The sequence below is a fragment of the Apus apus genome, chromosome 6, assembly GCF_020740795.1.
Source record: "Apus apus isolate bApuApu2 chromosome 6, bApuApu2.pri.cur, whole genome shotgun sequence".
Taxonomy (NCBI): domain Eukaryota; kingdom Metazoa; phylum Chordata; class Aves; order Apodiformes; family Apodidae; genus Apus; species Apus apus.
In genome coordinates this window covers 37,248,853-37,385,176 of record NC_067287.1, presented here as the reverse complement: position 1 = coordinate 37,385,176, position 136,324 = coordinate 37,248,853, and the positions used below count along the sequence as shown (strand labels likewise).

Below are 136,324 nucleotides of genomic sequence, written 5' to 3'. Positions count from 1 at the left end.
TTTGAAGCTGAAATTAGAAATCTGACCTGTTTTTCTGGAAAATGTGGGCCTGGTAGAGCTCCCAGTCAGAGAGGTGAGGCCTGGAGATGCTTGAGAAAAGGAAATAAATAGCATCCTTCTGCAGAATCAGGCTGAGGAGGAGGGGCAGCCTGCCAGACCTTGCAGTACCCACGGGCCTCAGAGGTGCTCAGCCATGTGCAAGTGAGTCTGGCTGCTGCAGCAGCAGCACCCAGGGGTGGTGGGGCTCAGAAGCCAAGGATCCCAAGTCATCAGTGGCCTTTGTGCTTCCTGAATCACTTAGGTTCAGAACAGCCAGGCTGATGTTTCAGCTTTGCAATGACCTGTAACTCCCAGGGCTCCCTGTCCTGCCCCCAGGGTAGGATCTCCACCTGGGGTTGTGTCCCATGGGGGAAGGGCTGGAGGCTGCTACAGCATGAAGCATCACTACCAGTGGCCCCAGAAGCCTCTGCAAAGAGGACTAACTCTGCACAAAATGGAATAGTTTTTACATCAGCATGTAAGAGCCCCCAAATCCTCACAGGAATTTCAGGCACTTACCAGGACTTGTCCTTCCTGAGCCTGCAGGTTTCTGCTCTCTCCCTTTGTGGGGATGGCAAGTGAAATACCAAAGCAGACCTACCTTTTTCACAGAGTGGCTGGGACAGGCACCAGCAGCTGCCTACCTGGGCCTCATCCAGCATCTCTGGTGAGAGGGGCAAAGCCCCCATCTTACCAAACCTTGTCCTTCAAGCTCTCTCCCTGGATGGGCCTGTCCTTTCTCAGGGTGATCTTTGCACCATCCCTGCTACCCCTTACATTTTTTCCTTGTTGGCTGCTGGGCTGAAGACCACTGGAAGTGGGTCATTTTGTTGTTAATCACTCCTTGCCCTTTGCATGGGAGATGATGGCTCTTTGCTGTTCTTCCAGCTTCCCAGGAACAAGCTTTCCGTGTGTCAGGGCTGGGGAATTAATCCTTGGATGCTGCCATAAGCCAGAGAGGGATTTCTGCAATGTCACAGAAGCATCTCTTGCAGTCACACCTACCAAATCAGATGCCTAACCCTGCACTGGGTCACCTCTTGCTACATTCAAGGCATATCCAGCACAGACACTGGCTAGTCCTTGGCAGCAGGAGGTCCTGGCCCATGGAGGTCAGCCAGCAGTTTCACAGATGTCTTACAACAGCAACTGGAGGCAAAAGGGGAGCCTACAGCCCCCTTTGCTTGTGCTGCTACTGCCCCAGTCATGGCCTGTGACAGCTGACAGGGAGAGGCAGTGGAAAGAGTGCTGACACTGTGGGTCTGGAGCACCCCATTTGGAAAGCTGGTGTCTCTACATGGCACAAACCTGGAGTAATGTGATCCTAAAGGTCCTAAACATTATCGTAAGGTTGCCCCTCAAGTTTGTCTCTCTTTTCTGCTGCCCCAGTCTTTAAATCTTGTACTCCTCAACTAGCAGTTTTCATGGCTTAAGGAAAAGCAAACAGGGCAGGAATGGGTGTGCAGGGTTGGCACCTAGGTGCTAGTTTTTCACTGCTCCAAAAGTGTGGAGAAAAGGCTTATCTGTCAGACCCTGGCTGCTGTTTCTTTCCTGGCTTAGTTCTAGCAAGCAGTTCAAACCTTCATAAACATGGATATTTGCTCAAAGTGTTTTTCTATAGCTTCTGAGATCCCTGAAAATCCCTCTCTTGCCCTAAAAGAATCCAAAACTTCAGGAGCCACAAAGCATCTGCTCTTTTGTTTGAGTTGTGCTTATTTCTACATAAATGGGAAATTCAGCCCGGAGTGTTTCAGGGGCCTCTGGATTTCTGATAGTACTGCTGATGATAAAATGATCCTTGCATATAAAATTGTCTTGTTACATGCAGTGTTTTCCCTGGGACATGAAGTGCTTGAGATTTTTCAAATGGAGCTTGTAAAACCAACATGTTGCTTTTCTAGGACGAGCCTGACCTGGCTCAGGCCATGAGCAGCAGACTGCAATTTTTTTTCTGGCTCCAGGGGCCTAGCGTGGAAGTGCTGGGCATGTATTTAACAAGATGCAGCCAAGGGTGGCTGGATGAGTCCCATCTGGAGCTCCTTAGCTCCTTTGAAAAGTGTGTCAAAAGGGGTCTGGCGTGCAGGGGAAATGAGAGCATGTGGCATATTGGTGCCTTCCAAACCAGCCATCCCAACAGCAGCTCAGGGTGTGACTCTAGTGCTGTCCCTGTGGCACAGTGAGGTCCTGCTGAAGTGTCCTTTGCTGCCTTGCAAAGCATGGTAGGAACAGACCAGCCTGGCATCAGTTCTCTGCACCATCCCTGGGTCTCATAGGTCCCATCCCATGGGAAGATCCATGCTGGGTGTTGGAAGACCACATTGTCCCTGTGGTGCAAGAGGAGAGCTGCGTGCAAAAATGGCAACACTGCTCTGAAACAGCATGTGCTTCCAGCTTGTGTCATCTGGCCAAGGGTCTCAGGGTCCCCACGGTTCCCAGTTTTTGGTTGTCTCATCATCTAGCCCACGCTGTCCCCTTTGTTCTGGCCAGCTCATTTTCAAGGGGATGGGTGCTGGGAATTCAGTGCTATCTAACCCAAGTTGAGTGGCTCCACTCTTTACAGCCACAAGGGGATTTGGGATTTCCTGCGATTTCAGAGTCCCATCAGCTCACACATGTTTGTTTTCTGCAGGGCCTGGGAAGCCCCTCATGCATATGGCAAGACGTGGCCAAGAAGGACTCTGCTGGTAGGTGCTGCAGGGCTGAATGGTGAGTCAACCATGACATTCCTCATGCAGAACACAGGCATTGCCACATTCCAGGAGCTGTCTCATCCAGCTGACTACAGGCTGCTGTGTGGGGGTTCTGGCTCAGTCTGGCTGCTAGATGGGTACCACTCAAGATGGGAAGGCAGAAAACATGCTGTCTGGGGAGCTTTTCTGTATTCTCTTTGGCAAAGGGAAGGGGATCACAGAATCCCAGACTGGTTTAGGTTGGAAGGGACCTTAAAGATCATTTGGTTTCAGCCCTGCTGCCATGGGCAGGGGCACCTTCCTGGGATAGCTGGTCCAGTGTCTCACCACCCACAGAGCAAATAATTTCTTCCTAATATTTAAACTAAATCTCTCCTCTTTCTACTTAAAGCCATTCCCCCTCATCCCATCACTCCCTGCCCTTGTCCCAAGTCCCTCCCCAGCTTTCCTGTGGCCCCTTCAAGTACTGGAAGGTGCTTTAAGGTCTACCCAGAACCTTTTCCAGGCTAAAATACCCCAACTCTCCCAGCCTGTTTCCAGAGCAGAGCTGCTCCAGCCCTTGTGTTCCACCTGAAAGTGAGGAAACACTTTTTTTTTTTTACTGTGAGGGTGGTCAGATATGGCAACTGATTGCCTAGAGATGTTGTGTGATCCCTATCTGTGGAGAAACTCAAAACCCACTTGGTCACTGTCCTGGGCAACCTGCTCTGGATGACCCTGCTCGAGCCAGGGAGTTGGGCTGGATGCTCAGCAGAGATCCCTGCCAACCTCAGCCATTGGACTGTGATTCTGCTGGTCCCCAGTTCACCAGAGGTATCTGATCTGCCTTCCTGCAGTCCTGGACTAATGAGGGTTGCAGAGGAAAGCACTCTGCAATGCCAAGGCATTATATGAGGCAGAGGAAAATTAAAGAGGGATCTTTTCCCATCTTCAGTGCATCACCTTGGCTCAGAAGGGACTCAGTGTTTATAAAGGCTTATAAACTCTGAAATGGTTCCTGACTTAATTCAAGGCAATAGTGCTGGATTTGGGACTAACCCTGCTCCAGAGCACCCAGAGCCAAGTTGCAGGAGCTGGGCACCCGGTTGCTCACTAGCTCCTAGGCCTGGTCACCAGGCTTTAGCTGGGGGCAGTGGAAGAGTAGAGCGGGGAGCTGCACAGTTCTTGTCTGTGTGAAAGAGCAGCAGCTTGGAGAAAGTTTGGGATCTTCTGCTGATTTTGCTGCTTAGTCACACAGCAGTAACTGTAACTTGGCAGCTGCTCCTACCCTGTTCCTTTGCAAATGTTTCCATTTATGGCCGGGATTTTTATTTCCTTTTGCCTCCAATCACTACACAGATGGAAAGTCTCCAAAAGAGGAGGCCATAGGTTGACATCAGGAGAAACCAGCTGTGTGTATTCATACCTTGCATTTCAAGCATCTCTTACAGGAGCTCACCAACTGGAATGCCTAAGGGGATTCATTTAGGGATCATTTTGGCCAGAAGTGGGTGCTGGGCCTGCCTGGTGGCAGGAGCACAGATGTCATCATGGTTGTCAATATTTTCCTTGCCCAGGGCTCAGTGTCAATATTTCATATTGACAGAGCAGCTGTGCCCCAGGCTGGACCTGGGTGAGGGTTTTAAGTGCCCTGAGACCCAAGGTTCAAGATAAATGTCCTTTGCTGACACAAGGCTGTGCTCGGGTAGGTCACCAAGATTCCTGCTGCCCCAGGGACACGTGCATTAGGCAGCTCAGGCTGCTCAGCTGGTGCTGCTGCTTTACTCTGAGATCAGTGAGGGTGGGGAAACACTGGAATAAGTTGCCAAGAGAGGTGGTGGGTGCCCTATCCCTGTAAAAATTCCAGGTCAGGTTGGACGGGGGCTCTAAGCAACCTGATCTAGTTGAAAATGTCCCTGCTGACTGCAGGGGGGTTGGACTACATGACCTGTAAAGGTCTCTTCCAACCCAAACTGTTCTATAATTCCATGCTGTGAAGGAGAAAGCTGCAGTCATTTGGCCTGGTTGTCCCTGTCAGTAGTTGAATGCTATGCCTGTTCCTGCCAAGGACAGCAGAGAAGGGGCAGCCACTGTGAGAAGGTGGTGCTGGAAACCCTTGGGACTGTGCTCATCCTCTTCCCAGATGTGTAGCTCCTGAATGTTCCTGCTGGCCTTCAGGAAGAGGAGATCCCATGACAGAGAGAAAACAGCATGTGGCACCCAGGTTCCCTCCATGTGTTACAGATGTACTGTGCTCCAGCAAGCCTATGGAAAACAGCATTCCCAATTAATTAAGAGCTTTAGGGCAGATGAAGCAGTTATGACCTGAGCTGGAAAAGGGATGTGTCTGCTGTGAGCTTATTGCCATGGCCAGAGCTGGAGCCTCCAGGAGAACAGCACTAGGGTGCTGCACTCCCATCTTGCTCTCTCACCTTTCCTCTCTTGCCAGGTCTTGTCTCCTGCCCACACAGGTAACATGGAGCAGCAGGCTGAGAACAATTCAGAAAAAAAAACAAAAAGAATCATCCTCACCCAGGGCACCAAATTGTAAAAATAACTGATCTTCTGTTTAAGGCCAAATTTCAACAGGGCACTGAAAACTCCTGTTCCATATATTTTTGTGGGAATTAAGTGATAGCTCAGTGAAACCTGGACTGACCAGCTGGAGGTGGGTGGAGTGGGGTCCCCTCTCAGTCCCCAGCAAGGCAGAAAGGATGGATGCAAAGACTGGAGCACTGACCTGGCAGCTGCCTCTTCACCAGGTTATGGATAATCTCTCCATGTCTGCATTGTTTCCTTGCAAACCTTTGGCTGCATTCTGGGTATTCTGGAGAAACATGTGCTTTCTGGAGAAGCTTTTTGAAACAGAGCATTGATTTTTATTTTTTTTTTTTATTATTATTCCTATTTTTTTTTCCAGCCAAGAAAGGCTGATCTTTGCCAGAGCTGATTCCTCTACAGTCAAAGCATTCAGCTCCTCTGAACAGGGAGCCACCGTGGGAAGAACAAATGTGTTGTTGGTGCCAGGCCCTGCACATGAAGTCCTGTCTACAGCTTTTGGCTTTCTGGCCTATTATGACAAGGATTAAAGAAGAAGGGAGCCATTTCAAACTGGCTTAGCATCCCTCACCCCATGTCTTGGGATGCAGAGAGTAAGTGTGGTAGCCTTTTTTAAAACCTTGAGTCCTACCCATTTCTTTCTTTGCCCAGGCAGGGAGGAGAATAGGAGAGAAGCTGAGAAATGTGTGGGACCCCATAGTGTTTCCCCCAAATAGAAACCCAGACCTAGGATAGGCCCTGCTCCAAACCCCTGCCCTGGTGGCCTGGATCTGGGAACTTCATCATGTGCAGGATCCAGACACACCAGCCCAGGAGCTGCAGCAGGGCTGTGCTGAGTGCCAGACCCTGGGAAATGTGTGCTGCTCCCCTGTGAGGGTGCCTGGGGATCACCCCACCTGGCCAGCACTGCTGGCAGGGCCAGAGTCCAACTGGTGGCCTCAGAGGAACAATGAGCTGCTAACTGGGGTACTGGTGGGAGGCTCCTGGTTGGGGGATGCTCTGCACCTGCTGCTGCAGTGCTGGGACACCAGAGCTGGTGGGATGTGGCTGGTGAGAGCAGAGTGCTGGGTCCTGTGCTGCCCTTCTGTAGGGGAGACTGTCTTTGGGCAGGGCTAGTGGAGGGATGTGTGGAGCAGTGGATCCATCCTGGCTGTCCCATGGAGGGACACAATGTGAAGTCTGCCACAGGTGAATATTCAAGTGGTTGGCATCTTCTGAGATGTCCCTTCTGCACAGGCAAGGGATGGAGTTTATTACAGTGTAAACTCTGTATCCTGCCCCATAGGGCCAAAGGGGTGGAGATTCTCATGTCTGTGTGTTTGAACTTGTAACACTTTTAGTTTTGGTGTTTTGTAGAGTGTGGGGGGTTGTTTTACTGAGCACACAGACATGGTGGTGTTAGGTCCATCCACAGTGTTGGAGTGGAAAGGTGGAGTTTTTGTAGCATGTCTGTTACGGTTGTGATGATGGAAAATGACTTTGTAATGATTGTGTATTCAAATGACACCTCTTAAATATGTGTTCCCCTGAAATGTGGACTTTGGGCTGCATGAATGCAGCTCCTGGTTCTGGAAACATGTTTCTCCTGAAAGCAGGACTCCTAGGTCAGCATGATGCTATTGAAACTGAGGTGGGTGCTGCTCCTGGATCTCAGAGGTAGCAAACCTCGTCTGTAATCTCTGCTGGCGTTTCTGGTTCAGGTCCTCTCTGGTGTGCTCCCTGCTGGCCAGTGCCAGCCCCTGCTCTCACTCCTGGTGGCCAGGAAGTCCACAGGGGTTTTCTCTGGTGGCTGCAGCATCTTCAACCAAGGCAGCAGAGGGACCAAGGGAGAGCTGGTGCCTCCCATGCTCCCACACCTCTTCCCAAAGGGTTCAAGAGCAAAAGCCCAGAGTGGAGGCAAGCTTGCTGGTTGCCTGCAGAGATGAAACACAGCAGAGGCTTTGCCAAACCCCAGTGCTGCCTGCTGTCTCCTGTTGGCAGGCACTGCCAGCCCCTGCCCTGCCCCAAGGAGATGTCTGTTCACTGCTGGCCGAGCCGCGGTCTCTTGATGGGATCCATGTGTCCCTGATGAGAGGCCTGGAGAACTTAATCATCCCTGGTCTGGGGTTTTCTTCAAGCACTCCTACAGCCTTCAATTATCTGGATTCCCCAGAAAGGATGTGGGAGGCTGATTTCCCCTCAGGGTTTCCAGCAGCTCCTGCAAGTTTGTCCTTCCCCGTTTCCCTTTTCCAGCACCCTTCACGCTTTCTCACCAAGCTTGTCCTTGTGCCTCCCTGAGCAGGGGCTGTGCTAGATCTTATCTTAATCACAGGTGAACCTTTTATTTGTTCATGTCTGACAGATGCACCAAGCAGGCAGGATGCCAGTCCTGACTGGTGAGGCAGTGAGGTGTGCAGAGGTGAGAGGGCCACTTCGAAGGATGCTCACGTTTGCCTGGGCTCGTGCACAGTTCAGCTCTTCAGCCTTGAAGTTGCTCCTGTGAACAGACTGGTGAGCCTGCCATGATCACCACCACCATTTTAGGGTAGGCACAAACAATTCACTTTGTGACTTCAGGGTGAAGAGACACTGGGGCAGGTAACAGCAACTCTTTCTGGACCCTTTAGACTGCCAGAGTGATGTGGGGAAATGTCAACGTATAATGGGAGTCTGGTTTCTGTGCTTATAAAAGAAACAAATGATGCATGATTTCTTGTTCCTTTCTGCTTCTGTCTTTATATGGAGGGTGTCAGAGTCTGGGTGGATGAAGGACAGAAGGGAGGGCAAAGAACTGTATGTGAAAGACAGTGCATGCCTGCACTTTCACCCCTCCACTGTTAATTTTATTTGTCACACGCTGAAACTGGAAAATCTCAAGCCTCTTTGGGCTGGAGATAAGCATTGGAGTTTAACTGGCAGTCTGAAGGGGAAGCAATATAAACAGAAGATGTTATTTATTGTGTGCACGGGATCCAAATTCCTTCAGTTGATGTTAGAGGTTGAGTTCACATTTATGCTCAGCTCTTGGGCTGATTTAAGGTACCATCAAAAGAGTATCCAAGGAAGGATGGGAATACTTCTCACCTTCAGTACCTCTGTATTGCTCAATTGCTCTGCAGAGAGTTTTGTCTCAGAGGAATACCAAGTTCATAATGCAGCAGATCTTTTATGTTGTTGTTTTTTTTTTCTTTTACTGTGTAGGGAGCAGCTTTGAAGCCAATTCAGATAAGGATCTTTTTGTTAACACTGATTCTGCACCTAATTATCTTGCATGTCTTGCATGCATGAAACTGCTGCTCAGACTTTTATTACAGTGGGTGCAAACACCATTTTCCTTGTCAGCAGTAGCAAGTTCTCCTGACAGTGGAGAGGAGCTTTATAGCAATGTTGTATTTGGCCAGGAGGACACTTCATTACAGAATTATAAATGTCTTGAGTGTCAGTCTGAAGCTACAAATGAAACAAGGGCCTCTAACGTTTTGTGTTCAGAGCAAAAATGTGAGCGTGTGCGTAAGGGAAGGGGAGGTGTTGAGCATTGTGCCAAGAGCAGGCAGGCAATGCTCTGCTGTACGTGACCTGGGGAGCTGGGCTGAAGTGCTGCACAGGGTTCCCTGGATTCACATCAAATATGTGAAAAGCAGCAGCCATGGAGCAGTGGAAAAGCTCTGCAGCCTGAAGAACAGCTGCTGGGTGGCTGCCCACCACGCTCCCTGGGACAGGGACATCGGCAGAGCAGGGCAGCTCCCTGCAGCCTCTACCCCAGCAGAGGAAAGCAAGTCCCTGGAGGGCTCAGCACATCAACTCAGTCCAAGTTGGACTGGAGATATGCTGGACTTCTGCTTCGTGACTTGGTATCCAAGGTGGGCTCAGATTTCAGAGGTCTCCATCAAGCCAGTTGAGAGGCACACCCATGTGCCTGTGGCATTCACTGTTAGCAAGACTTGAATTAGCTGCAATATTTTGTTTTGCAAATTATTACAATTGCAAATTTTGGCATATTATTGCTAGTTTAGCTTGTGACAAATTTGGCCTGGTGTTCATGTCATGAAAGGGGTCATGAGGGGAACCCTTGCTCCAGGACTCCACTTGTCTTGCAGGAAGTTTGGTGGCAGTGCTGTCTCTTCTAGACCCTCCTTGGCCTCCTTGCTGCCTGCATCCAAAAGGTCCTGTGGTTTGGGAAGGGAGGGTTTATATTTCCTTTAACCTCTGTAAGATAAAAATGACAAGCTTGCTGTGTAGTTAAAGGGAGACTTAAGGGAAGGCTCTTCCATGGCACTGTGCTCCTGGAAGGCAAGAAGAGCCTCTTTCAGGTGGTGGAAGAGGTACTGCTGCCAGCACACCAGACCTTATCTGCTGTCTTCATTATTGACCTGGGCTCATATTTGACTGCTGCATTATAGCACCCATGTGCTAAAGCATCCCAAGAGTGGACAGCTAAGCTCATTTTTCAGACCCAGCCACCTTCTGGGGGTTTGTTGGGATTAGAGCTTTTCAAGAAGCTAAACTGAATGCTTCCTCTTGGTGATCATCTTTAATTACAAGTTGCAACCTTGAAGTCATAGATTTTAATTCAGGAACTTCTTCCAGCTCCCTAAAGCTCATTGGCTTCAAGGTTCTTTTTCATATTTCCTTGCTAATTCCTTTTTCCTGGTCCTTTAGAAACGGGAATGTCACATAATCTGTCCCAAGGATGCAGCTCCTTACAAGGGTTGAAGTTGGAAACGTTTGTTTAAGACCTGAGGGCAGGAGAACAATGTGGTTACAGAGAGTCAAAGCTGGGATTAAAGGCAAGATTAGCATTTCAAATCAATCAGCTCAATTGCTGAGCCTTAATTTGTCCTTGCCAGGCCACCAGACCCTTGAGGGAAGTCACTGGAACCAGGGCCAGTCCCCTTCCAGCCCACTGGCCCACACTGCTGTACCCCCACTTTAAGAAGAAAGGCTTTTTCCCCTGTCTGATCCCTCTCAGCCCCCTCTTTTCCCAGGATGAGGCACTAATTAATTCCTTTCCTTTCTATTTATACTCATTAGTCATTGCAAAAGTGTCCCTCGGTAGATTTATGGTTCAATATAATGACTACCTCTTGAGGGAATATTATTCATACAGTTAGCTGAAATCTAACAGTGAAAGTCTATATTTGATTTGTAACCTTAGCCCAGGGTAGTCATTTCATGGGGAGGTGGTAACTCCAGGCTCCAGCAGAGAAAAAAGCAAATGTTTAGATAGAAGTTGGTCAGCAGATGAAGGAAACTGAAATCTCTCTTAGGTCTGTACATGGCGTTAAGGACCGTGGGTGGGGCGGGATGTGACTAAGTTAAAAAATGTACATTTTTTTGAACCATCACTGCTAAGAGGCTGGGGAGGGGAATGAGGTTTCCTCTATAAACTATGTGGGCTTTTTTTTCTCTTAATTTCATGGAAACACCAGTGCAAGTTTTTCCTTCTCGTTTCTCTGGTGACAAGAAAATAAAACAAATGCAGCTGGGTCATTCTGCTCTTGCTGCATTTCACCACGAAGCCCCAAAGACACAAACTGTGAGGTTTAACTCTCTCCCTACCCTGGGCTTTGAAACTACAGATCATCTGGCATCTCTGCAAAGATAACTCACCATTATCCAGCATGTAGAGCAGACCTCAGAGGCACCAGCCGCCTCTCCGAGCTCCTGCCTTGCCAGGGAGCTGGAATGCAATTGCTTCACTCTGCAAAGGCTCTTCCCCATGAGTCACTGAGGTTTGGGACTCGATTGTCTTGACTGGCTGCTTGGAAGAAAAATGTGCTGTGAGAGATAAAGCTGCATCAAAAAGCAAGGATTGTGAAACTTAAAAGGGGAAGTATTCTGGGAGAAAGGGTTTCAGTCTGTCCTTTCCCTGCTTTCTCTGCCCTCTGTCCCTCCATTTTTTTACTTGCTGGGTTCATGTGTGACCTTGTGGTGCTGCTACCTGGCACCTCTGGGAGCACCCCAGGTACCCTCTGGCATCGAAATGCTTGAGCTGTTCTTCCCCACTCTGCCTGGTGGCAAGGAGGTCCAGGAATGGTCAGCTGGAAGCCTTGGGCTTTCTCCTTGTTGGGAGGGAGCAGCTCCAGAAGTAGTGAGACAGGGCACTGTAGAAAAGTTGGCTCTAGACAAGGAGCCTGGACTGAGCAGCTGAAGGTAAAATATTAAGTCCCCTTAACTCAGCACTAGGGAGGCTGAACCTCAAATCCTGGGGTCAGTTCTGGGCCCCTCATGACAAGAAGGACATGGAGGGGCTGGATAGTGTCCAGAGAAGGGCAAGGGGCTGGAGTACAAATCTGATGAGGAGCAGGTGAGGGAGCTGGGGGTGTCCAGCCTGGAGACAAGGAGGCTGAGGGCAGACCTCCTGGCTCTGCAATTGCCTGAGAGGAGGTTGGAGCCAGGGGGGTTGGTCTCCCAAGGAACAAGCAGTAGGACAAGAGGAAACAGCTTCAGGTTGTGCCAGGGGAGGTTTAGATTGGGTATTAGAAGAAACTTCTTCACAGAAAGGGTTGTCAGGCCCTGGAGCAGGCTGCCCAGGGCAGTGGTGGAGTCACCATCCCTGGAGATGTCTAAAAGATGTGTAGATGTGGTGCTTGGGAATATGATTTAGCACTGGACTTGGTAGAGTTAGGTTAATGGTTGCACTCAATGATCTTAAAGGTCTTTTCTAACCAAAAGGATTCTATAATTTGTAAGTATGGCCTCCATTTGAAAAGGGCAAACTTAAAAATCCCCAAGGAATTGTGCAGCAAGAGTGGCTTGGCACTGGAGCCCCAGAGCTGTTTCTTCAAGCCAGCAGGCTCACACTGATCTTGGGAAGGGAGATCTGGAGCAGAGGGGAATAAAACTTTCAGCAGGGGTCTCTGCACTAGTGAAGTCTAAAGGAACCCTTCTGGAGGATTATTAGCCATGAAGCAGACTCACGGCTGGCTGTGGGAGCCAAGTCTTGGGGAGCAGTAACCTGCAGCTGGGACAGAGGGCCAGGAGCAGGTCATTCATGGTCTCACAGGATGAAGCCTCTGCTGTGCAGAACAGAACCAAAATGGGCCATCAGCCCACCAAAAAAGGTGAGCTGTGTCACACCAGTGCCCCTCTGGTGGGGTGAGGGGTGGTTCCTGTAAGCTTCTCATGAGCCTGAGCAGTGTGGGACCAGCTGGAAGATGAGGAGCTGCCACCTCCATTTCTGGCCACTCGTTTTCCCACCTCTGTGGCAAAACAGCATAGAGCCTCTGGGATGTCATCTTCCAAGGATCATGAGCTCCACTGGAAAAACACCAGGTCATGGATGTGGGCCTGTGTCTGGCAAGGCTTTGGTAGTGCTGTAGGTTTGGAAATCCTTGGGAGTGTTTAAAGTTCTAGAAACTCCAAACAGTCCTTCCTTACATGTTAGCAAGCAACAACTTCTGAGCACGCAAATTCTGTGTATAAAGAAGGAGTGCTAAGTAAATAAGAGCTGCAGTAGCAGAAGGGGACTTTAAAGGTAACACCAGAGTATGAAAATAGCAAAAAATATGCACAGCCTCAAATTGCACTTGTATGTTCCTGATGACTCTCTAAACATCCTGGAGCAGTTGGCTTTAATAGCCTAAATCCCAGGAAATGCTGTTAAAAGATGGTATCAAATGAACATTTGCTCTTTTCCTCAGAAAGATTTCCCCTTTGTGTCTCATTTTACCACAGTTCAGGAATGTCAAACACAGTGGGGGCTGTTGCCCATGTACATGACCTGGGTTAATCTAGAAAAATAAATGTGTTTTGTTTTTTTCTTTTTGAATATTTAGTAGATGTCATCTGGGAACCCGTGAGGATGAGCAAGACCTGCCAGGGACACCAGAACCAGCTGAGCCTGCACCCAGTGTGCACACAAAAGGTGGTGAGGATCAGAGGGTGGACCAGCTCAGGTGATGGTGTAGTGGGGGTCTGGTGCAAACCACCTGAAGAAGAAAAGGAGGTGGATGAAGTTTTCTTGTGACACTTGTAGGAATCCTTACAGGCCTGGGTACTCATGAGTGGGATATCCTAGCTGTGGGATCTGCTAGGAGAGCAGGGTGGCTGGGCATGACCACCACAAGAGGTTTCTGGAATGGATTGAAGGCAGTTTCCTGATGCATGAACTGACTGTAGGAGATGCTCTTTTCTACTCACTATGCAAGCAAAGGGAAAAACTGTCTGAAAATGAGAAGGCTGGAGGCAGCCTTGTCTGTGGGGACTACAAAACCGTGGCACTTAAGGTGCTGAGATGAGTCAGGAGGGAAGAAAGACAATTGCAACCCTGAGCCTCAGAGGAGCAGGGCTTTGTCTGTTGAGGGGGGAACACAAATGCACTGTATTAATTGAGTTAAGAGGCAAGGATTTCAGAAAACAGCAGCTACATAAAGAGCATAAAATCCATCCTTCCATTTTTCCATCAGTGAAATGCTGAGATTATCAAACACATACTTAAAAATATATGAAAATTAGCATTCATTGTTTTTGCTGAGCACAATCTTGGCCTTGCTGTTTTTTGTTCTCTTCACATATTTAGAGAACAAGACCCTTGGAGACCACTTTATAGTCTCAGAATCACTTGAAGGGTGGATGCAATTGCAGGCAGACCCAAAGAAACAGCAGTAGCTGTTTTCTGGAGAACCACAGCAGTCCCATAAAGCTGTTTCAGATGTATGTATGTGATTTAAAACTAGGAGATTGCATTTTATTGGGGGCTGCAAGTCAAATGTCAAAAAAAAAAAAAAAAAAAAAGAGCAGCTACACAGTTTACAAAGTAACAACTAAACATACACTTAAATGTGATTTATGGTACAAGGGAATGTAAATGACTCCTCTGTGCCTGACTCCCTTAATTTGAGCTCTAGAGAGTCATAGAGGAGAACAGAAAATCAAGTTTTTTTCCTTCTTTCTTTCTAGTCTTCAACTTCCTCCATTTCCTCCCTCTCCATTGTAAATGGAATTGAATGCTAAACATCTGTGCAGTACATAGTGTGTTCTGCAAGCAGGGCTGACAGCATGCTGGTCACATACAGAGGGTTCAGCAACTCATCCATGGCCATGCACATTCCCTGCAAAAATCTTCCCAGGAGATTTGCAGTTCCAGTGAAAGGAGAAAAGGAAGGCAGTGGATTTGAGGATTAGGAGAGGAGCCAAAGAGAGGTCAGAGATAGTGGATGAGGCTCCCATGAGTGAAGGGGAGTGATTACTCACCTGGACAAACCTCTGGGTATATACATAGCAAGCACTGTGTATAAAAGAGGATCACTGCACACAGAAGTAAATATCTTTGCCCATCTAGATTCCCCTTACAAAGCAGAAAGAAGATGCTGGATAAAATCTTGGTGCTGTCTCAAAAAGTTCCTGCCTCACATTCATTTTCCTCTAGAGCTTCCTGCATTCTCACCCCATTCACAAGAGCAAACTCCATTCCAGAGAACTAGCTCAGGCCTTTAATGCTGCCAGTTATAATAGATTCTTCTAAAAAAAGCCTAAAAAAACCCTAGAAAAGCAGCATCTTGTTTTGAGGTTTTGTCCAAATTTTTAGGTAAACAAGACATACTGCCACTTGAGTGTGCCTGTACCTCAGACCACCCTAACATAAGAGATGAGCTTGACAGATGTGGCTGTCTGTGAAGATCATATTCCTCCAAATGTCATGAAAATGGAGGCCTATGTAGGTGAGAGAGACCAAATTAGCCTTTTTTATTGAGAATCCTCGTGGGGACAAGGCATTCTGTCATGTCAAGCTGCAGGAGCAGGTTTTGATTTGACATGAGAAAGTTCAGGTGGCACACAAAGAGAGTTAAAACTCTCTAGGTCCTTTGGTCACAAAAACTGCAGAAAAAAGGACAATGTTCTCAAGTCTGAGAGGAGGAAGAGGGAGATAAGGAGGTATGGGCTTTTCTGGTGGCATTCACCAGCAGTGTAGGAGACAGTTGTGCTGTCCAGTTGTTTGTGATAAGGCATCTTGTTGGAGAAACAGGTTCTGCAGGGGCAGGTTCACCTAGAAATAGACATTCTGAGCATGGATTAGAAGCAGTGTTGGTGGGTACTTGTGGGCACAACAGCTTGAACACAGCAGAAATACAGGCAAAAAGAAAGGGCCTGGTGTGTGGTGTGTCTGCTGGGTTATTGGAAGGTGAATACCTTGCTGAGACATCTCATGTACTGTCCAGTAAATCCCTGCCATCAGAAGCTGGGCCTCTCCTCTTTTCCAGAAATGCTCCAGCAGAAAATCAACCATCCCATTTAGAGCTGCAGGAGTGCTCCTGGAAAGGGATGGCCCCACAAAACCTTTCTTTGCTCTCCCAAGGAGTTGTTGAGAGGTTTCTTGTTTCTCAGGCATATTCTTCAGTGTCCCCTTGCTCCAGAGTGGGTCCTGCAAACATTGTGGGGCTTTGAGATGAATGAGGAAATGGGCATGGAACATGCTGGCTGTTCCTGCAGGTGCTGCTTGAGTGTCACAGGATCGTTTAGGTTGGCAAAGACCTTTAAGATCATGGAGTCCAACCATAAACTTAACACTGCCAAGTCCAACCATAAACTTAACACTGCCAGGTTCACCAGAGTAGTCCTGGTGAAGATGTTGAGACAGAAGATATTCCAGAAATGTACCTTTTTTAAGCACTAGTGGCTACATAAAATTTGGTTTATTTTTTTCACCTGTTTCACCTTATTTTTTTCAGATGTTTTTCATAAACAGCCTGAACAAACACATCCCTGTAGATCAGGGCTGGTGGGTTAGCAGCTTATTCTGAGAGCTCTTGAAACAAATCCTTTGCTTTTGTCACTACTTGGGAGTCAATTGGGTGAAATGAGAGTCATGGGTTTCCCCCTCAATGATCACCTTGCCTGGCAGCTGTGACCAGATTCTGGTCCCTTCACACTGTCCATTTACACCCAAGTTTGGAGACAGAAATTCATGGGTCAAGGGATAGCAGGTTCTGAAAGCCACTGCTGTTCTCCATATTTTGTTGGGACGTTCCTCCCTGTTTTGTATTTAGCAGAGCTAAAAATTCCCTATGAAATTAAAAATAAATTAAAAAAAAACACCAAAAACCTCCAACTCAATAACACCAAAAAGCAAAACTCAGAGATGAATCAATAGAAAGAGGTAATACTCAGGCTTGGATGACTCTGAGGAAGACTTGGATGTTTGCAAAGGCTAAGATGCAAGTTGCTCTTTTTTTTTTGAAATGTTCTTGTTTTATTTGTTCCACTCAGGACACGTTACCAGGATGGGAAGAGGAGGAGGACAGCGGGGGAAAGAAAGAGGAACACTATTTGATGGTATAAATATGTGGGGCAGCAATGCCAACCACGAAAAGGGGCCTCTCATCATGGAAAAATGAGACTTCTTCCAGCTTGTTTGAAACAAAACTGCCTTCAGCTCCAAAGCTGACAAACCTCGCCCCAGCCCAGCATCTGCCCTGGGAGGGGAGCGGTGGGAGGAGACGGTCCCGAGGTGTCTGTAGACCCACAGTGACTCTCCGTGGATGTCTGAAGCTACTACAGAGGAGGTTCTGCCTGGGTTGGAAGGAGGAGGAAGGCAGAGAGCAGATCCACCCTGCCGGGGACCAGAGGGGCAGGACTGGGGACGTCTCTGTTGCTCCCGGCTGCTCCTCCGCATCCCCCAGCACCCAGCCCTTCCAGCGGGGATGCCGGAGCCTTCCTGATACCAGCGACTCCACGAAGGCTTTTTCCTGTCATTTCTGAGGCTTTGAGGTGGAAAACTTGGATGATCTCGTTTTCCAGGTAGGCAGAGTTTTTCCTCTCCTCCGCCCAGCGTTCGTGTGGCTTTTTCCTCAGGGTTCCCCAGGTGGCGGTTCAGGAGCCAGGGTCGGTGCTCCCAGGCTGTGCCCCCCTCCTGCTGCTGCTCCCGGGCTCTCTAGCAAGCAGCTCATTTCAGGCACGGTGTGTTTAGACAGTTCTTGCTGTAAGAGAATGTGTATTTTTCAGCTTTTGGCTAGTTCAGGTGTTTTCCAAAGAGTTTTTCCCAGGTGCAGGTGGTGTGAGCCGTGGACTCATCTGCCAGGGCCAGAGGTCTAGAAAATCCCTTGGGTAGGGGGGGGCCTGTTGAACCAAATTCTTCCCTGAGGCAACTACTTTGAATTCACCAGCTCCACTGGAGTGCTGGCCACAGTAGTAGAAAGCCTGGTCTGCTGCATGAGTCCTCATAGGCTTTTGGGATTTCAGCAGATAAGGATTAGAAGAACCTGTGATTTGTGTCTCCTGGTTATACTGAGTTTCATCAGCATCAGCTCCTCTATTTTGGGGGGTAACAGCATGTTTGGAAATGCTTGCAAGCTCGTTGCACTTGCCTCCTGGGGTCAGCTCTGGATTTGGGGGGTAGGGGTCTGCATGGGTGCTGGACCTGGAGGTTTCTGGCTTCCAGAGCCAAAGCTCCAGGGGCTGCAGCATCCCCTGGGAACAGGCGAGGTCTGGAGGGGGCTGCTCTCAATCCCAGCCTTCCTGTGGCCTGGGTTTCCCCTGGCTGAGGTCCTGGAATAGCTGGATGAGGAAAGCTGGAGAAGAGCTGGGATCTGGGCAGCTGTGAGGAAACCTTCCCCTTGGGTGGTGTCCCCAGGGATTCGGGCTACGTTTGGGTAGTGACTGTGACCAATGCTGAAATTCCCTCCATGTGCAATAACACAAGGGAGGAAGAGGAGGTACATTTATAAGGGCTTTTTTTCCTCAAATGGGACTTTTCCTTTTGTTCTGGTTATTATTTATTTAGCAAGCATTTGAGTGGAACAAAATGCTGTGTGCACAAGTGGATGGCACCACAGGCACTGGCTTGGCCATGAGACAGTTGGGGCTGGGTCCATGTCAGAGCAGCTGTGCAGTCTCAGACTTTTTTCAGCATGTGAGATCCTTCTCCTTTCCTGAGAGTAATGCATTTGTTGTGGCCTTAAATGAGCTCCTTGAACGCACAGTGAGCTTAGAGAGCAGAGTACCTGAATTTTTGTAAGTTTGGGAACAATTTGCTCAGCTCTCAGAGGTGCTGTGGTACTGAAGGAGAAATATACAGTGCAGCAGGAGGAACTTCAGAAATACCACTGTGTGAGATAAGACAGGTGACCCTTCTAATGTGCTCAAATCTGATCTATCTCATCATCAGCTGTGAGAGCATAAAGTCACTGCAAGTCATTTGTTTGCCATGATATTGGTTCCACTTGGTTCCACAACTCAGGGTGAGGAGAGGCTCCCAAAAGTAGAGAATGCAGGTCCCCCTGCAAGGCCACCATTCTTGCAGGGCCCTGTGTAGATAACTCTATGTACTTCTGCACTTATGTGGGTAACAGCCAAGTCACCTGGGATATGAGTGTGGGACAGGACCATACATTTTTCTGCTGAGCACCTGAAGCATCAGGTAGGAGCACAGACCATAATGAAGGGAGGATGGTGCAAAACAGTGCCCTCAAAATCTGTTCAGAGGAACCCAAACCCCTGCTTGAGATTCCCTGTCATGTTTTGCTTTGTGTGCATGTCATGGGGAAGGAGATGATGCATCACTCACCAATACAAATGCTGAGAGAAGGAAATTTCAAGAGAAAACCTTGTAGGCCTTCTAAGCCCTACAATATCCTGGTCCTGCTCTTGCAGAGGGAGAGAAAGGTCAAAGAAGAACAGGATGGGCAGACCCAAGTATCTCAATGTAATGAGTCAGCTCCCAGTTTGTTCTTTCCATTAGTTTTCTGGGCTGTCAGTGTTCAAAAATTGTCTTCAACACCCAGAAAATGTGTTAGTCTGAAGTACAACCTTTTGCTGGTGAGATCTGAAATTTCCATGTGAGTCTTTCCCAACAGGGGATGAGGCTTTAAGGAAAATACCCAACATGATGAGATTTGCCATAGCACCACAACAGCAGATAGCACCGTCAAAATAGGCACCTTCACCCACCCCAGCCTCGAGAGACCCCTTAGGTGGGAAGAGGGGTCTCCAGTAGCTTCCCCACCATGTGTCCACGCTCACTGTTAACACCAGGTGGGATGGTGGAATGGGAGATTAACGTGGCTTGGGGCACAGAGATGCCCCTGAGGGGCACAGAGATGCCCCTGAGGGACACAGAGTGCCTGTAGCAGTGGAGTAGAGGAGTCTGTGCACAACAGGACCACAGAGAAGTGAGGTGTGGCTACTGTTTTCAGCTGTCACTTTCCTGCCTCACCTTTCTGCCCGTGTAGAGGCAAAGGCCTTGGGGTCTTGTTGCTCCACTCCAGAGCCCTGAGGGCAGCAGGCACTGGCAGCCCCTGCTGGAGCTGGTCCTGGCAGCTTCCTGGTTTTCAGGAGCTGCAGCTCTGCCTGGAGAGCAGCTCTTCAGCACAGCCCTAGGGAGGGAGGTGGTTAAACTTAGACCGAAGCAATCAGTGAGTCAGACACTTGGCCAGAGCCTGCAGTGCTCCCAGCCTCTCCAAAAGCTGATGTCTCCAGCTTCCTCAGCTAGGACTGGCTCTAAAATGGTGCTGTCGGAAGGCACAAAGCTGTTGTGTCCTACCAGAGATCAGGATCTCCTGCAGCTTTGTGGAGGGCAAACAAGATGAGGGAAGCTTGTAATAAGGCTAGAAGGAAAAAGTCTTAGTTTTAAATAAAATACTCCCCTAGCATTAAAGGTAGGTGTTTTTATCCTTACAATACCTCTTCTGTTCTCTGCAATGGAAACTAAGCCACTCTACCCCACACAGGGATTTCACGAAGCCACAGCCTCTCTTTGCAAAACACTCCTTGCAAAGCCACACTCTGTGTAAACAGATGTGCAGCCTCCCTGAGTTGGAGAGGGGGGAAAAGGACCCATGAGCTACTTAGGCAGGGACACTTGGTTGCTGAGCTGGAGGCACATGAGAGGCCCTTGATGTCAGAGGGCTTTGCTGAGCTGCATCTGTGAAGCAACTCAAGCTGATGTTCCTAAAGCTTTCAGATCTTGTCCTCTTCCCCCAGCAGATCTCCAGAGAACATGAGGGCTTCTCCTTCCCTTAGCTAAAATCCAGCCTGGATTCAGGGAAGGAGCTCTCTTTCTGGACTGGACTCAGGCCTTCTTTTCATGACAGACACCACACATGCCCCTTTCTGGTTTGTGTTGCATTGACCACCAAGCAGAAAAGCATCTTTGCTCCTATTTGGTCCGTGTGCCATCAAGGAACCATGCTGGCTAGTGCTGTTGACCTGTAGGCAGGAAGGTATCACCTCTTCCACATTCTTTGCTGTTGATGAGGGTCACCAAAGTTTTGTCTGTGAATATCTTTTCAAAGCCTGGGTTTCTATGAACACATTCTCAAGGACTTTCAGACTAGATCTCTAACTCTTCTCCTGCTTAAGTTGTCATAACCCTACACAAAATATATCCCCATGTGGGGACCTCAGAGGCCCAGTTATGGGTTGAATGCTAAAGATGTGCATTTCTTCAAGTGCTTGTTAGTTCATCCCTTCCTTCCATGGGAGGGGAAGTGTATGCAGGTGTCACCACACCCACATGGTGAGCTGGAGGTGTGGAAAGGACCTGCTCCATGCCTTCCCTGGTGGCCTGGCCAAGCAAGTGAAGAGAGGAGCATGGATGCTAACATCTGTGTGGACTAGGGGAGAGGGGGTCTATATGGGCACGGAGCAGCCAGACACACACCTGGACAGTAACCATGAAATCAGACCATCCTGATGCACTGTCCATAGCTCCACCACTTGATCCCTCCCTTCAGGCTGACAGAGAAGCTTTTAATCACTTTCCAACACTCCAGCAAAGGAAATCTTTCAATTGCTTAGCTTTCAAGACAGCATAAAAATCTACATTAGTGGTCCAGTGATGTGGCACGAAGATGGAGAGGTCTTGTTTTTCATTGGCTGGCTTTGTGTCTTCCCAGCAGAGCTGGGAGGTTGTGTATCCTGCTTCACATGTCATTTGTGTTTTCCCACAGGCATCTAAATATCCAGAGAAACTCCCGAGATGTTCCGAGGAGCCTTTTTTTCCACACTTCTTTGTGTGGCTCTAGTTCCTCTCCGTGCTCAGATTGATGGGGATTCTGGAGAAGTCACTTCTACCTCCTGTACAGGTATTAACCAGATCATTTGGGTGTCTCTCTCCTTTGCAGGCAGCAGTTTTACTGAGAGCAATGGCCATGCTCATGCTCAGTTGACTGCAAGGAATTGAGAGTGTTGTACCTCTCCAGTCCCATTGGCAGTGCCCTGGGATAGCCATCCATCTGGAGGGAACACCATTCTCCACCAAAGCCCCCATTTCTGGGTTTGCACAGGAGACCAGAGATGTATTGATTGGAGAGGCAGGGCCTGCCAGATGTTGGACAATAGTCAGTCCACTTGAAGGATTTCAGTCCTCTCCAGTTGCAATGCAGAGGAGGTGATTTATGTGTCCAGCATGACTTTTTACCAAAATATGGCAAGATTTTTGAGATTGATTCACTACTGAGCAGATCCTAGGATTCTGAAGTCCTGGGCACTGGAGAGTCATCTGGCTTGTGACACAGACGTTACTGCTGCAGCGTGGTGGGACTGGTGGTTTTCTCAGCATTGCACTTGGGTCTGATCTTCTTGAAAATGTTTCTGAAGCAGAGAGCAACCAGCAGCCTGGCAGGCAGGGCATTCACTCAGTGCAGGAGAGTAAAAGTTGTTCCCTTGCTCTTTGTTTGCAAACCTGGCACTTACTCCTCAGTGTCCTCCTTTCCTCCAGACCAGGTGGAAATAAATCCTGATGGCCAAGAGCTGCTGTTTGCTCTCTTCTCAACTCTGTGTCCTGTTCTGTATGTGCTGCCTGTAGATGCTTCTGGGGGACAGTGAGGGGGGGGGGGGCGTGCAGCAGTGCATGATGTGCTCTGACCTGTTCTGAATGGTTGTCTCCCTGCAGAAAAGAGGAACTGCCCCATCAACGTGTACTTCATCATCGACACCTCGGAGAGCGTTGCTCTGCAGACTGTGCCCATCCAGAGCCTCGTGGATCAAATAAAGAGGTTCATCCCTGTGTTCATTGATAAGCTGGAGGCTGAGCTCTACCAGAACCAAGTCTACATCACCTGGCAGTTTGGTGGACTTCATTACTCAGATGTGGTGGAAATTTACAGCCCTTTAACCAGCAGCAAAGACATCTACCTCCCCAGACTGTCTGCGATTAACTACCTTGGCCGGGGCACCTTCACGGATTGCGCCATCTCCAACATGACGGAGCAGATCCAGACCCAGATGGCCTCGGGGGTGAACTTTGCAGTAGTCATCACTGATGGCCACGTCACTGGCAGCCCCTGCGGGGGGATGAAGGTGCAGGCTGAGAGGGCACGAGACATGGGGATCAAGCTCTTCGCCGTGGCCCCCAGCGAGAACGTCTACGAGCAGGGCCTGCGGGAGATCGCCAACCTGCCCCACGAGCTGTACCGCAACAACTACGCCATCACCCAGAGGGACACCTTGGACATCGACGTGAGCACCATCGACAGGATCATCCAAGCCATGGTATGGAGTGCCACCCGAGGACAGGGGGGGACAGGGGAAACGGCGTGGAGTGGGGAGGGTGCTTTCTGAGCGGCCCCGCGGCGGGTTTTGGTAGGACTCTAGAGGGCGCCTCTAGCTGGGGAAAGCCTCCTTCTTGGTTCTTTCTCATGTCCTTTCAGCACTTAAGGGCCAAATGGAGTCTTGAGCATCTCTGATTTCTCTGGTTAGGTGCTTGAACCAGGACTCCTTGGTTTGTGCCTCTGCTCCCAGCATGTCTGGGCAGGCTGCTACCCTAGTCCTGGCTCTTGCTGAAGGCCAGACCCCTACCCCATCCTGCTCCCCATCCAGGGGAGCATGGAAGAGTGTGCAGCTCTGAGACATGAGCTTACTATCAGGATGGTCTCTGAGGCCCCACCTCTGAGGCACCATTCATTGAGGACTCTGCTGGGAAAGTCTTTAAAAGTGTGGGACCATTGCTATCTCCTCTCCCTTTATGGTCATACACACCTCTAATGGTGTGGTGCTGTTTTTCTCTTGGGACTGGCCACCTTGACTGATTCTGTTCATCCTGTTTTCTCCTTTGCAGAAACATGAAGCCTACGGAGAGGTGAGTGAGGAGCATCTTTATGCCATTGCCACATGACCCAGGTTTAAGTTGCCTCACTTAGAGAAGACCAGCTCTTACCTTGAAGTAGTGGGGAGCTGGTGGGATGGGTCTCTGCCCACCTGTGGATCAATGGAGAGCCTGAGGACCTGTCCCCTTACCCAGTGGTTAAGCTGGCATCCTGGATTCTGCACTCCCTGCCTCCCCCTCACCTGCTGTCAATTCTGGTCTATTGAATAGACTCATTTCATCACTTTAGAAGAAGTAGGTGCTGCACAAGCTAAAGCTTCTGCCCTGCAGAGTGATGCTCTGAAGGGCACACACATCCCTGCTAGTCCCAGAAGAACAAGCCCACCCCACCTCATCTGAGGCTTAGCAGTCTTGTTCTTCCAGTTTGGGCCCAGAGCCAAGCCATAATCCAAGTGCTTGCTGCAACTTTCTGCTTTTCATTTGCAGGTAGTGTTCTTCTGCATCCTCAGCTGGAGCCCTAGTAGCTTCTAGCTCTGTGCTGGCAGGGAGAGGTGCATGGAGAGCTTTGGGTGCCCACCCACCAAGCACCCTGCTTACACCTCCTGTTTCATTTGCTGTATTTCAGTGCTACAAGATGAGCTGCCTGGAGATTGCAGGGCCACCTGGCCCCAAAGGATACCGGGGGCAAAAGGTAAATTATCCTAATCTGGGGGATGAAGAGAAGAATGCCTGTGGCTGCCACAGGCACTGCAGGACACTTCCTCACACTCAGCACCGAGCCCTGACTTACGTTGTGTTGTGTTTTTTTTTTTCTTCTTAGGGTGCAAAGGGGAACATGGGTGAGCCAGGGTCCCCTGGGCTGAAGGGACGACAGGTGAGCTGTGGGCAGTCCCACTCCCCCTCAGCACTGCCAGCAGTGCTGCCCCTGCCCTGGCTGGGGCCACATGTCTGCAGCACTGCAGCTAACTCGAGCTAACTCCTTCTCTCCTTCCCTTAAGGGTGACCCAGGGATTGAAGGTCCAATCGGATACCCGGGTCCTAAGGTAAGAATCCTGTGGCAGGAGACTGAGCTCTTGGCATTTGTTGACTTTTGGTAAAGCAGGGGGAGAGCTGCTTCTCCCTCTAGCCTGCCTGTTTCCCACCCAAGCCCCCCATGCAGTTGCCTCTGCTCCTGATAATCCCCAGGCACTAACAGCATTTTTCTTCTTTTCTTTTTGTCTAGGGTGTCCCAGGGCTGAAAGGAGAGAAGGTGAGAAGGAAGAGACCAAATGGCAGGTCTGGGCACTTGGGGTGGGAGAGGAGTTGCAAAGAGGGAGAGTTTAGCTATTATGGGGAGAATAACAACCCTATTAATATGTACATTTAATACGTACATTCAATATGTAATGTAATATGTAAGTATGGACATGGGGAGGGGTTTCCAGGGGCATCCCAAAGCCTGTCTCCTCCAGGCATTGCTCAGGTCATGTGAAGTGGTGATGTTTTTACAGTGTAGATGGGGGGGAGGGATGTAGGCAGACCAGCTGACTGCTGTCCTCTTCTTCCCCCAGGGTGAGATTGGATCCGATGGACGGAGGGTAAGAAAGGACCTTTTCTAACTTCCTTGTTGTTCCAACTACCAACCCTTGAGAGTGTGTTAACAGATCACTGATCCCTCTTTTTTCCCCCCTTGATCCCAGGGTGCTGCTGGTTTGGCAGGCCGGAATGGCACTGATGGACAGAAGGTAACACCAGTTTGGAACACCCTGTAGTGTCACTGCTGCTGGTTTGTGACTTTAACTCCCCTTGTCTCCACAGCCTGTTTTGTTTCTCCCATCCCACGCACTAGGTTTTTTTTTTTTTTCTGACTGAGGTTTCTGTGAACTTATTTTGCACATTATTCTTCATGTCCTGTAGAAATGTGTGAGCTGGACATGAATTAATCTAGGTCACAGAAGTGCTACCCCTTTGTCAGCAAACTCCTGCAGGAGCTAGATCTGTAACCTGTGCTGTGTTCCTGCTCCAGGAGTGTTGTCCCCACAGCAGGATCTGTTCCCCGGTGTGCAACACAGATCCACACACAGAGATGAGGTATTTGCTTTAATGTCCAGTTCTGCACAGAAAAGGGAGCAGGGTGACATTCCACAAAGCCAGCTCAGCTTCCTGAAACCCAAGTGCTACTTTTATCCCCAAAAACAGGAGAAAGAACTTTATCTCTCACATTGTTCTGTCATGTGCACACACAATTGGTCACTAATTCCTGGCTTGCATTTCAAGTGGCAATGCTCAGGAATTTCACTGCACCTGCTCAGAGAGTGAGGGGCTTATTGTTAGCAAGGGTCCCTCTAGCCTGTGGGGTGGGTATTTTAGTATGCTAATGGCTCATTAATGGTGTGTTAATGCTGTGAATCCAATTACTTGATGTTTTCCCCCCCGTTTCTCAAGGCTGTAACCAAGATCAGCTCTGGATAGTGCTTGTTCTATCCCTTCCATCTGTCCTGCAGGTGTCTCCAGGCCTGTCTCAGGGCCAGGCTGTTGACTACCTGGGGAGTGTTTTTCCCTAATTGGAATCTAGCTTTTTTCTAATTCTTACAATTTCACTGTTATCTAGTCCCTATTGTTATTCTTTGTGTCTCTTTTGTTCTCTTTTATGTGTTTTTTTTCCCCAAATGTGATTTTTTTTTTTTTCCCCCCCAAAAAAAGTTTTACCTGTTTCTTAGTAACTGACATCAGCAGGGCTGGATCTCCTTTATGTAGATGCCTGATCGTGAGAATTACTGACCCCTGCAGGACATGGACACTGAAAGTTTGGCAGAAATTCAGCACAGAGTCTGAAATTCCATCTCTAAGCTACTGTCCTTTAACATGAAGCCCCAAAGCCAGCTTCAAGTGCCTTGTAACCCTGAAATGTCTTGTCCCCTCTGTGGTGGGTGCAGGGGGGCCATGACCCCCACAGATCCACATGCCATGCAGATGTGCTGCAGTGGGACTGCCTGATTGGGGTTATTTCAGCTGGCTCTGTCCACTGGCCAGCACAGCTTGGGTTGCACTTTTGCTGTCCCAAAACAGGTTTTACCTGGTGTGCAAACCAACACAGCGTGGAGGCATTAGCAGTGGGTTAGCAGTTTTCTGCAGGAAGGGCTGTGAGGGGGTGTCCCTGGAAAGCCAGCACCCACAGCACTGGAACAGCCATGCATTTATGCACCTGGAAATCAACACATGCAGGACTTGACTGGGAAATCACTACCCAAGTGCATTGGTTAAGATTTTCTCTGTCTCGATTGAGAGATACAGCACATTTTAATTCTGCTGTGCAAACTCAGTGGGTAGGGGTCTTCAAGGAGAGCTGGGTATCTTGACTTCCAGGTGTGGTTTTAATATTAAAATTAGCAAAATTAACTCCAGAGACACTATTTTGGCTGACCTAAACAGTTCTACTTGGTTCCTCGGGCTGATTGCCCAACTTTATTCAAGTGTTTCTAATGTCTAGTTGTTCCCTTATCATTTAACCTTCAAGTGATTACTCTTGAGCAGCCAAGCAATAAACTATCAATTACTTATTTAAACATACATCATTTCAACTAAATCCTTTCAAGATTTTTTGTATAACCAGCCCAAGTACATCTGTTCCAGAAACTATTTATCCTCTAACTGATGACAGGTATGGCCAGCAGGTGATGTTAACAATTAGTAACTGTAAACAGGAAAAGCTGTATTTTCCCTTCAGACACCTACAGCTTCTCTGTCTTCTTTTGATTGTTGTCTCTCTAGGGCAAGCTGGGGAGAATTGGGCCACCAGGCTGCAAGGGAGACCCCGGTGACAAGGTAGGAACTCTTAACTCTCTCATTGGGCACATCAGATGTATCTCCCTGACTTTAGCTGCTGGATGAGTTGCACATGCAGAGGGATATGGCCAACAAGAGGTCACTGGCCCGTTTTCCAACCAGTTGCATGATTGGATCCTTGGAATGGGGAGCACAGCTTGAATTTTTTGTGCCCCCTTTACGTGGGCACGTAACTGGGATTTCCCAGTGTCCCTCCCCTCCACATAGAATAATTTTGGTTGGAAAAGGCCTTTAAGATCACCAAGTCCAACCATTAAAGGGAGGAGGATCTGCTCCTTTGATCAACACATGCAACAAGCAAAAACTATTTTAGTTTCTAGAGCAACTTTCTAAGCCCGTTGATTTATTCTACAGGGAAGGTGCAAATTGTTGCCACAGCCAAACGTGGTTCTTTGTCCTTTCCCTCTGTAGGGCCCTGATGGCTACCCAGGAGATGCAGGAGACCAAGGTGAAAGAGGAGATGAAGGCATAAAGGTACAAGTGCCCTGAACAGTGAGCAGAGTGTTGGCAGAGGCCACCGGTGGGGACAGCTAAACACCATTGCCTGTATTTCCTCTTAAATCCTTCACTATTCATGAAGCCCACAGGCTCTGGCCTTTGGATCCCAGCACTAGACACAGGAGCTGAGGGAAGAGCCTGGCTGGCCCTTCTCCTTGGGCTTCTCATGGTGCAGGCAATGACCATTGCTCTCTGGCTGTTTCAGGGAGATCCTGGCCGGCCTGGTCGCAGTGGACCTCCAGGACCTCCAGGAGAAAAAGGAGCCCCGGTAGGTTCATGCAGCTTTCAGATGTTTCCAGGGTCTTACTGGGGTCTGCTGCACGTGGCATGGAGCTGGTGTGGCACCAACTGCTGGCCATGGGCTGGTGGCAGCACAAAGATGCTTGCTTGCCAAGGCATTCTGGTGATTCTGCAAATTAGCCCACCAGCAGGGAGAAAGCATAAACCCCTGGGTGGTGGAGTGAGCTCTCCTGCTCTGTGTGTCCCCACCAGTACAGTCAGAAATGTCACGTGGGCAACAGGAGGGGGACTGTGCAACACCCCTGCAGCTGCCTGGAGCAAAATGAGAATGGGCCTGGAGTGTTTGTCCAGAGCAGAGCAAAACAGGCAAAGTAGATTCAGGAGAACTTCCCTTTCTAGCCAATCCATTGCACTGCATGGTTCCTTCTCATCCCATCTTCTCCTGAGTAGAAAGGTCCTGTTTGGCTGTGATTTCCTTTGCCACAATCTCTTGACTTCCTCAGCTGTTGTGGCAGTGCCAGTGTTTGCAGGCTGTTGTTATTCAGTGGGTAAACTTGAACAACTCATGGCCAAAGGGGTTGCTGTGCTGGTGGCCAGTTCCTGCAGACACAGTGGAGGAGGCTGGAATAACCCTCCAGGTTTGGGCAGGGCTGGACAGATGCTGTAAGGAAGAGTTAACAAGTCTTTGCTGATGGAGGAAAGGTGGCACAGCATCACCCTGCTCCAAGGCTGAAGCCTGTGCATGCAGCTGGGTGTGTGGAAGCAACAGCTGTGTGCTTGTACACACATATACTCAAGGGTGGACTGCTTGACACAGAACAAGAGGGGAGTGTGTGTGCACTTTGACCTCTCTTCCAACAACTGTATTTCTTTTCCTTCTCCAAGGGAGTTCCAGGCAACACTGGAGCCCAAGGACCTGCTGGAATTAAGGGAGGAAGAGGTGAAGCAGGACCTCCTGGACCCAAAGGAGAGCCTGTAAGTGTCTGAAGAGCTCTCTGGACAGCGGGCACACCACGGGAGCCTGATGCACTGTCATGGATAAGCTCTGAGAAAATGCCCCATTTATCCTGCCTGCCCTGCCTTCTGCATCCCAAAAGATGTGCAGATGCTGATCTCCTTGTCTCCCCCATCTTCATAGAGCAGTGCTTCCATAATCCTAAGCCTGATGTTAACCATTTCTACTTAGAGAAGCATCCTGTGTTCCCCCATAACCACAAATGCCCCTGTAGATGCCCAGGGACCTTTTGCAAGTTCCTCCAGCCTCTGTCTTCTCGCAGGAGCTCACAGAGCTGAGATCTGGTAGCTGTTATGGTAGAGCTGTCTGAAAGGGGCAGCATCAAATCTCAGCTATGTCATGCCATCAGTGGTGCCACACAGACCCAAGCCAATGGGATGAGGCACTGGAAAATTTGGGGAATGGGTTAGAGATGATGTTCCCTGGCAGAATACAGCAGCGTGGCTCCACCAGCGCTAAGGGCCCAGAGCCCAGCTGGCTTGTGTCCTTGTATGAGATCTGGTGGGGGAAGCAAGGCCAGATGAGCTGGAAGTAAAGCAGAGTCTTGAACCCTGAGGGAAGAAACCACAAGTGTTTGTGGTCACTGCAATGACCACTCTCCTGAAATAAGAATCTGGCTGTGGCTTCCCAAAAGCCAAAGGCAAGATCCCCCAAGCAGTGCAAGCATGAGGATCCCTGCTCCAGGCCATGTACTCACTAAGGCAAGGAGGCATCTCTTGGGCCAGGAGGGAGAAGGCAGGACAACCAGGCATCACTGCCCAGTTAGCATTTGTCTTTGCATCCCCTTTATGTGACTTTCTGTGTCTGCCAAGGGTCGGCGTGGAGATCCAGGGACAAAAGGCAGCAAAGGCACTCCTGGGACCAAAGGAGAAAGGGTGAGTAAAGCAACTGCCCAGACCATTGCAGATGAGCCCAAGATGCACAGGACTGGTGTGTGTGTGATGTGCCACTGCCCAGTCGTGAAGTGTCCATCCCAGTGGGCTTTGTATGTTTGCTGTGCTCCAGCTGTGCCTGCTGCCTCCCCTGGGAGCAGCAGGTACAGCCTCCTTTTCCAGGGCTTGATCCAGAGAAAGAATGAAGGGCAGGAAAGCTTGAGGCTAAGAGGGGGCACGCTGTCCTGAGACTACGTTCCAAACACATTTGAGAACAGCATCATGGCTCCAAGGAGCCCTGCCATGCACATAGACAGTACTGGAGGCACCCCTGACCAGGAATATCTTTACCATTCTCACAGGGAGATCCTGGTCCAGAGGGTCCTCGTGGCCTGCCCGGTGAGGTTGGAAGCAAAGGAGCAAGGGTAAGCACAAAGCAGGGGTTGGTGACAGCCAGGAGGGAAGAAGAGCACTGCTGCCATCTGGGGCAGCTCTCACCTCCTTTCCTTTTCGTGCACATCTGTCCCTGCCACTGTTCACTCTTGTCTTGCTTTGCTTTGCAGGGAGACCAAGGACTGCCAGGAGCCCGGGGTCCTCCAGGTGCTGTGGGAGGGCCAGGCAACACAGTAAGTCATCCTGGGGCACCTATGTGACCATGACCTCCCTCTGCAGTGAGAGCTTGCCCTTGCTGATGTAAGCTGGCTGCACTGTCGCTCCCAAGGGCCAGCTGCCTGACCTTTTCTCAAAAATAAGCCCAGTGGCCCCTGGCTAGCCCTTCCCAGATCAAGGAGAAGTTGTAGGACCCAGGAGTCCCTGCAACTCCATCATTCTGAGTCCCAGGTGTTCCCATGACAATGTGGAAGGGACCACCAGCCAGTGGGTCACAGGGCAAGGGAAGATGGAGTGCCCCAGGCACCCATTTCTCCTGCCTCTGTGGTTAGAGGCACCAGCACCCCACTGTGGCAGCAGTGCCACGATATCTGTGTGGCTTCATGGGATGTGGGAACACGAGTGCTGAATCAGTCACTGTCACAATAACCCCTTTGGGAGGGGAGATGGTCTCACAGCATCATCTCCAGAGCTGGTTTCTCCAGCATGGTCCCCCTGCATGGCCAGGAAACATCCTCACCTGTCTTCTCTCCTCTCCCCAACACTTTCCTGCAGGGATCACGTGGGGACCCTGGTGACTTGGGCCCAAGAGGTGATGCTGGACCACCAGGACCAAAGGTAAAGTACCTGAATGCAACTCTGCATTTGAAAGGGTGTTTTGCTGTGCTGCTTTAGAAGTATTTAAAAAGAGGCAATTTACACTGCAGAAACTTGTGTCCCTCAGGAACAGACTGGCTCCAACCTCAGCCTCTCTGGGTCTTGGTCTGGCCACCCCTCACCCTGGACAGATTATGGGGTGTCCCTGGCATGCAGTGTCCCCAAGAACCTATGAAGCCTTGCCCTACACAGCCATTCCCTATGTTTCAAAGCCAGCTGCAGAAGTCACAGCTCCTGGTGGTGTCTCAGCCCTGAGAGGGGATGAAAACAGCTCTGACTGTCACTGGCATCGCTGGTCAGAAGGGCCAGGTTTGCTTTCTGACTGTTTGTTTTTTTTCTACCCAAGGGTGACAGAGGCAGACCTGGCTTTAGCTACCCTGGACCCAGAGGACCACAGGTAAGTATCCCTAGTCCAGCACAGACAGAGAAGCACCATGATTTGGTGGAGGTTTCTGTTGAAACTGAGCAGCCTGGGGGAAGAGGGAAGGAAGAAGAAAAATTATCAGGGTGACAAAAATTGAAGCCCTCCAAGAGGGTGAGGGGGTTGAACACTGGGACTGAACCTGGCTGTGGCTTCATCAGCCTCATGGCAGAGGTGCTGGGGACCCCAGCCTCCACAGTGGTGATGGGAAGCTGGCTGCAACCCACTGCCCCAACCATCAGCCTGAAGCTGCTGTGCTGCTCAGCTTCCTGCCCCTCCCTGCAGATCTGGGATGTAGGTCTGCACGGCGTGGGGCTGGCACTGCCTGCGTGCTGAGCTCTCCCTCCTCTCTTTTCACAGGGTGACAAGGGTGAGAAGGGGCTGCCAGGGCCCAAGGTGAGTGTGTTTGTCTCTGTCACCTGTTTCTGGACTGACTGAAATGTTGAGTAGTTGTTTCCTGACCCTCCAGCTGCATGGCCAAGGAGCCTGTCCTGCCGACAGCTGTCCTGGCTGTCCCCTGCAGCTGCCTAGCCTGGGTGTATCTCCCAAGCCCATCTCCTGTTGAAACCATATGTTTTTCAACACTTCTTTATTCTTACTTAATGCCTGTGTAAACACTGTTTATTTGCTCTGGGCTGAACTGCTGGTGTGGAGGGTGCCCTCCCAGGCCAGGCCAGACATGTGCTTTTGACAGGCTTGTAGCAGTAGTTCCTGAGCACATCCAGATGTGCTCCATGCTGCATCTGTTTCTCCTTCCTTCGAGCAGGGACAAAGAGGTGAGCTTGGACCAAAAGGACTGCAGGGGACCAAAGGAGAGAAGGGGGAACCGGTAAGAAGACACCCCAGGGGGTCAGTGTCTCTCTCCCACGGCTCTGCCAGACGTGCTGGGGACGGCGCTGCCTGCTCTCCTGCCCATCCTGTGTCCCCAGGCTCAGCTGGGCAGGCTGGGGACAGCCCTTAGCAGGGCTGTGCCTGATGAAGGGGTCAGGAGGAGCCCCCAGCACCAACAGCTGCATCTCCAGCCTTGCTGGGGAGATATTTGACCCTTCTTTGCTTCTTCTCCAGGGTGATCCTGGCCCAGGAGGTGAACCTGGACCCCGCGGTCCGACTGGTGAACCAGGCCTTGAGGTACAATACCCTGCCATCATTTCTGAGCAGATGCTGCAGTTTCTTCCTCTCCTCCCCACTTGTCCTTGATGCTCTAAAGCCCAGAGGATCCCAGTGGGTCACCCTACAGTAGGGCTTGCTGGAGGACACACCAGCTGCCAGACATATCTGCTGGCTTCCAGTGAGGCTTTCCTGCCCTTCCTGTGGCAGACCTTTGTAAAAAGCCATGTTTTTGATGGCTCTAATGTCTAGTTTCCAAAAAGGGAACTCATGGAGCTGTTGGAGCAAGGCCAGAGGATGCCACAAAGATGCTCAGAGGGCTGGAGCAGCTCTGCTCTGGAGCCAGGCTGAGAGAGTTGGGGTTGTTCAACCTGGAGAAGAGAAGGCTCCAGGGAGACCTTAGAGCACCTTCCAGTGCCTGAAGGGGCTCCAGGAAAGCTGGGGAGGGGCTTTGGAGACGGGTAGGGAGTGATAGGATGAAGGGGAATGGTTTCAAGCAGAAAGAAGAGAGATGTAGGTTGGATATTAGGAAGAAGTTCTTCCCTGTGAGGGTGGAGAGACACTGGAACAGGTTGCCCAGGGAAGCTGTGGCTGCCCCATCCCTGGCAGTGTTGAAGGGCAGGTTGGATGGGGCTTGGAGCAGCCTGGGCTGCTGGGAGGTGTCCCTGCCAATGGCAGGGGGGTTGGAAATGGATGATCTTTCCAACCCAAACCATTCTATGGGAAGATTGTGTCTGAAATCCCTGTGCTCTTCTTACAGGGGACCCCTGGCCCAGCAGGAGATCCTGGCCTGACTGTAAGTACCATTGCTCTGCAGCCTCCCAGGGCAACCCTGGCTTTCCTGGGCACAGCCTAAGAATGAAAACAGGACATCAGGTCCTGTGGCTGCCTGGCAGAGGTGGCCTCTGGCTTCCCATGGGAGCCAAGGGAAGGGGGGAAGGAGCTGGCTCGGTGGGAAGGAGGGAGATGTTGCCTGAGGAGGAAACATTCACCCTGCACCCCTTTGCTGGCAGGACTGCGACGTGATGACCTACGTGCGAGAGACATGCGGATGCTGTGGTGAGCAGAACGTCACCTCTCCCCAGGGCAGGGGAAAGACCACTCAAGGGATGGGGTCACCAGAGGCTGCCTCCTTCTTCAGGAGGTCCTTGAGGGAGCTCTGCCCCATGAGCTGCCCTTTCCACTGGCACAGGTCTTTGCTGCCCTGCACAGGAAGATTAGGAATGTTAATTTCGAGATGTCTCAACGGAAAGACACATGTACATCCTCCCAAAGCTGCTGGCTGTGGGCAGCACCATAAAGCCTGCGGATGCTTGGTGTGATGCTAACTCCATCTTCCCATAGATGGTCTCTTGTGCCCTGGAGGCTCTTGTTCCCACCTTTGCTGACCTTTGTGTTTTCCTCCTTCTGTTCCTCTCCCCAGACTGTGAGAAGCGCTGTGGTGCCCTGGACATCATGTTTGTCATAGACAGCTCAGAGAGTATTGGCTACACCAACTTCACCCTGGAGAAGAATTTTGTTGTCAACGTGGTCAGCAGGCTGGGCTCTATTGCCAAGGACCCCAAGTCGCAGACAGGTCTGGATTCTGTGGGGACAGAGTAGGGCAGGGGGAAATGTAAAGGATCTTGGAACCCTTCAGCTTCCACTTTTGTCTGTAGCTGCCCTGGGTGTTGCAATCCATCTGTCCATCATGTTCCCAGCAGTTTCTGCTTTTCCCCTTTCCCATCTTTATAGGCCAATTGGGCAGCTCTTTGCTGACACACAAGTTTGCTGACTTTCTGCACTTTTCACTGAGGATAGAAAGACAAATAACGTGACCCTTCGTTGGCAGGTGCCCGTGTTGGGGTGGTGCAGTACAGCCATGAAGGGACCTTTGAAGCCATCAAGCTTGATGATGAACGTATTGATTCACTGTCAAGCTTCAAGGAAGCAGTGAAACGCCTGGAGTGGATTGCTGGAGGCACCTGGACACCATCTGCCCTCCAGTTTGCCTACAACAAGCTCATCAAGGAAAGCAGGAGGGAGAAAGCCCAAGTGTTTGCTGTGGTGATCACGGATGGGCGCTACGACCCCCGGGATGACGACAAGAACCTTGGGGCTCTTTGTGGTAGAGATGTGGTCGTCAACACCATTGGCATTGGAGACATGTTTGATCAGCCAGAACAGAGTGAGACTCTGGTCTCCATCGCTTGCAATGAACCCCAGCGAGTCCAGAAGATGAGGCTCTTCTCAGACCTGGTGGCAGAGGAATTCATTGACAAGATGGAGGACGTGCTCTGCCCAGGTCTGTACCTGTCCTTGTCCTAGTTCCCTAGCCCCAGGGTTTGGGGTGGAGGACACATGCAGGGCACTGCAATAATTGCAGAGATACTGTGTCCCAGCAGGTTGGCCAAGAGGTCATAAACTGGGCCGTTCATGGTAGGGCCTGACCTTTAATGTAGCCCTGTATAAATGGTCCTTCCTCAAGATACAGACCAGCCTGTTGGGACAATCCTTCAGAGTCCGTTCCCCTTGTAAGACACCTCGCCCTGCCACCCTGACTGTGCAAGACACTCAGTTTTCCTTGTTTCTTTTCCTTCCAGATCCCCAGATTGTCTGCCCGGAGCTGCCCTGCCAGACAGGTAAACATTACAAGTAGCTTCATGTCATCTGCACAACGTGGTAGGTCCAGGGGAGAGTGGCCAAGGCTCAGGAGAGGGAGGCGGGTGTGCAGTTGTGCTCATTCCCTTTGGAATGACACAGGGGTTTGGGAACCAGCATTACTTTACATGAGGAGAGGCTCTGGGGTTTCATCTCCTGCTCTTTCCCTGTCACACCGAGTTCTCTGTGCAGGTAGGTATGAGTGCCCTGTGTTGGTGCACCAGCATGGCCCAGCCCTGCTATTTCTCCCTGTCCCAGTTCCTGGGAGCCACCATGTTTTGACCTCCAAACTCAGACTCCAAATTACTTTCTCACTTGTACCATGTCTCTATGACACATCAAGTCCAAACCCCCTTGCCAAACTCTCCCCCTGATGTGGCTTTTGAGATGCAGAGTCCAACCTGCAGCACTGGGCAGGATGTTCCTTGGGAGTGAGAAGGGCAGAGCGGGAGGTTGGGACCATTTGAAAAAGACCACTGTAGTGTAACCAAAGCTTTGGCTTCTCTAACGCTGGCTGTATTTAATTAGCAATTAACTCAGGGTGTTGGATGAAAGGAAAATGGCTGTAAGGATCCTCTGGTACAAAGGAGATGGCTGCTGCTTGGTGGAGGTAGCTTCACTTGATCACATTTTGCTTGTTGAGGGGCAGATCTGCAACCTGAACTCCTGGAGACCCTGTTTGAGGCTCTGTGCCTGTTCCAATGCAACAGATGCCCTAGTTGTTGATACACACAAAGCTTTTAGGGATCAAAATGTTGCTGCCAGTTCTTGCAATTTTTAACTCTACTTTTGCCATGAATCAGATTTTGTGCAAGTCCCTGGCCTCCACTCAGTATTATACAGAATCTCAACTTTCCTTTTTCAAAGAAGTCCCTTCATTTCCATCTAAAGCAAAGGAAAACTGGTCCCAAGACACTCAGAAAACTGAAGACAGAAAAGATATCATTATTTCTGGATAAAATCTCCCAGTAGTATTTTCAGTATTTGCACCTGGCCATGCAGAGATCACAATGTCCAACCATGATGCTGAACTATCCACACAGGCTCCCCTGCAGTGTCCCCTGGAGAGCTTTGTCCTGCAGATCCATGCATGAAGAGGTGACTTCTCTGTGCCATATTCACGACTGCTCAGGTGTCTTCAAAGGTTTTGGTCTTTTGCAGCCTCCCCGTTTCTGAAGAACAGTTGCAGGAGAGAGACTGACCCAAGCAGTGGCCCACTCACATTCTCCTAGGCTTGGGCCATCAAAGCTCTTCAAAGCAAGGTGAAGCTGGTGGTCCTTTCCCTCTAGTGCCCTTGGGTGCTTCTGTTCCTGATGCAAAGTGAGAACAGGTTGCTGGTACCTGACAGTCCTGGGGACCAGAACAGAAATGGCTTAAGGAGGTTCTGGAGCGTGTCCAGAGAAGGGCAACAGAGCTGGGGAGGGTTCTGGAGAACAAGTCTCATGAGGAGCAGCTGAGGGAACTGGGGATGTTCGACCTGGAGAAGAGGAGGCTGAACCTTCTTGTTTCTACAGCTGCCTGAAGGAAGGTTGGAGTGAGGGGGTCGGTCTCTTCTCCCGAGTAACAAGTGACAGGACAAGAGGAAATGGCCTCAATTTGAGCCTGGGGAAGTTTAGATTGGATATTGGGAACAATTTCTTTCCTAAAAGGATTGTCAGGCCCTGGAACGGGCTGCCCAGGGCCATGGTGGAGTCACCATCCCTGTAGGGATTTGAAAGCTGTGCAGAGGTGATAATGCGGGACGTGGTTTAGTGGTGACTTTGGCAGTGCTGGGTTAATGGTTGGACTTGATGATCTGAAAAGTCTTCTCCAAGGAAGATGATTCTAGAAAAAGGGTGAACCCCTCAAGCCATGCCAAAGGCAGGCCAGGTCAAGTGCAGGCCCTGCACCTGCACCCTGGAGGACTTGGGATATGGAGTGACATGGCCAGGTATGCGTGGGCCTTCCTTGAAAGTGCCAGCACACCCATCTTGGCAGGGGCAAAAAGTTGTCTCAGTGTGTGAGGATCTGTGCTAGGCCAAGTTTTAGGTGATACCTAAGAACTCAGTGGCCTTTCACTGAAGTGCCTTCTACTCACACCAGATTATCCACGAGGCATTGCTGTCATCCTCTAGAAGGGTTTGCAGTGATCACATTTGTGATCATTGCAAGGGAACGTGTTGGATGGGATGTGACATAAGGTGTGTGACGGAGCCTGGAGCTTCTCTGCTTAGTGCTCAGCTTCCTCCTGTTCAAGAACGTCTCAAGAGCTGGTGCCAGTTCTCATGCAAAGCCTTTGGATGGAGACAGTGCCCTCTGCAGGATATGTGAGTGAGCTTTGTGCACATCCAACCTGTGGGTCCAGTCGTAGGCAGGCCAGACAGGTTCAGGTCAGGAAGGCAGCTGCCCCCAGCCCTGTTCTTGGCCCCACAACTGTCAGATTTGCAGTCTTGGCACTTTAAGGAGCAAATCAGTTGCTCACACCAGGCACTCCAGGCCCAGCCTGGGTATTGGCAGCAGAGCACAGAGAGGGACAGGTTATCACCCACACCCTGGCTTCCCCCTGCTGCCTTGCAGAGCCAGGCATGTCACCACTTTGGGTTCACCTCTGCAGCTGAAGTTGTGCTGCCTCAGTGCTCTGCCTAAGGAAGCCCAGGCTTTCCCATCTGCAGGGCAGAGCTTTGTCTCCCTGTCAACTGCAGCAGTGGTGACAGGTGCTGGGGTGTGAAACAGGTTCAATGCTGAGCAAACCTGAACTGACCACTTGCTTCAACAGAAGCTGCATGGTGCTCTGTGATGCTTTCTAACCCACGCAGAAGGCTTTGCTTGGAGCTTTGGGATGTTCCTCAAATTGAAGTTCAGTGCAGTCAGGTGGAGCTGGAGGCTCTTGAGGTCCTGCACACCACACAGGAGCATTGCACACCACAGGGCAATGACTCTAGCCAAAGCAAGGCAGGCTGACTGCAGGCAAGAAGTTCTCATGCTGTCCCTTAGATGTCTCTGGCTGTACAGCATCATGGGTACAGTTTGCATGGAGCAGAATCAAAGCTACGTGATGGCTGAATCCCATAGGCAGAGAGAAGCTGGACCCCACGGCCCACTTCCTGAGGCTGCCCTTTCTCCATCATGCCTGTGCTGGATGGAGTGGGAAGGACCGGGCAGTTGAGGTTTCATGTCCTTTTCTGAAGCGCCTCAGTTGATGTGTGATTGATTTTGGCACAAATCCACCATTCCTCAGACTTGAAAAGTGGCAGAAATATTTAAGATCTGGCTTTGGTCTTTACTTCTGTGTCCCTCTTCAGCTCTGTTCCTCTCGGGTGCAGTGCCTGTAGGAAAGGCAGGTGTAGCATTCAGAGCCATTGCTGGCAAGCCCTGAAAATATTCTTTTGACGCTCACTTGCAGATGACAGGAACCCTGGGAACGTAAACCCACTTATTTTCCGCCCTATGGAAGAGGGAGTCAACATAGATTTCCCAAGCACCACACATTCGATCGCCCAGTTCCTAAACTCCACGCGGGAAACCCAGGACCCCAGCACGTACACCCAGCTGGTGGCCACTTTGGCCTTTACCGCCGAAAAAGCCAAGTTTGCCACGGGAAATGAGCGGCAGGAGTGGATGGACTTGTTCATTGACACCTTCAAAATGGTGCACAGCGAGATTGTGGGGGACCCAGAAACCGTGATAGGGCTTTGCTGATGTCTCCCGTCAGAGACTGCGTGAAGTGGGTGGAGGCAGAGGTGGAGTGGAGGTGGCAGTCGTCTTTCCTCAAGGGCCTGTTTGGCAGAGGGTACATTGGTAGATGCTTTTAGCTTAGGAGAACCACAGGCAGTGGAACTGCTTGGTTGCACTCAGCTGGGGATGTGACACAAAGGGACAGTCCTCTCTGGCTTGGCTGGCTGATGGGGCTGGCAGCTTTCTCCGGTGGTGTCAGGAGATGCTTGTTTTGCCCACTGCTTTTCTGCAGAGGAGCTGCCTTGCTTTGGTCTCAGAGCCCAGCCACGCTGTTCCCCTCTGGCCCTCCCATGCTCCAGCCCCACTCTGGCAGGGTAGCATGTCCCAGCCCACAGGCACCAGGCTCCACCAAGGAGACTGCTGGCACGCAGGTGGCCGAGGGCCAGGGTGAGCCCCTCGTCTGCAAAGAGCCTAATGATGTGCTTTCCTGTGCACGTGATTGCTGGCTGCTTCTGAAGCACCTGCTGCATCCTCTCGCTGGGTAACCATGAGGGCTCTCCTTGGGTCCTGCAGATTGCGTGTGTGGCAAGACTGGCCAAGCAAGGTGCATCTCCCCTCACTGCAGCAAGTGTCTCTGCACAGCCATGGGCACCTGGGGCACAGAAGGGAAGGAGCAAGCTGTATGGGGGAGAGGGCAGCATTGCTTTCCATTGAGGGCACCAAAACCTGGGGAGTGCTTCTCTCAGAAGCTGTATGAGCTCCCTCTGCCTTTTTCACTGCTTGTTCATTTGTGTTTCTTCTGTCTTAAGTAGCAACATGTACCTGTGCATATCCAAGAGCTAGAGGTTAGGTAGGACCAGGCAGTCCAAAGCAAAGACCCATGCCTGTGGGCACTCAAACCCCTGCCATCTGAGCTGCGTAAAAGCAAGTATTTAAATGTGAGGTAGGTTCAGTCCAAACCCAAGGCTAGTTTGGTTCAAAGAGACCAAGACCCACCCCTTGGCCCCTGGTTTTCACCAAGTCAGGCAGGCAACTGTCATTCCTGCCTCCAGGATAACTACTGCCCTCTCAAGCTGTAGGAAGAGAAGATGGCATTTTGTGTGCAGACATAAGCATAGAAGTGTCTGCTGCCAGCAAGTGAATTGTGCAGCCTGGTGTGGTATTATTGCAATAAAGTATACTGAGCAAGTGTCATATTTAATGGGCAGGAGGGAGATGTGTGGTCTTCAAAAATGCAGTTGGGCTGTAATGTTTCCAGGTGTGCAAAGGGGGAGCCAGTTGCCACGCTCAGGCACAGGAATTGGGAGGTAGAACTTGCCCACTTAGAACTTCTTGCAGTGCTTTCAGCATCCGGGGCTTGCCAGTCGAGGCTTGAAGCCACCCAGCAACAAGGGGAGGTGTTTTTGTTGCTCAGCACATGAGCAGGTTGGACATACTCCATAAAAGTTAGAATTTCTCTTAAGGTTTCAGTGCTTTTTGCTCCCAGTCTGTAGGGACAGGGAACTCAGAGAACTCTGCTGTTGGCACGTAACGGAGAGAAAATTCAGAGAGCTTGAAATGGTGTGTTCAGAGTTTTAGGTGAAGGTCTAAGGATGAGGATCTGCCTGTGTCTGAGTCCATATGCTAGCACCTGGTGGTAATCCACGTATTCCAGGCAGTCTGTGCAAATCCAGGCTCCCTGCTCTGGTTTGATTTTTACCCCAAAACCAGAGTGTGACTTAGCCTGCTGGGTTGCAGGGAAGTTGAGCTGCTCCAGCCATGGCCTAGAGGAAGGTCAGTCCCCATCTCGCTTTCATCTCTACTGTCAACACTGAAACAATAGAGGAAAGACAAGTTACCCAGGTTTTAGAAGAAGCAAGAACATGATGTGAATGGGTGGGGTCACTCTGCAGATGCAGGTAACTGGATGGGTGGCTAATGGCAGAAGAATTGCTGGTATTTCTGCTGCTTGTGCTGTGGCTGTTGGATGTCCCCAGCTGTGTCTTAGCACACGTATGCAGCACAGTGAGCTGCAGGCTTCTTGCCCTGCTGGGCACTGCATGAGAAGGATTGGTGCTCCAGTTAGAAGTGTGATGTGAAGGTTTTAGTTGGCCTAATTCGTGGTGGTGCCTCCTAGTGCTCATCTCAGAGGATGCGGATCTTGTTCCTTGCTGCAGGAAAGGGCACGGGGTGCCTCAGCCTGCCAGAGATGGGAACAAGCCTCAACTGAAGTGTGACACTGAACAGGACAAACCCAAGGTTTTGTCATGCTGCTTGCACCTGTGTTATGTTCCCATGGGATAACTCATGAGTAAAGGCATCTTATCACACAGCTGGTGGGTTGCCTCCTCCAGCCATCAGGGCAGAGCAGCAGGAGGGGTCTTGGGGGAGTGCTGTTGCAGCAGGGGCTGCCTGGGGAGCCAGATGTGTTACCCTCTCACTGAAGCTCTGTGGAGTGATGGTGCTCTCAGCCACGGTCTGCTCAACTAGGAGCTCTTAAGGCTTGCTTCAGGTCATGTGGGAGGCAGGTGGATCTTGCTTGTCATCTCAAGAAACTTGAGAAACTTCATGTAGGCAAGCACCAGGGGAGACAGACTGGTAGTGCTTCTCCAACATGATATGCAGCCCTCAGCCCCACCTTCTGTCTTCCAACTGCTTTTGCTGACCCCTACGTAGATTTTGGGCTGCTTGGTTGCAAGGACTGTATGTTCCTGCCTTTCCACCTCCACGACTGCACAGAGTAGGTGAGGATCAGGAGTGCAGGTGCTGCCAAGGCAAAGTATCCTTGTGGCAGCAGTGCCTGCATAGCAGGAACTGTGGCATGAATGTACCTTTAGACACCATTTCTCAAGGAAGGTTGGGCAGAGGTGAGTATGTACCTTTATTGCTTTAAGGGAGTGGAGGATTGCAGATGAATTTCAAAATGCAATATTCAAAAAGCCCGGGGGAGGGAGGGGAAACATCACTTGGAGCTTGGTTTTACTGGAGTTGGAACTGGGATTACAGGGGCCTGTTGTTCCCAGTAAGACAATGGACAGTAAGCACCAGTCAAGGCAGGACATTACTGCAGGTATGTTTTACAGTGTGGGCTAAGGAGAAATGCTAGGGAACATGATACAGAATCAGCCACAGGCTTTTGTGATGTCCAACAAGTTAAATTAAGCCACAAATACCAGCAGAAGTCCCTGCATCGGGTTTGACTGTTTTATCCCGGATGGAAGTGGTGCCAAATAGTCTGTGAGCTCAACAATGCACCATCAGAGCCTCTGCCACACTGCCTTGTGCTGCTGGATTCATGTTGAGTGCTGTCTCTCTAGACTCAAGGGTGCATGTATCTACTTGGCTTCAAATGTAACTTTGAGGAGTGTTGACTACACAGCTAATACTAGTGAGCTAAATAGTGATCCGCTCGTTGCTCGTCTCTACAAGGACCTAGGCTGGCTCAGCACCCTGCTGTGCTGAATCCAGGTGTAGCAGCATTTGGCTCAGAGGAAGCCCTGTGCCAACTTGGACTTGCTCATAGTACAGAAATTCAGCCTGATGTGATCCTCCTACCCCAAACCTGGAGCTGCTCCAGAATCTCCTGTTCTTGCCAGTCATGCATCACCACATGGCATCAGCTCCAGGGCTTTGCCCTTTGGAGATCCAGGCTTAGGGCCACAGAAATGCTGGCCAGTGATGTGGCCATTGCCCTGCTGCCAGCTCAGGGCTGGCCAATCCCAGCATCTGCATCACAGGTCAGCTCTACTGGTGCAACCATATTCCCAACTAGTGCTTTCAGCAGAGGAGGAGACTCAAAAAAAGAAGGAAGAAAATTCAACAGTGCAGTAACCAAGTGTTTCTAGGAGAGGCAGTGTATGCAGAAGAACACCACATGCAGTACAAACACCTACTGCAAAGGAAGGAAATCATGGTCCCCAGCTATCAGCTGTCTCCAGAGGTTGCTATTTTCTTCTCCCTGTTTTTTTCCTGAGTTCATTCACTGTGTAATATTCATGTGCCCACTTTGTGGGACAAGTGCTGCTCTGAGTGACTGAAGAACAATGTCCCACTGTGTTTCACCAAGTGTTGGTCTGTTAGATATTGCATTCAGGTGCATCAACAAGGATAGTCTTGTTTTCCAACCATATAACCCAACTTTTAGAAGCTTTTCAGGAATTGGTGATTGCTGATTATACTGATCTGGGTGAGAGGCATGAAAACTGCTTTCATCCTACACATCTGTGTGTCAAGAGTACCTCTGAAAGTAAACCTCTCTAGAAGTAACTGAGAGGTTTGCAGATGCTGCCTGCCATTAATCTCAGGATATTCCTGGTACAGATAAAGAGCTGGGCACTGCTGCAAGAAGGTGGATGTAATTCTGGGAATGAAATGTAGAGACCTGTCTAATCTCCTGAGTGCTTGTGGAGGTCTGTCATAGGCCCCAGAATTAGCATTCTTTAAGACCTAGTGCCCAGGAGCTGAAGGAATGAGAAGCAAAGCTCCTACATGGCCAAAGACAGGCTTTGGCAGCAAGTCTGGCTGGTCCTTCTTTAGACAAAGGTGCACGAGGTGACTCCAGCCTCAGCTGCCCAAGGCCAGACCCAGCCTTACCCCGTGGGCTTTCTTATGCTCCCAACTCTTGTCATCTTCTTTCTCCTGCAGAGCTGGCAGTGGCCCAGTGCACGCAGCGTCCCGTTGACATCGTCTTCTTGCTCGATGGCTCGGAAAGGATCGGGCAGCAGAACTTCCAGAGGTCCCACCACTTTGTGGAGGAGGTGGCCCGACAGCTGACGCTGGCTAGGAGCAACAGCGACAGCATGAGCGCCCGGCTCGCCCTGCTGCAGTACGGCAGCGAGAGGGAGCAGGACGTGGTCTTCCCACTGACCCACAACCTGACAGAAATCTCCAACGCCCTGGCGCAGATCAAGTACCTGGACTCCTCCTCCAACATCGGGTCAGCCATCATACATGCCATCAACAACATCGTGCTCAGCCCGGGCAACGGGCAGCGACTCGCCCGGCGTAACGCCGAGCTCTCCTTCGTCTTCATCACTGATGGCATCACGGGAAGCAAGAACCTGGAGGAGGCCGTCAACTCCATGAAGAAGCAAGACGTCATGCCCACGGTGGTGGCTCTTGGCAGTGATGTAGACATGGATGTCCTGCTGAAGCTTGGCCTCGGGGACCGGGCAGCCATCTTCCGGGAGAAGGACTATGACAGCCTCTCCCAGCCCAGCTTCTTCGACAGGTTCATTAGGTGGATATGTTAAATGAAGGGGGTGCACGTGTCCTCCTCTCACCTGTATACACACCCCTGATATTTGCCTGTTTCATTTTCTCCCCTCTGTATGGTTGCTAGCAACTCTAAGCTGGCCCAGAGCAGCTGCCCTCTGGGTCCTCCTTTCTAGCCAAAATCCAGAGCTCTTTTTCTGATTTTCATGATGAAAAATCATGTATCTCACAAAATTATGGTGCTAATTAAAACCAGGAACGAAGCAGGATGCAGAGCCATAGGACCTACTTCTGTCAAGCTTTACACACACCAAGCCATGCCTTGCAAATGTACTGTAGTCCTAGGAGGGCTTGTCAGAGAAGTGAGGAACCTTCCCAACGTAGGACAGATGATCATCTCTAGTTGTCAAAAAACTCAGTATCCCTCAGCATCCAGTGAGGAGCTTTATGGTTGCAATGTCCCCTGTTCTTTAGCAAATCCTTTTCCAGATTATCTCATTTGTTTTTTGCTCTCTCAGGACTTCTGCCCTGAGAGAACTGGGTGAGTTTGTGACATATCAAGTGTCAGCAACTTGCTTTCCTTTTGCATGGCCCGTGGGGGCTTGCTCCTCTTTCCCAGAAGCACCAGGATGGTGAGAGGCTTTCCTGCCTTCTCCAGCTGTTCACAGATGCTCCTTTTGGGATCTATCCTAAATTTCACCTTTAAGGTCTTTATTTTTCTGTTCTTCTTTCTGCCTTTCTGACCTTCATCAGAACCTGTTTGTTTATTCCTGCACCCAAACTCCTGGCTGAGAGGGGAGGATGCTTCCCAACATCTCACAGAATACTGGGCAGCTGCTTCTCTGTCCTCCCAATGTGCTCAAAGCAAATGTGGTGCCTTCTTCCCACCTGTATCTGCTGAGCAATGCCCAGATTTGAACTTGAATTGTGCTGACTGCAAAAATAAACCAATAAACTCTTTTCACCCTATCCTGAAAAAAACCCCAGCGTTTTATTCTGTATTTTGTCTCTTTTGAAAAATGATTCTTCATCTCCTGGGTCTGCCAAATCTAGGTAAGTTTGTCTTATGGCTCTCCTGAGAAATGCCAGAGCACAAGACCAGGGGTTCCTCATGTCAAGGGTCACAGGACACTGCTGAAGACCTGAAGGACCACAGGATGCTGATGGGACCCCTCCAGCCCTCCCCACTGTCTCCAGCAGACCTGTTCCTCTGCCCCCTGGCCCACACCCCCCTAGTGAGACACTGGTCTCTCAGAAGATCATGTGTTCCATTTCTCACCTGGTTCACGTTCCTCACCCGTTCATGGGTGAGGAGACCAGGGGTCCTCAGGTACACCTCCTGGAGAGGGGGGCTGTGTCTTTCCCCACCACTGAAGGTGGCATTGCACCTGAGTCAGGCTTCCCCTTCACATTCTTCAGCCCCTCTTGCATCCACCACTCCTGTGTCTCAGGCCAGGACAATGAAGCAGAGGAACTTCTTTGAGGCCAGAGACATTTCTGCAAGGCTGTGTACACAGTGGTGGAGGTGGGATGGGAAGGAGGGGCTGGGCTGGGCTTGGCTTGTCTATAGGGGACCCCAGGCACAGGGTGCAGAGAAGCCAGTGGCACTGGTGCAGGGAGGGGCATGGTAGTGGGGAGCTGTGGCCATGGCCACATGTGCTGAAGTGTCATTGCCTTGTTTTCCCTCCCTAGGAGAGGAGAACCATCAGGGAGCTTTGATGAACATGGCTGCATGCAGAGGGACACCACAGGAGTCAAGTCCCACCTCTCCAGCACGTGCCCAGCCAGCAGCGCAGCAGGGATGGACAAGGCAGCACCAGCTCTGAGAGACCCTCCTCCACGGTGAGCTGCTCCTGTTTGTGCCCCTGGGTTCCAGAGCTAGTCACGTCAGCTGGCAGCAAAGCCTGCTTGATGTCGGGGCTGGGAAAGGTCCTCTTGAGCCAGGACAATGGGCAAAACAGAAGTCCGACAGCAGCTAAACAGCCCTGTGTGTGTGACAGTTGTGGTGAAAGCACTGCCAGGTTTTCACCTTGCCTCACAGGAATGCTGCAGACCTGGGGCTCAGGGGCTTCAGAAAGAGAGCTCATTACTTCTATTAATTATTCCCCTGGCATGGAGGGTGGCAGCCCAGACAGCTCAGCAAGGGGGAAGTTATGGCAAAGGGGAAGCAGGCCAGGTTGGATGGGGCTTGGAGCAGCCTGGTCTAGTGGGAGGTGTCCCTGCCCGTGGTGGGGTGTTGGAACTGGATGATCTTTAGGGTTCCTTCCAATCCAAACCAGTCTGTGATTCCCTGGCCAGCCCCTCTGCTACAGCTGGGAAAGCTCATGAGAAAGGTGAGGACTTCTACCAGCAACGGGTATTGCTGCACAGGAAGAAACACACTGACACCAGGAGACTGCAAACCAGCATGTGATGCTCCCCACGCTGCTCCTGCAGCCCTGGGGGGTGACTTTCAGTGGGCTCCTCTGAAAGGTAGAGGACAGAGCTGCTGCCCATCACCTCACAGTGATTCCAGGTCAAAGATTTTACAAGCTAAAAACAAGAACAACGCTCAGCAGGCAAGACACTGCCCAAAAGAGAAAGGGGAAAGGAGCAGAGCAACGTGCAGGTGGTTCCCAAGGGGTGTGTGGCTTCTTGTTTCATCATTCACCATCCTGCAGGTGGGAGAGGACCTCCTCAGTCAGAGTCAGAACTGCTGCTGCTGCTTGAGCTGCTGGAGTGCTGGAGGACAGAAAACAAAATTACTTCAGGGTAACACGGAAACAACCCTCTTTCACCCCATTCCTGGTAAGTGTTAGAGCCATCCTGTGGTGGGTTCCCATTCCTGGTGTCCAGCTGGGGCCAGGTTGAGGTTTCAGCAGTGGTGGCTGCAGACCCACCACTCCCCAGGTGTCTTTGCACACCAGCAGAAGGGGAGCCCTGAGGTTTGCACACTGGCTGGATTGCAAGCCCAGAATGAGTTGGGAGAGCTGACTCTGCCCCTGTGGGAGTCAGGACAGCACCAGCACCTCAGACAGCAAACCCTGGCCTGGAGATAAAAGGGCTGCTAGAAACATCACTGCAATCTTTAATGCAGGGCTGTCACAAACCACATTTCAGAGTTTGGAACCATTATTTCTCTGCTCAGAGAATATAATTACAGACGTATTGTGGGAGGGGTGTTTTTTTATTAATGTTTACTTATTTTTATTTATATATTTATTATTGCTATTGTTTTGATTGTCATAGTTGTTATTATTACTAATCAAGGAAACTCCAGAAGGCTCCTGCTCTCTGCCACTAAGGACAAAGGTCCGAGCAGGTCACAGTGAGAGGAGCTGATGGTTTGCTTGGTTTGGGAAATGCTCCTTCTTCCCTTGGTGGAGCTGGGATTCTGTTTAGCAATCAGACCTACCCTGGATGGTGCCCCTTCCTGGAACAGCATTTTCTGGAGCATCTACTCCTGGCACGGAGAACTGCTTTTTTTCTTTATTTGTTGGGTCTTTGTTTTGGTTTGGTTTTTAAGATGAAACTGAACTGTTTCTCTGCTGCAGGACACTGAGTGAATGTCCCTCACGGAGGCACTACTGGTTCTCAGATGAGCAGGACAAAGTCCTGGGATTTAAGGCAGAGCTGCCTGGTGCACCCTGAGCTGAGTCACCGTTTCAGATGGCTTCAAGGTATTTCAGGGGTCATGTTTCAAAAGACTTGCTTGGAATGACTCAGGCTTGCCTATTTATGACACAAAGGGAAGTCTCCACATCTAAAAAAAGCCCCTGAGGTGCTGGTAGCCCGCAGGGTGGAAGAGGGGAGCCCAAGGTGCCCAGGTTGGATGCTGGGGCACATGTGAGGGGGTCCCAAAGCCCACGGCAGAGATTTGGAAGGGTTTGGGGCCACCTCACTCTTACCTTGTGTCCGTGGTGCTTGGAGTGCTTCTTGTGCTTCTTATGGTGCTTCTTTTGGCAGTCAGGGGGGCACCCCTGTGGTCCTGAATGGTGGTGTCCGTGGGGATGATGCCCCTGTGGGGGGTGTCCATGGGGATGATGCCCTTGAGGAGGGTGCCCATGGTGGTGCTGCCCCTGTGGGTAGGGGCCAGGTGGAGAGGGCCCACAAGGATGGCTGGGTGGCTGTCCCGGGGGATAGGTCCCAGGGGCACCAGGTGGCATTTGGGGGTAGCTTGTGTTGGGGCCTGCTGGAGTGTTGTGAAAAGGGTATCCTGGGGGGGCTGCTGGGCAAATTTGCAGTTGTGGTGGTGGCACCCCACTGGGAGCACCTAGGAGGAGAGGGGAGGGTGTTAGTGAGCAGAGCCTGGCCCTGCCCTGACAGACACTGCAGGGAGCAGGTGTACCCATGCACCCAAAGGTGCCCCCCTGCGCTGTACCCCCTCCTCACAAGTGATGCCCACTCCCCATTGCTAGGCAGGTAATGCCCCTGTGTGCCTGTGGGCAGTGCACTGAGCCCCCCTGTGGTCCCCACAGCCCTACCCAGCCCCACAGCCCCTCACCTGGGTTGGGGTTCCACATCCTCTGCGGCCCCGAGCTGCAAGAGAAGGACAGGCACCATCAGGGCTCCCTCCTGGCACCTCCTGGCAGCAGGTGGAACCTGGCTCCTCTGCCCCAGCTCCTTCCCAAGGACAGACCCCAACAGTCACCCTCATCCCTTTGACAGCACCACCCCCAGGCAGTGACTGTCCCACCTCTGTGCACCCCCAAAGCCCAAGCATGTGCTTAGTAGAAATCATATTGTCAACTCCAGCCAAGCCTGGGTGCCCAGCCCATGTCCTCATGGGCCATGAGGGGCTGGGGTCACTATGTCTTGGTGCAGTGCCAGCCATGGCACCTTGGCTCACAGGCACCCATGCCCACCCCTCCCACCCCCCAGCCCTTATCCCCTCCCGGGCTGCCCTTGAGGTTCTGCTCACCTAAGCTGCAGAAAAGCCCCAGCAAGAAGCACCTCTGAAAGCACTGCTGGCAGCAGCACCCTCCTTGGCACAGCTCTCCTGGGGTGGCAGGCACACCTTATATACCAGGGTCCTGCTGGGGCAAGGAGGGGTGCAGCAGGCAGGGTGACACTGCTGAGCCACAGCCGTCACCATGGGCACCTGGGAAACGTCAACACGCCGCTCCCAGCCGGCACAAAGGTCCCACAGGGCTGATAAAAAAGGAGACTCGAGGGTGGTGGCTTCACCTCCCGGTATCAGGTGATGAGGGTGACTCAGTGGGGGTGACTCAGACGTCCCCACCACGAACCCTGGCTCCGTGCCACCAGCAGGGGCACGGTGTCCAAGGTGGGGGCTGGCACGGAGGGGTCACCCTCCCGTGGGCACTGTGGTGGGGCAGCAGGGCTCAGGGTCCAGCTGGTGTCTCCCTGTGACACTGCTCAGGGTGCTGCCGTGGCGTGCAGGTGGAGGAGGTGATAGCTGCCATCAGAGCCAGGCAGGTGCTGATGCTCAGGTCTTCCTCTTGGGGGTGTCCCGGAGAGGGGGCAGAGCTCCTCCCATCCTATCCCTGTCTTCCTGCTGTCCCAACCCCACCCTCCCCCAGCGCTGCCCCATGCCTGGCAGGGCTCCCTTCTCGGGCCAACGAGCCATGACTCGGGCTGCTCTCCTCACACACAGTCCAAAAGATACCCCGCAGAAAGGGACTGTTCCAGGGAGGTGTCTCAGGGAGGGTTTCTGGGCACAGAAACACACAGGGATGTGCAGGTCAGGAGGTGCCCATGCACAAGGATCTCTTCCTGGGCAGCACCCTGGGGTCCCTGTTGTCCCCTCTGTTGGGAGCCCTGTGGCCCCAAACACTGCCTGCCCAGCCCACTCCTTCTGCCCCAAGGATGAGGGGATGGAGCCTGAAGTCTGAGCTCCAGGTAGCACAAAGAACCCTTGGCTAGGGAAAGGCCAGCAGGGAAGATGACGCTGGGATCTGCCGGCGCGGAGCAGCTCTCCTGAGGCAGATACTGAAGGAGGCCAGGCAGGGATGAAGTGTGTTTCCCAGCTGTATTTGCTGCTGCAGAGCCCCCAGGCTGTCCCCAAGCCCCTCTCAGGCTGCCCGCTTCTCCAGCGCTGTCAGCACGAGCACTGAGCTTTGCTTTGCCTCCTCCAGCAGCCCAGAGACCTTCTGTGACATCTGTGTGGGGAGGGAGAAGCATCATTGGCCACTCAACAGGACAGACAGAGCCATCCACCATCCACCCCATGCATCCCACTGGTGGCAAAGGGAGGAGGTGCCCAGGAATGAGGGGTCCCCAGGGCTTCATCTCCATCTCATCCCCACCACCAAGGGCACACACACAGCCCCTGCTCACTGCAAGCTTGAACTTCTCATCCGTTATGTCTTTCAGGTTGATCATGACGTTGAAGTAAGCTCCAAACACAGCTGCTTCCAGCATTTTGGCTCCCACCTAGGAAAAGAGGCTTGCAAGAAGCTCTCCTGCTGAAGGAGAGCACCACTGTATGGTCCTGCGGCAGGACACCCACTCTCCATGACCCATTCCCAACCAGGTATCTTCAAGGACGTGGGGACCCTTCATGGCCCTGTAACACAGGTAGGGAAGCTCGGGCAAGGGCTGGTGGAGGTCACCTCTCCCACCAGGGCTGCAAGCTGCCAAAAGTTAGCAGGCAGAAGGTACTGGCCAGTTTGGGAAGTGAGGCTAAAGAGAAGTATCCCAGAGGTCGAGGGCACAATGGGACACCTTGCAGGGAAGAGCTGGGGCAGCACGTGAGCCCGGGACCGTACCTGGATGTCAGATTTGCAGGCCAGGTTGCAGTGCCGTGCCAGTTCCCTCAGAGCAGGCCAGAGCCCACTCACCTTCTCTGCCAGGGCACAGGGCACCCTCACAGCTGTCTTCAGCCCCTGCTGCATGGCAGCCGTGCGCCTGGGAGGGGGGACAGCCCTGGGGTGAGCACTGGCTGGCCATGCTCCCCCATCTGCACATCCCCACCAGCCCAGCTCACCTCTCCCGCTCTTCAGGGGTGCTTTTTGGCAGCTTCATAGCTTCCTGCAGGCAAAGAAGAGCAGATTTGCTGCCATGTGAGCCTTGCACTGGGGGTCAGTGCAGACCCAGTAGCTGCCATGCTCTTGCAAACCACCTCTAGGTGATGGTGTCCCTTGCCCTGGCTTAGGCCAAGGTCACACAGCCAGGCTCCTAAGGACACCAGGGTGCAGTGATGCTGGCCCCCCTCCCAGCTGGAAAGTCCCCCACTCCCCCATGTCCAACCTGCAGCAGCAGCACCTGCTGCTGGTGGGACCTCACCATGTAGCTGCTGAAGGCACGGGAGTCAGCGTCCACCATTGCCACCAGCTCATCCATGGCCTGGTGGAAGGGAGGAATCAGCTTCCTCATAATGGGGTCCAGCTCCTCAAACTGCCTCTTCCCGTAGCTCATCAGCCCCACCATGCAGCCCAGCGCCGCTCCCTGCAAGGACATGGGGGGGAAAATCCTCCAGCAGGGCACAGCACCCACTGCTACCACCATGCCAGCTCTCCTCGGGGGCTCAGCACACCCAGAGGACCCCCTCCCCGTGGCAGGCAGGGACCCCATTCTGCTGTGGGGCACCTACCAGGGCACCAGCAGCTGCAGACACGGAGCCTCCTCCCGGGGCCGCCGACCTCCCACCAACAGCTCGCACAAAGGCGCCCAGGGGCTTGGACACCAGCCCCCCATCCACCTCTCCTGCCTGCACCAGGTACCTGCAGCACAGCCACCCCATGTCAGAGTCCCCCAGCTGCAGGGACCCCCCTCCACCACCACCCAATCCCTTCCCAGCCAGCACTGCCCACTCCCAACAGGTTTTCATCCACCCCTTGGCTCTGCGGGTGGCTGAGAAAGGGGCTGGCCCAAAAAACCCAGCAGGAGGGTTGAAGGGAAGACACGAGCTCCATGGGGACAGATGGGCAGCTGGGGAGCACGTGTCCTGGTGCTGCTGCTCTGCATTAGGCAGGGTGGGCTCATGCAAACGGTGTTTGGAGGGACAGAAACACCTGCAACCACATCCTCAGCAGGGGACAGCAAGGACTTAAAGTGCACGTCCTGGTTTCACCTCAGCATGGGTGAGTTTCCCGTCTTCTCCACCCTCAGATGTGTGTTTTTCCCTGGGCTCTGCAGCATGGCCTCCCTCCCTGGGGGGCAGCACGTGAGCCCCAGGCAGTGAAATTTGGGCTGGGGTGGAAAATCTAACATGTACATGCTCAACTTTGGCCACCAAACCTGTTCCCACTGCCTGCCCAAGTGAACCTGCAGTCCCCCCACCCCAGGTTCACAACCATCACGGCTTGGGAGCAGGGACCACCCCACGCCTGCACCCACACCCAGCAGAGATGTCCCCGGGCTGCAAAGAGGAGCTGGGTGCTGGCACTGCTCCTGAAACAAGGTGAGTGCAAGGTGCAGGCAGCAGGATCCCTCCCCAGCTGGGTGGGGATGGGCACCACCAGGAGAAGCAGGACAGGGGTCCCTACTCGATGATGCGCTCCCGGGGGTGAAATGGAGTCAGGGAGTCCAGGCCCAGCCGACTGACCACCTGCAAGGAGCAGCACCACGTGTCAGCCCCGTCACGGGACGCCCCCTTGCATCCTCATTCCCTGCTGTTAATTAACCAGGGGTGATCCAGAGTTGCCTTGGGGCATGGCCCAGAGAGGGGACAGCCAGTGTCACCAGCCTGTCCCATCCCAGACTTAGGGGTGTCGTGCAGCCACCTACAAATGACTGGAGACTGCATGGATTAATAATTAGGTTGCTCTTATCTAGCACGTTCCCCATAGGGTGGAAAAGTCCCTCCCTCCTGCAGCTGAAAAGCAGAGCCTGTCTCCTTGTTTCCAGCTTGCCCTGGTCCTGGCACAGCTTCCCATAACACCACCCACTGTCCTTGAGTTCAGGGGAGGTCTCCTTCCCCTCCTGGCTTCTGTGCAGGCAAGCTGGGCAGCTGCTGCCCACACTGTCCTCGTGGGGTAGGGTCTCTACTCCCCAAGCATCTTGGCATCCTCAGGACCACAAAGCATCTTGCCCTACTCACTGTGCCCTCACAGATTGCCAGACACTGTCCCTGGAGACAAGTGTCACTCCCGAGGGCTGCTGAGGTCCCAAATCTCTGCTCAGCGACACTTTCGGAGGTTGAGGGGGGGTGGGGGGGTGGGTGTTTCTCATGATTCCACCCTTGTCTTGTTATGAGGAGGAGCCACGTTACCAGCCTGATCTTCTGTTCCTCCTCCAGGATGAAGAGTTTTTCCTTTTTGATGTAAAACTCAGCTGCATCCAGCATGGCCTTCTTGGGGACAAGTCCCACCAGCTGAGACCCCACTACAGGGAGGTTCAGTGCCTGCGAAGGACATTGGAAACGTGACTGTCCCCAGAGTCACCTGCCCTGCTGCCACGACCACCCCAGCCTGGTGGTTCTCATTCCTTCACAGGAGCCAGGGGGCTCACAGGTAAGCCTTCAATGGAGAAGCAGGGAGGTTTAGGGGGTTACATGCTGCTCAGTTCTGCCCAGCATGGCTGAGCTAGGTGTGAGGGAAAGCAGAGCCTGCCCTTGGGAGACATCCTCTGTGAACCCCCCATTGACCAGCCCACGCCACCCACCTCTGCATCTCGGCAGACCTCCTCGTAGACGACGTGGAGCGGCGTGGTCTCAAAGTCCAGCAGGTTTGTGGAAACCTGGGCTATGTTCTCCTCCTCCAAATACCAGCCAATGCCCTGCACTCTCTTCAGGCGCCCAGGCTGCCAAGACCCACCACAGTCAAGGCAGGGCCCGGGAGGTGTGGGGACAAGCAGGGTCACTCCAGTGTGCCACTGGCAGGGGGTACCTGGTCGGGGCCGCGGCCCTGCTCGCGGAGGTTGAGGGCGATGCGGTGAGCCAGCTCCTTGGTGCACAGCAGGTTGATGTTGTAAGCAATGAGGAAGGTCCGGGCACCCGTCACCGTGGCCCCCCACCGGGGGACAAAGGTTGGGGGCCCAAAATCAGGAGCCCACTCTGGTTTTGTAAGCTGGGGAGGAGAGAGAAGAGCACATGAGCTGGCACCTCTGGGCAGCGCAAGCCACCTTCTTAGGGACAGGCATTTCCCTCCCCAGCCAGCATCTGCCATGACCACCTCCATCTGCAGCAGCACCCAAGGCATTTCACCAGCTCTGCTGGGTGTGGGGGGGACTAGGCCAGCCCCCAGCCCCCTCCCCAAGCTGGGGAGGTCCTGCTTGGCCAGGTGCTGCCAGGCTCACCTTCTCAGGAAGCGCCTCATACTCCCCAACACGGATGCTGGGCAGTGCTTTCCTGCTCTCCTCCCGCGCCGCCGCGCCGTACAGGTAAACTGCCAGACAGGGCCAGGGGTGAGCACCACCGGGCAGGGCTGGTGGCACCTCACCTAGCAGGGCCCAGCTTTGCCCATGTGGGAGCAAGCCCCATGTTCTCCTTGGTTAAGCTTTTGCAAAAGGTGTGCGGGGTGGGACGAAGCGGGTTCCTGAACCCCCACTCACCCGGCACCCCCAGCTCGGCCGCCAAGCGCTGCCCGAAGCGGTGGGCGCAGGTGACACACTCCTCCATGCTGACATTCATCACTGGCACGAAGGGGCAGACATCCAGGGCCCCCATGCGAGGGTGTTCACCTGGGGACAGGGTAGATTTAAGGCTGGGAGCTGGGAAGAGCAAGCGGGCAAAGAGGGAGGACAGCTCTTTCCCAGACTCTTTTGCAAACTGGGCGCTGCTGCCGTGAGGAAGGTTGTGTTTATGGCAGCAATGTCTGTTCCAGCCCAGGGACAGGAGGGATTCAGCCTCTCTGGATGAAGAAGATGAGCAAGAACTTCTCAGGGTCCCACCCGGAGCCAACCACGCAGCGCAGCCCTGAAGCTGCTCAGCACCAGGTCAGCTCCTGCACAACCCCCAGCCTCACCCGTGTGCTGGCTCATGTCAATGAGCTGCCAGGCCACTCGGGCTGCACTCAGGGCCCCTTCCACCACAGCCTCAGGAGACCCCACGAAGGTGTAGACCGTGCGGTTGGTGGAGGCACCAGCATCCACGTCCAGCAGCACACAGCCTGGTGTCCTGGAGATGGCCTGTCTCACCGCATCGATCACCTGGCAGACAGGTGGGGGGCAAGGTGGATGAGCCAGCAGGACCCACAGCCCTGGCCTCACAAGGTGAGCAACACCTTTTCTCAACTCTTTCCCCTTCCCACTGGTGTTGGGGATGACCAGACCATCAGTGTGGATCCAGGGGAGGCAGGATCCAAAGACATGAGCATCCTGCTCCTACCCAAAGGGGTCTGGGACACTCTGGGCTGCCAGTGAGCCCCCAACACACTGTGGTGGGGGAGAGTTGCTCAGCTGCTGCTGCTGCATATTAGAAAGCACCATCCCAAAGTGCTGCTCCTGAGGATACTGTCCCCTGCTAGCTGCAAAACAGGTTTGGCTCTGTAAAGCCTGTTCCTGGGGGGGGAAGCAGTGGTTTTATTGCAGTTTTGGGTTTGCTGAACTTCCTCACCCCCAGCAGGGCCAAAGTCCAGCCTAGGGCTGATACCCAGCACAGATCCCATTAACCTGGATGGGGTATTTTGGTATTTCTCAAAGTGATTATGCCAGAGCACCCCAGGCTGGTGCTGCAGCAACCTGCGGGCAGTGAGGAGCAGAGGGGGATCTGAGTCCCCAGTTTTTACCAGGTCTCCAAAGGGAGCAGGGGCTGCCTTTGGGCATTTTCAGCATTAGCCAGACAGGGAAAGCTGTGCAGCACTTCAAAGGAGGCAGAGCAGCCTCCACCAGAGCAGCCCACCCACCCACAACCCAGCATCTCCCACCCCTTAGCCCCTCCTCGTGTTCCCTCACCTCCTTATTATTCCCCTCCGAGAAGTTGGGGACACACTCCACCAGCTTGGCCATAGTCCCAGGGTCTGCCTGCACCCTGCAGCCCCACGCTCAGCTCCTTGTGCCCTGTGGGTGTCCCTGTCCCTTCCTGTCCTGCTGTGCAGCAAAAGCCTCCGGGCACCCAACCCGTTGCCCCTGCCCAAGCCAGGGTTTCTCATTAACCTCATTGATCTGTGGCCAAGAGACAGAAAGAGTCTTGCATAAACAACTGTGGAACTGGCCCTTCTGCATCTGGAGCAGCTCTGGGCCACAGGGCTGCTGCCCCCACACCAGGGCCAGCCTACAAGCACTCATTACCCACAAGCACCAATTCATTTGCCAGGAGAGGGTGACTTTTGGCACATGTAGAAAAGCATCTGCTGTGCCCAGCACCGTGTTGTGGCTCCCAGATGGGGCAGCCTGCTTGTACCCAGGGCACAGCACTCTGTGATGCTGGGGGAGAGCTGCACCCCAAGGTCCCCACAGGGGGTAAAAGCTCTCGCTGTGAGCAGGATTCGAACCTGCGCAGGGAGACCCTATTGGATTTCGAGTCCAACGCCTTCACCTCTCGGCCATCACAGCCCAGCCCTGGGTACCTGGGGGGACCCCTGACCCCCCGCCCCTGGGCATCCCCTTTTTCCTGGGAAGTGGGAAAGTCTCCAGGTTGGCTGGTGCATCTCTGCACACACCCTCAGCCCTGCTCCGCCCCGGGGGCCTGGCAACAGGGTCTTGCCAAAAGCAGCTCCTGGGGCTCCGGGTCCATGGGCAGCACCTGCCCCCCCAGCCACTGGCACAGGGTGGGGTGCCTGGGCAGCTGCACACCCCAGTTCATTGCTCTGGAGTATGATTCTCATTTAGGGTGTGAGAGGTCCAGGATTCCACTCCTAGACAATCCCTCCTTTCAGGCACCCACCCCCCCAAGTGGGTAGCTCTGCCCAGGAGCTGCCTGCAGAAACCCATGTCCCAGCTCTGCCCCACAGCCATTCTCCCAGTCTTGGCCCCCTCACCAGCCCAGCAGCACCCAAGGGGCATCCAGTGCCTGCAAATTCCCAAACCCCGTGGTCAGCAGCACCAGTGGCTGGGAAGAGAGCTGTGACAAGGCTGTCTGGGACTGAGATGAATGTCAGGTCGTCCTTCATGGCAGGGGGATGTAGCTCAGCGGTAGAGCGCTTGCTTTGCATGTAAGAGGCCCTGGGTTCAACCCCCAGCATCTCCAGCTTTTTGCCTCCTCATCACTCCTCTCTGCAGCTGTGGGGCTGCCAGAGCCCCTGAAACCCCCCTGCCCTGCCCCCGAAAAGCCCTGGGGCTGCCTGTGGGCTGCTTGCTCACCTGCAGCCTGTGGGGGTGGAGAGGCACCCTGTGTCGTTCCTCAGGGGACTTGAGGTGAATTATTTTTTGGGGTGGGTGGGGAGCATCTGGGCCTGAGAAAGGTTGTGGGTGCCCGAAAGGAGGGTTCATCCACCACTTAAACCCAGGATCTCTCACACCCTGAGCAAGAATCATACCCCTAGATCTAAGAGTTGGGGTGCTGCACCCCTAGCCTGTGCTGGGGGAGGTGATGGCTGGGGGAGCAGAGGGCAGGGCTGGGCTGTGTGGGGCCGGGGGGCTGGAAGGGGAGGATGGGTCTGGGGGTGCCATGGGGTGCAGCACCCCGGCTCGTTGGTCTAGGGGTATGATTCTCGCTTAGGGTGCGAGAGGTCCCGGGTTCAACTCCCGGACGAGCCCTCCTTTTGGGCACCCACCGATGAGACATGGATGGGGTGACATCCCTAACGGGCAGCTCTTCCCAGGAATGCCCTTTCTGATGGGCTCTGCTCATCTTCTGGCATACAAAGAAAGCATCTTTAAAGCCTGATCATCTGTCCCAGGTACCAAAGTTGTCCCAAGGCACAGTCCTTCTGCCCAGCCTGCCCTGATCCAGGCTGCACAGGGTCCAGATCTTCACTTTGATTCCTGTCTGTGCAGAGGTGGGTGCTGGGTGGCAAAGCTGCCACACCTTCCCCATGACACAGGGTGTCTGTTAGACACCAAAAAAATGCAAAATTACCCTGTCTCTACAGACACAGATACTACTTGTCTACACAAAATAGGTTGAAGTGAAGAATGAGTTAACCAGAGTGGTGGCTCTTCTGCTTCTCACTGCTCAGTCTGTTTTCTGTCAGTTGTTCTGTGCTCGAGGCTCAAAACATCAGTGGTTAATACCTTCTACTCCACACCAAGGTAAGGTTGGTGCTCCCTTCCATCAGTCCTGCTGGCCTGTCTCTCAAGGATAAACTGTTAACCTCAAGGTACATATTTTATGTATGTTCCCTAACTCCCAGTTTTTGCAAATTCTGACCTTATTCTGTGTGCTTTGGTTACAAGTCATTAATTAGACCTGACCTCTAGATGGTTTTAACCTAAGTCCTTCCATAGTGGTCAATGTCCATTGTCCTTCAGGAGGTGCTTCCTTCACTCAGGTGTAATGGATCCAGGAGCTGGTCCTGTTCACCTTCACTGCAGTGCAAGTTGTTGGCAAAACAGTGACAGGGTCCGTTCCACTTCTCTTTCCATGTCTCCTCCTTCCAGGTTGGGATGCAAGACTGAGTCTTCTGGCTGGAAGCAAAGCACAGGTGAAGCCAAAGAAGAAGGAACTGGCTGGAACCTGTGTAGGGGTGAGAAGACTCACGACAGACAGCAGATAACTTTTTGAGAATCACTTTCTGCTACAGCACTATGAACTGGGGAGGGTTTGCCATACAGGATTCCCAATGGACTCACCCCTTCCCTGAGCCCTGGAGTGAATCTAATCCTCAGGAAGGCAAAAGGCAGAACATCTGCCTCCCTGAGGTGGCCTTCCTGGCACAGCTTGGTGCTCTGGTTCGAATGGGTCCGAAAAATTTGTTGCTACCGATAGGAGGAACCAGAGAGAGAGTCTTTAGGACCCCGAAGGACCCGGGGTCAGGATTCCCGCCCACTTCCTGCCATAGTCTATGAGACCCGGGAGCCCAGCCCATTTTTCCTGCTTTCTCCTCATGTCCTGCAGAATCCAAGCTCATCGGGTGCTGGGAAGAGCCGTGGACCCCTCTCCTGAGCCAGCCCTGCCCTGGGCACCCTCGCCCACCCGTTTCTGCCATCATGGAGATCAGGTGTTGTATCTATGTGTATAGAAGTGTTTGTTCCTCATCCCACATGTTACCCCCTTTCCGTGTTCCAGGAAACCTGTTCCAGTTTTAATTTCCAAGCTTTAAGTCTCTCAGTGCCCTTTTATCCTCCTTGGGAGGGTGTGGAGGAGTAAGAGAGAGCAGTTCCATGCTCTGGTTTGTGGTTGGACCTGACAGCTCCCCAAGACATGGAGTCATTTGCTGGCTGATCCAGTTCTTTCTCTCTTCCTACTAGACTGTGGGTTCCATGGGGTTATGCAGATCCCACTTGAATTGTAGGAATTTCTATGTTCCCTGGACTACTTCTGCAATAAAGCAGGGTTCAGAAGACAGACCCTCATCAGTCCCAAATCTAGGAATTCTCTCTTTCATTAGAACTCTTAAGAACTTCTCTGGCCTGATTGGTGTGGCAAGGAAAAGCTTTTGGCCATCCTGGAAAGGTATCTGCTAGAATAAGCAAGTACTGCTTCTGGTTGTGTTTTGGTAACTCAGAAAAGCCCATTGCCAGTCTTGCCCTGGAGTGATTCCTCTTTTTACGTCTCCTGCTGGGGGTTTCCTTGGTACTTTAGGGTTATTTGCACAAGAGGTTTCACATCTTTTCACTAGGATGTCTGCACTGGTTTGCATGTTTGACCCTAAGCACTGATGGGGGTCTGCACCCACAGGAGGTTCTTCATGTAACTTCTTAAGAAGGGCTTCCATCATCTTGGAGGTGGTAAGAACCTGTTTGTTTGCAGTAACCCACCATCCTTCCTGACCTTCTGAACACTTGGGTGCCTCTGCCAGTTGGTTCTCCTTTTCTGTCTATCGAGGTGGCTTCATATTTGCTTCCCTTCTAGGCCTTTGTGGGCCCCAAGGAATTGTTCCTGCAGCACAGATGCATGCCAGCTTTTCTGTTCCCTTGGACAACCCCCCCAGGCCCTTTCTGATGCACTTTACAGTGCATCACCTCTTATGGCTCAAGGACCACCTGTAGCAGTGTCATGGTTACTGGTCTGTGCTTGATGGGCTTTCCCTGGGAGCTTAGAAGCTCAGAAGCTTTCCTGCATTCAGGAGTCCGTTCCAATAGATCTCCTGGGCCTTTCATGGAATCATGTAGGGGTTTAGCCAACCAACTAGAATTTGGTATCCGTGGTAGACACCACCCAGGAATCCTCTTAATCCTTGTTCAGACTTGGGCACGTGGCCTCTGCCATCAGTCCCCATCTCTCCTTGTCCTTTTGCAGCCTCAAAGCCCAAATACTGGCCCGTTTCCATAGCCACCTGTGCTTTTTATTTTTCTTCTGGAAACCCTGGATCCATCCTGCCAATCCCAGGAAGTTCAGCAGACTAGACAGTGGCTTTTAAACACTCCTCTTCCCAGTCAGCACCAAGCAGTGTGTCATCCACGTGCTGCAGCAGCATGAAGGGTTGGTTGTTACCTCTGCCACAGTTCCAGCTCCTTTGCTAGCACCTTACCAAGGTGGAGCTGTTCCTGAATCTTGGCAAAACCACTGCCCCACACCACTGGAAGTTTCTGCCTCTTGTCAGATTTTTCCATTCAAATACAAAAATCCTTTGACTTGCTTTGTCCACTGGGACACAGAAGAAAGGGTCCTTCAGATCCAGAACTGGAAGATCAGCGTTTGGGTTGGGTCTAGATGAGAACAGTGTGCAGGGATTGAGAACAACAGGATACACATCCACAGTTCTCTGATTGATGTATCTTAGATCTGGAACCAGCCTGTGCTCCTGGGTTTTTTATTGGGAATATGGGGGTGTTCAGTTCCAATCAACATTCATTCTTTTAATCTATATTTTTTCAAGGTGTCAGTTAAAAGATTCCAACCCTTTTCACTCTTCTAACTTCATAAGACACTGGTTTTTTTCTTACCAGACTTCAGCTCTGCCTTGACCTGTGTCACATCCGTTGCTCTTTCTTCAAAGCCCAAACCAGAGGGATCACAGCATCGATAATCACCTCTGGAATGTCATCCCCGGGTCCCTTAACTGAAGGAGTCTCTGTTAGCAGGCAAAGCTGGGCCTTCCACGCCATCTCCTGGGGAATATGGAGCTGCACAAGAATTCTCAGGAAAAGGTACTTGAGCATTTCATTTGCACAACGAATCACATCCAGATAATGGTAGGGGACATTCTGGCATGGAGAGGAATTCATGAGTTAGTTTCTTCTTTCCAGCTGTGCCCTACATTGGTTTCAGGAATGGCTTTAGATCCTGCTTTCCAGCTGCCACAACTGTCAGTACTGAAATCTTGCTCAAAAGTCCTTTACAACTCGTGGGCACTGAAGGGGTAACTCCACTATGAGAAAATCTCTAGTTTCATTCCTTGGCTTGATGGGAACCAGAGGGTCAGCTGAGGAAACATTCATAATCTCTTCCATCAATCCAAATCTGTTTTTTTTCCCAGCAGGATCAAATCCCCACCAGCTCCCGGATTTTCCTTCCTCTTGACTCTCCTATTTGGGCATTGGTTTTTCCAGTGCCCCTCCTCCCAGCAGATTGCACATGGATTTTGCCCTAATGGGATCCAATCTTGTTGGTCCCTGACATTGCTCTTATTTATAGTAGCAGTTAGTGAGGAACCCAGGAATTTCATCCTTCCCTGTTTTTCTCTCTTTTCTCTCCCACCTTGGTTTTCATACACCTTCTAAGCTCTTTCTATCAGCTGTGAGATGCCCACCCCCCCAGCTCCATCTGCCTTCTGTAATTTTCCTGATGTCCAGGGCTAAATGTCTTATAAACAACATGTTAAAGAGCACTTGGTTGTTCTTTTGCCTCGAGGTCCATCCAGATCAGTCCATTTCCCAGCAGTCTCACATTGTCTCTCATGAAAGGCTGAGGGTTGTTCTTCTGGTCCCTGTATAACATCAAATAACTTCAACAAGTTTTTTTTTGTTTCTGGGCCCCAGGTGGAATTCCATATCATATTAACTGCTGATACCGGTTAGACCTCTGTTAGGATCCCATCCTGGGTCTTCCCTGGGGAGAAGCTGAGTCCTTTCTTTCTCCAGAACAACTCTCCTTTCCTCAGTAGTGAGAAGAGTTTCTAAAATGACTTGGATATCCCCCCAGTTTGGCTTATGTATCATGATGATTATTTGGAATAGCCCATCATACATTCCCTCTGGGTTGTCTGGGGAGGTCCCCACAGGTTATTGCCAGGTTAGCAAGTCCAGTGCTGCAAAGGGGACACAGGGAGCCAGCCTGTCCTTCCACCACCACATGGTCATGGAGGGGCTGCTCTCACCAGGTGTTGTCCCCTCTCTCTCCCAGCTGTCAGACTGGAATCCCTGTTTCCCAGCCCTCCCTTTCATTCCCCTCATAGATTGGGGGTGTTTTTCTAGGAGCATTGCAGGAGGGTGTTGGTACCACTAATGTCCCATCTACCTCCTCCTCTTCCCCTCTTACCATCTTACAACCACCATTACTCTTAGTGCTTGATCCCACACCCACTTTTACACCACATTTCTTCTGAAGACCTGCCCTTCTCTATAGAATCATAAAAGCATCCACATGCATCACTTCACCCCAGTTACCCATTGGGCAGCAAAACAACATCAACTGCAAAATAGTCTGATATTTCAAGCATCCATTTTGTGGCCACATCTCCCCATCATCGGGCTCATCATTTGGCCACCATTGATAACAAAACATTTTCATTTTGTCTTTTCTCATGGGGTCACCCCTGAATCCTTGCCAATCTTTCAGGATGCATCCGGGAGGAGAGCAAGGAGGTTTCCCACTTGAAGTAGTCATTCCCATGCTGTTGCCTGAAGAGAATTTTCTTCACCACAGTTTCAAGCACTCTGCTCCAACCCCCTCTTGGCAAAGGACCCCCCTCCCTTGGAGGGAAAGGGTGAAACCTCCCTGATTGGTTTGAAGCTGCTGCTGCAGGTCTTGGTGACTTAAGCAGAGAGATGCCACCAGATTGACTACTTACAGCAGATGTTCCTCCCCCTCACAAGCCAATACCTCTTTGACAGTGCTGTACCAGGGAGGAGCTGCCCGAGTTCCCTGATCAACCAAGGTCAGTGGGTGCTGGAGCCCTTGGGGGTCCAGTTGAGACCACGAGCAGGAGAAGCAGGATGACCCAGGCAAGGCTGTACAGCTGTGCCCTCTGGGTCTCCAAAAATCATTGTCCCAAAGCAGGGTCCCTCCACCCAGTGTGCAGTGGTCCAGTCTGCACACAGAGTGGAGATGTTTGCTTGGTCCCAGGCTGTGCAGTGGGGTGTTGGGTGGTAAGCCCAGAGCTGGCACTTCTTCCCCAGAACACAGGGTCTTTTTTATGCACCCCCAAATGCACAGCCCATCTCTAAGCACACTGTTGCTGTTTGTCCACACAACTGGGTAACTAGTTCTTCCCTTCCACTTCAAGTGGCAACACTTCTGCTTTTCACTAGGCAAGCTCAGAGGGTTGGGGGGCTTTTGTGAGCAGGAGGTCCTCCCAGCCTACAGGAGGGTGTTTTACTTTGTTAATGAGCTGAGTTCACATGAAGTTCAATTAGTCAGCGTTTTCCTAATACCTGTTTTACTTCATGTTCAAGGCTACAGACACTAGTGGTTAGTATCTACCCTTCTACTCCTCTTCACAGCCAGATAAACTAAGGAAACATGCCCTTCCCTCGGTCCTGCTGGCCTGGTTTTCAAGGGCAAGCTGTTAATTTCCAGGCACATACTTAGGTGCTTTCTCTAATTCTCCTTATCTTGAACCTTTTTTGTAAGTTCTGATCTCATTCTGGCGTGCTTCATTGCTCTCCCTTATGTCATTTTCTCCAAATTTTTACTTTTTTAAAGTAGTAGCCTTTGTCACTCGGGATCACTCGCCACCCGATGGGATCTGGAGGAGCCCCCGATCCACGCTGGGGTGTTGGCTGATCCAGTCGGGAGCAGCACAGCAACTGGGACAAGGATTTTTATGGCCAGACCCGTGTGGGTGGCCAAAAATGCTGTCCCCAACCTGGCCTCTTCACCCGACTGGCAAAGAAGAACTGACAGGCTGAGTCAAGGTATTTGTTTGATTCCAGTTCTGGGCGGGACGGGCTGCCAGGCACTGGGAACACAGCACAGCTGGAGGTGCTGGTATCTCCACCCTGGGTGTAAAGAGCCCAGACTTGGGCCACAGAGGGACCTCCCTGCTCCAGGCTGTGCCAGGGCCAAGAGGCACTCCCAGGTGTCCCAGGCTGGGGGTGCCAGGGGGTGCAGCACCCCGGCTCGTTGGTCTAGGGGTATGATTCTCGCTTAGGGTGCGAGAGGTCCCGGGTTCAACTCCCGGACGAGCCCTCCTTTTGGGCACCCCACTTCCCCTCCCCTGGCTGCTGGTGGGACCCCTTGCCATGCCCAGGGAGGGACAGCCAGGGCAGCAGGGTCTGGCATGGAGGGCTGGGTCCCCCGAGCTGCCTGTGGGTGTCCCTGTGGGCAGGAGGGGCCCCAGGAGCTGGCGGTGGGTGGGTGGATGTGTGTCCCCTGAGGGGCTGTTTTTGGGGTGGTCCCAGTGGGCCAAGGGGAGCTGGCCAGGCCCCCACCTCTGCCTGGGCAGGGGGATGTAGCTCAGCGGGAGAGCGCTTGCTTTGCATGTAAGAGGCCCTGGGTTCAACCCCCAGCATCTCCAGCTTTTTGCTTCCTCATCACTCCTCTCTGCAGCTGTGGGGCTGCCAGAGCCCCTGAAACCCCCCTGTCCCCGTCCCCCCCCCCCCCGAAAAGCCCTGGGGCTGCCTGTGAGCATGGCTGGTCTGGGGCTGGGTCACAGCACCTGCAGATGCTCCCGACCCTTTCTCTCCCCTGCCCTGGGCATTTCAGGGCAAATGGACACTTTTGTTTCCCTTCCCCAGGTGTCTGTTTCAGTTCTGGGTGAGCAGGCGCAGGGGAGCAGGGCTTTGGGTACCCAAAAGGAGGGCTTGTCCAGGAGGTGAGTCCAGGCTGCTCTCCTGAGTGGAAAGCAGAGTTTTATCACCCGTGTCCCATGGAGGTGGTGGGTTTGAGGAGGCAGCAAAAGGACATGGAGATGCTGGGGGTTGAACCCAGGGCCTCTTACATGCGAAGCAAGCGCTCTACCGCTGAGCTACATCCCCTGCGCTGGGGGGGCTGCCCAGGTGGGGTTTAAGAGCCCCCAACTCTGTGGTGTGGCAGCGTCTGGGTCTGCAGAGAGCAGCAGGGATGCTGTCCTCAAAGGAGGGGCTGTCCCAAAAGAGAGGGCTCATCCCAAAAGGAGGGCTCGTCCGGGAATTGAACCCGGGACCTCTCGCACCCAAAGCGAGAATCATACCCCTAGACCAACGAGCCGGGGTGCAGGACCCCCCCAGCACCCCCAGCCCCTCTGGCCCTGCACTCGGGGGTGCAAATGGGGCTGTGGGTTCCCCCAGTGCACCCACTGCCTGACACCGTGGGTTCCCCAGTGCATCCACTGCCTGACACTGCCATCAAGCAGCCCCAGGCCAGCCGTGCCCTCAGGTAGCCCCAGGGCTTTCTGGGGGGGGGGGGGGCCTAGGGGACTTTACCAGCCCCACAGCCATCAGGGAAGGGCTCTGAGGAGGCAAAAGGATGTGGAGATTCTGGGGGCTAAACCCAGGGCCTCTTAGGTGCAAAGAAAGTTCTCTCCCATCTCCCACTGAGCTATATCCCTCTGCACCAGTGGCCCCTTGCAGCTAGCTATTGCCAGACCCTCCTCCCCACAGGGGACATGCCCAACCAGGGTGTGGGAAGGACCCTGCTGCCCTGGCTGTCCCTGGGCATGGCAGGGTCCCCACCAGCAGCCAAGGAGGTGTTTGGGTGCCCAAAAGGAGGGCTCGTCCGGGAGTTGAACCCGGGACCTCTCGCACCCGAAGCGAGAATCATACCCCTAGACCAACGAGCCGGGGCAGAGTTGTTTTCCTTGCCCCTGGCCCTCTGTGCCGCCCACCCCCAGCACTGGGCACAGAGGGGTGGCTCTGGGGACACCCCCTCTCCCATCACCAACCCACTGAAACCCCTCTCACCAGGTTCCAGAGCCACAATTGCCCCTGCCCGATGGGCACCAGTGCAGTTTTGGGACCAGGCGCAGGAGCTGCGAGTGTGGGGCTGCTGGCAGAGTCCCCGGGGTGGTCTTTTTCCCCAGCCCCCAGAAGCTGCCCACCATGGGGGTCAGCAGGGTGCAGGGGGTGCCATGGGGAGCAGAACCAGGAGGATGGCTCCAGGGCAGGACAAGGGGATTTTGTCTGGGGACAGACCCCAAGGGTAGGGATGCCAGTAGCCATGCCAGGGTGGGAAGTTGAGATGCAGATCATGGATGTGGGGAGGAGCAGGCAGGGGGAGGGTTGCACCCCTGTGATTTCCAGGTCACGGAGCCCCTACCCCACAGCTGCCCAGCTCCTTCAGCCCCCTGCACCCCATGCTACAACAGCCAGCTTAGGCAGCAAAAAATCTCAAATCCCCCACTATTTTATTCCCAGGACTTTGTAATCCCTTGGGATTTAGGCTCCACTTTCATGGTGCTAATCTCTGTCTCCCAGAGGGTTGCCCTCCCCGGGAGGAGAGGCTGGGAGGAGAAGGGTGTGTAGGAAGCTGGGAGTCTGGGGATGATTTGGGCTCAGGGGTGAGGCACGATGCTGGTGGAGCTCACTGGGGTGCAAGCCTTGTGAGCCCCACGGGCAGCACCAGGAGGGCCAGACCAGGATGCCAGTGCTTTTTGATCTGTGTGCTTCTTCCCCCTGGGGTTCACAGGTGGACAGCCTGTTATTTTACTGTTTTATGGGATTTTCAGCCCTAGGGAAGAGCTGGAGCCATTGCCTGTCTGGCTCCCCAGGCTGGCGTGGGGCCCTTGCCTGGCTGGGAGGGCACCCTGAGGAACCTTGGTCAGTCCATGAGTGCCTGGGGTGGGAATGTCCTCTCCGTGGTGCTCTCTCATCCCAACCATTCTCGCACTTTCTCTCCCCTCCCTAAAGCCTGAGAGCAGGCTGCCTCTGCTTTGGTGGGAAATGGCTTTGCAAGGCTTTGGGGAGGAAAGAGATCTGGGGAGGAAAGAGCTCCCAGCTCCAGGGCCTCTGTCTCTCCACCTGGTTGGCTCTAGGAATTGTGTCCCCAAGCACTCTGGCCAGGAGTCCTTGCCCCAGCCAGAAGGACACTCTGCCTGGAGGCCAGCTCACCCTCCTGGCCTTGCTCACAGCTTGGCTTCCAGGCACTGGGGTGGGATAAACCTGTTCCAGAACAGCCAAGGCACAGGCAGCGGATCTATCTCTTCATTCTGCCCCATCGATATGTCCCAGGATCATCCATCAATTACAGTGCCTTAATTATGATGAGGTACATCAGCTCAGCAGGGAGCACCTGAGACACTGGCCTGGGAAGGTGATGGGGGTAGCTCCCTGTTATGGGGGTGGTCACAGCCCTGGAGGTGTTATGGGGGTGGTCACAGCCCTGGAGGTGTCAGTCTCCTCTTTAGGGTGTGTGTCCTCATGGCCTGCAACATCACACATGGAAAATGATCTCCCTCAGGTTCCTCTGTGGTTTTCTACTGGGAGGAGCCAACAGAAGCAGCCAGCAACCACCCCACATGGAGGTGGGTACCTGGTGCCCTGGGGATGGATGAGGTGGGGAGGAGGGAAGTTATGGTTGGAGTTGGAACAAGTGGAGAAGCATAGAAAAAGGAAGGTAGGTGTATCTATTTGTACATGTTCCATCCTTTTAATCACTACTGCTGCATCAGAGCCGTGCAGTTCAGCTTCCAACCCTCGAGTCTCTCTCCCTTATTCCCCCTCCTTTCCCTGCAGCAGGGACAGGGGTTAGTTTAATGGCCTACCCAGCGTTAACCCGGGACACCCAGGAGGGGGAATCTCCCCGTCACCTGGAGCCCCCTGGCCCTTTGGGGCTGTTTCCTGTGCCCCTGGAGCTGCCCTGTTCCCAGCTCCCAGTGCTGTCAGTTCCCAGGGAAGCGCTTCCCCCAGTGCTGTGCTCCCGTTTAGCTCCTGTCCTTCCCCCTCTGCCCGGGGGGAGCAGCGGCTGAGGGGCAGGGGGAGCAGGAGGAACCTGACCCCCTGGAGTCAGAGCCTGTCACAGCATTTGGCTCTTGGCCACATGTGCAGCCCCTTGGTGTGTTGAGGCCCCTCAGGCCTCCCTGTAGCCCAGGGGGCAGCTCTGAGGACCCCTCTCCTGCCTGGAGGTAGGGATGAGGGGTGGCTCCCCAGAGCGTGGCTGCACAGAGCTCGCTGTCCCTTCTGGGGACTTCTGCTTGTGTGTCCTTGTCTTTGTTGGAGTGAGGGAGTGAGCTTGTCCTTTAGGCCCCATTAAAACCCCTGCAGGGACAGGGGGTCCCCTCTGTGCCCACAAGCAGAGGGAGGGTCTAGGCTTGCTCCTGCAGCCGGGGCACGGGTCTTTGGCTGCCTGTGGTGCTGCTGAGCTGCCAGCCCTAGTGACAGCCCCGTCCTGGAGCGTGTGTCACCAGCCCTGGAGCCCTCTGTCCTCCAGGTGGAGGAGCAGGGACGTCTGGGTCCTGACCGTGTCTTCCTGCCTTTGCAGCAGCTGCTGCTGGAGAAGAGAGAAGATGCATCCATCACGTGTGGAAGGAGCCACGAGGCAGAAGAGAATGGGTGGAGGAGTGGCAAAAGGAAGAAGGGTGAAGAGAAAGGCCCCCTGGGCCGGGGGGTCTCCCTGCCACGGTGCTGTGGTCACCTGGAGCCCCCCTGGCCCTTTGGGGCTGTTTCCTGTGTCCCTGGAGCTGCCCTGTTCCCAGCTCCAGTGCTGGCAGTGCCCCATGAAGTGCTTTCCCCAGTGCTGTGCTCCCCAGGGAGCTGCTTTCCCGGCAGCTCTGCCCAGGGCCTCGCAGGGCAGGGGGGTGTGAGCGGCCTGAGGGAGAGGGATGGTTCTGTGGCTAGGGGTGGTTCTGGGCTGGGTCGAGGATTCGGGCATCCATGGATGATCCAGGGCTCACTTCCTCTGGGGCTCAACGCAGATCCCTGGGCTCGATTGAGATTCCTGAGATCAATGAGCTCTGGGCTCGATTTAGATCCCTTACATCAATAATTCGGGCATCCATTAAGGTTCCTGGGATCGATGACCTCTGGGATCGATTAAGATCCCTTAAATCGACAGTTCTGGCATCCATTAAGGTTCCTGGGATCGATAGTTCTGGCATCCATTAAGGTTCCTGGGATTGATGACCTCTGGGCTCGATTTAGATCCCTTAAATCGACAGTTCTGGCATCCATTAAGGTTCCTGGGATCGATAGTTCTGGCATCCATTAAGGTTCCTGGGATCGATAGTTCTGGCATCCATTAAGGTTCCTGGAATCGATGATTCTGTGATCGATTGCCATTTATTGGCATCAATGATTCTGGGCTCGATTGATGTTCCTGGGATCGATGACCTCTGGGATCGATAGAGGTTCCTGGGATCGATGATTCTGTGATGGATTGCCATTTATTGGCATCAATGATTCTGGGCTCGATTGCGGTTCCTGGGATCGATGATTCTGGGATAGATTTACATCCCTTAAATCGATAGTTCTGGCATCCATTAAGGTTCCTGGGATCGATAGTTCTGGCATCCATTAAGGTTCCTGGGATCGATGGTTCTGTGACCGACTGACATTCATTGACATCAATGATTCTGGGCTCGATTGAGGTTCCTGGGATCGATGACCTCTGGGCTCGATTTAGATCCCTTAAATCGATAGTTCTGGCAGGATCGATGACCTCTGGGCTCGATTTAGATCCCTTAAATCGTCATTTCTGGCATCCATTAAGGTTCCTGGGATCGATGATTCTGTGATCGATTTAGATCCCTTAAATCAATAGTCCTGGCATCCATTAAGGTTCCCGGAATCGATGATTCTGGGCTTGATTGAGATTCTTAGATTGATGATTCAGGGCTCCATTGAGATTCCTGGGATCGATGTTTCTGGGCTCGATTGAGGCTACTGGGCTCGATGTTTCTGGGCTCCATTGAAATTCCTGCTATCGATGATCACTGGGTTCGATCTAGGTTCCTGGGCTTGATTGACATTGCCTGGGTTTGATGATTCTGGGCTCGATCAAGATCCCTTACATCGATGAACTCAGGGCTCCATTGAGGTTACCGGGATCGATGATCTCAGGGCTCCAATAAGGTTCCTGGGGTAGATGATATCTGGGCTCGATTTAGATCCCTTACATCGATAGTTCTGGCATCCATTAAGGTTCCTGCGATCGATGATTCTGGGATAGATTGACGTTTATTGACATCAATGATTCTGGGATCGATTGAGGTTCCTGGGATCGATGTTTCTGAGATCGATTGCCATTTATCGGCATCAATGATTCTGGGCTCGATTGAGGTTCCTGGGATCGATGACATCTGGGCTCGACTTAGATCCCTTAAATCGATAGTTCTGGCATCCATTAAGGTTCCTGGGATCGATAGTCCTGGCATCCATTAAGGTTTCCTGGAATCGATGATTCTGTGATCAATTTAGATCCCTTAAATCGACAGTTCTGGCATCCATTAAGGTTCCTGGGATCTATGATTCTGGGATCGATTGAGGTTCCTGGGATCGATGACCTCTGAGATCGATAGAGGTTCCTGGGATCGATGATTCTGGGATTTAGATCCCTTAAATCGATAGTTCTGGCATCCATTAAGGTTCCTGGGATCGATAGTCCTGGCATCCATTAAGGTTCCTGGGATCGATGATTCTGTGATCAATTTAGATCCCTTAAATCGATAGTTCTGGCATCCATTATGGTTCCTGGGATCGATAGTCCTGGCATCCATTAAGGTTCCTGGGATCGATGATTCTGTGATCAATTTAGATCCCTTAAATCGACAGTTCTGGCATCCATTAAGGTTCCTGGGATCGATGATTCTGGGCTCGATTGAGGTTACTGGGATCGATGACCTCTGGGCTCGACTTAGATCCCTTAAATCGATAATTCTGGCATCCATTAAGGTTCCTGGGATCGATAGTCCTGGCATCCATTAAGGTTTCCTGGAATCGATGATTCTGTGATCGATTGAGGGTCCTGGGATCGATTGACATTTATTTGTATCAATGATTCTGGGCTCGATTGAGGTTCCTGGAATCGATGACCTCTGGGCTCGACTTAGATCCCTTAAATCGACAGTTCTGGCATCCATTAAGATTCCTGGGATCAATGATTCTGGGCTCGATTGAGGTTCCTGGGATCGATGACCTCTAGGCTCGACTTAGATCCCTTAAATCGACAGTTCTGGCATCCATTAAGGTTCCTGGGATCGATAGTCCTGGCATCCATTAAGGTTCCTGGGATCGATGATTCTGTGATCAATTTAGATCCCTTAAATCGACAGTTCTGGCATCCATTAAGGTTCCTGGGATCAATGATTCTGGGATCGATTGAGGTTCCTGGGATCGATGACTTCTGGTCTCGACTTAGATCCCTTAAATCGATAGTTCTGGCATCCATTAAGGTTCCTGCGATCGATGATTCTGTGATCAATTTAGATCCCTTAAATCGACAGTTCTGGCATCCGTTAAGGTTCCTGGGCTCGATGATTCTGGGATCGATTGAGGTTCCTGGGATCGATGTTTCTGAGATCGATTGCCATTTATTGGCATCAATGATTCTGGGCTCGATTGAGGTTCCTGGGATCGATGATTCTGGGCTCGATTGAGGTTCCTGGGATCGATGACCTCTGGGCTCGACTTAGATCCCTTAAATCGATAGTTCTGGCATCCATTAAGGTTCCTGGGATCGATGATTCTGTGATCTATTTAGATCCCTTAAATCGACAGTTCTGGCATCCATTAAGGTTCCTGGGATCGATGATTCTGGGCTCGATTGAGGTTCCTGGGATCGATGACCTCTGGGCTCGACTTAGATCCCTTAAATCGATAGTTCTGGCATCCATTAAGGTTCCTGGGATCGATAGTCCTGGCATCCATTAAGGTTCCTGGGATCGATGATTCTGTGATCAATTTAGATCCCTTAAATCGACAGTTCTGGCATCCATTAAGGTTCCTGGGATCGATGATTCTGGGCTCGATTGAGGTTCCTGGGATCGATGATTCTGTGATCGATTGCCATTTATTGGCATCAATGAGTCTGGGCTCGATTGAGGTTCCTGGGATCGATGACATCTGGGCTCGACTTAGATCCCTTAAATCGATAGTTCTGGCATCCATTAAGGTTCCTGGGATCGATAGTCCTGGCATCCATTAAGGTTTCCTGGAATCGATGATTCTGTGATCGATTGAGGGTCCTGGGATCGATTGACATTTATTTGTATCAATGATTCTGGGCTCGATTGAGGTTCCTGGAATCGATGACCTCTGGGCTCGACTTAGATCCCTTAAATCGACAGTTCTGGCATCCATTAAGGTTCCTGGGATCGATGATTCTGTGATCAATTTAGATCCCTTAAATCGACAGTTCTGGCATCCATTAAGGTTCCTGGGATCGATAGTCCTGGCATCCATTAAGGTTCCTGGGATCGATGATTCTGTGATCAATTTAGATCCCTTAAATCGACAGTTCTGGCATCCATTAAGGTTCCTGGGATCAATGATTCTGGGATCGATTGAGGTTCCTGGGATCGATGACTTCTGGGCTCGACTTAGATCCCTTAAATCGATAGTTCTGGCATCCATTAAGGTTCCTGGGATCAATGATTCTGGGATCGATTGAGGTTCCTGGGATCGATGACTTCTGGGCTCGACTTAGATCCCTTAAATCGATAGTTCTGGCATCCATTAAGGTTCCTGGGATCGATGATTCTGTGATCAATTTAGATCCCTTAAATCGACAGTTCTGGCATCCATTAAAGTTCCTGGGATCGATAGTTCTGGCATCCATTAAGGTTCCTGGGATCGATGATTCTGTGATCAATTTAGATCCCTTAAATCGACAGTTCTGGCATCCATTAAGGTTCCTGGGATCGATGATTCTGGGCTCGATTGAGGTTCCTGGGATCGATGATTCTGTGATCGATTGCCATTTATTGGCATCAATGAGTCTGGGCTCGATTGAGGTTCCTGGGATCGATGACATCTGGGCTCGACTTAGATCCCTTAAATCGATAGTTCTGGCATCCATTAAGGTTCCTGGGATCGATAGTCCTGGCATCCATTAAGGTTCCTGGGATCGATGATTCTGTGATCAATTTAGATCCCTTAAATCGACAGTTCTGGCATCCATTAAGGTTCCTGGGATCGATGATTCTGGGCTCGATTGAGGTTACTGGGATCGATGACCTCTGGGCTCGACTTAGATCCCTTAAATCGATAGTTCTGGCATCCATTAAGGTTCCTGGGATCGATAGTCCTGGCATCCATTAAGGTTTCCTGGAATCGATGATTCTGTGATCGATTGAGGGTCCTGGGATCGATTGACATTTATTTGTATCAATGATTCTGGGCTCGATTGAGGTTCCTGGAATCGATGACCTCTGGGCTCGACTTAGATCCCTTAAATCGACAGGAACTTTAATGGATGCCAGAACTGTCGATTTAAGGGATCTAAATTGATCACAGAATCATCGATCCCAGGAACCTTAATGGATGCCAGAACTGTCGATTTAAGGGATCTAAATTGATCACAGAATCATCGATCCCAGGAACCTTAATGGATGCCAGGACTGTCGATTTAAGGGATCTAAATTGATCACAGAATCATCGATCCCAGGAACCTTAATGGATGCCAGGACTATCGATCCCAGGAACCTTAATGGATGCCAGAACTATCGATTTAAGGGATCTAAGTCGAGCCCAGATGTCATCGATCCCAGGAACCTCAATCGAGCCCAGACTCATTGATGCCAATAAATGGCAATCGATCACAGAATCATCGATCCCAGGAACCTCAATCGAGCCCAGAATCATCGATCCCAGGAACCTTAATGGATGCCAGAACTGTCGATTTAAGGGATCTAAATTGATCACAGGATCATCGATCGCAGGAACCTTAATGGATGCCAGAACTATCGATCCCAGGAACTTTAATGGATGCCAGAACTGTCGATTTAAGGGATCTAAATTGATCACAGAATCATCGATCCCAGGAACCTTAATGGATGCCAGAACTGTCGATTTAAGGGATCTAAATTGATCACAGAATCATCGATCCCAGGAACCTTAATGGATGCCAGGACTGTCGATTTAAGGGATCTAAATTGATCACAGAATCATCGATCCCAGGAACCTTAATGGATGCCAGGACTATCGATCCCAGGAACCTTAATGGATGCCAGAACTATCGATTTAAGGGATCTAAGTCGAGCCCAGAGGTCATCGATTCCAGGAACCTCAATCGAGCCCAGAATCATTGATACAAATAAATGTCAATCGATCCCAGGACCCTCAATCGATCACAGAATCATCGATTCCAGGAAACCTTAATGGATGCCAGGACTATCGATCCCAGGAACCTTAATGGATGCCAGAACTATCGATTTAAGGGATCTAAGTCGAGCCCAGAGGTCATCGATCCCAGTAACCTCAATCGAGCCCAGAATCATCGATGCCAGGAACCTTAATGGATGCCAGAACTGTCGATTTAAGGGATCTAAATTGATCACAGAATCATCGATCCCAGGAACCTTAATGGATGCCAGAACTATCGATTTAAGGGATCTAAGTCGAGCCCAGATGTCATCGATCCCAGGAACCTCAATCGAGCCCAGAATCATTGATCCCAGGAACCTTAATGGACGCCAGAACTGTCGATTTAAGGGATCTAAGTCGAGCCCAGAGGTCATCGATTCCAGGAACCTCAATCGAGCCCAGAATCATTGATACCAATAAATGTCAATTGATCCCAGGACCCTCAATCGATCACAGAATCATCGATTCCAGGAAACCTTAATGGATGCCAGAACTATCGATCCCAGGAACCTTAATGGATGCCAGAACTATCGATTTAAGGGATCTAAGTCGAGCCCAGAGGTCATCGATCCCAGGAACCTCAATCGAGCCCAGAATCATTGATGCCAATAAATGGCAATCGATCACAGAATCATCGATCCCAGGAATCTCAATCGAGCCCAGAATCATTGATACCAATAAATGTCAATCGATCCCAGGACCCTCAATCGATCACAGAATCATCGATTCCAGGAACCTTAATGGATGCCAGGACTATCGATCCCAGGAACCTTAATGGATGCCAGAACTATCGATTTAAGGTATCTAAGTCGAGCCCAGAGGTCATCGATCCCAGGAACCTCAATCGATCACAGAATCATCGATCCCAGGAACCTCAATCGAGCCCAGAATCATCGATCCCAGGAACCTTAATGGATGCCAGAACTGTCGATTTAAGGGATCTAAATTGATCACAGGATCATCGATCGCAGGAACCTTAATGGATGCCAGAACTATCGATCCCAGGAACTTTAATGGATGCCAGAACTGTCGATTTAAGGGATCTAAATTGATCACAGAATCATCGATCCCAGGAACCTTAATGGATGCCAGAACTGTCGATTTAAGGGATCTAAATTGATCACAGAATCATCGATCCCAGGAACCTTAATGGATGCCAGGACTGTCGATTTAAGGGATCTAAATTGATCACAGAATCATCGATCCCAGGAACCTTAATGGATGCCAGGACTATCGATCCCAGGAACCTTAATGGATGCCAGAACTATCGATTTAAGGGATCTAAGTCGAGCCCAGAGGTCATCGATTCCAGGAACCTCAATCGAGCCCAGAATCATTGATACAAATAAATGTCAATCGATCCCAGGACCCTCAATCGATCACAGAATCATCGATTCCAGGAAACCTTAATGGATGCCAGGACTATCGATCCCAGGAACCTTAATGGATGCCAGAACTATCGATTTAAGGGATCTAAGTCGAGCCCAGAGGTCATCGATCCCAGTAACCTCAATCGAGCCCAGAATCATCGATGCCAGGAACGTTAATGGATGCCAGAACTGTCGATTTAAGGGATCTAAATTGATCACAGAATCATCGATCCCAGGAACCTTAATGGATGCCAGAACTATCGATTTAAGGGATCTAAGTCGAGCCCAGAGGGCATCGATCCCAGGAACCTCAATCGAGCCCAGAATCATTGATCCCAGGAACCTTAATGGATGCCAGAACTGTCGATTTAAGGGATCTAAGTCGAGCCCAGAGGTCATCGATTCCAGGAACCTCAATCGAGCCCAGAATCATTGATACCAATAAATGTCAATTGATCCCAGGACCCTCAATCGAGCCCAGAATCATCGATTCCAGGAACCTTAATGGATGCCAGAACTATCGATCCCAGGAACCTTAATGGATGCCAGAACTGTCGATTTAAGGGATCTAAGTCGAGCCCAGAGGTCATCGATCCCAGGAACCTCAATCGAGCCCAGAATCATTGATGCCAATAAATGGCAATCGATCACAGAATCATCGATCCCAGGAATCTCAATCGAGCCCAGAATCATTGATACCAATAAATGTCAATCGATCCCAGGACCCTCAATCGATCACAGAATCATCGATTCCAGGAACCTTAATGGATGCCAGGACTATCGATCCCAGGAACCTTAATGGATGCCAGAACTATCGATTTAAGGTATCTAAGTCGAGCCCAGAGGTCATCGATCCCAGGAACCTCAATCGATCCCAGAATCATCGATCCCAGGAACCTTAATGGATGCCAGAACTGTCGATTTAAGGGATCTAAATTGATCACAGAATCATCGATTCCAGGAAACCTTAATGGATGCCAGGACTATCGATCCCAGGAACCTTAATGGATGCCAGAACTATCGATTTAAGGGATCTAAATCCCAGAATCATCGATCCCAGGAACCTCTATCGATCTCAGAGGTCATCGATCCCAGGAACCTTAATGGATGCCAGAACTATCGATCCCAGGAACCTTAATGGATGCCAGAACTGTCGATTTAAGGGATCTAAATCCCAGAATCATCGATCCCAGGAACCTCTATCGATCTCAGAGGTCATCGATCCCAGGAACCTCAATCGATCCCAGAATCATCGAGCCCAGGAACCTTAATGGATGCCAGAACTGTCGATTTAAGGGATCTAAATCGATCACAGAATCATCGATCCCAGGAACCTTAATGGATGCCAGGACTATCGATCCCAGGAACCTTAATGGATGCCAGAACTATCGATTTAAGGGATCTAAATCCCAGAAACATCGATCCCAGGAACCTCTATCGATCTCAGAGGTCATCGATCCCAGGAACCTTAATGGATGCCAGGACTATCGATCCCAGGAACCTTAATGGATGCCAGAACTATCGATTTCAGGGATCTAAATCCCAGAATCATCGATCCCAGGAACCTTAATGGATGCCAGAACTATCGATTTAAGGGATCTAAGTCGAGCCCAGAGGTCATCAATCCCAGGAACCTCAATCGAGCCCAGAATCATCGATCCCAGGAACCTTAACGGATGCCAGAACTGTCGATTTAAGGGATCTAAATTGATCACAGAATCATCGATCCCAGGAACCTTAATGGATGCCAGGACTATCGATCCCAGGAACCTTAATGGATGCCAGAACTGTCGATTTAAGGGATCTAAATTGATCACAGAATCATCGATTCCAGGAAACCTTAATGGATGCCAGGACTATCGATCCCAGGAACCTTAATGGATGCCAGAACTATCGATTTAAGGGATCTAAGTCGAGCCCAGAGGTCATCGATCCCAGGAACCTCAATCGAGCCCAGAATCATTGATGTCAATAAATGTCAGTCGATCACAGAATCATCGATTTCAGGAACCTTAATGGATGCCAGAACTATCGATCCCAGGAATCTTAATGGATGCCAGAACTATCGATTTAAGGGATCTAAATCCCAGAATCATCGATCCCAGGAACCTCTATCGATCTCAGAGGTCATCGATCCCAGGAACCTCAATCGATCCCAGAATCATCGAGCCCAGGAACCTTAACGGATGCCAGAACTGTCGATTTAAGGGATCTAAATCGAGCCCAGAGGTCATCGATCCCAGGAACATCAATCGAGCCCAGAATCATTGATGCCAATAAATGACAATCGATCCCAGAATCATCGATCCCAGGAACCGTAATCGAGCCCAAAATCATTGATGCCAATAAATGGCAATCGATCTCAGAATCGTCGATTCCAGGAACCTTAATGGATGCCAGAACTATCGATCCCAGGAACCTTAATGGATGCCAGAACTACCGATTTAAGGGATCTAAATCGAGCCCAGAGGTCATCGATCCCAGGAACATCAATCGATCCCAGAATCATTGACGCCAATAAATGGCAATCGATCACAGAATCATCGATCCCAGGAACCTCAATCGATCTCAGAGGTCATCGATCCCAGGAACATCAATCGAGCCCAGAATCATTGATGCCAATAAATGGCAATCGATCCCAGAAACATCGATCCCAGGAACCTCAATCGATCCCAGAATCATCGAGCCCAGGAACCTTAACGGATGCCAGAACTGTCGATTTAAGGGATCTAAATCGATCCCAGAGGTCATCGATCCCAGGAACATCAATCGAGCCCAGAATCATTGATGCCAATAAATGACAATCGATCCCAGAATCATCGATCCCAGGAACCTCAATCGAGCCCAGAATCATTGATGCCAATAAATGGCAATCGATCTCAGAAACATCGATCCCAGGAACCTCAATCAATCCCAGAATCATCGAGCCCAGGAACCTTAACGGATGCCAGAACTGTCGATTTAAGGGATCTAAATCGAGCCCAGAGGTCATCGATTCCAGGAACCTCAATCGAGCCCAGAATCATTGATGCCAATAAATGGCAATCGATCACAGAATCGTCGATTCCAGGAACCTTAATGGATGCCAGAACTATCGATCCCAGGAACCTTAATGGATGCCAGAACTATCGATTTAAGGGATCTAAATTGATCACAGAATCATCGATCCCAGGAACCTTAATGGATGCCAGAACTGTCGATCCCGGGAACCTTAATGGATGCCAGAACTATCGATTTAAGGGATCTAAATCGATCACAGAGGTCATCAATCTCAGGAATCTCAATCGAGCTCAGGCAACGTTAATCGAGATCAGTATCATCGATCCTAGGAACCTCAATCGAGCCCATAATCATTGATCTCAGCAACCATAATCGAGCCCAGATATCATCTATCCCAGGAGCCTCATTCGAGCATGAGATCATCGATCCCAGGAACCTCAATGGAGCCCAGAGTTCATCGATCTAAGGAATCTTGATCGAGCCCAGAATCATCGAACCCAGGCAATGTCAATCGAACCCAGAATAATCGACCCCAAGAACATCAATGGAGCCCAGAATTCGATCCACGGAACATCAATTGATGCCTGAATCATGGATCCCAGGAACTTCAGTTGAGCCCAGAACCGATCACAGGAAGTTCAATCGAGCCCAGAATCATGAATCCCAGGGAGACTCAATTGAGCCCAGAGATCATTGATCCCAGGAACCTCAATGGATGCCAGAACCATTGATCGATCCCAGAACCATCCATCAACCAGGGAATCATCCCTCCATCTCAGGCTGCTCACACCCACTCCTGCTCCATGAGATCCCTGGGCTCTGGAAGGCAGGAAAGTAGATAAATGGGGAACATACTCTGTAGAAACACTTTATTTGTCCTCCTGGCTTTGGACAGCTGGGAAGAGGGCAGTGCAAAGGGCACACGAAACAGCCCCAAAGATCTAGGCAGGCTTTCGGTGACCACAGTCCCAAAAATGGGGAGATCTTCCTTCCCAAGGGTGTTTCTCTTGCCCCATCTTCCTTTTTCTAATCTCTCTTGCCTCGTGGTTCCTTCCACACACATGACAGATGCCTCTTTTTTCTTCTCCAGTAGCAGCTGCTGCAAAGGCAGGAGGGTGTGGCCAGGACCCAGACGTCCCTGCTCCTCTGCCTGGAGGACAGAGGGATGTCAGGACAGCCCCCACACGGAAACTCTCCACAGCACCACCTGACCCCTGCCCCTCCTCCCACACATACCCCCTCTCCCCCAGAAGTTGGCACACACGCCCTCAACCCCCCCTAAAATAAACTTCAACCATCAGCTTTTCTCACCCAACTGGTGCTCCGGGTGCCTGCCCAGTTCCAGCAGGTACTGGAGGTGGGCTCCGAGGTGGACACCCTGGGCAAAGGGAGCTGGGCAAGCCGAGCAGAGGCCAAAGAGGCAGCTCAGCCCTGGCTCAGGGGCACTCCAGCTGCTGCCTGCACTGCATGGCACCCGGGATGCCAGGGCATTGCCTGGGCCCTGAGGGACAGGGTGGCCCTGGTCCCAAAGGCCCATGCAGGTTCCTCCTCTCTGCTGGGGGGGCAGACACCTGGCCCCACACATGGGTTAGTGGCTTTGTTCCATCCTGCAAAGAAAGGGACAAGCCCAGACCCTCCCTCTGCTCGTGGATACAGAGGGGACCCCCTGTCCCTGCAGGGGTTTTAATGGGGCCTAAAGGACGAGCTCCCTCCCTCACTCCAACAAAGACAAGGACACACAAGCAGAAGTCCCCAGAAGGGACAGCGAGCTCTGTGCAGCCACGCTCTGGGCAGCCACCCCTCATCCCTACCTCCAAGCAGAAGAGGGGTCCTCAGAGCTGCCCCCTGGGCTACAGGGAGGCCTGAGGGGCCTCAACACACCAAGGGGCTGCACAGGTGGCCAAGAGCCAAATGCTGCGTGTCCTGGTTTGAGCCAGGATGAAGCCAGTTTTCCTGCAGTGAGCTCTCTTTTAACCAGCAGCAAGCATTCCAGCTCGTGGACTGATCATGCTGGAATGTTTGTGTTACTGATGGAATCCCAAGATTGCTTTCCTTTGCAGCCTCAAATGCCACAGAAGCAGAAGAGTCACATCTACAGCCCTCCTGTAGGGAGGGGTGGACTAGATGGACAGCAATGTTGACCAAAGTATTCCATTCCCTGTACCTACCTAAGCTTGGTGTAAGGTCAGAAATCACAGCTTCCTTCCTGCTTCTTTCCTTCTCTTCCATCCGTGGCTGGCATCCAGGGAGGACTCCATCCGTCACCATTGATCCCCAGGCTCATGCATTCCTGACCCTCATCACTCCACCCTCAGCTCCTGTCTGCTCTGCTGCTCTCTCCAGCAGGGGCCGGGACATTTTGGAGCTGCTCAGAGCTCAGGAGAGTGCTGTGGGAATTGCTGGGGGTGGGGGGAAGCAATAGGGTTTTGCCATTTCCTGAACATGTTTGCATATAATTGTACATATTTTCTATTATCATTAGTGTATAATTAAAGCTGTCCAGTTTAGTTTTCAATCCAGAAAGTATCTCTCCTTCATTATCTCTCTCCTTTCCTACCTGGGTGGGAGGGGATCAGCATTGCTGTTCCTGGTTTAGCTGCTGATCCTGAGTCAAACCGTGACACTGTGACAGGCCCTGACTCCAGGGGAGCCTGGGGGGCCAGTGAGCTCCCTTTCCCCCTCAGATGTGCAGACAGTGGCTCTCAGCTCCTCACAGGGCTGCCCCTTTCCCTGGGCAGCCAAACCATGGGGCAACATGGCCAAGGGGCCAAAGCCCCAGCCCTGCTTGCAGGGAGGTCGCCCAGCACAAAGGGCCAGGGCACCAAAGGGGCTGGCAATGCTCTTGTGTGACTGCTGAGGAAGGAGCACCAGCTCCTCTGCCTGGCAGAGAAAGAGACACCAGCCCCAGAGGGAGGTGAACTGCAGAGGCCCCAGCCCTGCTGATGCCTTGGACAGCAGGCAACATTCCATCCCCCTTGTAGGGTCGAGCTGTGCTTCCCTGAGCAGCCTCAGTCCCTTTTGGATGTCAACAGATGAGAAGCTGAAGGAACAAAGGGCCCAGCAGCTGGGAACCAGCTGAGACCAGCAAGACAAGGAGCAGATCACCATGTGGGTCATCCAGTGCTGTGCTTGCCTCAGCACAGGCTTCAGCCAGAGCACACCTCAGAGGGACCTCCCCAAGACCACCAGAGACCCCCACCCGAAGACTCTAGGAGACTTAAAGCCTCTTGTAATGAGGATGTAAATATTATCCTCAGTCCCAGGAAATCTGATGCCTGTATAGAGAGCAGGACAACAGAAGCCTTGCCTGTTGCCAGCTGCAGCACGTGTGTTGTGAGATCAAGTGACCCACCACCTCACAAGGAACACCTGCCTTCTGAAACTTGAAACCAAGTGTCCTTTATACCACAGGATTCTACCTGTCTGCTTCCACCAGCTCCAAGCTCTCTCCAGAAGGACCTCCCAGCGCCAGGGCTGCCCAGGCAGGAGCACTTCAGCCCCCCGGGCTTCCTGCACCGTCCCCCCAGCTCCTGCCTGGCCGGGCCACAGGAGCGATGGCTCCTCTGCCTGTTCCCGCACCCGCTCCCAAGGCAGGAGGTGCGGGCAGCCCCCCCCGAGGGCCGCACGGAGCCCCCCAGAGCATCCCCCAGCCCGGCCTTCCTGCCGCCCCTTCCTCCTGCCCCGAAAGCCCTCGGAGCGGCTTTTCCCACCGCCCCGGGGCTCCTGCAGGGACGTGCCGAGGGCTCCGCTCCCCGGGCTCGGCTCCCCGGGCTCGGCTGCCCCGGGCTCGGCTCCCCGGGCTCCGCTCCCCGGGCTCGGCTGCCCCGGGCTCGGCTGCCCCGGGCTCCGCTCCCCGGACTCGGCTGCCCCGGGCTCGGCTCCCCGGGCTCGGCTGCCCCGGGCTCCGGCAGCTCCCGCAGGAGCTGGACCCTCCGCTCCCCCCGCGGGGATGGTCGAGCCCCGACCGCCTTCCTGCCCCTTCCCCTCAGCCCCCACGGAGCTCGCAGACCCCCCCCCCCCAAGGCGATGCTCGACCCCCGCCCGCTCCCCCCGCGGCGACCGCGGACCCTCCCGAGGCGGCACCGACCCCATCAGCTTTCCTGCCCCTTCCCGCACTCGGTTCCTGCCCCGCACCCGGTTCCTGCCCCGCACCCGGTTCCTGCCCCTTCCCTCACCTGGTTCCTGCTCCTCACCCACTTCCTGCCCCTTCCCGCACCCGCTTCCTGCCCCGCACCCGCTTCCTGCCTCTTCCCGCACCCGGTTCCTGCCCCGCACCCGGTTCCTCCCGGTTATCCCGCTCTCCCCTCACGCACGCGCACAACGGCCGCTCCCGCCTCTCCCCGCAGCTCCCGCAGGTCCCGCCCGGGGCAGGAGAGGAGCGGAGCGGGAACCCCGCGCTGTAGGAAGCGCTCCCGCTTCCCGGCGGGGCTTCCCACCGCACAGGGCACACGCGCATCACCCCTCGGGGTTTCTGCCTGGCGCAGGTTCGCCCGCGGAGGTTGGAGCCCACCTGGGAAGTGCGGTAGATGCCTCCAAGACGGCGGGATCTCACGCAGCGAAACCAGGACTTTCTGCCTCTCCTTCTCCTGGAGTAGCCTCCACGTCCTCCCTTCCCTCGCTTTCCTGAAGGGGCGACAAGAAACGAGACGAAAGGCATTTTGTTTAGTCTTCTGCGGGGGGTTTGGGGGGAGAGAAGATGCCCCCTTTTCCCCACAGTGACATCCCAAAATGTAGGAAGAAGCACCGGGTGGCAGCTGATCTGTTCGTGGGATCCCTTTTATTTTTCAAACTACACAGCGTGTAAAAAGAATTTATGCAAAGATATAAAAATACTCTGCAATAAATAACAACAATAAATAATAACATCATGATACCGTAAATAATAATAATAATAACAACAATATATTTTTATTGACTTAGAAACAGTGTTTTGAAAACCAGCAGAACAAAGACATCCAATAAATACATTCATCCCTACTTGAAGAGCATCCTTCAGGAACAGCATCTCTTCCCCCAAGTCACTAATAAATACACAATAAATACCCCAATAATTTAAAAGACTCTGTAAAAAAAATATAGATATATATAAATAAATACATAAATAAAGAAGTAAAAGTTCCCCGAGGTCGCACAAACAAGGAGAACGCTTGAACAGGAGATGGAGTCCATCGGACGCAGATGATTCCTGCCAGTCCTCGGGGCCGGCCCCTGCTGGTCCCCACGCTAAGCACATTCCTCCCGCAGCGCCACGCACCGCAGGTCGTTCAGCACTTGGAAGAGGTGGAGGATGGTGGAAGCCTCCAGGCAGCCGGCACTCTCCTGCGGTGGGGAGAAAGGGGGGGTGGTTGGCACCAGAGATGGAGGGGGCGGGGGGGGGGGTACAGTTGCTAACACCCCAACCCCCCTTGGCCTGCTGGCCTGACTTACTGTTCTCTTGGCTGCCTGCAGCTTCTGCAGCCAGTGCCTCAGCTTCTTGGAGGGCTGATGTGAAGGAGCCTCTGTGGCCACCTGCAAGGAGAGGAGCCACGTGAGGATCTGGCAATGCCCTGGGGTGCAGCGCCGGGGTCACCGGGCTGGGAATCCGGGGCGGGGGGGACACTCACACAGCTCCGCAGGTCCTCCCGGGCTTGGGTGAGGAAGGCCAAGGGCCTCTGGCGCGTCTCGGCGAAGCTGGGGGTGGTGGGGAGGCACAGCACGCTGATGGCGAGGTCCAGCTCGGCTTCCACCAGCATCACTCGGTCAGGCGCCTGCGGGCAGGATCATCCCGGTTAGGGGACGCCAAGTGTCCGGGTAGGAGGGCTTGGGGTCTCAAAGACCCGCCCAGAGGTGTGGATGGAGGTGGGACCAGCTGCCAGGAGGTCCTAGCTGGAGGGGAGGGTGCGTCCCCTCCTCACAGCATCGCCTTGCCCTTACCGACAGCTCCGCTGTGCTCCACTTGCGGTGGAAGAGCCTGGCGTTGCATTTGCGGTCCGACAGCAGCATGATGCCCTCCTGCAGGCACAAACCCAGAGACTGAAGAACTGTCACCCTGACTTTTGGTGTCCTTGCACAACCCCAGTCCGCCTCGATGGGGTTTCAAACCGCCACACAATTTGGCCCAGAACCTTTCCCGTCCCCAAAACTCCCTCGGAAAGCAGCCTCCTCATTCCCCAAACTGCTGCAGGAAACATCCGACCTTGTCATTCGAGGGGGGGGTCTCGAAGCCCTTCTGCTTCCCACCCACCAGTCCATTGCCCCCCCTCCTCGCCGGCGGTACTCACAAACTGCTCCTTCATCTGCTGCACAGCCTTCAGCTCCCGGGGCAGGAGGAACTGGTACTTGGACAGGCTGCAGCCCTGCTTCAGGGCATTCCGCGGGAAGGCGCCCACCAGGCTGCCCACCAGCGCCAGCGCCAGCAGCGCTGGGAGCCCGAGGTGCAGCATTTTGTCGACGAGAGACCAACGACGAAGGGGTCACGACGGGGCGGAGGGGACGAGGCGGGATGCCGCGGGTCGGCTGGCTCGGCGGTGCGGAGGTGGCCTGAGGACACTGGGGCGAGCGGTGGGCTCGGTGACAGGGCTGGTCCTCGGTTTTCCCTTCCTCGCCGTGGCTGCTCCATCTCCCCGGCATTTATACCGCCCGCCCGGCACGTTTGCGCTTTCAGGTTGGCAGGAAAACCCGCGGCTCGGCGGCTCTGACAAGGGGAAAAGGGAAAGGGAAAGCGGCGCCGGAGGGAATCCCGCTGCCACGGCGGGTGCGGGCAGCCCGGGCTCTCGCTACCTGCCTCGCTGCCCACCCGGGCACCTGCTCCCGCTGCCCACCCGACCGGGGCTGCGGGGCTCGGGTCCCTGCCCGGGAGCGGAGCCGGGGCTGCTGCTGCGGCGGGGAAGGGTCCGGAGGTGCCGGCGAGGGCGGGAAAGCCGCGTCCCGAATGCTGCGGAGACCCCCCGGGCACGCAGGGGGGGGGGGGGTTCGGGCAGGTTTCGGTGCCTCCTAAGCCGCTGCTTGTTCGTGCCTCAGTTTCCCCAAGGAAAGCGCGGTGCAGGGGTCGTGGCGGGGAGGGGACAAAAGCAGCAGGTGGGTGTTGGTACCCATCAGGGCAGCACCTTCGTATCATCCTCAGGGACCCAGCTGGCTACAGAAGCTGGAGAAAGGGTGAGAGCAGAGGTACCTGCCACCCCCCGCAGCCAGCTGGGTTTTCCTCCCTGTTTAGCCTGGAAACATGCAAACATCCTGTACTGACACCCCTCCCCTGACAGCTGGAACTGTGTCACTTCTGAAGATGTCCAAGGATGGAGATAGCACAGCCTCTCTAGGCAACCTGTGCCACTGTTTGACCACCCTCATAGCTGAAGAGTGTTTTCTTGCAGTCAGACGGACTTAGAGGTGTTTCAGGTTGTGCCCATGGTTGGCTGACCCGCCAACAGGCACCACCAGGAGCCCCTGAGCCCTCTCCAGGCTGAACAGTCCCAGTCCTCTCAGCCCTTCCTTGGAGGAGCAATGCTCTTAGACCCTTCTTCATAGCTCTTTGCAGTATGTCCATGTCTCTTGCACTGAGGAGCCCAGAACTGGACCTAGTACTCCAGGGGTGGCCCCACCAGTGCTGAGTATAGAAGAGGGATCATCTCTCTTGACCTGCTAGAAACACTCCTCCTATTGCAGCCTCAGATACCATTCACCTTCCTTGCACGAGGGCACATTTCTGGCTTGTGGTCAAGAAACAAAAGTGCTCCTCAGTGAGGAAGGGGAGGGAACAGGGGTCCTGGCCCTGCCTGGAACTCTCTGGGTCACAGTGGAGCAGCTGGAGAGCTTCAGGTCCCACGTGGAAGCCCAGCTAGCTCATGGGTTTCTTCCATCCAGCCAAGGAACAAGTCATGCTGGGGCATTTTGGCACCCAGGTTGACATCTCCAGCAGCCCCCTGTGGGGCTGGAGCAAGGTTCCCAGCTCCCAGTGATGTCCAGCACTGAGATGATGATGTCCAGTGCCTGCTGTGCTGGGATGGCCTTCTCTGCAGCTCCACAGACCCAGAGCAGGGCTGGAAGACTGCTCTGGCACACATGCAGATTGACCATGAACTGCTGCCCTGTCCCGTGTGCCCCAGCAAGGACAACACTGGGGACACCCTTGGGTCCTAGATCTATCTCACAACCTTGCAGGATCCAGCTTCTTTGGCTCCTCTTCCCCGTTGCTGTGGCTTTTAGCTCCTGGGTGTCACTTCTGCTTGGTGAAGCAAAGCAAAACCTCATCTCTTCCTGCCGGCACCAGGAGATCCGGAGGCACCAAAGGAAAAGCAAAACCACCCGGTTTCAAACCAGAGCGCAGCCTCCCCGGCGCTTGGGGCAGCTGCAACGAAGGGCTGAAGATCTCCTGGGCACCTTGCTCTCAGGTGTTGGTGAGTGAGGCACCATCAGCTGCAGCTGAGCCTACGGGTGCCTGGTTGAGCAGCAGCCAAATCTTCCCCCGACGCGACGCGGTCTCGCCACCCCCGGCAGCCACACACCAGCAAGTGTCTCACTCAGTGCTGTCATGGGCTGCCACAGCCTGGTCCCCAAGCTGGCCAGGGGAGCCTGGCTGCACTTGGTACAGCTCCACGCTAGTGCCAGCTCCTGCCACCACAGCAGAAAGCCAGCCCGAGCCGGGGACACCATGCTGTGCCCAACAGGGTCTGCAGGGTGCCAGGGACCCGCAGCAGCCACTGCCTCAGGAGGTCCCAGCCCTGACTACAGACAGCACCAGGGTGAAAGAGCAGCACAGATGCAGATGATGGAGCCTCCTCCTTGGATTCACACAGCCCAGCATTCTGGGAGCCACCTGAACTTGCTGAGAGCAAGAAATCCTGGGTGCAGGGAAGGTCCCAGGTTCAAGAAGGAAAGCGAAAATAAGCAGAGCTATGGGCAGGGTTGGGCCCAAGTGAGGTAATCACCCTGTGATTCATCAGCTGCTGCTAGCATGGAAAAGCCTTGGCTGCAAGCCATGCTGGTGGAGCAGGGTGGCAAAGATGAGCCCAAATCACTCCTTCCCAACTCCTTTTGGAGCTGGTCAGCTCACCAGGGAGGCACCCGCTCGTGCTCAAGTTGCTGCTCTTGGAAAAGAAAGGCAGCTTTAAAAAAAACCAACCCAGATAACCTGGTGATGTGCAGGAGCCCTGCCCAGGGCTCAGCTGCACCAGGGTAGGTGCCCTCTGCTTGGTGGCCATGACTGGAGCCACCCCCCCAGCCTGGGGTGCCAGTGCCACCAAAGCACTGCCAGCCCTGCTGGGTGCCCCATAGCCCTTCACCACCTGCTGGGATGTGCCATCTGCAGTAGCTGCAGTGATGTCAGGCTGGTTTGTGCCACCCTGTGCTGCTGCTGACACCACGTCTGAGCCTGTTGGTGATGCAATCCCCAGTGTTTCATCATGACCAGTCACCTGCTGCATTATCCTGCAGCATGCACTGGGTGTCCTATTGGCCCTGGGGGAGGGCAGGCCTCTTAATTGCAAGTTAATTAGTGAGCAAACAAACCATTGTAAAGTGTCCCCTCCCTGGGGACATTCCCCTGCCCCAGGCACCACTGCAGGGATGTCCCTCACCAGGGCAAGCCCTGCCAGCCAAGCTGGGGCTTCCCCAGCCCAGGCAGTTGTACATGCCACCCATGTCCCAGTAGCCGTGTCATCCCCGTGACATTCCAGGCATGGAGGGACCCCCAGCGCTTCTTCAGATGATGATCAGCCACCAGTCCTGTCCCCACCCAGCAGGAGAAGTTCTGATGGGTGATGCTCACCCAACAGTGTGTGCCTGGTGCAGCCTCTTCACCCTCTGACCTTCATCAGGGCTGGACCCAGCACCACCACTTGATGAGGTCTTCCCCAACACTTGGACATAGATACAGAGACCAGCCTGACATCAGCCCTGGGCTTTCCTCCCCATAGCTGTTCTGAGACCCCACCAGCATCCTGGGAGTGACCAGCAGGATCAGAGCCTTTCTCCTCACCCTGGGCAAGCTGAGCCAGGACTCAGTGACCCCAATGGAAACAAGCCCAGGAGAAGCACCTTCAATGGGTCAAGAAGGCTGTCTCTGCACCCATGGCAGGACCATACCAGAGTCCCAGGACCACAGCTGAAGCCCCCACAGCTCCTATAACCCTCCCTCTCATTCTATGGAGAGGGCAGAGGCATCCCTTCTGCCTCCCTTCATAATGCTGCACTGAGGTGTAACAGAGGGAGGCCACAGCCTTCCCTGTGGCATCAGGGCAGCCTTCTTGCCAGGGGGCAGGAATTCCGGGAAAGGTCCTTGCGGAGACTGTGCCTGGATTCCAAATACCCAGAAAGCAAAGAGGAGGGGCCCTCTGCTGGGCTGTGCCCAGCTTTGAACCCATTGCCTCCATCTGCCCCTCCCCAAAAGGAAGCCTCTCCTCATCCCTTGGCAGCGGGGCTGGGACCAGAGGCAGCAGAGACCCACTCCCCTGTGCCAGCAATCCCAGAAAAGCTCCTGGGCTTTGCTGGGCCAAGCCACCTCCTGAGGGTCAAGGCAGCAGTGCTGGCACAGGACAAGACAAACCTGGGGTAGACAAGCTGCTGACACACAGGTGCCACACAGTGGCCAGGAACAGCTCAGCCTCCAAAGAACACACAGCTCCCAGCTGAGCCTGGGCAGGGAAAGGTGGGGGGGGGAACAGCCCTTTCCACCTAAAACCCACCGACCCCATAAAAGAGAGGCCAGTGTCCATGATGTGCCATTATTCCCATCCCAGCAGGTGCTCTGCAGCCTCTCAAGCCAAAAGAGGACCCACAAGCAACTTTCTCAGGTTTTTTTTAAGTTATTGTTATTAAGAGTATAAGGAAGGCAGCAAGTTTCTCAGCTGTTACTGTGATTCTCATCCCCACACGCAATCCAACCACTACCAGTTTGAAACTGGGCCCTTCCAGTGCTGCAGGCACAGTGCTGGGCAGACTGGTGGACCAGTAACTCAAGAGCAGGCATAAAACCCTGCCTACTTTCCACCAAAGAAAAAAAAAACCAAACAAAATCAAAGCTTTAATCACCAAAATCAGCACCAATCTTCCCAAGAAGTAAGAGCAGTTATGTGTGGGGTAACAGGAGGTGAACCACTTTCTCCTCCTCTTCCAGAACCAGGAGAAAGAAGGGCTTCCATTCACAGCCCCTTATGCCCCAGCACAAGGACATGCCTCACCCAGAACTCCACTGGGGTTTCACAAGAAGAAACTCCCATTGTCTCCAGCATTCTGAAACAAGAAGCAAACAAAAGAAGGTCTTGCTCTGCCCAGCCAGCTTCCACCCCTGTGAGGTGCCATCCACAACCAGAGACAGGTCTCTTCCACCCAAAGCACCAAGGTCTTGATGGCAGATGCAGGAGGCAGCAATGCATGCACGTGCACAAGGGTTCTTCTGGTCAGTGAAGAAACTGGAGGCTGGTGGATGCCTGCTCTTCCCTCCCCCACTTTGCAGCAGACACCTGCCACACTTCAGTTAAGATGCAGCTGGCCATGTCTTCCCTCCCCTCTGCTAATCAAGGGCAAGGCAAAGGAACTGAGGAGACCTCTGACATGACAATTCCACGGATACACGGGTGCAAGAACACCAGACAGCTGCATGGACTCACACTTTAAATTAACTGACTAAAATGGAGGTCAGTTGTGCTGTGAGCAGCTAAGGCTCTGCTGTTCAACCTCTGACAGGTGCCCATCCACACCTGGGGGAAGGAGGGAGAGCATCACTGCACAGCTCACTGCTGGCTCTGAAGGGGACCCCACCACCTGACTCTTCATTCACTGGAAAAGAGGGACCTTCCATGTCCTGCTTGTTTCCCCAGGCTGCTTTCTTACCTCTTTTCAGTGTCTTGGAGGAGGGATTTGGCAGCTTCAGGGTCATTCTTCAGAAATACTTGAAATGGAGAGACAGACTCCAGGTAGCCAACCACACCAGCAACTGTCATGGGAATGTTGTCATAGATATCTGTGATTCTAGGAGACAGGGAAGAAAGAAGCAGTGGCAAGTTAACTCTCAAAGGCAGTAGAACAAGGATAACAGAAGACAGAGGTGATGGTGAATAAGAACTCTGATGTTATCCAAGGTCTAAGAGATGGAAATATAATCAGATTATGGCATTTGGTGGGTCAGGAAATCTAACTGATGCACTACTGGGTAAGCAGAGATGGTCCCAGGGGGCCATCTAACATCATTTGTGATTTTAACAGCCCTTCCAGTACAGGCCTACCTGCAGAGCCCATTCCCCTCCAGCAGCCAGGACACCAACATCTCTGCAACACCACTGCCAAAGCACCCTGTTAGCCTGCAGGGTCAGCCACTGCCCCATGCCTTGGTGAGGAGGCAGGCACTGGCTTCCTAGAGATCTGGGCAGGTTCTCTCTCTACCTGTTTTCCGCCCCCCCTGCTTTATTCATTCAGTGATCTGCCCTGAGGCCTCAAATTATCATCAGCTACCAATCAAAAAAAATCTAACCCAATTCTGCCTTGAGCATGAGAGGTCTTTGCAGCCCTTAGGCCATGCTTGCTGGCCCAGCATAGAGCTGCATGAAATCCAAGGGGTCTGGAAACTCAGCCATGATGCAAAGGCATTTGCTGAGAGCCAGTAGCTACCTGCTCCAGCAAACCCAGCTCCCCTGTGTCCTTGCTGGGCCAGTGGCCAGGGAGCCCTGCAGAGGAGCTGGGACACCACCCCTATCTCCTCCCAGTGCTGCACCGAGAAGTTTCTGCTCACCTCTTCTTGTCTGAAAATGGCAAGGCCTCAAAAATCTCTTTGTAGTCCTCCAAGACACTCTTCACTTTATTGTGTGAGTATTTGGAAAGCTGCTCCCAGGCCTGTAAAAGGAGCAGATTTAAAAAAAACAAAACACAGCACTAACGTGAAGCTCTCATTTTCCACTAAACTCGAGCTTCCTTGATCTTATATCTGATGCATTCATACATGGTTTGTTTTTTTTAAGTAATTCTTAAATTAAAATTCACCAAAATCTTGCTCAGTGTCAAGAATTCAAGTATTTTATTACAGAGACAAGGGTCCTGTCCTCCTCTCTACACTGCTGTAAACTAAAAGGAGACTTTCTACTACAAGCTGTTAAAACACTTTGTCAAGAGACATCACTAAGAAAAAAAAAACAACAACCCTCTTTCCAGTTTCCATTTCCCATTCCCTTCACTGGATCAGTGACAGTAGAAGTCTCTGCCATACCAGCCCCCCAGATCTGCTCCACAGCCCCCCAGAGCTGCCATACCAGCCCCCTTCTCCACACCACTCTTCTGCCATTGGTCCCAATGTCCCTCTTCTCACCCAGCCAGCTCCAACACTGCACAGGAGCCAGTAAACCCCACCTCAATGTCTCTATTTAACCACCCCTCTGCCCCCATCTCCCAGTAGAAGTCCTCTTAAGTCGTGCTCCCTCTATCCAAGTACTACAGCTTTCCCCCCCTGCACAGAGGCTTGTGTTTCATCACCTCACCTCCCTGTAGATTTTGGTCAGCTTCTCAGAGCAGTCTCCATAGCGCAGGCTCATGTCCAGGGTGTAGGTGCTGATGGCCACACAACCCCCCGGCCTGACCACCCGGTTTGCTTCTCTCATGAACTTCTCAAGATCAAACCAGTGTGCAGCTGTGAAGGCAGCCAGGAGGCCCACAGAGGCATCCTCAAAAGGCAGCTCCTCTGCAGGGCACACGCTGGAGGAGGGGGGCCAAGGACAAAAAGGCAGCAGGTAATATGGGAGAGAGAGAACAGGGCATGAAGTCAGTGGGTATTTTTCAGAGACAGTGATGACTGCTTGGGAGGCAAGACCACAGCTACAGTAGGTCTCTGATAATGCCCATTCACACCTGGAATTCCAGCAAACGGGATTTACTTTGGTGGCAGCTGGCTGTTACAACAGCCATGCTTGGCCAAACACCACCTCCACACTCAAATTCTGCCTCCTGCTGAGCCTTCTTCCCCAACACTCACAGGTAGGAGACACCGGGCGAGGGGGAGGTGTCCCTGGCCTCCTGGATCTGTGCTTCACTGATGTCTGTTCCCACCACCTTCTTGAAGTGCTCTGCAAGGAAGCGGGTGCCTTGTCCAGTCCCACAGCCAACATCCACCACCAGCTCAGGAGAGTCTGCTTTCTGTGGGGAGAAGCAGATTCATCTCAAAAGGGGGAGCCAAGGATTTATGTGATTTCACCCCATTCCTTCCCCCAGCATCCACACCAGCATGGCCTCAGCATGACACAACCCATAGGAAGTCTCTTCTGTGTGCACATATTGCCCTGAGCCCCTATTAATTTATTCTCCTCCCCTGTAGCACCAACCAAGGTGACACTCCCAGCAGGCTAAACACTGCTGCCCACAGGCACACATGTGCTGCTGCCCTGTTCTCCCCTGCAGCCTGGCCATACCCCACTCACCTTCTCCTGCAGGTAGGTGAGGATGGCTCTCTGCAGCTCTTTTCCAGGTGCAAACCTGTATTTCTGGTAGACAGCTGCATGCCCTCTCCCCTCAAACATCTGGGTGGCCATGCTTGGGTGACCCAACACCTGGGAGGAAGCAGCAAGCCAGGTTAAGTCACCACAGGATCAAACTGCTTCTGCAAACTGCAGCCTGTGACTGCTGGTGCCAAAGTCTCCAGCTGCTGGCAGGGGCCCAGGGAAGACTTTGCCCATGAGGCTCCAGCCAGGGAGCAGGAACCTGCTCTCCCAGCATCCCTCTCACACATACGAGCTAATCACAAAACCAACCCAGCAATATCTTATGAGGAAAAGCTTCATCAGTTTTTAAAACCTTCCCCTCCTCACTCCTTTTCCTTCCCCACCTACCTGGGAGTCTTCTCAAATGCACCACTATTACAGTTGCAATGTCTGTGAATTCAGAGGGACTGAGCAGAGCACCAGAAAGACTACGAGCAGAAAAGTTTGGTTTGGGGTGTTGTTTTGTGGTTTGTTTTGTTTGTTTGTTTGTTTTTAAAAAAAGGAAATGCACATTTTAGTACAAGCAGCAACAATCCCATCAACTCCTCCCTTGGCTTTGAGAGCCACGTGGTATTTCACAGGATCACAGAATCTTAGGGGCTGGAAGGGACCTGGAAAGACCACCCAGCCCAACCCCCCTGCCAGAGCAGGGTCACCCAGAGCACATCACACAGGAACGTGTCCAGGGGGGTTTGAATGTCTCCAGAGAAGGAGACTCCACAGCCTCTCTGGGCAGCCTGTCCCAGGGCTCTGTCACTCTCACAGCAAAGAAGTTCTTCCTGATATTCACATGGAACCTCCTGTGCTCCAGTTTGCACCCATTGCCCCTTGTCCTGTCACTGGACATCACTGAACAAAGCCTGGCTCCATCCTCCTGACACTCACCCTTTACATATTTGTAAACATTGATGAGGTCGCCCCTCAGTCTCCTCTTCTCCAAGCTGAAGAGACCCAGCTCCCTCAGCCTTTCCTCATCAGGGAGATGTTCCACTCCCTTCATCATCTCTGTGGCTCTGCCCTGGACTCTCTCCAGCAGTTCCCTGTCCTTCCTGAACTGAGGGGCCCAGAACTGGACACAACACTCCAGATGTGGCCTCACCAAGGCAGAACAGAGGGGGAAGAGAACCCCCCTTGACCGACTAACCACCCCCTTTCTAACCCACCCCAGGATCCATTGGCCTTCTTGGCCACCAGGGCACATTGCTGGCTCATGGTCATCCTCCTGTCCTCCAGGACCCCCAGGTCCCTTTCTCCTACCCTGCTCTCCAGCAGCTCAGCCCCCAACCTGTACTGGTGCATGACATTTTTCTTCCCCAGATGCAAGACTCTGCACTTGCCCCTTTGCCGAATTCCATCGCGTTTCTCCCCGCCCACCTCTCCGGATGGCAGCACAGCCCTCTGGTGTGCCAGCCGCTCCTCCCAGCTTGGTGTCATCAGCACATCTAGCCCCTTCCTGCTGCAGACACGGCCCCTGCTCAACCCGGGGCGAGCCCCTCGGGCCTCCCGTCACCGCAGCTCCAGCCCGGCCCCGCTGCCCCCCGCAGCGGGAACGGCCCCAGGACCCCTCCGGGAACCTGCCGAGCTCCCGGGCAGCCAAGGGAGGCGGGAGGAGGCCGGTTTCTCCAGCCCCCAGACCGACATCCGGCAGCAGGCGCTGCCGGCCCATCGGATACGACGGAGCGGGAGGAGCTGCCGCGCCGGGGAGCGGCCCCGCCGGCGGGAGGGTCCTCCCCGCTGCCCCCCCGAGCCCTCCCGGGACCCCGTCCCCTCCTACCGCCCGCAGCAGCAGCTCCCGCCTCCTCTCCCCCCGGGCGCTGCGGGAACTTGGGGTGCCGGGAGAAACGGGGAGGAAGGGACCGCCCCGGGACCGCCCAGTACCGCCCCGCGACAGCCCCAGTACCGCCCCAGCCCCAGTACCGCCCAGTACCGCCCCGCGACAGCCCCAGTACCGCCCCGCGACAGCCCCAGTACCGCCCCGCGACAGCCCCGCGACAGCCCCAGTACCGCCCAGTACCGCCCCGCGACAGCCCCAGTACCGCCCAGTACCGCCCCGCGACAGCCCCAGTACCGCCCAGTACCGCCCCGCGACAGCCCCAGTACCGCCCCGGGACAGCCCCGGGACAGCCCCGGTACCGCCCAGTACCGCCCCAGCCCCAGTACCGCCCCGGGACAGCCCCGGGACAGCCCCAGTACCGCCCAGTACCGCCCCGGGACAGCCCCAGTACCAGTACCGCCCAGTACCGCCCCGGGACAGCCCCAGTACCGCCCCAGTACAGGTACCGCCCCAGTACCGCCCGCTCCTGCCGGCCGCGAGGGCAGCGCGGGGTGTTGCGGGCTGGCCGGGCAGAGAGGGATAGCTAGACAGAGAAACAGAAGGGAAGGCAGCTCCCCGAAACCTCCTCGTGTGTCCCCCCACCCCGGGATCCCGCAGCCCCTGCGCGCTTCCCCCGTGGGGCCTCGTGGCTTCAAAGCACCCCGGGGGGGGGGGTTCCCCGCGTTCCGGGGTCCCGCACGCCTCGGCAAGTCGAAGCCAAGGGCAGCAGGCGCTGCGGGAGGCAAACGGGACAAGCACCCAAATACTCACGGGGGTCTGGCAGCTCTGAAGCCCCCTTGTGTCGTCCCACAGACCCAGACAAGACCAGTGGCAAATCACACCCACAGAAACCCGGCACCAACCTTCAGAGCCCGGAGGGTTGGTATTTTAAGGACCAGGTAAAAAGCCCCTCCCTCCCCTGGCCTTGGTCAGGATTTTACCCTTCACACACCGGAGCAGTGCTTATCACATCCAGCTGAAGCCAGCAGAGCCGTGGTTTGCTCAAACCCCCTTCACTCCGCTCTGTGTTTTGCACAGGGCTTGTGAATCTCTGCTAACTAGCACAGCCTTCCAGCCCCTCCTGATCTTTAGGGGGAATCAGGGGGATTTATCAAGGAGCTGAAGAGGGAGGCTGCCTTGAAAGAGTTTTGCTGAATCAAATCATGGATTGAAGTTGCTGGGCTTTTTCTCCTGAGTACTTCAGCTGGGTCACCTGCTGCTGTATTTGTACCAGGGGTGCATTTCTAAGAGAAAACACAAGCCCCCAAAGCCCTCGGGTGTTCATAACCCACAGCATCCTGCAGCACGTGGCCTGTTCAAGGTTTCTCTACCCTCCTTTTGCCCCTGCTTTGCTGAGACCACAAATGCAGACAGGAAGGGAAGATGTCCTGGGGCTTCAGCCACCTGCCCTCTGCCTGCCTCAGGCCCCCACAGCACTGACTGATCACATTTATCTGGTCATCTTCTGGCTACATCTGAAACCAAACACCAGCAGTACAGGAAAATATGAGCCAGGCCTGGACTGCAAACGGCCTCAGTCCATTTCTAAGGTGCTCTCCCAGCCTTTGGCACACTGGATTCAGCTGCCCTTCACTTCCTGCCTCAACTCTCCAGCTATTTCTATTCCCCAAGTGACAGCTATTTGCCAATGGCCCTGCTCCATGCACCAATTCCTTGGTTTTCTCCACCTTTGGATTGCTGAGCCTCAGCCCAAACATGGGTGATACCCCAGGCGTAGAAAATCAGACACTGTCCATCATCCCTACTTATTGAATCTGTAGACTTCAAGGAATACCAAAGCACCTTTTTTTAGAGAAAAAAAAAAAGCCCAAGTGAGACTCCTGTCAATCTTCCTGCATCACTCGTTGGTGTTAATCACCCACAGTGCTGCCATTTCCTCAGTGCCCAAATGTCTAACCCTGATCTGGAGGAAGCCCTTTTTGTTTCTATCATTGTGGTTTCTTTTCATTGCGTGTCAGTAAATATTAGACTGAGTTATTTTTCTCAGGGAAATGACCTGACACCCAGGGGAAGCCGTGCTGCCTCATGGAAACAAAACATCTGGAGTCATCAACATGCTTGGATACTTCTGAAGATTTCCTTTCCCCCTTCCTCCCTTGTTTCTGGTGCCAGTGGGGAAGAGCTGCTCTGTTTTATCCAGAATACATGTGTCAGTCTCAGAGCAAGCCTGGCTCTGTGATGGCATTCATGCTGTTCCCAGCAATTATTTTACTGCAGAAAACCCTTCCCTAATTTCACTTGGAGAATTCTTAAGCAGCTCCTCTTCCTGCAGCTACAAAAACACGTGTTGCTAAACTCCCAAGTACCTTCTAATGAATTACACCTATTTCTCAAATGGAAAACAAATCCTTATTTATTTTCATCATGACTGTGTTTTAAGCCCTGCCACTTAGAAAATTGTAATGAGGTGTCTGCTTTCCTTAACTATGTGTTATTTCACTCTCCTTCCAGCCTCCTTCTCTGCAACCAAGCCAGTGTCCCAGTCACCTCCAGGTTACACCACTCCCATAGCAGCCTCTGCCCATAAGATCCTCCCCAAACACTGCCAGATACACCAAGCTCAAACTTTTGGAGGCTCTCCCAGTTTTGGACGCTCTGAGTACTAAAATAATTACTAAATGCCTTGCTCAGAGGGTTCAATTCTCCACCTTTGGCCAGGTCTTTGAACACAGACTTCAAAATTGCAGCAGTTCTGTAGCCCACAGCAATGAGCTGTCTTCTGTAGCCCAGCAGTAATGAGGGAAATTTGCATAGAGCTGCATCACCTCTCTGCAGCTGCCAGCAGCAGTGGGCAGGTACATCCAGCCTGAGGAAAGGAGAGGAAAGAGACAACTAGGGGTATTCCAAACCTCTTGAGGTGCCACTCATCTTCCCAGCACCTTGAGTGCAGATAGATGTGGTTAAGTGACGTCCCTCTCCATCCACACCTAGTAGCAACTACAGAAAAGCACCCTTGTGAGGAAGCAGCTGGCCAGAGCTGGGGTTTCCCCTCATTACTGGGCTACAGAATATGTTTCCCCTCATTACTGCTGGGCAGGCTGGGGCCAACCTCCCCATCACCAGGATACTGGTCCAGGATGGGGCTGACAACAACAGCTTTGGAGGGAACACGTTATTTAGGTGATACCTAAGCTGAGGAGTGACAAGAGCCTGGAACCAGCAGGCTGTTGCTCACTAGGAACAAATAAGCATGGTGCCAACGTCTCCAGCCCAGAGTCCCTCCCCACCAAGAAGGTAGCAGTGATAGGAAAACGTCATGGGATCACAGGGCCTGAGGGATAACGGGCAGAACACTCAGGACACTCTGCTCCCTGGAGCATCACTTCTGGCTCTGTTGCCTGGGTTATTAACACTGAAGAAGCCAGCAGGAATTCTCTTACCTTGTGAAGTATTTGCTTTTAAGACTACAGCAAGGCTTCAGCTCTTGGGAGACTCTCCTGTTTATCTGTTCTCTGGTGGAAAAGAAACAAGATTTATTATCACCATGGGAAATGTAGGGATCAGATAATACTTGGTATTTTTGTTTAAACCTAGAGGGCTCAGACTTTCAATTAATGAAGAACATAATTTTCTTGGCTTATGAGCAGCAGGGCGTGGGATAAAAACCCCTTGTAGGGAAGGGAGTTAGCCACAAATCAAGGATGTCTCAGCTGATCATGTGGCTGCTTGGTAGAGCTGGGCCTTGTGGTCTCATCTGGGATGGGGGCTGTCTCTGCCCTCTCACTGGCATCTGCAACCCAGAAAAATATCAGTGCTCATGTGGAAAGAGAGCCCAGATGAAAGAGAGACCCAACAGATCAGCCAGTGAGGGAGAGGGGAAGGAGAAGGCAATCTCTGCAGTATATTTTGGGGAACATGCAGCTGCCCCCATGCAAAGAAGTGTCACAGCCAATTGCTGGATACTTTTAACAGCAGCCAGCACGTTGGCTGGTTATTTTCATGCTCAAGCACACAAAAGGTTGGAGAAGAAGCAAAGGCAGGCAGGGCAGGCTCAAGGGCAGAGCAGGAAGTCTGCAGAGGAAGAGTGGCCTTGCCTTCAAAATCCCGCCTCCCCCTTGGCTCATCCTGCCATAAATCCTTCCTTAGGAAGGACTGATGCACAGTGGGTGGGGGAACTGAAAGCCCTGGCTGAGAGCAAAGCCCCAGCACTGGTGTCTGCCAGAAACAGTTAAGAATCAAGTTCTTCTGCCATGATTTCACCTTTTGATGAAGGAAGATGGCAATACTGATTGTGGGGCAAGTGGATGAAATGAAATGAAGAAGTCAGGTGAGAATCTGTGGCAGAGCACACCAAGATCTCCTATATCCCATGCAGGGCCTGGAGGCTTGTCCATGCTCCCTGGCTCTTTTTAGGTCTTGATGTGCTGGGAAAAGCTTCCCATTGTCTCCAATGCATGTGTAACTCTAGAGCCACTGGTCTCTCTTTACCTGATAGACCCAAAGGTCCTAACTCACCTTGGTGGCACCAGGGTCCAGCACCGCACCCCTCCTGGCCGAGTGGGTTCCTAAGGTGGCTGATGTGATAGTATCAGATGGTAATTTTGGTGTTTGCAGGCACAGCCAGCTCCCAATGAGAACCTGGCAGTCCTGTCAGACCTGCAGTGCTGTTGGCTTTTGCTGTCAAAATTCGTTGCTGTCAAAACTTGTTGCTGTTTGCCATTCCTAGTGCAGCAACTTGGAGAGAGGGCAGGACCTGGGCAGGAGAAGCAGCCCAGCCACGTTCTGGCAAATGCTCCTTACTAGCCATGTTTATTTTTAGACACCTGGGAGCAAACAAGATCTTGAGAGACAGAGGACTCTCGGGCTTCAGTGCTTTTCGGGGTGCACCAGATGTGAAGACGGAGGTTAGACACCTCAGACAGTCCTTCTGCTGAGAAGCACCATGTGCCTCCACCTCCAGCCTCATTGCAGATGCCCAGAGGTTTCCCACTTCCTGCCTCCTCTGGTGGGCACAGGATTGGAGAGGGGAGGGGAGTCCATGGGGAAGCCACCACTGATACTGCCTGGGTTTGTGTGTGGTGGTTGCAGTGTCTGTGCAGTCGTGCTCAGGCTGAATTCCACCTTCTGCTCCTGGCTGCTTCTGCACCCTGCCAGGGGCATGTGAAATAACCACCACGGAGACCTTGCTGGGGCTGGATTCAGATGCTACCAAGTCCCTGAGCTGACTTTCTTCCTGTGGGGCATTTTGCAGTGCTGTTAGAAAACAGTTGTGCCTTGTCTAGCACAGAGCTTCACTTTCCAGGGCTCTTGGGCATCCAAGGAGCTGTAAATTCCCTGGTGACGAATTAAGACCTGAAATTAAAAAGGAGAGAGAACGTGAGTGCAAATCAATTTCACTTCCTTGTGCTGGGCATGAGGGTAGATTGCATTATTGTATCTGCTGGTATAAGCAAAACGTTCAGTGGTGTCAGGAAGCTGCTGTACCAAAATTAAACGACTCTTTGGGGTGCACACTTAGAGCAAATTGCTTTGGGGACTGGCTGATGCTTGATGGTCTGTTCTAAAATGCAATCCAAACTGTGGCAGTTAAACGAGATCCTGGACCACCTTCATTCAGTGTTTAAGCTTTTTTCTTCTTCTTCTTTGGGGTCTAAACTATGCACGTGATGGAAATATTTGTTGTCATAAAAGCAGAAATAAAGGGGAGAGGCAAAGTTTTAGGGTCTTCTTTCTCCAAACCCCCCCCCCCCCGTGAGTCCATCACCCCCCCAACCCATTTCTAGTGAGAAGCAGCTCCCAAAGCCAAGAGGGAACACGCCTGGAAGGGTAGGGGATTGGAAAGGGGGGAATTTCTCGTTTCTGGCCCGGCAGGGCTGGTCACTGGTGGCCGGTTCCAGCTGGGGCAGGAGGGCCAGAAGCCACAACCACAAGGTGACGGGGCACCGAGGAGGGGGGCAGCAGGATGTAGGAGGGTGTGAGAGGGCGCAGGAGGGCAGAGAGGGGTGCAGGTGGGTTCGGGGGTGCAGGAAGGTTGCAGCAGGCTGTGGAAGGGTGCGGTGTGAGGACGCAGCGGGGTGGGTGCAGCAGGGGGTTGTGGCAGCGCGGACGAGGATCCGAGAGGGTGAGGGAGGATGCGGGAGGATGCGGGAGAGCGCAGAGGGATGCAGAGGGACGCGGTTGGGTGCGGGAGCGTACAGGAGGCTGCAGGAGAGTGCCGAGGGATGCGAAAAGGCAGGGGAGAGGGTGCAGAAGGGCGCAAGGGCTCCGGTTCCTGAGTCAACCCGCCCCGGAGCTGCTGCTGCTGCTGCTGCTGCGGCTGGCGGGGGAGGCGCGGAGCTGGGCGGGCTCGGGGCGGGCTGGGCTGGGCCGGGCTGGGCTGGGCTGGTCCCGGTCCCGGTCCCGCCCAGCGCGGGTGTCCGGCGGCGCCGATGGGTCTGGGGGCCTGGCTGCGCTCGCTGGGCGGCTGTTGCGGCTGCTGCGGGGGGGAGGCGGCGGCGCCCGAGAAGGAGCCTTTGCTCAGGTAAGACCCCCCGGGATCAGCCCCCCCCCCGGCCCCCCCCGGGATGAGCCCCCGTCTTGCGCCGGAGGAGGGATGGAGGGATGCTCCCAGCGGGGATGGGTCGGTCCCTCTCCTCTCTCCGCCCCCCCCCCCCCCCCTTCGGACCCCAGGGCCCTTTCCCGCAGCTTGGCTAAGCCGAGCCCCGTTTTTTTTTTTCCCCAAAAACCCAGTTTCCAGTGATTTTACAGCCGCTGCTCTCCCTGGGTGGGGGGGGTGGCCATCCCCTGCGAGAGCCGGACGGGGCTCTCTGGAGGGGTTTTTCTCCCCGCCGTAACGAGCTGCTTTCAGTTCTCCTTCCGCTCGGGCTTCCTCGCCCGAGGGGGGGGGCTGGTTGTGTCCGAGGGGCTGCAGCGGCTGGGGAGGGGGTTTACGGTTCGTTTTTTAGCCAGCGAACCGAGAGCGGCGGCTCTTGGGGTGTTTCCCGAGCAGCCCTTGCCGTGGGAACCGTCCGGTTTGGGTCTTCCCAGCGTGGGGTTGCAGCCGAGAGGAGGCACAGAGAGGGGGGGTCCTCGCCTCCCAGCGCGGGGGGAAGGTCACAAGAGTCATGGAATCGTTTGGAAAAGACCCCCCTTAGAGATCATCAACCGTTCCCCCCCCCCCCGGCACCTCCGCGCCCACGGAGCCACGTCCTGAAAGTGCCACATCTGGCTTTTGAACACCTCCAAGGGCTGGGGATTCCACCTGTGGGCAGCCCGTTCTGGTGCTTTCTTCTAAAAATCCCATCTCGACCCGCCCTGGGTGCAACTTGAGGCCAGAGCCCCGTGTGACAAGCAGCGCCTGTGCTGGTTTCTGGAGCGCACGTTTCTCTCTGCCGCGGTTGCTCAGCTCCGTCTTGTGCGGGGAGCCGTGTGAGAGGGGGTGTGTGTGGGTGGTGAGGGGTTGTGTGTGTGTGTTGGGGGGGTTTGTTGTGTGAAAAGACCGAGCCCTGGGTCGTGGAGAAGAGCTGTCAGCCGCGCAAGGAGGGAGGGAGGTTTTTAGCATGCTGCAAAATACCCGTGCGTGGGGTTTGCAGCACTTCCCCTTCCTTCCCCGGCTGCCACTGAAGCCCACGGTGGGGAGCTGAGCCCTGGGATGGGGCAAGGGACTGCGGCTCCCCTGTGGGACAGAAACATGTCCAGCAGGAAGGTGGGATGCACCCAGGGTGGCCTACATAGATACCAGGTAACAGCAGAGCTGCTGCCAGGGCTTGAAATGCCCTGATTTCATGCTGTCGAAGCAGTTACCTAAAAGAACAACCAGATAATCCTGAGCATGGGGCCTCTAGCCCAGGAAATGGGCATTAACCTAATGAGAGCTGAGCAGACCTGTGTGGAGAGGCTCCTTCCTGCTGCCTTGCTGGCCTGGGTGGCTGTCCCTCACCGGGCACCTTTCTTAGTAACATGCCTTCTGCCATTGATCCAATTAATGCTGGCTATAAGTAGGGAAGCCTGTGTAAATGCTGGGCATTCAAAACCCACCTGCTTTTGCACAAGCGTGCCAGCATAATTAAACAGCCTAATCTCTGGCTTGCCCCTCTTCGTGAGGCTTCAGGGCTGTATTTCCAAGTGGGGATCTTGCAAGAGCGTGTGCTCCTTTTTTCCCCCCCTTCCCAATTCTTCCTTTTAAATGTTGCTTGGAAGCCCAGTGTACTCTGGGGGTGCCTGCTTTCACCAGAGCTCTCTGAGCTTGTATGGGTTTACTGGCTCCTGGGCACTGCCTTGCATCCCTTGCAGGCTGCTGGGTGCTCTGTGCCAGGGTTTGGGAATACAGAGGAGCTGGGAAGTGCCTTGCAAGCTGTGAGGGAGCAGCTCGTAAAAGCTAAGGTGTGTTAGTGTTATTGCCACATACTGGTTTTCAAAGTAAGTCAGATGTACTGGTAAGTCACTGAGTGGGAAGAAGCCTGTCAAACCTAGGATGGGACTGAACTCGTGCAGATAGCACGGGTGGCTCCTGAGTGATCCCCTCCAGGCTGGGATCCTGCCTGCTCTGCGTTTGAAAAAGGGTTTAAATGAGCTGGTGCTGGCTCATGTGTAGGAACAGCTGAATTACGTCCTCCACACCCTCCAAGTTAATGTTGGTTTGCTTGTTTTTAATGAGAGATTGTAAGATACTTTCTTTTCCCTTATTACCTGTTGCTCAGGTTTCGGGTTTGTTGACAATCTAACTAACCTTCCTGCAGGAATGCTGATGTGAAGGATTTGTTTTCTATTTTATCTATATGCTGGAGCTCCTCTTAGCAACTTTTTTTTGTGGCTTGGCATCGTGGCTAAAGCGCCTGCAGCATGATCTGAGGTTTCACTGGATGGGTTCCTTGCGAAAGGAATGGGGTTTGGGAAGCCAAAGGAATAAACAGGGGGTTGTTCTAACAAGAAGTGAGCAGAGATTGCCACAGAGTGGCTGATGAGACTATTGGGTAAGGCCAAAAGTATTTCTCAGTATGTGGTGTTGTGCTCGAGTGCCTGGACATCTCAATTAGAAACCTTATGGAAATCCTCTGCTCCCAAGTTTTCCCAGCAGGATTAAATAACCCTCTAAAAACAAGCACACATCCCGAGTAGCAACATAAAGCCATAAACCACACAACTGCCACCAGTGCAGAGAAAAGCTCCTTGCCTCTGGGGACAAACTTCCCAGAAGAGGATGCTCTACTTTGCTGACTGCTACATGAATAAAGCCCAGAGTTCACAAGCAAGCTGAGGACATTTCCATCCCCCGAATAAAGATGTGGCTCCATGTCCTTTCTGCACCTTGGCCCAGGTCCTTGTGCAGCTCAGTGCCTGCTGTACCTCTCAGGCAGGAGCTGCCAGGATGGGTTTTCCCCGTGGGGATTGACAGCTTGATTTTGTAGGGGAGAAAACAGCTGTGGGGTCATACAGAAACATGGTTGTGGAGGTGGGGCCTCTGGAGAGCATCCAGTCCAATCCCTGCTCGAGCGGGGTCAGCTGGAGCAGGTTGCCCAGGACCATGTCTAGTTGGGTTTTGAGTGTCTCCAAAGGTAGAGACTCCACAGCCTCTCTGTGCCAGTGCTCACCCACTCTTGCAGGAGAACGTTTTTTTCTTATGATTAAACTGACTTTCCTACATTTCAATGTGCGTCCTGTCATGAGCCACCACTGAGAAGGTTGTGAGTCCATCTCCTTTGCTCCCTCCCAACTGACACACATGGATAAGATCCCTCTGAGCCACCTCTTCCCTGGGCTAACCAGTCCCAGTTCCCTCAGCAGAGGTGCTGTGCGTTTTGTCTGAAATAAAACTCTGCCCAGCAGTGCTGCTTTTGAGGAGGAGGTGGGTAGAAGCTGCTTCTTTGGCCAAGAGGCAAGTTAGAGGCTTTGCACACAGCTGTCCCTGTGCCTGCTGCTCAAGGCATACCCTTCTGGGCACAAGGTCTCTGGGAGGACAGGCCGTGCCACTGGGAACTTGGCACGGCTGCAGGGTTAGCTGGGCAGAGAGAAAATACCCTCTAGAGCCACCGGGATTTCTGAGCATTAGTTAATTAGAACTGTTCCCATGATAAGCTCATAGAGACTGGGGGGGCCTGATGGGGAGCAGGGCAGGGGGCTGCTGGGGTGACGGGGAGATGCCACCTTCCATCCTTGTAGCTGGGTGCTTGCAGTTCCCCATCCTGGCTGCTCAAGTAACACCTGCTATCCCTAGCAGTCTTGAGTATCTGCTGCTTTTTGTTTGGATATGGCTTGTGTGGTCAGCATGTTTGCTAAGGTGAAACATTCGGGCTGCCTTCCCACCCTCCCCTCCTCCTCTTCCTCCCCTCTCCTAGGCTGGGTAGGTCACAAGAGGCAGCGTGGTGCCATGGGAGCTCATGCTGCCTCGGCTCTCCCCCCCTCTCTGCAGTAACAACAACCCCTACGCCTCCTTTGGAGCCACGCTGGCACGGGATGAGGAGCAGAACCTGTGGAGCACCCCTCACGATGTGACCCACACGGAGGCGGACGACGACCGGGTGCTGTACAACATGATCGTGGTCAGGAACCAGCTGGACAAGGACTCAGAGGTGAGGCCGTGCTGTTGGTGTCACTGCAGACTGAGGGTCACTGGGTTCATCAGAGGCTTGTGCAGTGCCTTTATTTAAGCACCCATTAATCACAGAGCCACAGAATCCCCAAGGCTGGAAAAGACCTTTCAGGCCATCCAGTCCAACCTATGACCTGACACCCCCACATCTCCAGCCCGTGGCACCAAGTGCCACCTCCAGCCTTTCCTTGAGCACCTCCAGGGATGGTGCCTCCACCACCTCCCTGGGCAGTCCATCCCAATGTCTAATCACCCTCTCCCTGAGGAAGTGCCTCCTGATATCCAACCTAACCCTCCCCTGGAGCAGCTCCTGTCTGATATTCCCTTGCTTTAGCCCTTTCCATCCTCAGATACTGTCAGCCCTGCCTCTGGCGGGTTCGCCCGGCAGTGGCAGCACCGGGAGCTGACCTGCTGTTCCAGCAATGCCTTGAGTTAAACACTCCTCTAACGACTTGTAGGGCAATTATTGAGCAGCAGAGAACTGGCACAGCTCTTAGCTTGGAAGGGAAAAATCATTGCTGTTACATAAAGGCTGTTTTGCAGCCCTGGTTTCCTTCACTAACGCACTTGGGCGCAAAGGAGATTTCAGCAGCCTGATTAGGAGCAGGTTGTTAGTAAACAGTGACATGTTCCCCCCTCTCTGATTGATTTTGAGAGTGCAGAATGTTTGCAGGAAAGCCTGGAGGCTTCACTTTTCATTTCAATGCCATCCTACTACATCCAAGGGACCGTGAGGCTGTCACTTTTCCTCCTGCACCGGTCCCCTCAACCCAAAAGCTAGCTCAGCTTCTACAAGAAGCCTCAAACTCCAGAGCTACAGCTGAGATAAAAATTGCAGGTTTTAGAACTTATACTGAGATCATGCAATCCTCGTGTACAGTTGGCCAGTATCCCCATTTCATGCTTTGGGATTTTTTGGTGGGGATTGAATGAATTGTGTTTACAATAGATGGGGTTTTAACAACATTTTCATGGCTGCATGTAACCTTTACAGCTCTAACTGAAGAGATCCTCTTCCCTCCCCACTGCTCTTTTCTCTACCTTGCAATTGCTTGTCTTAAAGAAGACAGAGAGCTTCATCCAGCCCAAATTGGCTGAAGGAAACAAGGACTACTCTGTTCAGGGGGCTGCACTGGTGCTGGGTTGTTGCAGAGCTGGATATATACTCCAGCAGCACCAAAGTGCCTGATTTCAGCACATGCCCATTCAAGTGGCCTCTTAGCTTGATTTAGGGCTTGTTATGAGGCAGGGCTCCTAAAAGCTATTATTATTTATAAAATGGTATCATAAGTGGATGGGCTGTTAACAGGACATCTCCCTGGGCAAAGGAGAGAGTTGTGTGTCAGCCTTGCTCAGGTTGCAGAGGATGGGTGAACAGAAGAGCACTCCTGCACCTGCCTGTCCTAAACCCAGTGTACCTGCTTGTCCTAAAACCAGTCCTCTCTCCTGCCTTCAGCGTGTCCCTCGGGTTTTTAGCAAGTCTGAGCAGTCCCTGTGCCTGCCAGTGAAAAAGGAAAGTACAAAGAGCATGGGGCTTCCCCTCCACAATGAATGTAAGATGCATATCCTGTTTTTTTTTCATGCAGTGCAATTAATAAAAAAGCCTGAGGAATGCAACATGGGGCTGACTTTGAAGAAAGCTAAAACACAATACACTTGATTTGAACTATGGCACAGTGTCCTTTGCAGCTAGTGATTGCCAGCCTCTCTGCTGTCTCTCTTTTATAGCTGGGGAAACTGAGGCACGATAGGCTCAGCAAGCTGCTGTAGTTTCCAACTGCAGCTTTTCCTGGCAGAGTGGCAGAACGGGGAGGGGCTTGGCTGGCAAAGCCAACATTCCTGCTTTCAGCCCCAGGTGCCAAAATCTCTCTTTACTCCAGCGAGCATTTTAAAACTAGGCCAAATTGCACTGCCATCCCCTCCTCATGAGATTTTAGCCCTGAGAGAAAGGAAAAAAAAGTCTTAATTGCAAACAAGCACTGGGCTGCAGGAGCCATAATCTGCTTTGGGAGCTGCTCTGCTCCCAGAGTCCCTGGGGAGAGCGTGTGGATGCTGCAGGACAGGGGACAGAGTGGCTTCTTGTTTGTGCAGTGCAGAAGCATTATGAAACCATAGGTCCTCTTTTTCTTTTGGTTAAAATTGGCCTGAAAGGAGAACTGCTTGCTGCATTTCTGCTCCTTCGTTTAACGGAGACATTTGGGCGTGCTGTGCACTTACTGTATGCTTTGCCATCCCCCACCTTTATCTTAGCCATTCCCAAGCACAGGATCTTGGAAGGATCCCAAAGAGCAGGTTGCTGTACCTCATGCCTGTTTTATCTGTTCTGGCACCACCTTGGCCTCAAACCTGTGTTGCATTTTTCTTAACCCAGCCAACCCACTTCTGCTTTCCTGGGCGTTTTCTTTTTTGAAGCGGTTGCTGTGAGCTAGGACAGGAGAAGTGGTGGGCCAGGAAGCAGTGCTGGGGGTCAGTGAGCGTGCTCCAGGACAGCTCTCTTACCTCTGCCTGGTGTATTTGCTGTAAATAAATAAACCAAACTGTCTAGGCAAAGGGCTGGGTGCTCTGACACCGAGTGCTCCCTGTCACTCAGGGTTGGGCTGCCAGCAGCTCACAGTGTCAGTTCCTTGGACCCACACCTGGTCCATGCAGAGCTGTTTCTTCTCCCTGCCCCATCTCGATGGCCCTGCTCTGGGAAATCTGGCAGCACCAGCCCAAACTCAGTGTGACCTGAGCTTGTGTAAGGATGGCAGGGCTGCTCAGCCCTGCTCCTCGCCGAACCGGGGCAGCGAGCTCTTCAAAGCCAGCACTGTCACCTACTGGGTGTGCCAGTTTCACACTCACTTGCTCCTCCTGCTCAATGCTCTGTGCTGGGAGTGATGGCTCTTGGGGACGTTGGCCCTGGTGGAGCCCACTGGAGCACCCAGTGGTTGCCAAATCCACCGTGCAACAGGTACATGAGGCAAGATTCACGGGAGCCTCTGGGAGTCATAAGGACTGAACCATTTCCAGCTTTGCATTTCTCTCTGCTTGAGGCCAATCATAGGATCATTGAGGTTGGAAAAGACCTCCGAGATCATCAAAGTCCAATGGGACGAGTTGGGTGTCCAACCAGTGAGTGCCATGGGCTTGGATGCACTTTTGGAAGCAAAGTACAAGCAAGGGAGGGTGTGCTTGGAGAAAACCAGAAAAGCTGTAGCTGAAGGGGTGGCTCAAGGGCGCTGGTAAAGCTGATGCAGCCTTTAGAGATCAAAGCTGTCATCAAAGCTGGGGTCAGCATTTCAAATATGGGAAAAATGTTTTTGGTTTGTTTTTTTTTTCCCTCCCTCTGCCCTGCAGCATCATCAGGCCTGTTGTGCTGTAAAGTAAAACCCCAAACCTGGAAATGAAACGAGATCTCTAGGAAAACAGGATGTTACAGAAGCTGCTGTGTACTGGCCCAGTCACTGCTCCAGCAGGCACACTGCTAGTGAGGCAAACTGTGTGTTTTGGGGAAGGGGGACTGCTGTGGCTCCAGCAAACCTCCAGTGTGAGCAGCAGGAGCAACACTGGTCTCACTGGGCTTATGTACCTAAGATAGACCCCTCCGTGAAGTCCAGTTTGTGGTGTCCCTGGTGCCTCAGTGGCCTCTGCTGGGTGCATGGAGTTACCCAGCCATGGGCAGAGGGCCTGAGCTGGCACCCAGACTGGCTTTGGAGAAGGAGCCAGGGTTAGGGCAGCTTTGCTGCAAGCCTGTGAACAGAAACTAAAGGTGGGGTTTGGTGTTACGACCCAGGAGAAAGCATCATTCTTAGGGCTGGTTGTAAACGCAGTCTTCCTTTCTTTTGGCTTATTGCCCTGGGGAAGGTGGGATCATAAAGCCACTAGCAAGGGCAATTCCTCTGCCTGTGTGTCTGCTGGGGGCCTGGCCAGCAGAGCTGTGCTGGCACAGTCCTTCTGGCATGCCCATTAGCAAGCAGGCAAGGCCTGTTTTTCTCCTTCCTCCTGCTGTCCTACAGGATTATTATTTTTTAAACAGGTTACAGAGAAGATCACTATTGAGACACTCTGATGCTGGGCCTCACAGAGGTGGTGGGATTTGCCCAGGGTTGGGGATGCCTGTCAGGGAGCCCAGAACTGACCCTCTAAATGCCTATGAGACAGTATTTATGAATTCCTGTAGGCCTCTCTTAAAACTAATTCCAGTATAAGTTTATTCTAAGCTGAGAGCTCAGGTGGTGGTTCGATGTATAGAGGTGGATGTAGGGCTTGTATTTCCTCAACTACTTCCAGTGGAGCCAGAGTAGGAGCATCCCTGGATGTGGTGTGGTACCTGCCTGAGCTGGTATTTTGCAGCCTTTCCCTGATAATTCTGATCTGACCTCATTTCCAAAATAACTCTTGAACAGAATGGTGACACCAGTTGCTTTCAAGGGAATAAAGGAGAAGGCTTTGGTAGAGAACTGCTTTGGCAACATGAGAAAAGCTCTCTACTAATTAGGAAATTTACAGATGAGCAGGGATGAAAAGTTGGGCAGTGCTTGCCTGTTCTCTTGGCACACTTCTTCCCAGAGCTCTGGATTATGTACCAACCTGCCTTAGATTTCATGCCCAGCATCTCCTCACTTCCATTTGGCATTTGCAGAACTAGCAAAGCACACTAGAGAGCTCAGGGAAGTTTTCCAGGTACGTATACAAAGGGCTGGGGGAGCAGAGGAGACAGATGGTGGAGTTTCTCTGCTGCTTCTGAGATATTCCTGACCCATGCACAAAGGGTTTTCTCAAGCCCCCACTGGTATATGTTGTACCCTGCTATGTAGGTTTAAAAGGGCAAAACTGATTGCAAAAAACAGGGCCAGGAACTGCAACCTGCTTTGGTTTCCTCGCTGGGATGTCCCAGGTCCCTAGAAACACCGAGGGGTTTGGTGAAGACCAGCCTTCCACTCTGCTTTCCCAGTACTCTGTGTGAGAAGCCTCCTCGCTGCTCCAGAAGTGACACCTGACTTTGCAAGAGGCAGGACAGGGAATGGAGGTGCACAGAGGATGCAAAGAGAAGCTGCATTTTGGGAGAGAGCTGCTTCTCCCATACTTGCATGCTGCCTCGTGACACCTTGCTGGAGGGGGCTGTGGTGGGGAGCCAGCCCAGGGGGGCCCCAAGGACCAGGGTGCCCTGTCCTGCATCTCACTGGTGCCCTGGTACAGAATCACAGAATCATTCTGGTTGGAAAAGACCTTTAAGATCCTCTAGTCCAACCATTAACCCAGCTCGACCAACCATTAACCCAACTCTACCAAGTCCAATGCTTAAACCATGTCTCTAAGCACTGCATCTATACTTTAACACCTCCTGGGATGCTGATTCAACCACCTCCCTGGGCAGCCTGTTCCAGTGTTTGGTAACACTTTCAGTGAAGACGTTTCTTCTAATATCCCATCTAAACCTCCCCTGGCACAACTTGAGGCCGTTTCCTCTTGTCTTATCACTTGCTCCTTGGGAGAAGAGACCAAGCCCCCTTGCTCCAACCTCCTTTCAGGGAGTTGTAGCGAGCTAGCAGGTCTCCCCTCAGCCTCCTTTTCTCCAGGCTGAACACCCCCAGTTCCCTCAGCTGCTCCTCAGAAGACCTGTTCTTCAGACTGTTCCCCAGCTCCTTTGCCCTTCTCTGTCCTTCTCGTCCTGAGGGGCCCAGAACTGACCCCAGGATTTGAGGTGCCCTCTCCCCAGTGCCCAGCACAGAGGGATGATCCCTGCCCTGGTTCTGCTGGCCACGCTGTGTCTACGCTGAAGCCATCCTGGCCTCAGCTGCAGTGAGGGCTGAGGGAGAGCAGGGTTTGGCAGGGGGCCCTGGTGCCTGCCCCGGGGCTGCCTGGCAGTGGGTGCTGAGCAGCCTCAGCCTCGTGATGCTCCAGGCCCCAAACCAAATACTCCCTCTGCAAGTCACATCTTGGTGACTCATGGGATGTGCGTGGGGAAAACACCCTCCCCAAAGTCTCTGATGTTGCCCACTCCAGTGTGGAGACAGGGGCAGGACAAGCTTTGCTCTTCCTCTGCTGTGTAGTTGAAAGGAGATGCTGTTTTGATTAATATTGGGGATGGAATGATGCTGTTCACTCCGTTTCCCTCATTAAAGCAACACAGAGAACAGCCCCCTGCCCACAGCATTTAGGGTGTCTCTGCTAATGGGAATGGCCTGGCAAAACCTGGAGGTTTCTGAGGCTGATGGAGAACAGGGCATGAGTCCCTTCAAGAGCTCAGCCCAGAGCCACCCATCCTCACCCTGATCATCTCTAGTTTCTTTTCAATCCCTGGCATCATGTGCATCCTCCTCCTCCCAGCTTTCTCCGAGGCAACCAATACATTCAGCTCCCCACCCAGCCAAAACAACCCCCACCAAAACAAGAGGTTCCCCCCCAGGTGCCACCATTCAGTATCATTTTCTGTAGCAAAGCTGCCCCTTTGCACGCTCCCCAAATTCTCCATCGACAGGACACTGGGCCTAAATTTGCCGTGTATTTGCTTCCGTAGAGCAACTCAGTAACTGTGACGTGCAAGAAAGCCATAACCTAGATTCCCTTAAAACAAAAATAGACAAGGGAAAGCCACGCTGCTGTTAATCCAGAGCAATCAGCAGCAGCTTCCCAGCATGCTGTAAGCACTGCTTGCTCAGCTAGGAGCTTGGTTTGCTACCAATCCCCACGGTCCTGAAAGCTGCTGCCCTGGCAAGCCATGTTTTGGGGAGAGGAGCATCTTTCCCACCCCTCCAGCTCCCTAGTTCAGCAGCAGGAAGCAGCCCGGGGTCTCAGTGGCTGTGCTGATGGATTCTCTGCATTAAAGCGTTTGTTTCTCCTCAGGAGGGCAGAGACAACAGGCTCATTTCCCCACCAGCACGCCCAGACTGGTTTGCACTCCTTCCTGCTCACACTATGGCTTCACAAGCAGGCTGAGATGTTTCCAAGGATCCCTGCCAGCTGTGAGCAAGGCACTGTGCAGCCTTTATGATCTTCTTAAAATCTTTTCAAGTTTGCAATCAACTTTGCACAAAACTTTTAATACAATAACCCTCCTCTCGTCCATCGAGGAGCTCAATTCCTAGCTGCAAGCTGGTGTCACAGGAGAGAGGAGCCTTGTCCCTGCTTCCTTTTTCTAGCAAAGGGCAGAAGAGGAGTTTTGGTGCTTTGCATGGGCAGCAGGTGCCTTCCTGTGCAAACACTGAAGCTATTGTCAAGCACTGCAGCTCGGCTCAGCAAAGCCAGCTCATGATGAGCAGCAACACAACACTAAAATGCAGGGGATTTTGGTCTCTGGGAAGATGAGCAGTGCAGAGCTGTCTTTCCCCTGCTCTCCTGACCTGAATTCACCAGTGTCAACCCTGCTGCCTGCTTCTTCCAAAGCATAATCTCCAAGGAGTTCCTGCAGCTACTGCTGAACAAGAAAACAGGCCCGTCATTTAATTCTCTGCAGCCATGGTGGGTCAGCTGGGCTCAGGAAAAAACCACTAAGAAGTCTCCAGCACTTTAGCAAATCAAGTCAATCCTGTCAAGGCACCAGGTGTCAGAAAAGCAGTGGGATTTCTAAAGCACAGCCTGCCTTCATGGGTATTGTTTAACCCCTCTGAACCCAGCTTGTCACAGAAGACAATCCCAGGGAGGTGGCACAGATTGACACCTCTTTATTCTCCAAGTCCCTCTATGTCATCTGTTGCTGAGAGGTGAGATTAATGAGGGTTGTTAGAGCAGGGAAATGACCTGAGTGATCTTCTGACCTGCTGTGTGGGGGCTTCTGTAAATGCATCCTTTCCAGTGTGTGCATGGATTGAACTTAGCTAGGAAAAGAACTCCTCGTTTTCTTGCAGAACACGCGTGTTTCTGCAGGGATTCATTCTTTCACAGATGTTTGCCTGTGTTGGTCTCAGTTTAATAAACAACCTGAAACCATTCCCCTTTATGCAGCTATAAAGCTAGAGGTCAAGTGTTAGGATTTAAGATGTAGAGTTAAGTGAGGCATTAACTGAGAATAGTTATTATGTAAAACGACTCCAGCTCATCCCTCAACCATCCACACACATCCCTCTTCTCTACTATTTAAAAAAGGGAACCCCAGCCTTTTAAAAAAAGTCTGTTTTTCTAGTTTACCAGTACTTATGAAAACCTGCCTCCTCCAGCTAAATCCCAAACAGAGGGCTGAGCAGTTTGGAGAAGCCACTGCATGTGTGCCCAAACTGAGAGCAGTATTTTGTTCCCCAAACTTTTAGTTTTCCCTTGGGCTATCATCAGATAAGATCACGTGCCACGCCAGGTTAACTGCAAGGATATGAAAATAAGGCCTTGCAATCGTTTACAGAAGGTAATTATTCATATGTGCTTGTGGTTTTGTCAATCTGTAAAGGCCACATGAGGTATCTCCCAGCCTCAGGTTTTGAGACTAGTAGGGCTGTGAAGGTTTGGGGAAAAGGGCTCTGGAACAGAGACTGAAGTCTCTGAGATGGCTACATTGGGAGGTTCATGTTCTCCAGCCCAGGGCAGCATTATCATTTCTAGCACAGAACAGAGCAGCAGTTTTATATTCTCCCTGTCTGACTGAGGAGACCACTTTGGTCATCAGCAACACCTAAGCTGGCTTCTATAACCCCACTGCAGGGGAACTGAAGGCCTGTTTTGTTCATGCAGAGAAGATGCAGAGATGCTGTACCAAACACCAAGCTAAAATGTTCTACGCTGGTCAGTGTCATTTCATCCAGGGACAGCAGCAGCTTGGCCACTGACCTTCACACTGCTCCCTCAGTGCCAACATCAACCTTTCAAGTCTGGCTCTGTTCCAAAAAGCTGAAATTCCTAGAGAAGCAACAGAGACCTCCCTGCATGCAAATAACTGAGTGTCTCTTATCCCTTTGCTTTGCAGGAATGGCAGAAGCTCAACTACGATATCTACACCTTGCGGCAGACTCGGAAAGAAGTGAGAAGCAGGTGGAAACATATTTTGGAGGATTTAGGTAAGCTGGAGGACACAGGGATGTAAATTCCTGTGGTGCTGAAGGAGGAGTCCCATGGTGGTTGAGGATGAGAGCGGCTCCACAAGATCAGGCAGGGAGAGGAGAAAGGGAGGCAAATAAACCAAGGTTGCCAAGCGGTGCCATCAGCCCACATGGCAGCTGAGAGCTCCTCAGAGCTTGGGCATGGCTGGGAGGAGACAGGGCCACCACGTCTGCAGGCACATCAAAAAGCCCACAAACCACAATCAGTGGGAAAGCCTTTTAAGCCCATAATAACATGCTCAGTCACCCATTTCAAGCTTCCTTGTGGAAGCTTAGCCATGGATACCTGGGAGTTCACCTTAGGTTTTTCTAAACAAGATAAGCAGGGAGAAATGGGTATTCCTTTCAGATTTGAACACAGATGCATCTAGTGTTCTTCCTTAGCCCATGCCAGCTGATCTGAGCTAAACCACTCACTTTGTTTGCTTTTAAGTGAATTTGGAATACTCTTTTACCAAATGAAAGTGCTCAACTGTTGCTCTCTTTTACTCCTGCTATTTCCTGGTCTGCAAACAGTGAGCTGCACCCACCAGTCCTGTGGGCTCAGCTGCTGCTGCTTCCTGGAGAAGGCAGTGACTGGTGTGACCTGGTTTTCCCAACTGCACCAAACACAGCCTGTGACACTTGGGCCAAGGAGGTGTACCATGCTGGCACATCAGCTCAGTGACTGGCATCGTGTTCTGGTGGTGGTTGGCATCTAATGAGAGGAGAGAATGTGTGAGTTGAGTGCACTTGTTGGGCTGTTCAAGGATGTTATCACTGGGAGATGGGTATCTCAGCTGCTCCTGCCCAACCTGCCCTTCTGGCATCTGGATGGGAGGAATATTATGAATTCATAACTTGCTATCAGGGTTCATCTCCACCCGGGTGCTCATGCAGCCTGTACAGAACAAACATGAGAGGGATCACTCATCCTTTCATCTGTTACTGCACGTTGGCAGAGGCTCTCCCACATCTCCCTCACGTCTGCTCTGGGGAAGCTCAAGGCCAGGGATCAGTTGGCCTTAGCAAAGCTAGATGTGCAACCAGATGTGAAACCAGCTTGTTATCTAGACCTGTGCTTTAGTCATAAGACCTCCACTCTTTCCCCTCTAAGAGTTGTCAGGTGAGACACATCACCACCAGCTCCCTCAAGCTGAGGAAAGAGTTCCTGGTAGCAATTATGTTTAAAGATCCCTGCATTCATTCTCCTTCCCCTTTCTTTCCCTGGATACCCTTCCTGTAAGAGATGCTGACTGCTACAAGAACAATCACCCATGCATCCATTACTGCTGCAGGTTTTTTTTATCACTGTTACCTCTTGACAACATCCAGGTGTAGTCACTGGGCTGCTCAGGAAGCCCCACCATCCCTGAAAGCTCTGGCAGCATCAGGAGCTGCAAGAGCTGAATCAGCACCCTGGGTGTGGGTGTTCCTACACCTTCTCTGGAAAGCCAGCAACAACTTGCCCTGAATGGGTTTATGGGGTGTTTTTTTTCCCCACCAGCAAGCTCATACCTGCCTCAAGAGCAGACCCAGGCTTGCCTCAGGGAAATGCTAGTTTGTTTTACTTAGTAGGGAATGCAGCAGCCCCAGGTGGAAGGGGAGTAGGGAACCTTGCAAGAACCTGGAGGGTTCAGGGATGACCCTGCCCACATGCTTGACTCCTCTCTGTAACACATCTCTTTCCCAGGTTTCCAGAAGGAAGCAGACTCCCTTTTGTCAGTGACCAAACTCAGCACCATCAGTGACTCTCAGAACATGGGCAAAGCCCGGGACATCCTGTTAAAGCTCTCTGAAGAGACAAACATCTTTCCCACCAGCTGGGAGCTTTCTGAGCGCTACCTCTTTGTGCTGGTGAGTAGTTCTGAGCAGGTCTTCCCTCCCCGGGGCCCCCATCTCTGCAGGTGAGCTCAGGTGGAGGGGAGCAGAGAACTGCACCAGAGGACACTCATGTACTTGGTGGCATCTGGGGCTTCCCCATTAGATGTTGTGCTTGTAGCTTGGCTGGTTAACTTCCTTGGAAGTGTCAGTGCTGTGGCACCAGACCTTTACCCACCAGCAAGTTCCTTCAAGCCTGTGCACGTGGGTGCTCTTGCAGCCTGTTAGCTAAGTGGGAAAAGATGAGACCTCATGCCTGGCTTAACCTGAGAGCAGTCATGGAGGGAGGACCCTGACCAGGGAGCTGCCCAAAGCAGCCTGTAGTGACTGTAAATAAGAGAATAAGCCCTATGAGGAGAGGCTGAGGGAACTGTTCAGTTTAGAGAAGAGGAGGCTGAGGGGAGACCTTCTTGCTCTCTACAACTGCCTGAAAGGAGGTTGTAGGGAGGCAGGAGTTGGCCTCTTCCATCAGGTGAATAATGACAGGACCAGAGGAAATGGCCTGAAGTTGCACCAGGGCAGGTTTAGATGGGATAACAGAGAGAATTTCTTTACTGAAAGAGTGATTGGACAGTGGAACAGGCTGCCCAGGGAGGTGGTGGAGTCACCGTCCCTGGAAGTATTTAAGAGAAATATAGATACAGTGCTTAGCAGCTTGATTTAAGCACTGATTGGGTAGATTAGGTTATGGTAGGTGGCTTTAGGTTATGGTTGGACTAGATGATCTTCTGGGACGATTCTGTCCAGGGTTAGGACTCTAGTGTTAGGGGTCAAGGTTTAAGGGTCTAGGCATCTACATTAGAGGGTCTAGGGTTAAGGGTCTAGGGTTAAGGGTCTAGGGCAAATGACCCAGCTGATATGGTGGTGTTAGGTCACAGGCTGGACTCGATGATCTCAAAGGTCTTTTTCCGCCCTTGGTGATTCTGTAAACCCCTGTTGCTCTGGCAGGATCGGCTCATAGCCCTGGATGCTGCAGATGAGTTCTTCAAGATGGCCAGCCTGGTGTATCCAAAGAGGCCCAGCGGGGACAGAGTGGACGACAGCCAGAAGGCTGCAACGCCCTGAGGAACCTGCCCTGCTGGCGTGAGACGGACAGGGGGTTTTCTTTTCCTCTGGGACCAGGCTCCTTTGCCGAGGGGCTGGCGTGAGTTGTGCCGCTCCTTGTTTTCCTGCAGAGAAGGAAGTGGGGCTGGCTGGAGCAGAGCGAGGTGGCCAGCGAGCTGTGCCCCAGCAGGAGGGCCCAGAGAAGCAGACGCTGACCCCGAGGTGCTCCCGAGCAGAAGGGACCAAGAACTGCCCTCGTGTAGCCCTGGTGGGAGACTGCTAGCCTAGCCGTTTATGCAACGGGCATGAGGGGAAACCTGCCACACACCAGTAGCTGTAAAAGTTGAGATGGCTCCAGTTCCAAGTGCTGCAAGAAGTTCCCACCTTCTGCTGGTACCTGCTGCTGCCCCCTCCCTCCACCCCGCTGGCTGGGAGCGAGGAAGGAAAGATACCTCAGTTGTCTACAACTCTTGACATTTTCTCCGTGTGCTGGTCCTTTTCCTCACCTCCAGCCCGGGGCAGCCCCACCGGGCAGGTCCCAGCAGATGCAGCAAAGGGGCAGGAGCTGCACGTAGCTGGGAGAGGAGTTGGTGCCAGGCAGCAAAGCCTTGGAGCAGTGTCACGGTTGGGGTGCTCGGTCCTGGCCAGTAGTGGTTTGGAGATGTGTATGTCAGGGTGCTCAGCTCAGCATCTTCAAAGAAGGTGGATTTTAGGAAGGTGTCAAGGTCAGACCTGCTGAGAATCTGGCTCCTGTAATGCCCTCAGATCAGTTGCCCAACATCTTCATTATTTTCTGGAAGTTTATCTCATAATTGCATTAAGAAAACCAACACTATAAAGCTGCATGGGCTGTCAATATACACCATCCCTGCTGGTAATGAGGATTTTAAATTAATATCAGTGTTATCTTGGGGTTATGTCTGATAAAGAGCAATAATTTTAAAACACTGGATTTGATCTTTGAAAAACAAGTGGAAGTGCTTCACTGATTAACATGTGTGCTGCTAGTTGGCCAGTTGAAAATGCTGGTTACACAGGACCTCCCAAAACAGCAAAACAGAGGTTTTATTTGTTTATACCTACAGTGTTTGAAATCTTTCTCACTATATATATATATATATATATATATATATATAATTTATGAGTTGTTTCTGTTTGTCAGTCTTCCTGGGAAACATTTTTGTCAACTCAGGACATGGGTGAAAACTGAATCTAATAAATAAAACATGTTGCAAACCCAAGATTTCTTGCTCTTTCTGTAACCCTGTTCAGGCAAGAATGTTTATCTTGACTGCTGATAGCAGGAGGGTTGGGCTATTTGTAAAGCCTCTGCAACCTGCTGTCCACACACTTAAAAACTGCTCGTTGACTTGGAAGAGTTTGCCAAATTCCTCATAGGACATGATGGGGATTTCATTTCATTTCAGTGGGATTTGAAGTGAGTTGCCCAGTTTCCATGTTTGGTTTTGGTGTTGGGTTTTTTTTTTTGTTTGTTTGTTTGTTTTGCTTTGTTTTTTTTCTTCAGCAGAAGTTCAGCTCCACTTTGAAAAACCTCCCGTGTTTTTTTTTTCTAGAAAACAAACTGAAGTGCATGGCAACTCCAGGGTTTGGTTTGAACAAGCTGTTGCAGAACAGGGATCCCCCCCCCTCTGCCAAAGTACATGACACGACCCAAAAGTCAGGCCTAGGGATGTTATCACTTTATGGTTCTACACGTTACATCAAACCACCTGGTGAGTTTTTAAATCTCATGGACAAGAAGCAGCAGCAGCTTGTCAGGAGTGGTGCTGCTTGTTTGGGCTGTGCAGGTTGGCACTAGTGGTGCCTTTGCAGGAACAGCCCTTGCTGTCATTTGTAGCTGTGAAACTGGTTCTGGTGTCACCAAAATCACATTTGTTCTAACTCAATAGGACAAAAACTGCCTAAAAGAGACCATCACTAGGGCCCCTGAATCAGTTTAGCTACCAAAGCAAGGCCCTGTGCAGGGGAAGGGCTGAGTTTTCTGAGCACGGCCACAGGGAGGAGCAGGAATGAACAGCAGCAGGGGATCAGAGCAGACCTGCTCACTTTGGTGTAGCAGGGAGCAGCAACCAGGCTGGGGAACCTGGGCTTCAAACTATGTACCCATCACAACATGAACAGAGAAGGGTCTGTCAGTCCCAGCCCTCAGATAAAACCAGGCACAGGGGAAGCTGCAATTAAGGCAAAAACAGCCTTAGTTAATTACAAGGTGACAGAACTTCTGATAATTTGCAACTTGAAAAGGTACAGAAACCAGCAGAAATTGTTTTCAGGAGAGGGCCAAGCTCAAGCTTGTCATGCTTCTCAGTAAGAAGTGCCCTGTCTTTTCTGCACATGAGGTAGAAGGCTGCTAAACTGAATTTCAGCTAGTAAAATGAAGAGAGTAAGTTGCCTTTTCTAATTTGCACAGCCATTCCCAAGGGATGCACACTTTAAACTTTTGTTCTGCTCAGACTGGGGCTTCCTCTGCTGACAGGAGAAGGAAACCCAGCTTAGTCTGTCTCCAAGCAAGCCTTTGTGTCTCTGGGGCCAGCTGTAGAAGACTCTTTGCCTGGACTCAGACATGGCACACATGCAGTGTAAAGCTCAGATACTGCCCAGTTGCCTGTTACTGGTCTGCCAGAGGTGTCCAAAAAAAGACATCTCTAGGTTCTATCATCACAGGAATAGTTACTGTGTCTACACAGAAGATAGGGTAGGGCTGTCCTGCTCAAGGGCAAGAACAAAGATGGGGAAAGAAGGGCAAAAAAAAAGCCTCCCAGTGAAACTCATTCCAGATTTTGGGCAAGTTAAAAGTCCCTGGCACTGGCAAGGGAAAGCCTCCTGGGTACCACATGTGTTTTGGGTATCAAACTGAGAAGATGAGGTTAACCTGAGGAGACATTTGAATGGTACAAACGAGTCAGACACACAGTTGAGCATTGTGGAGCTGTTGCAGTGCAGGCTGAGTGTCACAGGCCTCTGGGTGGCCAGGCTGCCTCTCCAAATGGACCAAGGCACCTCATTAGGCAGCAAATCCCTCCCCATTGACAAAGACAGAACAAAGACTTCATACAATACATACATCTCAAACAGCACCTAAGTCAGAGGCTCTCTGGTGATGCTGCATCACCACCCCAGTTCTGGGTGGGGGAAACTCATCCCCCAACAAGAATAATTACCTTCTTCACTAGAAGCAAGTTTGGGTTTCTCCCATTTGATGCACCACCCAGACCTCTAGCTGCCATTCAGACAGGCATGAGTCTCACACATGGCCTGTTATCACACCTGAATGCTTGTACAGATGTCTTTGATGCCCTGCAGGTCTCAAGTGCCACTAGATACCTGCATATGGGGAAACAAATCCTGCCCATGGCCAGTAGAGCCTGCCAGCACCCACCTGGGGCAGCCGTGGCTGTCAGAGAGCTCAGTGGACACCAGATGCCACTGTTCCCTCAGCCATGCTGCTGCCTCTGGAGGGAAATCCTGTTTAAAGCACAGGGGAAATTTTTTCCAGCCTTTTCTTGCATGCATCAAGTCTCTCAAGCCTGCAAGAAGTGGCTTTCTGTTAAAGGCTGTGTTTTAGATATTTAACATTTGCTCTGCTGCCTTCTGGGAGATAGTGGTGAGCCCATCTCTCTTTCAAAGGTTTGCAGGGCTGGGGCAAGGGACTCTGCTCCTGCTTGGGATTGCCACCCTGTGTGGGACTGGCTGCTGCAGGAAGGAGCATGTTCACAAAAACCCAGTTATTTTCCTAAACAGAGGATGACTTTGGCACCCCTTCCTTAACCAAGGAAGGAAAAATACCAAGAATTCTTTTAAATTAGCAACATCAGAGGGTTGAAAATACATCTGGGTTCATTTAGCTTTCAAATACTTTTTTTTTTTTTCCCCCTCAAATCAACTTTGTATTTAGTGTTTCAACTGGAAAGAAAGAAGAAAAAAAAAAAAGGACATATTCCATTCATCATAAGCCATAAACATATGTAACTTGGTTTTCCTTTTCCTTTGCCACAGCAGAAGAACACAACTAGCAGAATTCATATGATAACTTGAAACAAGTAACCTCTGGGTATGACTTAGGGTAGCTCCTCCAAAGCCAAGCAAGAAATCCTGATTTAGACCAACTTATAGTCTAAGCTTTGTCTCCTACCAGCACCCATTTTGTTATTTCAGATGCTGCTGGTATCAGCCAGACTATTGAGCAAACCTGTTGAGATGCCTGTAGCTAATCACTGTGTTGGCTTGACAGTGGCTGAATGAAGCATTTCAGGTTTTGGGGTCATGGGGAGCAACAGCCTAGGGTTCCCTTCCTCTAAATCAAAGCTGGCATTATGTATAGGACATTTCCCTTTAGAGGCCAGGTAGAAACAAAAATCGATTTACAGACCATCTTGACTCTGCATGTGCACACGTGGTTTCTTCTTTGTATTCCAAGTTTTCCTAGGACATACATCGTTCATCTGGCAGGATGAGGAAAAAAAACCAACACCACAAAAATGATGGTGGAAATTCAGCTGTGATCTGTAAGACAGGCAGAAGGTGGCAGTGCAGGTGTTTGGTGAAGGCTGGAGAAGAAGAAGCAGGAGAAGGAGCTGGGAGGCAGTGGCCTGAAAGGAGTCAGAGCTTGAGCTTTCCATTTTACTTGCTATGGATGTAAAGCACACCCTAAGTTCTGCTAAATAATGAGAAGGGACACGGGAAAGAAAACTGTCATCTTTTAAGTGTCAGCCATAGGAAAAATTACCATTTCAAACCACTCCGTTTCAATCGCTTCGAATGTTAGAAATTCCAACACTTACATTCTCTTCCTGCAGGGAAAGCATCTACTTTTCTAATCTAATGAGGATCAGTCACGTTGAGTGACTTACCACAAAATAGCTCTCCAAAAGCATTTCATGGAAGACAAAGAACCTTTTTTTTTTTTTTTTTTTGCATGGGGAGTCCTTGTTAGGCAAGTTATGGATTAGCAGGAGCATTGGTTTTGGCTTACAAATTGCAGAGCTTGTGGACACATCCCTAGGGGAAAAATCTGCTCTCTGGCCACTCCTAAATGCCCTGAGCAAAGACTTGCAAGGCAAAAGCTTGTCTGGTTTTTCTATCAGCTGATCTAATGAAAGATACCACGTTCTCCCCCTAAGCATTACCCTGTCCTTTTAGGGAGAACATTCTGCAAAGAGGTAAGAAATTCAGGTGACTATTTTGTCTCACTTGAATTAGAAAAGGAAGACACCGTGGGTGCTGTGGGCACCCTTGGCATGGTAGGATCCCAGCAGCATTAAAGTAAGAGATTTAAGGAACTGAACGAAGAAATAACCAAAGAGGTAAAAGCCATATCAAAGGGAGGTCAAGAGGGCAGCAAACGGAGGCAAACTGGCACAGCCAAGAAAAGGAAAGAGCATTTGGAAGGTGGAGCTGGTTGTGTGCTAGGAGTACAGCAGCAGTGCAACAAGGTGTTGTGTGGGTGTGGCAGAGTGTACCCTCTGGGCAACACCAGCAGGGTGGAAGGTGTTTGTGTGTGTGTGCCTGAATAACCATGGTTAAAAACCCCACTTGATGACAGCTCACCAGCAGATCAGAAAGAAGGGATATTTAGGGAAGGATGCGTTACCCAAAGTTTATCCTTTCAAGCATGGCAACTTCTTGTATCTATTACACTGCAGGGATTCTTTCCCTTGGCTTGAGCTGAGGTTTGAGTCAGACTTTGGAGACACAAACACCAAGGCAAGCCCAGACACCACAGAAGTAAAAAACAAAACTTGTGCCAGCTGCCCATCTATTTATCATCTGCATCGAAGTCTCAAAAACAACAAGGATGGCTTCTGAAAGGATTTCCACAAGTGCCCAGAGGATCTACCTGTACTTGTCTGGAGGGAGAAAACAGAGCCCAAACCACTTCTCATGGCCAAGAGATCACAGGGGAAATTCAAACTGGAGGAGACCAATCTCCTTCTTGCTTGAAATAATCTCTCCCCTTTAGAAAATGGGGTGAGCAATTTGTATGGAAGACTTACTGGCACACACAGCATTTCACCTACTTCAAAGACACAGTGGTTGGTCAAAGGAAATATATATTACATTTTTATTTTTTTTTTAATGAAAAAAATTAAGTAGAAGTGCAAAACTCAATTGGAGGGCAGATTTGGAATGAATTAATCCCTCTATGAAATAGATGAGGAGGTTGTAACTGCTCCAGCTGGTGGCAAAATCCCTCCTGCCCTGGAGGGATCGTCAAGGACTTGATATTTTTGCATCTGTCTTCAAGAAAAACTTTGTATCTCCAAAATATTCACAGGCCTATTATCCCAAAGACTCTGCCATAATAATTTCAAGATGTTTTCCTTCAATCTTGACATTTTTTTAATGCTCTCCAGCTTTTTAGTAGAAGCTGAATAAAGCATTGTTTCTCTCCAGAAAATAAAACTTCTAATTTAGATCACAGCAGTGCCTTTTAAAGCAGTGCTAAAACAGTTGAGGTTTTGGGGTTGGTTTTGGTTTTTTTTTTAATTGTTGGGGTTTTTTTTTTTTTGTTTGGTTTGGTGTTTGTTGTTGTGGTGGTTGTTGTTGTTGTTTTTTTTAATTCAGGGGAATACCTATTGCCCAAAATAGTTTCAGTTCTGATAAATCAGAATTTCTGGACAGAAAATAGATGAGTTTAGTTTTGGTTTAAATCCTAATTCTGCCTAATACTTAACTCCTTGTGAACTGCTGTGAGATCTACTACCAAAGGCTGCTGGGTGGCAGTCAGTACTATCCTGATTATTTTTCCAGTGAAAATTATGTTTCAAAATATAAGGGAAGGGCATCTTCTCATCATTTTGACCACGTTTAAGTGAGATCACCAAAAGAGCCTACAGCTCTGCAAAGGACATGTGCAGGCATGCCTGGAAATCTGGCTTGCCTGCAGTTTATCTGTCCCAATTAAAGTCAGATGCAGACTTTTGCTTCCATGTACATTTATGAACTGGCAGATCTGCTGAACAGAGAGACAGTTAATACATAGCAACTGGGCCTGAACTAACCAGACACACACTTCTACAGTGTTTTTTTGACTTTCACTTGCCCAATTCCATGAAGATTTTCAGTTTTCTTTCCTACCTCCTTGGGCAAGACTTAGCACAGGAATTACCCAAGTTTGGGTCATCATGTAGTTTGCAGTTTGTGTCACTTCTCCAAAGCCTATGACAAAAGAGGGGAATTACAGGATGCACAAACTATCCAAGTGGCTTGTGCTTTGGTTCTGCTTTGCAGAAGAGATGAGCTTCCCTCAAGAACATGCAAAAACACACGGGGAACGGGGAACGGTTCGGAAAGCCCAACAGGTACTTAAACCTGCCTCTTGCTCAAATATCCAAGGAGTCCCACTGCACCTGCACAACCCATTCCCGTGCTGAGATGCTTAGTGCTATCCTACTGATGGACACACCAGCTGCATGGCAAAGCTGCAGCCCAATCTCCACCAGGGCAGCTCCAATAAAACGAGGGTACCTACGTCCACCAGGAGAAAGAGGGACCCGAGTCAGCTGCAGCCCTGATGTCTCCCAGAAGCTCAGTTCAGCCTGGATGCAGTTCAGAGGTCAAACAGGGGCACTGTTACTACTAAGAGGTGCCTATCACTTGCTCCTTGCACAGCAGCAGCACACAGAAAGCTCTGTTGCAAAAGGCTGGATGGCAGTGGGACCTGCTGCACGGATCTGCCCCCCTTGGTTGCAAGCCAGTGCAAACCCTGCTAGACAGACAGTGGATGTTCAAAGGTAAGCTCGGTGCAGGTCTTGCTCCTACACTGACAAATACCACTTGCTAATATTAATTTCTCTTTGGATTCCGTGTACATGCCCTCAAATGTCTCCAGAAGCTCAGAGGCTCATGCTGCTGCAGACAGGGCAGAGGTTTCTTTCCTCCCCAGCCTTGATCTTTCTTAACACTGTTAATTTACATTATAAATAATGGGGCTCATTTTTTCAACCCACTGCCTGTTTTCAGATTCCTTCCTTACATTTTATTATTCTTACTCAGTGTCAGGTTTGCTGTTGCTTGTTTCCTACCTTTGAGCCTTACCTTTCACACCCCTGTGTTTCCTAGTTTTTATTACTGTAATCCTGCACGTGTTAAAAGTTAACGAGGTGGTAGGGGGCTGGCTAGGAGCAGGACTGCCTGACGTCAGAGATTACCAGGCTTTTCCTATATTTAGAGCAAGATGTAACCATGAAACTATGTGAACTGACAGTCAGCAAAGCTACAGCAACGCTGTGAAATACATGGTACAGGCACAACCCTCAGCCTGGGACTGAGCCTCCCACCCTGAGCAGAAAGGCTTGCTAGAGATAACAAAGCTCTTTCCTTTTTGAATGATTCAAGCAAATACCACTAACTTCAGCAGAGAGAGCTTAAGCCTTTTAAACCTGGGAGGCTGCTAGTGACTGGACAGTTTCTGGGTAAAAATAAACACATTTCTCATCACTGAAGAAAGATCATTCCAGAGAGTGATCCACACCACCCAACTTTTCATACTTGTGTTTGCAGCTTCAAGATGCTATTCTGCTTTTTTTTTTCCCCCCCCCATTTCTTTTACATTAAAGACTAGTTAGACTTGGTGAACTAGCATTGGATAAAAAGGTAGCCTTCAAGGAGGGGGAAAATGGAGGTGAGCGAGCTGGAGAGGGATGGCAAGAATTCTGATGACATGAGCAGTTTAACACTGGGATTTCCTTTGCCAAACTACAAGGATGAGAACTAGCCCTGCAGGGATATCTCTTCCAAATACACAAAAGAACGTAACACATCCATTTAATTTTACAATCCTGCATGGAAAGTGGGATCTACCTGCAGAGAATGGAAAATTGTGGGTAAAGAAGAGGTTAGCGTGGATGTCTCTGACTAAGTTGTAAACACCCTTGATCGATGCAGTTTATCTTCTTGCTTTAAGTGCACCCAATGCAATTTGTCACTCTGATTCCTTTCTCAACCCCCTCCCCAGTCCAGCAGGATGTCAGCCTGTGACCCCCAGGCCAACACAGCATCACCACTCATGGTAGGCTGAAACCTGAAGCTTCAAAAATTGGTGAGCAGCAACAGGGTGTGTGGGGGTACCCCAGCCTTTGCATAGCAGGGTTTCCAGGGTGCCAGCCCATCAGACTCCTTCCTACCCTGCAGTGAGGATGGATGTTGCTCAGGACACCAGCCCTCTCTCAATAGCTCTGGTAGGCTCTCCTGGGTGAGATCAGCTCTCCAGATGACACACAAGTGGAGGGGTCTGTGCCCTGGAGTGTGCTCACATAAATCACAGCAGCTCTGCTGATTCCAGGTGTCTCAGGACCTGGCCCCAAACACTGTATTTGTACAATTTCTTCTGTTCCTGACTCCCTTTGAAAGATTTGTGTTTTTTGAAGAGGCAGAACTGATTTCATCCTGAGACAGGGCAGTGGCTCCCTCTGAGAGCTGGTGACCTGTTTCCTGAGTTGATACATGATGTATGACAGTGAGGAGCCAAGGGCATTTGCTCAGACTCTCAGATACGAGTCTTCAGTAACAAAGGGGACGGAAGAAAACACGGGCTTGCATAGCTATTAACTTTTCAGTCAAAATTTACAGCACTTGTTGCAGCTTGTTTGAATGATTTTCCACCCCAGAAAAAGGCAGATGTGATGTTTTCACAGGCTGCATGTACTTTTTTCTTGCTTTGGTCAGCAACTTGCTCAGCCATGGGGCTGGAGAACATCAGTGGGTACAACCCGTGTCTGCCATCTCGAGCGAGGCTTTTAATTCAGTTTTAGTCTTCTTTAGGACCACATGTCTGCTCTGAGAGGAAAGGAGGATTCCTTGCCAGGCAGAGGCAACACAGTTTGACTGGAGAGCTGAAAAAAAGCCCCAGGACCCTACATTTGCCCAGTCTCACCATATAAGAATTTGGGAAGAGGAGGAGGTAGCAGGCAGCTGTCTTTTTCTACCTTTACAGGCACTGGCCCCTCCTGAGCTGACATTATTCTCTATGAAAGACCCTATAAAAGATTAAATTCAGGCTATCTGTTCCTATTTGTATTCCTCCTGTGTACTCCTTTGAAGCATATTTTAATTCTCCCTGTTCCCCAACCTCATTTCAGCTGGTGGTGCTGGAAAGTATTTAAAGTTACAGCCATACTCCCACGGGTCACCATGAAAGAAATGAGGGGGGGTGGGGTGAGGAAGTAAAAAAAAAACCCCAGAAAGAAAGCCTGAGTCTGTCTGATGCACAGCAATGCTTATATTTCAATTACAGGGAGCGAGGGGCCAGACTCAACAGAGTCTGAGACAGGGAAAGGAAGAATTATGCTGGAAAACCAGACAGCGAAGTCATAAAAGCGACTGCCTGTAAATGGCTAATCCAGTTAAGAAAGCAGGCAGGTGGCAGCCGTGCCTTCCATCCGGATGGAGCTCCCACACAGCAGAGCACACTTATGGACACTGCTCGTGGGTCTGACCTGCAGCTGGGCTGCTTCTGCAGGGCAGGAACGATCCACGGGCCCACGCGGGACGGTGTGAAACGAAACGATGCCCGGGCGCAAACCCCCCCAGCTCTCCCTCCTCCGCCTCGCACGGAACCGAGTCGGAGGTCCCAGCTCCCCGCCACCGTTTCCTTGCTCGTTCCCTCCTTGGGATGGTGGTGGCAGGAGGTTTCTGCCCTACCTGCTGGCCCTGCTGCTGCCTCGCACGCACACGGCACAGGGGGACCAAGGCAGCCCCCGGCTCAGCCAGCCTGGATCCCAGCAGGCGGGATCAAGGAGCTCTCTGTGCTTTCACCCGGGGTGCAGCCCCACGCTGGTAAGTGGGGACGCCTGCACTGAACCCCAGCCCAGCCAGGGCAGGGCTCCCTGCACAAATACAAGGCTTTTTTTTTTTTGTGGGATTTTATGAATGAGGCTGGGCAGGGATTTGTGTGACAGAGGTGACACGGTGCAGCTGCCTCCCCGAGGGAGGCTGGAGGTGAGATAAACAGCCCAACTGGCTCCTCCAGGCCACTTCTCCAATTACCCAATATTTTCCTCTGTGCTCTGGTCTCCCATGTCTCATAAATCCCCTTGCTGTTTGGCCCCCGAGCAGCCACGGCAGCTGTGAACGCGTGTCCAAGCGATGTGCCCTGTTCCTGGGCTAACAAGGGCCCGTTTGAAAGAAACGGAGCAGGATGACGTCAAGCCAAAAAACCTCTCAGGAGGATGTTGCAAGCCAGGCTTTGAAGGCAGGGTTTGTTTAGGGACATCAGGTTTCAGCTGGATCTGCTGATACTGGACATGCCAAAAAGAAATCCCTATTACCCGGCAAAATTGAGTAAGAGGCTTTCAGGCTGCGGGTACCTTTAGCTGAGTGGTACATAAACATCCTGCCCTCCTGTGCAGGGAGGGAGGCAGAAACCACCCTGGCCTTACGTGCTGTGTCTGAATTAAATCAGAGGGCTCAGCCTTCCCCTCAATTACAGCCATCAGCACCTCTTCCTTTACTGTGCGCCCAGCAGGAACAAACCAGGGGGAGCAGGAAGATGACAGAGGCTCAGAAAAGGTGGTCTGTGTCCAAGAGGCTTTTGCCATAGTAACCACCAGCCCTTGCATGCAGCCCTAGATCCTCTTCAGCACCAGCATGAGCCTCATCCTCATCTGCTCTAATTCACATGCAGAAGCTTTGCTTGAAAAGGAGTAACTGCTCAAGACCTGATGCATCTTTCTCTAGAAGTACCATGCAAATAGATGGTCTAAGTTTTGAGAAGGGGCTTCTGTTGGATTTGTGAAGGCACCAGGGGAAGGGCAGCTGTTTCACACTCCTGAGCCTCAGGCACTGCTGAGGCTTCTGGGGTTTGGGACCCAGGACATCTCTAGGACATTTAGAGGCAGGGTGGTATAGCAAGGCTGTGCTACACTGTTCTAAATCAGTGCAAAGGAGATTTAAACCCGAAACTAGAGAAGAGATGTGTTAGATTGCACTGTGATCCTACAGAGATGTCAGTCACTGAGAGAGCTGTAAACATACAGTGCTTGATCTTTACAAACCAATAAAAGAAACAGTAAGAAATCCTGCTTGACATCAGAGGCAATCAGAAAATGGTTCTGAATTCCCAAACTGTGGCTTGGATCCAATCCTACTAAAAATGGGGCTTCCACTGGAGTTTAATTCTTTCTGCTCCTGACTGCCTTTGGCCAACCTTTCCCAAGAGGAGATGGGGCTGCCTTGGTCTTTGTTCAGAAGTTGTCACTCAGAGTGGGGGATGCTTTATTTCCTCTGATTTGCTGCTCTCAGTTGGGTCACAGCAGAAGTCCCAAGTCCTTGGAAGCTGTACCAAACAGCTTGGTGCTTTTAGGAGATGCAACAGATGCAGTTAGGCTTTTATTTTCCAGGCCCTCCAAACTGCTGGATCTGTATTTTATATCAGTGATCTCTCAGTTACTAGTAATTACCCAAAGCAAAAAAACCCCACAAAATACACCCCTTTGGATAACTTTTTGCTTGGTCAAAGCCTAGATTTAACTACAATTCCTGGCTCCCTCTCCAACAAACTGTCCATGATAGGGCTTATTTCCCAGCCTGCACCTGAACACCCAGAAGACCTCAACAAGTAGAGCTGGAACCCATCCATACTACCCTACCTGCCAAGAGCAGAGTTCAGCACTTCTAATTGCTGTGAGCTCCCTTTACCCATCAGTGAATCACCAACCCCCAAAAGTGCAAACAGCTCCTGCACCCAGCTCTCCCAGTGAATGAACTGTGCCAACTGCTGACAGACTCTCCAAAGGGGGTCATTTCATGCCATAGCTATGCCCATCTGCAGCTGTATGCTCCCAAATCACTCTTGGGGAGCTTGCTGACCTTATCAAGCATGATTTGGTTCTGTTTAAAGAAATCAAACTGGCTGCCTGCAGGCTACTTTGATCCTAAACAGTATTTTTAAGGAAGGGGGCTGGGTGAGGCTAGGAAATGACCTGCTGGTGAGTCACATCACCACTTTCCCCAGAGATCTGCTTTGTCAAACAGCACACCTGATTTTCTTGCTCCGTGTCAAATATTTGCTGTCTGTCTGAGCAGAGAGGACATTTCACAGCAAAACCAAATGTCTGCCTTGACAGTGGTGCTGGCTATTCTCTCACACACGTACACACATCCAGTTGTGCAGACGAGACAGATGTAAAGCTGAGGTAAAAAAAGCAGTCATCCAAGCTGCACACAGAGCAAAAGAGACACCCCAGAACTGCCATTAGCTTCCAGGAAACTGCAAGTTTTCAGAGCCCAGTTGCCCTTGGTGGGAGCAAGCCCAGCTCCATTCAATTCAAAAGGCACTGTTACACTTCACTGGAGTGGGTCTTTTAGGGTTTATTTGAGGTTAACTGCCCAAATCCCCAGCTTACAGACCTCTTTATGTCCAAGATAACAAACGGGAAGGCAAATAGAAGGTAGGAGAGAAGCTGTGCAGAGGCTGGTCCCCTGCCCTCTGGCTCTGTGTTTGCTGACAGTGCAACTATGCAAAGCATTTGGCTCCACACACACTGTGGCCGTGGTTCCTTCCCCACACAGCCCTGTTCTCCTCATTTGCTCTCCAGGGACTTTGCATTAACAGACAGGTAGGGATACCCACATCAAGTAAACAAGTCCTGTCTGCACTTTTCTTTGATTAGTGACAACAAGAGTCAATTATAAACAGGGCCTGGCCACCCCAGGCACAAAAGCTGGCCTTTGTCCACACCTGAAGGATGCTGCAGTGAGAAAAGCCCAGCACTGGTCAAACTGGGACAAAACCCTGTGTATGCCATGGGCCAAAGGGGCCTTTTGCTGGTGCTCTGCCAAACAGAGAGATGCTCTGGGGCTGATGGAGGTGGGGCAGAGGACTATGACACCCCCTTGAGTGATGCCCTGTGGGTAAGGGTACCCTTGGGAACAGCCACTTGGCCTCTGCCCTACCCAGAAAGTACGTGGACAAATGAACCAGGCCTTGAATAAGGAGCATCTGTTTGAGCACAGCACCTGGGTAACACAATCTTGGCTGCTGTCTCTCCTTTCAAAGGGGCTGTCAGTGCTGAGGAGCAGTGTTACACCCAGTTCCCAAAGGCAGTGAGGTCTCCTATGCCAAGGGGAAAAAATGGTACCTTTTCCATCTCCACTGAGCCAGCACTATGCACAAAAGGGAAAAACAAAAGGCCACCAAAACCAGACACCCTCCCTCCCTTTGCTTTTTCCTACTCATCTTTCACCAAGTGTGATGCTCCCAACAGAAAGAAGGAAACACTGAAAAACGCACATTTCTAGAAGCAAAGCTATGGAGTAACCTCAGCTTTTAGCTCTAACAATGAGGGTATTTTTTCCTCAAAACACACCTTAGCCATGTCAGCCTTAGGCTGCAAGAAACAAGAGCTGTTGGTGTCAGAAGGTTGCCACGTAGGGCACATGCTCCCAGAGCAAGGACAGTGGGACAACTGCCCACATCTCTGCGGTGGAGTTTTCCACCACTGCTCAGCTCCTTGCAAAGTAAACACAGATGCAGACCAGCATCAGGCAAATGTCTTGGTGCCTGGTATCCCACAATATCTCTGTATCATGCTGTCTTCTCGTGCACAAGCAAGTCTGTCCTCTACATGTAAGTCCAGCCATTAAGCTCATGTTCAAGTGCCTGTGTGATCCAGGCTTTAGATCCATCAACCACACAGTGAAACATCAAAACAGGCTTTCTTTAGTGCATACCTATCTCACAGATCAGCGATAAACAGATGAAGTCCCAGAGGTGGGAAGAAGGAAAATGCCATTAAAGACTAGGAGCTGGATAAAATGGTGCTAGGATTTTGTTAATCATGTCCCTGGAAGCAGCAACAAACCAGAACTGATCTCAAAATGCAGACACATGCTGGCTGCAAGGTGCCATGAAGCAGAAATCGTGTGCCAGAAGACAGAGACGGCAGCACAAGTGCAACCTGATCAAGAGGCCTGTTTGTATCAGCATGGGACATGCTGCTTCTGGGCTGGCATTCAGACAGCACTTCCCTCCTGGGAATTCTGCTCTCTGGATGAGCAGCTGACATCTCCAGACCCAGCACTGGTCCAACATGTTATAAATAAGACACGAGCAATTGCTCGCACGCCCTTTCTTGATACTTTTTCATTTTCCAAGAGGCAAATTTACACACCACTGTCCCCACACTCCCCTTGGGTAACCCCAGATCTTCCTGTTTCCCTGCAGATTCACAAATTCAGGCTGTGATTTCACATCAAAGAGGAAGCAGGGAACACAGTGACCGGTTCCAGGCAATGGGCTCTCAGGGATGTGAATTAACTGGAGCAAGTCCAAAAAGGGAACAGCAAGAAGGGCCAGAAGACACGATTTATGAGAAAAGAGTAGAAGAATGAAGGTTGTTTAGTCTAGAAGACAGATGATTATGACCTTCAAATTCATCCAAGACAAAGCAAAATGGATTGATCCTTTCTCAGCCTTTGTGGTGGGCAGTAGAAGTAGTTTGCAGCAGTAAAAGTTGCATCAGGGAGGATTTTGGTTACATATTAGGTAAGACCTGCACACTTTGCTTGCTGTCCAAGCCATTTATTTTTGGTTTTGGTTGATTTACACCTAACATGGGTGAGGGGCCTTAGTTTCTCCTTTTTATGATCACCCCCCCCCCCCTCCTTTTTTTTTTAATAGAACTAGTGGAGCCACCACTTAGCACTTGGCATGTGGTAGAAAGAGTCCTCACGTGGAAAGGAGTTGGGGGATCAGAGCCCGTTATTATCTTGGGGCAAAATAGGGTCCTTCATGAGATTGAAAAAAGCCCCAAAGTGGCAGACATCTCAGGGGAGATGCTGCAGTGCCTCTCCCAGAGACATAGCACAGAGATGGGGTAAGGACTCAGGCACCACTTGCACTAGGGGAACCTGAGCATCTCCCTGGGCTCCTGGCGAGCTTCAGGAAGGAGCTGAGTCGTGGTGCTTGCACCTGGGTATTCCCAGCATTCTCCTACTTTCTCTCTGTTTTGGGGTCATCTGCCTTAACCATCCAGGTCCAGTCCCTGCCCTCAGAGCCTCTTGCAGCTATTTCCACCTCCAAGAGAAGCACAGCTACCAACATTTGCTGGCAGCAGCTCAGTCTTTCCAGGATGAGGCAGGGAGCACTGTCTGATTTACTCACTGCAAATAAATGCTCCATCCCTGCAACTCCCAGAATCCTACAGGGATGCAGAACCAGACTTGCTGGTCTCCCTCACTGTGCCTGGGGACTCCTGAGAGGTGGGAGGTGCAGGAGAAATACACAGTACCTTGCAGCCACTCGTGCCCACAGCCTTGGGAGCTGTGGCCTGGTGGCAATTAAAGTCAACCATCTATTTCCTAGTTGCTGTTTCCTCTCCCACGGCCTCTGTGGCTACAGCCCACAGGCTGGGACAGGCTCCACTGACTCTTTCATTCAAGATAGAAGGTGCCCCATCTCCATCTATCACACAGCTTGCAGAACAAAGCTTGTTAGCAACTGTAATTAGACTTGGCATTGGCACAGGCTTTCAGCAAATCATTCCAGTTGCTGCCTTAGGCCCTAGTTTTTCCAATGACTTTAATCAACCACCAAGACCTGATTGATGTCTTTGGTAATGAGCTGCACTGCACCTCATGGAAATCAGCAAAGCTGAGCTCTCAAACCACCACCAAGCAACACTCTCAACATTGCCTTGAGTGATTACAGTCACCCAAGTGTCCTATGGGGTTTTTTAATTATTATTTTTTTTTAAGGTTGTAATAGTTGGTTAAAACCTATCACCAGCTTTCATACTGGTTTATTACCATCCTGGTTGAATCTACACCCCCAGTTGCCATACTAGCATTGCCAGGGACTCAGAAGACCCTGCTACTTTTGCTTCCTCCCCTAGCAGGCAAAGCTCAGAGGTTTGGGATAGTATTTTCTTTTAGCAAACAGACTTTTCCCCCCTCCCTACCACACCAGAGTCACCCTGGTTTCCTGCTCCTCCCATTTTAACCACCGGTCACAACAGTTCATGAATACAAATCCTGTCCAGGTCTCTGAGGTCTGAGATCTGTTATACCAGGCAATAACAAAAATAGCTGCTGATGTCAAACGCTGACTAGAGAAACCTTCACAGGGTGAGCTGGTGGGATCATTCAGCTGTACAACAGAGGAGTTTGGTGGCCACCACTCCCCAGTGGCACCCAAAGAGCTTCCTTCCCCCGTGCAGCACACCACCAGCTAAGCCCTATTATCCAGACAGTATCTCATCCCCAAATTTGTGCCATCTCACTCTCCCTCTGGCTCAGGTACTGGCAACACTTGGAAACAGACCAACTCAAACAGGTCTAACCCAGGCTGCAGTCCCACCTTGGACCACTGTGTTGGTATCCATGGGCTGCTACAGCCCTTAAAACCACAAAGCAGCATTTTGCTGCTTTGGGGCTGGTTTCTAGAGCCCTGGACACCGAGGCAAGTACACAGTGAGTGCTGCACTTGTGCCTCAGCAGGAGGAGATGGTGGGAAGTGTTATCTAAGGACTTCTGGGATGGAGGAGCTCCCTAGGGATGCTGTAATTGAGGGAAGGCAGCTGGGAAGATGGTGGGAAGGGAAGGAGGCAGAGGGGAAAGGCAGAACAATAGTTATTTATTTTGTTTCTAAAACCCAAAAATTTCTAGTTTGTTTATTCTGTGCTCTGGGGGGAGAGTGTAGATTCCCAGAAAAGTGTCTGGGAAAAAAGATGTTCTTTGATGTCCTTCAGCCCATCAAAGAACAGGACCAGAATGTTTATTTGAATCAAAAAAACCCCAAACAAAACCCCAACAAATCCAAAGCTAAGCAACATCCCCACAACAGCCCCTGTCCCCAGACATAGATTGGCACCAGCACATATGGATGATGGAATATGCTTACCCAGATTGCTGCCTTGGTCTCTCCAGCCTGCTTTGGTCCCAGAGCAGGTCTGCTCAATGCTCTGAAAAGGCATCTTCATCCCTGGGAGCACTGGTCTCTTCATCTTATATCCACCACCATAAGATTCTGGAGGGAGGATCTATGAGAGAGCATATGAACAAATATCTGAACTGACAGTCCCAGTGTTTCAGTTCACATAAATCTGCAATTTTGGAGTTAAAACGACATCTCTCCTCAGCCACTCAGTCACTTCTATGAACTTTTCCCTTTTTAGAACAGCTCACTCTTGCCCCAAGGCTGACAGCCTGGCTCAGGATGTGATTACATACCTGAAGCACAAACCAACACTTGCTATTTTACTGCCCACCTTTTTGCCAACTGCAAAGCACTACAAGTAATCCTGAGTCAAACCTCGAGAAATGAGGCAAGTGACTTACCCAGTAGTCATACTTGGGTTCTTTTGATATCAGTTTGTTAGACAGTAGGGTTATATTTTCAGGCTTTGAATCTACAGTGATGTTAGCTAGGGTTCTAGCAACCTTTTTTTCATCTCTTCAGTTTATCTCAAGGTCCTCAAGCACAAAATAACACGAGTTGCATGAGCTGGTGACACTGCCAGAGAGCAAATTTTGCACCCTGCTGGCCTCAGCTCTTAGAATGGCAATGGGACATGGATAAAACAAACCCCAAAACATCTTGCAGTCTGAATCCCTGCTCCTTTTGTAAGAAAACTCTTGCCTCAGCCTGCTGCATGGTGTGAGATGAAACTGCTCTACCAGAGGGCTGCAACAGACCTTAATAAAGCAGAGAAAAAGGGCTTTGCAGTCCCCAAAAGCAGAGCTGTGCCAAAAAGAGAAGAGCACTGGATTCCCAGGGTGGTAGAGGGGGAAGGAGAAAGGGGAAGTGTATTTCAAATAAAAAGATAAAAATAATAATTAAAACAATTACAAAGATTAGAATAAGATGTAAGAAATTACATTGCATGTGTTTGTGCTCATGGTAAGTAATCCAAAAAGCAAGGAAGACACCAGTTGGGATGGACAGAGCCCAGATACAGCTGAATTACATTAACTGCATTTCTCCTGGATAGGTTTTAGCCAAAGCAACAGCTTTGAAGTTAACTCTTCAGTGTCCTGCAGCAACCCCCATGAAACATGACACATCAGTCTGCTGTCTGAATTAAAGTACAAAGCCTTTTTTTGGCTTAGACCT

General features: G+C 51.8%; 7 protein-coding genes and 8 non-coding genes across 17 annotated transcripts; 7 read left to right on the top strand and 8 right to left on the bottom strand.

Moving 5' to 3' along the window:
- Window positions 1–16,774: 16,774 nt before the first annotated feature.
- COL6A2 (collagen type VI alpha 2 chain) lies at window positions 16,775–44,929 on the top strand. 2 transcript variants are annotated; one of them, XM_051623862.1, is made up of 28 exons: window positions 16,775–16,985; window positions 21,134–21,268; window positions 22,078–22,676; window positions 23,242–23,262; window positions 23,855–23,920; window positions 24,050–24,103; window positions 24,228–24,272; window positions 24,452–24,478; window positions 24,780–24,806; window positions 24,909–24,953; window positions 26,980–27,033; window positions 27,466–27,528; window positions 27,758–27,820; window positions 28,678–28,767; window positions 29,620–29,682; window positions 30,042–30,104; window positions 30,243–30,305; window positions 30,844–30,906; window positions 31,292–31,342; window positions 31,727–31,762; window positions 32,133–32,195; window positions 32,432–32,494; window positions 33,234–33,269; window positions 33,487–33,532; window positions 33,897–34,049; window positions 34,305–34,757; window positions 35,056–35,094; window positions 43,391–44,929. In XM_051623862.1, the coding sequence occupies exons 2-28, from the start codon at window positions 21,163–21,165 to the stop codon at window positions 43,996–43,998; spliced, it is 3,060 nt and encodes a 1,019-aa protein (XP_051479822.1). In that variant the 5' UTR covers window positions 16,775–16,985; window positions 21,134–21,162; the 3' UTR covers window positions 43,999–44,929. The 2 variants fall into 2 exon arrangements, with proteins under 2 accessions (XP_051479822.1, XP_051479823.1); XM_051623863.1 differs by lacking the exon at window positions 43,391–44,929 and adding an exon at window positions 38,496–39,968.
- A 1,424-nt stretch (window positions 44,930–46,353) lies between these two features.
- LOC127386626 (uncharacterized) lies at window positions 46,354–48,794 on the bottom strand. The gene is made up of 3 exons (XM_051623993.1): window positions 48,444–48,794; window positions 47,848–48,212; window positions 46,354–46,681 (listed from the first exon to the last, which is right to left on the bottom strand). The coding sequence occupies exons 1-3, from the start codon at window positions 48,771–48,773 to the stop codon at window positions 46,603–46,605; spliced, it is 774 nt and encodes a 257-aa protein (XP_051479953.1). The 5' UTR covers window positions 48,774–48,794; the 3' UTR covers window positions 46,354–46,602.
- Window positions 48,795–49,912: 1,118 nt separating this feature from the next.
- FTCD (formimidoyltransferase cyclodeaminase) lies at window positions 49,913–55,887 on the bottom strand. The gene is made up of 14 exons (XM_051623992.1): window positions 55,736–55,887; window positions 54,808–54,991; window positions 54,395–54,523; window positions 54,140–54,228; window positions 53,731–53,910; window positions 53,507–53,644; window positions 53,115–53,246; window positions 52,390–52,451; window positions 51,495–51,624; window positions 51,188–51,349; window positions 50,889–50,932; window positions 50,671–50,809; window positions 50,240–50,335; window positions 49,913–50,061 (listed from the first exon to the last, which is right to left on the bottom strand). The coding sequence occupies exons 1-14, from the start codon at window positions 55,787–55,789 to the stop codon at window positions 49,975–49,977; spliced, it is 1,626 nt and encodes a 541-aa protein (XP_051479952.1). The 5' UTR covers window positions 55,790–55,887; the 3' UTR covers window positions 49,913–49,974.
- Window positions 55,888–56,253: 366 nt separating this feature from the next.
- Window positions 56,254–56,335, bottom strand: TRNAS-CGA (transfer RNA serine (anticodon CGA)). The gene has a single exon. It is a non-coding gene; the product is annotated as a tRNA-Ser (tRNA).
- A 562-nt stretch (window positions 56,336–56,897) lies between these two features.
- On the top strand, window positions 56,898–56,969 carry TRNAA-UGC (transfer RNA alanine (anticodon UGC)). Its single transcript has one exon. It is a non-coding gene; the product is annotated as a tRNA-Ala (tRNA).
- Window positions 56,970–57,406: 437 nt separating this feature from the next.
- On the top strand, window positions 57,407–57,478 carry TRNAP-AGG (transfer RNA proline (anticodon AGG)). Its single transcript has one exon. It is a non-coding gene; the product is annotated as a tRNA-Pro (tRNA).
- A 6,625-nt stretch (window positions 57,479–64,103) lies between these two features.
- TRNAP-AGG (transfer RNA proline (anticodon AGG)) lies at window positions 64,104–64,175 on the top strand. The gene has a single exon. It is a non-coding gene; the product is annotated as a tRNA-Pro (tRNA).
- A 256-nt stretch (window positions 64,176–64,431) lies between these two features.
- Window positions 64,432–64,503, top strand: TRNAA-UGC (transfer RNA alanine (anticodon UGC)). The gene has a single exon. It is a non-coding gene; the product is annotated as a tRNA-Ala (tRNA).
- Window positions 64,504–64,891: 388 nt separating this feature from the next.
- TRNAA-CGC (transfer RNA alanine (anticodon CGC)) lies at window positions 64,892–64,963 on the bottom strand. Its single transcript has one exon. It is a non-coding gene; the product is annotated as a tRNA-Ala (tRNA).
- A 139-nt stretch (window positions 64,964–65,102) lies between these two features.
- Window positions 65,103–65,174, bottom strand: TRNAP-UGG (transfer RNA proline (anticodon UGG)). Its single transcript has one exon. It is a non-coding gene; the product is annotated as a tRNA-Pro (tRNA).
- A 499-nt stretch (window positions 65,175–65,673) lies between these two features.
- On the bottom strand, window positions 65,674–65,745 carry TRNAP-CGG (transfer RNA proline (anticodon CGG)). The gene has a single exon. It is a non-coding gene; the product is annotated as a tRNA-Pro (tRNA).
- An 18,029-nt stretch (window positions 65,746–83,774) lies between these two features.
- Window positions 83,775–85,071, bottom strand: LOC127386479 (interferon lambda-3-like). Its single transcript, XM_051623571.1, has 5 exons — window positions 84,831–85,071; window positions 84,484–84,561; window positions 84,174–84,317; window positions 83,998–84,078; window positions 83,775–83,889 (listed from the first exon to the last, which is right to left on the bottom strand). Exons 1-5 carry the CDS (start codon window positions 84,990–84,992, stop codon window positions 83,794–83,796), a joined length of 561 nt encoding a protein of 186 aa, XP_051479531.1. The 5' UTR covers window positions 84,993–85,071; the 3' UTR covers window positions 83,775–83,793.
- Window positions 85,072–89,551: 4,480 nt separating this feature from the next.
- On the bottom strand, window positions 89,552–95,677 carry LOC127386674 (putative methyltransferase DDB_G0268948). Of its 2 annotated transcripts, none has more exons than XM_051624108.1 (7): window positions 95,587–95,677; window positions 92,943–93,071; window positions 92,501–92,661; window positions 92,010–92,223; window positions 91,271–91,371; window positions 90,376–90,513; window positions 89,552–89,775 (listed from the first exon to the last, which is right to left on the bottom strand). In XM_051624108.1, the coding sequence occupies exons 2-7, from the start codon at window positions 93,051–93,053 to the stop codon at window positions 89,685–89,687; spliced, it is 816 nt and encodes a 271-aa protein (XP_051480068.1). In that variant the 5' UTR covers window positions 93,054–93,071; window positions 95,587–95,677; the 3' UTR covers window positions 89,552–89,684. The 2 variants fall into 2 exon arrangements, with proteins under 2 accessions (XP_051480068.1, XP_051480067.1); XM_051624107.1 differs by lacking the exon at window positions 95,587–95,677 and adding an exon at window positions 94,777–94,860.
- Window positions 94,320–95,862, top strand: LOC127386710 (uncharacterized). Its single transcript, XM_051624177.1, has 4 exons — window positions 94,320–94,403; window positions 94,465–95,278; window positions 95,629–95,714; window positions 95,854–95,862. Exons 1-4 carry the CDS (start codon window positions 94,320–94,322, stop codon window positions 95,860–95,862), a joined length of 993 nt encoding a protein of 330 aa, XP_051480137.1.
- Window positions 95,863–101,204: 5,342 nt separating this feature from the next.
- Window positions 101,205–118,376, top strand: MREG (melanoregulin). The gene is made up of 5 exons (XM_051624170.1): window positions 101,205–101,296; window positions 105,164–105,323; window positions 114,216–114,306; window positions 116,021–116,184; window positions 117,157–118,376. The coding sequence occupies exons 1-5, from the start codon at window positions 101,205–101,207 to the stop codon at window positions 117,271–117,273; spliced, it is 624 nt and encodes a 207-aa protein (XP_051480130.1). The 3' UTR covers window positions 117,274–118,376.
- The last annotated feature ends 17,948 nt before the right edge of the window (window positions 118,377–136,324 follow it).

Bases quoted from the DNA above. Each gene is read 5' to 3' on its own strand.
- COL6A2 (XM_051623862.1), top strand. From the start codon at position 21,163: ATGTTCCGAGGAGCCTTTTTTTCCACACTTCTTTGTGTGGCTCTAGTT. The intron at 24,479-24,779 runs GTGAGAAGGAAG...TTCTTCCCCCAG, and splicing joins CAGGGCTGAAAGGAGAGAAG to GGTGAGATTGGATCCGATGG. The intron at 33,270-33,486 runs GTAAGTACCATT...CTTTGCTGGCAG, and splicing joins CAGGAGATCCTGGCCTGACT to GACTGCGACGTGATGACCTA.
- LOC127386626 (XM_051623993.1), bottom strand. From the start codon at position 48,773: ATGGCTGGCACTGCACCAAGACATAGTGACCCCAGCCCCTCATGGCCC. The intron at 48,213-48,443 runs GTGAGGGGCTGT...CTCTCCTCCTAG, and splicing joins GATGTGGAACCCCAACCCAG to GTGCTCCCAGTGGGGTGCCA. The intron at 46,682-47,847 runs GTAAGAGTGAGG...TCTGTCCTCCAG, and splicing joins CCAAGCACCACGGACACAAG to CACTCCAGCAGCTCAAGCAG.
- FTCD (XM_051623992.1), bottom strand. From the start codon at position 55,789: ATGGCCAAGCTGGTGGAGTGTGTCCCCAACTTCTCGGAGGGGAATAAT. The intron at 50,810-50,888 runs GTGAGCTGGGCT...CCCCCCTCCCAG, and splicing joins ACCCCTGAAGAGCGGGAGAG to GCGCACGGCTGCCATGCAGC. The intron at 50,336-50,670 runs GTACGGTCCCGG...CTCTTTTCCTAG, and splicing joins CCTGCAAATCTGACATCCAG to GTGGGAGCCAAAATGCTGGA.
- LOC127386479 (XM_051623571.1), bottom strand. From the start codon at position 84,992: ATGCTGCACCTCGGGCTCCCAGCGCTGCTGGCGCTGGCGCTGGTGGGC. The intron at 84,562-84,830 runs GTGAGTACCGCC...TTGTGCCTGCAG, and splicing joins AGCAGATGAAGGAGCAGTTT to GAGGGCATCATGCTGCTGTC. The intron at 83,890-83,997 runs GTAAGTCAGGCC...TCCCCACCGCAG, and splicing joins TGCAGGCAGCCAAGAGAACA to GAGAGTGCCGGCTGCCTGGA.
- LOC127386674 (XM_051624108.1), bottom strand. From the start codon at position 93,053: ATGGCCACCCAGATGTTTGAGGGGAGAGGGCATGCAGCTGTCTACCAG. The intron at 92,662-92,942 runs GTGAGTGGGGTA...TTCTCCCCACAG, and splicing joins TCACCTACCTGCAGGAGAAG to AAAGCAGACTCTCCTGAGCT. The intron at 89,776-90,375 runs GTAAGAAAGCAG...TTCTTGTTTCAG, and splicing joins CTCCAAGACACTGAAAAGAG to AATGCTGGAGACAATGGGAG.
- LOC127386710 (XM_051624177.1), top strand. From the start codon at position 94,320: ATGCAAGACTCTGCACTTGCCCCTTTGCCGAATTCCATCGCGTTTCTC. The intron at 94,404-94,464 runs GTGTGCCAGCCG...TTCCTGCTGCAG, and splicing joins GATGGCAGCACAGCCCTCTG to ACACGGCCCCTGCTCAACCC. The intron at 95,279-95,628 runs GTACCGCCCCAG...GTCGTCCCACAG, and splicing joins CCAGTACCGCCCCAGTACAG to ACCCAGACAAGACCAGTGGC.
- MREG (XM_051624170.1), top strand. From the start codon at position 101,205: ATGGGTCTGGGGGCCTGGCTGCGCTCGCTGGGCGGCTGTTGCGGCTGC. The intron at 101,297-105,163 runs GTAAGACCCCCC...CCCTCTCTGCAG, and splicing joins GAGAAGGAGCCTTTGCTCAG to TAACAACAACCCCTACGCCT. The intron at 114,307-116,020 runs GTAAGCTGGAGG...TCTCTTTCCCAG, and splicing joins ACATATTTTGGAGGATTTAG to GTTTCCAGAAGGAAGCAGAC.